Source organism: Phoenix dactylifera, chromosome 1 (genome assembly GCF_009389715.1).
Source record: "Phoenix dactylifera cultivar Barhee BC4 chromosome 1, palm_55x_up_171113_PBpolish2nd_filt_p, whole genome shotgun sequence".
Taxonomy (NCBI): domain Eukaryota; kingdom Viridiplantae; phylum Streptophyta; class Magnoliopsida; order Arecales; family Arecaceae; genus Phoenix; species Phoenix dactylifera.
Window position 1 is genome coordinate 14,895,509 of NC_052392.1, and position 103,891 is coordinate 14,999,399.

The 103,891-nt window shown below is 39.7% G+C and overlaps 3 protein-coding genes across 7 annotated transcripts; 2 read left to right on the top strand and 1 right to left on the bottom strand.

Moving 5' to 3' along the window:
- Positions 1-19,062: 19,062 nt before the first annotated feature.
- On the top strand, positions 19,063-60,099 carry LOC103723802 (protein ACTIVITY OF BC1 COMPLEX KINASE 7, chloroplastic-like). Its single transcript, XM_008814840.3, is given in 20 exon segments — positions 19,063-19,219; positions 24,099-24,699; positions 25,631-25,774; positions 26,307-26,432; positions 27,070-27,157; positions 28,337-28,430; positions 31,141-31,234; positions 31,373-31,427; positions 31,569-31,660; positions 33,311-33,481; positions 35,113-35,169; positions 35,268-35,351; positions 35,452-35,536; positions 38,642-38,703; positions 39,543-39,617; positions 51,983-52,015; positions 52,017-52,040; positions 52,042-52,089; positions 52,811-52,952; positions 59,792-60,099. Coding segments are annotated over 19 exon segments (2,121 nt in total). The 5' UTR covers positions 19,063-19,219; positions 24,099-24,126; the 3' UTR covers positions 59,866-60,099.
- A 15,067-nt stretch (positions 60,100-75,166) lies between these two features.
- LOC103698074 (protein C2-DOMAIN ABA-RELATED 11-like) lies at positions 75,167-79,981 on the top strand. 4 transcript variants are annotated; one of them, XM_017840804.3, is made up of 4 exons: positions 75,167-75,519; positions 76,059-76,216; positions 77,772-77,867; positions 79,191-79,981. In XM_017840804.3, exons 1-4 carry the CDS (start codon positions 75,342-75,344, stop codon positions 79,497-79,499), a joined length of 741 nt encoding a protein of 246 aa, XP_017696293.1. In that variant the 5' UTR covers positions 75,167-75,341; the 3' UTR covers positions 79,500-79,981. The 4 variants fall into 4 exon arrangements, with proteins under 4 accessions (XP_017696293.1, XP_008778261.1, XP_008778262.1 ...); XM_008780039.4 differs by having other exon boundaries at positions 75,168-75,519; positions 76,096-76,216; XM_008780040.4 differs by having other exon boundaries at positions 75,168-75,437; positions 76,096-76,216.
- A 4,378-nt stretch (positions 79,982-84,359) lies between these two features.
- LOC113461427 lies at positions 84,360-88,937 on the bottom strand. 2 transcript variants are annotated; one of them, XM_026801476.2, is made up of 3 exons: positions 88,679-88,937; positions 86,053-86,120; positions 84,360-85,915 (listed from the first exon to the last, which is right to left on the bottom strand). In XM_026801476.2, exons 1-3 carry the CDS (start codon positions 88,776-88,778, stop codon positions 84,389-84,391), a joined length of 1,695 nt encoding a protein of 564 aa, XP_026657277.1. In that variant the 5' UTR covers positions 88,779-88,937; the 3' UTR covers positions 84,360-84,388. The 2 variants fall into 2 exon arrangements, with proteins under 2 accessions (XP_026657277.1, XP_026657278.1); XM_026801477.2 differs by lacking the exon at positions 88,679-88,937 and having other exon boundaries at positions 86,043-86,125.
- Positions 88,938-103,891: the final 14,954 nt, after the last annotated feature.

A 103,891-nucleotide genomic window follows, 5' to 3' on the forward strand; every position in this document is an offset into this window, starting at 1 on the left:
TTCTAAGTATCAGACCAATATCAAAAGAACAAAGAAAAGGAACAGATAAGGCAAAAAACTGAAGAATGAAGGAGCAGTACAACTGCCCTACCCTTGGGGCGCGCCGAGCTCAGGCCGACGTTCACCAGAGCTTCCTCGGTCAGAAACTCGGTCAGAAGGATGTCCCTCCCGAGACCTCGCAGAGCATCAAAAGCCCTCTGCTCGTCCACCGAAAGACCACTAAGTCTATTCAGGGCCTTCAGCCCGGGATGCCCCCATCTCGGATCGAACCCCCACGAGAGCTCGGAAGAAAGAAAGAAAAATCTTCCCTTCCACTCATGAATTGAGGAAGGGACACCTCGGAAGAGCGACATACTGCTCCTCCAGACAAAGTACAGCCACTCTACGTCCGCCGGGTTCGTCTTTAACATGAAACACCGGCGGAAGACGCTCACTAAGGTCGGGATCCCATGCGCAAGGCAGAGGGATGCAAACCCGACAATGGTCCTCCATGAGTTTGGAGTGAGCTGTGCTGGGACGAGTTGGTACTCCACCAACAAGTCATTCACAAACTCATGAAGGGGGAACCGCAGGCCGGCCCAGAGCGCATCGATGTACACCCCAATCTGACCTGATGGAGGTCTAGTTACCCGACCTTCCAACCTTGCGAGTTCGAGACGAAACCCGGGTCGGAAGAAGAACCGGGAATGGACCAGCTCTAGTTCCTCCTCGGTCAAGGTAGACCCAATCTCACCGAGACCAAGACCCATCTCAAAAGAAAAAAGGAAAATGAAGGAAAAAGCGAGAAACGAAAACGAAGAAGGGGAAGAAAGCAGGTATTTAAAGAAAAGAAAAGGACTTCCGAGCTAGTGTGGAAAAACGACCTACTATAGGGTCGCCGGAAATCGCCTCTGAACACTGCCGGAAATCGCCTCTGAACGCCGCCGGGAAAGCTCGGTCACAACCAGGAGAAAAAGAAGAAAGGATGGCAGCAATAACAAACAAGCAAGACCTTTCTAGGGCTAAGTCGGAGGGTTTATATAGATCCTCTCGATGGCCCAAATCGGCGGGGCTGGATCCCGCCTTCCGTCCAGATCGCACCACGTGCCAGTCCAAAAAATCGAAGCGACACATTTAACATGGATCGACGCTTTGAATACGAAACCAAGAAAGCGTCCCATCGGATCTCGGGGCCACATCATGAGACAGCCTCGAAGGACGAAAGGGCGTCGCCCCCTCTCCCCTCATTAAAAGCACCCCAAAGCGCGCGGATCGCCGGCATAATTTAAGTCTCCCTAGCCCCCACCATTGCAACAAAAGCAATTACTTCCCTCGTCCGAGCTCACGAGCAGCTCGAACTCGGAAGTCGGGGGTAGTGTTGAAGAAAATACAAGTCCCCCAAAGCACGTGATTGGAAGCACCTGACCTCGGATGACCGATCTGGCGCCCGACCAGGCGTCCAACCTAGGAGCTCTCGACCTCGAAATGCCCGACCTGGAAGCTCCCAACCTCGGAAGCTTGACCTCACCATCCACTCGCCGCGATCACATCCTTCTGCAGCTCGACCAGAGACCATCCCCTACCACTGCCGTCAACCATTAATGCGCATGGCCTCTGCAGACCTCCGGCTTACTCAACCATTAGTGCGCATGGTCTCTTCAGGCCCCTGGCTCACTCAACAATTAATGCGCATGGTCTCTGTAGGCCCCCGGCTCACTCAAACAATTAATGTGCATGGTCTCTGCAGGCCTCCGGCTCACTCAAATAATTAATGCGCATGGCTCCTGCTATCTATGAATCTCGATCCCTCCATGGCAAATCAGCTCGGCTGCGTCTGATCAGCCGTGACAACTCCTTAGTCCCGACCTAACCTCCTACGGCAAGGCATTAACTCACACGATTCTGCATTAATTCAGCCGACATGCTCAATCATACGGTAACTCCGCCCCGTCACATCACAGGTAATCTAGTGCCCCCTATAAAAGGGGAACCCTCCCACCTTAGAGGGGCTGGACACTGAAACTTTGGACGTATTTTCCTCCATATATCTTTGCCCCCTCTGACTTAGGCATCGAAGGGCCGGCACTGGGAACCCCAACCACCGGCTTTTTTGCAGGCCCTACGGAGGACGCTGCCCGCCGACGTTCTCGCCGCCCGCCAGTTCTCGCCGGAGCTCCATCCTCTCAGCCGACGGCCACCCCCGGGTCCAATTTCCAGCAATAGGTTGAAATAGAAAAAAAATAAAATTAGATTTTTTTTGTATATAAACCCTCCTATATATATGTAAAATTGCATGCAAAGTGTTATTTGCATATATATACTCTTATAAATATTTTTTTTTGCATATCTACCCACTACAGGTATTTTAGTCATTTTAAATTTTAAACCATTAATTTCTTAACGATGTTAGATGGTGTGGGCATATGTTAATTCCATGGTTTCAATGGTTTATTATTTGATTTTGATGATAACAAACAAATAAATTTAGTTCATTATTATGATTATAGCAAACGAATAAAAATTAAGAATTGAGATTTCTTTTGAAGACAAATACTGAAATTCTGAACATATATTAGTATTTTTGGCATAACATTTTATTAAAATATAATATTAATAAAAATTTTAATGATCTGGAAAGAAGACTTGTTTATCTAAAACTTTTATATTCAATATATTTTCAAATTTGAACGTTAGCTATAAGTAATAGGGTCTGCAAGGAATCTATCCGTACCTATAATTCAAGCTGACATATGTTTACTCTTTTAGCTGTAATTTTTCAACCAAATGTCCTTTTGAAATTATTATTATCTGGTTGGAAAGATAACTTAAAGGGATACAACTTTTGTATTAAATATATTTTTAAATTTGAATGTTAGCTATGAGTAATAGGGTCTGCAATCTATCTATCTATAGCTATAATTTAGGCTGACATATGTTTACTCTTTTAACTGTAACTTTTCAACTAAATGTCCTTTTGAGATAATTCTTATCAGGTTGGAAAGATAACTTAAAGGGCTACAATGTTGTCTCCAAATACTAAGTTAAATTCTGTCTTTTGATTTATCAAAAAGGTGCTACAAAGTAGGAAACCAAATCTGATGCGAATTTGCCTACATTAAATGTGTTGAAAAAGATTTTCCAAAGCTTCAAATTATTTCATATGGAAAAACCGCTTCTTAAGCCTATAGAAAGAGGTTTATACCTTATATTGCAATAAGGAGGAGAGTTCCATAGAGTTTGAAAGAAAATCAAGAGTATATTGTGCTTACAAGTAAAAAGTTTTTATTGTTGAGAAATTGAGTGTAGTACTTTCATTCTTGTTATTTTTGATTAAGTATTGTAAGAAAGTTGTGGAGCTCTTGTTAGCTTGAGTGATAGAGAATAATTGCTTGAGAGGATTGTACTCTAGATAAATAAGAGAGTGTTTGAGGAAGTAGATTAACTAAGGATTAGCTCGGATATCACCAAGTGTAAAGGTTGCTTGCACCCAAAAGATAAGCGGTTTGTAAAGCTTTGGATAAGTATAGTGGATTAAATCTCGGAAAAGAGCTCCAAGGATGTAGGCTCACAAGGAGACCGAACCACTATAAATCATCGCGTAACACTTCTCTTCCCTTCACTCTTTATCTTTCAATACTTAGTTGTACATTTGTGATTATTACTTGCTATACTCATTGCATCTAATTTATTTCATTTGAGGGGATTTGATTTTATTTCCCCAAGATTTTATAAAACCCAGTCCACCCCCCCTCTTGGGTTGCCTAGTTGGCCAACAATTAGTATCAGAGCAAGGGCTCTATTTATAGGTTTAACTGTCTTAGAGTAGATCATATAGGAACCTCTCTTATCGAAGGTCAATCGACCAATAGGCCACATTTGTTTAGTGGTTTAAACTATAACTATTGAAATGCTAGATTGAGAATATATGTCCAAGCTATAGATTATGAATTATGGAAGGTCATTGTAAATGGGCATAAAATACCAACTAAGGTTGTAGAGGGAAAAGTCATTACTGAGTCCGAAAATGAATGGGACGAAATTGATGTGAAACATATTCAAATGAATGCTAAAGTTATGAACTTGTTGTATTGTGCATTAGATCCTAATGAGTTCAATAGAATTTCTACATATGAAATGACTAAAAAATATGGGATAGACTAGAAGTAACTCATGAAGGTACTAATTAAGTTAAAGAGTCAAAAATTAGCATGCTTGTGCATAGTTATAAACTCTTTAAAAGATGAATGCCAAAGAATCTTTTTTTGACATGTTTACTTGGTTTACCAATATTGCTAATGCTTTGAGATCTCTTGATAAATCTTATACTAATATTGAATGGTGAGAAAGATTCTTAGGTCTTTGCCAAAAAGTTAGAAGCCAAAAATCACCGCTATACAAGAGGCAAAAGATCTTACAAAGTCTAGCTTAGTGAGTTTTTGGGTCCTCTCATGATCCATGAGATATCCATGAAACTAGAGGAGGATGATAGCAAAAGAAAGAAAGGCTTAACTCTTCAATCATCCATCACCGACGAATCAAGTGAAGAAGATGAGGATCTTGCTTTGCTTACAAAGAAATTTAAAAGATTTCTAAGTAAAAGAAAGCAAGGGGAAAAAAGATTTCAAAAGCCAAGATGCGGCCAAAGATGAAATCATATATTACTAATGTTAGAAGCCAGGCCATATCAAATATCATTGTCCTCAATTAAAGAAGTCAAGTAAGAAAGACAAGAAGAAAGCCATGGTAGCGGCATGGGGCGAAAGTGATTTAAGTAGCTCCGCTGAAGAAAATGATAATGAGCTTGCTAATCTTTGCTTCATGGCAAAAGAAGATAATAAGGTATGTGATTCTATTGATGACAATTTCCCATATGATGAATTGCAAAATACTTTTGAAGAATTGGTTGTCGAATTTAGAAAACTTGCCATGAAAAATGTTTCTCTTAAAAGGATCATTTCTTCTCTTTATAAAGAAATGAAGTTTTGAAAAATGAGAATGTGAAGTTTTGAAAAAGAAAGTTAAAGAACTATCTTCAAAGTTAGAAACTTCATCTTCAAATAATCTAAAGCATGAAAATGAATCTTTGAAAATAAAAGTTTAAGATTTAACCTCTACACTTTTTAAGTTTGTGCAAGGAAAAGAAAACTTGAATATTTTACTTGAAAAACAAAGATATACTTTTAATAAGATTGGAATTGGGTATGATTATTCTCAAAAGCAAAAGTTTTATAAAAACTTATTTGTTAAGGCAACTTCTTCAAGTTATTATTGTATAAAGAATGGTTATATATCTTATTCATGCCCTATTAGAAGTAATACTTATATTGGAACTAAAAAAGTTTGGGTTCCTAAGAACCTTATAAATGTTGGAACCAAAAATATTTGGGTTCCAAAAAAACATGTATAATTTTTAGAGCTAACCCTTTGGACCCAAAAGAGTTTGGGTACCAAATTTCAATGAGTACATTTAATTTTTGTAGATATGTTTGAAGTCTCAAAGTAAGAAGGATAGATGGTTCTTAGATAGTGCTTGCTCAAGGCATATGACCGGAGAGGAATCAAAATTCACAACACTAGCACCCAAAGATGAAGGATACGTTACATTTGGAGATAATAGTAAAGAAAAAAATATTGATATTGGTAGTATTGGTAAAAGTCCTTCTCCTATTATTAATGATGTTTTACTTTTTGAAGGTTTAAAGCATAATCTATAAGTATTAGTCAACTATGTGATAAAGAAAATAAAGTTATATTTGAGCATACTCATTGCACTATAGAAAGTATCAAAGATAATAAGACTTTATTTGTTGTATATAGACATGAAAACATTTACATTGTTGATCTTAAAGATATATCTTCTTTTAACATCAAATGCTTTTCGGTTATAAATAATAATAGTTTCTTATGGCATAGAAGACTTGCTCATGCTAATATGGATTTGATTTCAAAACTTTCAAAACGAGAGCTAGTTATTGGTCTTCCAAAAATTAAATTTGAAAAGAATAAATTATGCGATGCATGTCAAAAAGAAAAACAAACAAGGACATCTTTCAAATCTAAGAATATTGTCTCTACCTCTAGACCTTTACAATTATTGCATATGGATTTACTTGGTCCTACAAGGACTCTTAGTCTTGGTAGGAAATGATATGCATTTGTCATTGTTGATAATTTTTTCTAAATTTACTTGGGTTCTTTTTTTTGCCCATAAAGATGAAACTTTCCATGCTTTTACAAAAATTTGTAGAAAAGTTCAAAATGGAAAAACTTTTCTCATTTCTAGTATTAGAAGTGATCATGTTAGAGAATTTGAAAATAAAGATTTTGAAAGTTTTTGTAATGAACATGGAATAGACCATAACTTCTCGAAGAACTCCTCAACAAAATGGTGTAGTTGAAAGAAAAAATTGGACTCTTGAAGAGATGGCTAGGATTATGCTTTGTGAAAATGATTTACCAAAACCAAGCCATGATAAGACCTATTCTTAAGAAAACTCCTTATGAGCTTTGGAAAGAAAGAAAACCAAATATTAGTTATTTTCATGCATTTGGTTGTTAATGCTATGTTTTAAATAATAATAAAGATATTTTAGGTAAATTTGACGCTAAATTGGATGGAGCTATTTTTCTTGGATATTTTATATCTAGCAAGGCATATAGAGTTTTTAATAAAAGAACACTTGTAGTGGAAGAATCTATGCATGTTGTATTTGATGAATCTAGCAATGTTTCTTCCAAGAATGTTGCAAGTGATGATGATGATATAGATATTAAGAAAAGATTAAAAAAAATAACCATCCAAGATGAAGAAAAAGGAACTACAAATGACAATCCACAAGAGGAAAGCTTAAGTGTGAATCAAAAAGATGATGACACAAAAGATGGTCCTCAACTCTTACCAAAAGAATGGAGATATGCTCACAATCATCCAAAAGATCTAATAATTGGCAATCCCTTGGAAGGTATAAAAACTTGCTCTTCTCTTCATAATATTTGTGGTAATCTTGCTTTTCTCTCTCAAATAGTGCCAAAATAATTTCAAAAAGCGGAACTTGATGAAAATTGGATCCTGGCCATGCAAGAAGAGCTTAATCAATTTGAAAGAAATCAAGTTTGGACATTAGTACCTAGACCTAATGATCATTCCGTAATTAGTATTAAATAGGTTTTTCGAAACAAAATTGATGAATCCGGTATAGTAATTAGAAATAAAGCTAGATTAGTAGCCTAAGGATTACAAAGAAGAAAGTATTGATTTTGATAAAACTTTTGCACCGGTAGCTAGACTTGAAGCAATTAGAATGTTACTTGCATTTGCATGTTTTAAAGATTTCAAGTTATATCAAATGGATGTTAAAAGTATTTTTCTAAATAGTTACATTTCGAAAAAAGTTTACGTAGAATAACCTCTCGATTTTTAAGATTATGAATTTTCAAATCATGTTTTTAAACTTTCAAAAGCTTTGTATGGTTTAAAATAAGCACCTAGAGCATGGTATGAAAGATTAAGTAAATTTCTTATTGATAATAATTTTACAAAAAAAACTAGATAATACTCTTTTTATAAAAGTAAAAGATCATGACATGCTCATTGTTTCTAGTTTATATTGATGACATTATATTTGATACTACTAATGAAAGCTTGTGCAAAGATTTTGCTGAGTATATGCAAAGTGAATTTGAGATGAGCATGATGCAAGAGCTAAACTACTTTTTTGGACTCCAAATCAAGCAACTAAAGGAAGGCATTTTCATTAACCAATCCAAGTACATAAAGGATTTGCTTAAAAGGTTTGGAATTGAAAATGCAAAACCAATTGGAACCCTAATAAATCCATCAACTAAGCTAGACAAAGATGAAAATGGTAAGCCGATAGATGATAGAAAATATCAAGGTATGATTGGCTCTTTATTTAACCGCTAGTAAACTGGATGTATGCTAGATTTCAATCATGTCCAAAAGAATCTCACATGATTGCCATGAAATGTATTTTTTGATATTTATTGGACACTCAAAACTTAGGATTATGGTATCTTGAAAATGTTTCTTTTGATCTTATTGGTTTCTTCGATGTAGATTTTGCAAGTTGTAAAATTGATCGAAAAAGTATTAGTGATTCTTGTCAATTTCTTAAATATTCTTTAATATTTTGGTTTAGTAAAAAGCAAAATTCGGTAGCTTTATCTACGGCTGAAGCCGAATATATTGCCGCTGGTAATTGTTGTGCTCAAATTTTATGGATAAAACAACAATTAGAAGATTTTGGATTTCATTTCTCTCACATTCCTATTAAATATGATAATACCAGTACAATTAATTTAACTAACAATCCTATTCAACATTCTAGAACCAAGCATATTAAAATTAGACAACATTTTATAAGAGATCATGTCCAAAAAGGAGATATTGAACTTGAATTTATTTATACCTAATATCAATTGGCGGATATTTTTACAAAACCTCTTAGCGAAGAAAGATTTTGTTATATTAGAAGAGAACTTGGTTCGTCCAATTCTTTTAAAAAATGATATTTTTTTCTATGCTATGCACATAGATAGGGGGAGATATTGTGCATAACTTTGAATCTTATCAATCTCTCTATATTTTGATGAATTAGAATTCATGTTGTTCTTTCCTCATGTGCTAAAATACAATTATTTAGGGTGAGAATAAATGTTATCAAATAAGATTGATTTATGAACAATTATTTGATTTACTTTGATCTCACATCTATATTTTTTTAGATTTTATATTTTTTTTGTTGATGCCAAAAGGGTGAGAAGATATATTATTAATACCAACAGATGCTATTTAATAATAATAATATATAAGTTTGCATCTATTATTTGTCGTCATCAAAAAGGGGGAGATTGTTAATTCCATGGTTTCAATGATTTATTATTTGATTTTGATGATAACAAACAAATGAATTTAGTTCATTATTATGATTATAACAAATGAATGAAAAGTAGGAATTGAGATTTCTTTTGAAGGCAAATGCTAGAATTTTGAACATATGTTGGTATTTTCGGTATAACTTTTTATTGAAATATAATATTAATACAATTCTTAATGATCTGGAATAAGACTTATTTATCTAAAACTTTTATATTCAATATATTTTTAAATTTGAACGTTAGCTATGAGTAATAGGGTCTGCAAGCTATCTATCCGTAGCTGTAATTCAAGCTGACATATATTTACTCTTTTAGCTATAACTTTTCAACCAAATATCCTTTTAAAATAATTCTTATCAAGTTGAAAAGATAACTTAAATGTCTACAACTTTTGTATTAAATATATTTTGGAGGAGGTGGAAGCATCCATAGCATTTATGCAGGATAGAGAGGATTGGGAGGGTGATCTCCCAGAGTCTAATATGGCTGCTTTACGGGACCTCCTATCCTATAAATCTTTTTTCATATATCGAAGCTATTTTCACTTAATGTTTGTATGCTAACGTAGCTGATCATAGATATCTAATCCATTAATTTGTTGATTTCCTAATTTATAATTTATTAAAATTTTTATTTATAAAATAATTAAATTCTTCCATCCTCCCCCTTGTAATCTCCAACCCTCTCTCCATCTTTGAACTCCTATAACTAGGTAAAGGACCAATTTAAGGAGGTTTTGCCCCTATCTCCATAGCTAAAGATTGGTCTAGTTTTGGAGGTGGATACATCATGCACATGGGGAGAGCAGCGTGGAAGTTGCTGGATCATTACTTTGGACCGCGTTAGTTGCGAACTAAGTAGAAGAAATCGCGCCGTTTAGACTGATACTCTAGATGTAGGAGCTTAGTGAACCTATATGGTATAATTTTATTTCATAGTTTTGGTTGAATAAAAACTTATATCGCAGCCTCGTTCCCTTCAATTACCATTTGTCCTGTTTCACTGTATAAATATATTTATAAAAAAATAGAACGCCAGAAAATTCGAAATATCTTAAAATTTATTACATATTAAATGTATTTTATTCTTTTCATTTTTTTCCTACACTTATTCTTTCAACTCAAACATAAGTTCTTTTGTTATACAAAATAACCTTATTTTTCTATCGTTGTATCCCTAATTTTGTTTCGCGACGGCGAGAGGCATGCATTCAGCCTCCGGCGTTATTTAGATGGCAATGATTTCCACAAGAATACAGGGACGAGGTACGACCCTAGTTGGCGTGATTTAGATGGCAATAATTTCCACATAAAAACAGGGACCCTTCTCATTTGGGACCACATAATTTAAAATAATAAAAAAAGAATGTAGTTTTCTTTCATAAAATCGCTTTGGCTTCCTGGGGTGCTGCAATAGATAGCGGAAAATTGGAGGAACGGGAAGACCCATGGTGAAAATATAGAAAAATTTTAAAAAAACAGATGCTACTTTGTAGGATGATTGGATGTCCTGATTTTGATGAAATTTTAGTATCTTGTTTCAGATATTAAGAGTTACAACTTGAACGGTTGAATCTTTGAAAGACCTTCTTCATTGAGTATTTCAGGTATATTTGGTGAGATCGATTATTTGTTGTTGAAATCTATTTTATTGATCATGAATTTTCTTATTGTGGAGGTCAAATTTAATCTTGATGATGTTTATATGAACCCAGCCCAGCTAAACTGGGTTTAGTCCACTTGATCTATCCAGATGTAAGAATTAGAGTGGAAGATGGAAAAAAAAAAGATGGAGCCTTATTCGACTTGGAGTAGGAGATGAAAAAAAAAGAATAGAGGCCTATTCGATTTAGAACAGGAGACGGACTTCTCTTCCTTCCCTTTTTTCTACAAGAGCTAGGTTTTATCTAGACTTTCTACAAGAGCTAAAAAACTAGCCTCCAACACCTATTTAAAGACCCCCACATGCTTTTTACCTCACTCTCGATAGATTTTGCCGATCAACGTTGTTGTGGTTGAAATTTAGCCTGAGGGTGACCATGCCGGAGGAAACCGAGAAGACGCCGGCCGGAACGGAGAAAGGGAACCACCTCCTGCGCACCGATGTACCTACACAAAGCTTTGGTCGAAGATTCCGGCAAAGGCCCTCCATTGGCTAAGTTGGAGTTGATCGAGAGTTTAGAAAAAGTTTCTGAGTGCCTTTTAGGGTCTCCTATGGCTTTTTCATGCCTTTTCGAGGGCCTTTCCCTATCCCCTTTTATAGGCTGAGAGTCTCGGCCGTTACCTGAAATCTCGGGCCAAGCTGTGATCAGCTGGTCATTAGCTGTTACTTAAAATTTTGGGCCGAGCTATGATCAGCTGGCCATTAGCTAGAGGCGGCGCGAATCACGGAGATCAATCCCACAGGTGGAGGATTCGGGAGATATCTTTCCATATTTGTTTGAATATGAATTCTGAGGATCTGCGGGATCTTCGACGAGATCAAGGTTGACAAGGTCGAGGTCGGCTCGGCCTCGGGCCGAGGTCGGCTCGGCCTTCGGTGGGGTCTGAGGTTGGCCTGGCCTCTGGCCGAGGTCGGCTCGGCCTTCGGCAGGGTTCGAGGTCGGCCTGACTCTTAGTGGGACTGAGGTCTGGCCTGCTCGATTCTGAGGTCTGCTCGGCAGGAATTGGATGGTTCCACGCTAGAGTAGGACGATCCATTTTATCTCCTATCATTTGTCCCCTGACTTCCGAATTTGAGTCGTTCTTTGGCTCGAGTGAAGGAAGTAACCGAGTTGTCGATCGTCTTGTGCTACAGCCACATGTTTGTGAAGGTGTATGTATTGAGTGGGGTGCACCTCTCGTATCATTGGAGCTAATGGCTTCAGGCCAAGCTTTCCGAGCCAAGCTTGGGTGATTTAAGCTGCCACATTATTCCCAGCGGATGTGGTTGTGGGAGCTCTTCAATGCATTGTGTACATGCTCCCTTTCGAGGCGTTACCTGATGGTATGCAAGGGGCCAATCATCAATGCCCCGCCCTTCGAGGTAGCCACCATGATGACCACGGCCTTTAACACCGCGATCCAGAAGATCTGCTGAGGAAGCTTCTGAGGTTGGAACTGAAGCCGCTGCCGAGGTCGGGACCTAGGCTGCCCAAGCCGCCTGAGCTTTGCCCTTTTTACTTGTTTTCCTTTTTCTTTTCTTGTCATACTTGTAAGGTCGGCCACTTAGACCTTTTTGTAGTCGACCATTTTTGCATTCAATCCGACCTCAAAGTCGACACCTTTTGTACTTGGCCTTTGGCCCTTTAATATCAATAAAGTTCACTTTTTCTGGCACTTTGTGTTTTAAATTTTTTTAAGTGTTTGAGCTCGTCTTGCTTTGTGTCTTGTCTTGGATTTTTGTGCCCGACTAACAGAATCTGCACTGCATAACGCCTCGAGCTCGGGCCGGGGCACCATTACATGTTCCTGCAGTCGAGGGAGCCCCTTCGACTCGCGGTCGACACTGTAGGGTGCCCCGAACTCGAGCCAAAGCGTTATTGTTCCTGCAGTTGAAGGAGCCTCTTCAGCTCGCGGTCGATACTACAGGGCACTCCGAGCTCTAATTTGAGCGTCATTGTTCCTACGGTCTAGGGAGCCTCTTTGGCTCCAGGACGACACTACAGGGCGCCCTGAGCTCTGGCCGGAAAGTCATTATTCCTACGGCCGAGGGAGCCTCTTCCGCTCGTGGTCGACATTGCAGAGCGCTTCGAGCTCTGGTCAGGGTGTCATTGTTCCTGTGGTTGAGGGAGCCTCTTCGGCTCGCGGTCGACATTGCAAGGCGCCCTGAGCTCGAGCCGGGGCATCATTGCCTGCAGTCGAGGGAGCCTCTTCGGCTCGCGGTCGACACTGCAGGGCGCCCCAAGCTCGAACCGGGGCGTCATTGCCCGTGGTTAAGGGAGCCTTTTTGGCTCGTGGTTGACATTGTAGGGCGCCCCGAGCTCTGGCCGAGGCATTTTTGTTCATGCGGTTAAGAGAGCCTCTTCAGCTCACGGTCGACACTGCAGGGCGCCTGGAGCTCGGGTCGAGGCATCATTGCCTGCGATCGAGGGAGCTTCTTCGATTTGTGGTCGACACTGTAGGGCACCCCGAGCTCGACCCGAGGCGTCATTGCTTGCAGTCGAGGGAGCCTCTTCGACTCGTTGTCGACACTGCAGAACGCCCCGAGCTCGAGCTGGGGCGTCATTGCCTGCGGTCGAGGGAGCCTCTTCGGCTTGCGGTCGACACTGCAGGGCAGCCTGAGCTCGGGCTGGGGCACATTGCTCCTGCGGTCGAGGAGCCTCTTTGACTCGCGATCGACACTGTAGGGTGCCCCGAGCTCGAGCTAGGGCGTCATTGTTCCTACGGTCGAGGGAGCCTCTTCGGCTCGCGGTCGAGACTGCAGGGCGCCCCAAGCTCTGGCTAGGGCATCATTGTTTCTACAATCCAGAGAGCCTTTTCGGCTTGCGGTCGAGCTCGGGCCGGGCATCATTGTTCATGTGTTGGCACCGATCGCATCTTCTTGCGGTCGACATTGCAGCGTGCCTCGAGCTGGGGCGTCATTAGCGTGGCGTTGGCACCGATCGTATTTTCGGACGAAATTCGTTGTGTCCTGTAGTGTTGGCCAATAGTTTCCTTGCCGCAGAATTTTATGCGCCAAGGCTCTACTTCCTTGATGGCTTCAATAGATTCCTTCGTGCACTTCCCTCGTCGCGTAGTCGGCCTCTGAGAGGCAGTGACATTTGTGGAGTGGCGATGTGAACGACTGGCGGTATAGCTTGCTCCTATATATGAGGTACCAAGTCGCTTGGCGTTTAATTTGTCGGGCTTCAAGCTTATCTGCAGGAAAGACTCCATTTTGTAGGAAGTTAATAAGAGGGTCCATCTAGCTCGGCTCGGTTTCTTTGCACATGACTGGTTCAAGATCTTCTGTGCTTGGTGCCTTCAGGTACTCGAGGAAAATGGTATTTGGGAGCTCGTCCAAATTGGACGTCGCTAGCTTTGACAGCAGGTCGGCCCTCGCGTTTTCCGACCTGAAAATGTGCTGAATATCGAAGTTATTTAAAGTTAAAGTGATGTTCCGTACCTTTTGAAGGTATTGCATCATTGACGGCTCTTGAGCTTCGAAATCTCCCAGGACCTGGCTCACCACTAGCTGGGAGTCACTGAAGGCCTTCAGGCGGCGGGCGCTGAGCTCTTTCGCCAACTTTAGCCCTGCAATTAGCGCTTCATATTCCGCCTCATTGTTGGAAGAGGGGAACTCAGAGCGCAGGGCCTGCTCTGCTACTACTCCATCCGAGCTGGTGAGGATGAGGCCTGCGTCGCTGCCCCCGAGGTCGAGGAACCATCAACATGTAGGATCCATGGCTGTCTAGGAGCATCTTCTTCTTCCAGGTAGAGCTTGGCGATGGGTGGGGCTCCTGTTGCAACTCGGCATGGGGTGGACCCCGCCTCCGATGGTTGTTTTCGAGCTCGAGGCTTCAGACTTCGGCGTAGGCTCTCAGGGTGATGGCTTCGCGACAGGCCCTCCGGGCTTAGGGATCAAGCTCGGTGGGAGCTTCGGTAGTGGCGACGCTCTCTTTTGTCGGCCATCGTGCGCTGCCTAGCAGGGGATAACATCACGAGCGTCGTCCTATGGACTCGTGCCCACGAGGAGGGGTTGCAGGCTGAGCTCCCACCTGCTGCAGGCCTTGGATGACCACGGCGAGTGTTGGGACTTGCTGGACGAGCAGACTGAACTGCTCTGGCAGGACATGAGAATTTGATTCGTCGGTGCCGCAGGGGGTGGGCTTTGAAGCGAGTTGCCGGGAGTTTGTGGCCGGCGCCTGGATGCATTAGAAGCTCCTTGACTCTTCAACCTCATGATCTCGACTCAGGCCCTTCCTCTAGCGCCAGATGTTGTGGTTGAAATTTAGCCTGAGGGTGACCATGCTGGAGGAAGCCGAGAAGACGCCGGCTAGGATGGAGAAAGGGAGCCACCTCCTGCGCACCGGCGTACCTGTACAAAGCCTTGACCGGAAATTTCGGCGAAGGCCCTCCGATGGTTAAGTTAGAGTTGATCTAGAGTTTAGGAAAAGTTTTTGAGTGTCTTTTATGGCCTCCTATGGCTTTTTCATGGCTTTTCAAGGGCCTTTTCCTACCCCCTTTTTATAGAGTGGGGATCTCGGTCATTACCTAAAATTTTGGGCCGAGCTGTGATCAGCTGGTCATTAACCGTTACCTGAAATCTCGGGATTAGCTGTGATCAGCTGGCCATTAGTTGGAGGCGGCGCAAATCACGTTGATCAATCCCGCGGGCGAAGGATTCAGAATATATCTTTCCAGATTTGTTTGAATATGGACTTAAAGGATCTGTGGGATTTTCAGCGGAATCAAGATTGACAGAGCCGAAGTCAGCTTGGCCTTCAGCGAGATTCGAGGTCGGCCTGGCCCCTGGCCAAAGTCGGTTCGGCCTTTAACAGGGTCCGAGGTCGGCCTGGTTTTTAGTAGGACCGAGGTTTGACTTGCTCGGCTCTGAGGTTTGATCGGCAGAAATTGGATGGTTCCGCATTATTTTCCTAACGTTGCACCAACGTCCCTCTCTAATTTTGTTTCGCGAAAGCGAGAGCTTGTATTCAGCCTCCGGCGTGATTTAGATGACAATGACTTCCACGTATAGACAGGGACGAGGCACGACACTAGTCGACAAAAGTTGGGGATTTAGAGGATACTTTTATTCTTAGATGTGACGTGAAAGGACCTGCTCTTGGGACTTTCTTTTCCCGCCCGGAAGCGGGGAATGAGGTCTCCATGCTTAACCCATAAAAAATAATAAAATGATTGAATTTTGGTCCATTGGTTTCATAATCCTGCTAGATTTCACGGCATTATTGAAACAGATCTTAAACAAGTCAAAAAAAAAAAAGAACACCGCAAAATTTTCTATCTTTTCAATAGGCGATGCTTGACGTATTCAACAAGTCGGGACGTAGACAAAATAATATCTCAACAAGAACTTGAGAGGCTCTTGTAGGACCACCGGTCTTTCTTCTTTAGAAAAAAATAATATATCTTATAAATCTTTTTTTATATATCAAAGCTATTTTCTCTTAATGTTTTTATGCTAACATAGCTGATCATAGATATCTAATCCATTAATCTGTTGATTTCCTAATTTATAATTTATTAAAATTTTTATTTATAAAATAATTAAATTCTTTCATCCTCCCCCTTGTAATTCCAACCCTCTCTCTATCTTTGAACTCCTATAACTGGGTAAAGGACCAATTTAAGGAGGTTTTGCCCCTATCTCCATAGTTAAAGATTGGTCTTGTTTTTAGGGTGGATATATCATGCATATGGGGAGAGCAGCGTGGAAGTTGCTGGATCATTACTTTGGACCGGGTTAGTTGCGAACTAAGTAGAAGATATCTCGCCGTTTAGACTCATAGTCCAGATGTAGGGGTTAAGTGAACCTATATGCTATAATTTTATTTCATTGTTTTGGTTGAATAAAAACTTATATCGCAGCTTCGTTCCCTTCAGTTGTCATTTTGTCCTGTTTCAGTTTATAAAAATATTTATAAAAAAAATAGAACGACAATTTTATCTTTATCAGAAAATTCGAAATATCTTACCATTTATAAAGTGAAATTGTAAAGAGAAAGTTCTTTATTAAATGTATTTTATTTTTTTTCATGTATTTACTATGCTTATTCTTTCAACTCAAAGAAAGGTTCTTTTGTTATATAAAACAACCTTATTTTTCTAACGTTGTACCAACATTCCTACCGAATTTTATTTCGCGACAGGGAGGCGTGATTTAGATGGCAATGATTTCCACGTATAGACAGGGACGAGGTACGAGACTAGTCGACCAAAGTTGTTGTGGTCCCTCTTCATTTGGGACCACATAATTTTAAATAGTAAAAAAAAAAAAAGAATGGTAGTTTTCTTTCTCAAAACCGCTTGGGCTTGCTGGAGTGCCGCAATAGATAGCGGAAAATTGGAAGAACAGGAAGACGCACGGTGAAAATATAGAAGAATTTTTAAAAAATAAGTACTATTTTGTAGGATGATCGGATAACTGATTTTATTCTGCTTTTGATAAAATTTCAGTTCTTGTTTCAGATATTAAGAGTTACAAATTGGATGGTTGGATCTTCGAAAGATCTTCTCTATTTAGTATTTCAAGCATCCATATTTAGTGAGATCCATCTTTTATTTTGTTATTTGTTGTTGAAATTAGAATTTTCTTATTGTGGAAGTTAGATTCAATTTTAATGATGTTTATATAATACCCAGCCCAACGAATAAAAAACTGGGCCTGGATCACTTGACCCGTCTAGATGTAAGAATTGGAGTAGGAGATGGGGAAAAAAATGATAGAGTCGTGTTCGACTTAGAGTAGGAGACAGACTCCTCTTTTATGTCGCAAGAAAATGTTGCAAATAGATACGCGGCCATAAAGACTTTGTCGCAAGATGATGCATGACATACTGCAAAAAGATGCGCGGTATCATGATCCTGCCACAGAAAAAATGTAACCATAACTCATAGTTGACGAGATGAACTTGATGATTTAAAAGAATTTAAATTCATGAACTTGATGATTTCAAAGAATGTGGGGCGAGTTCTCCATAAGTATGTGGCAGCTGCTGCAACTTTCGGCTCGCGATCTCGGGTCGGGGCGAGTTAGTTTATGTAGCCTCTAGTTCAAGATTTGTCAAACTGGGTCGAACCGCCCAATCGCCCAGTATCAAGCCAACCTGGTAAGGGACCGGGTCAGTTCCTCTATTTTTTTCGAAACCGTCTCCTAACCGACCGAAACCGATTTTGAACTGATAAGAACCGAGTGGAACCAGTGCGAACCGTCCAAACCGGCCCCCGTCCCCCCTCTCTTCCTTTTATTTTAAAGGCTGGTTGGAAAGGAATTTGGTATAATTGAAGAAGGATCCAACCCTAAATAAGTATACTTTCTCTCGCCTATTTCATTTTTTTTTTTTTTTGGACGCCAAAAAATATCTTGAAATATAGAAAATAAGGAAAGATTATGCCATTTTTTTATTATGATTTGATTTTATGATATGCTGTAGATCCATGGATGATCTACATGATTGCCAGAAAGAGAGTAGAAAATATGAGATCACTGTTTATTGAGACACAACCGCAGGGTGGTTTTCAATTCACCGGTGAGTCTCAGTTTAAGTATGCTACACAGGATAGGAATAATGGTGCATGATCTGATAGAGCCCGCGAGGATACGATTGCATATAAAAGATAGGCTCAATCTTGTTGGACTCTACACGCTACCTCTCCGGCATGCGTAAAATGTTGCGTAACTGCAAGCACCATCACTGCTGGTTCCACTCGTCGATCGATACTGAATCAGGAGTTTCTGCTCAACTCACCTTCAGTCTCTTCCTCTCAACTCATCCTCTTGACTCTACGGTCCCTCTCCAGCAGCCTGAACCTAGTGCAGAATGGCGACCACCATATGCTGGATGGATCCAACCCTTTCCTCTCTATTTCTTCTCATTTTTTCTCCCAAATTCTTGCTTCTCCCCTGCCATCCACGGCGCGCCGACATATCCTCTACTGACCGCCTCTCTCTAATCAAAATTGGAGGTGAAATTTTGTGCCGGAAATTTATTTTCTTTTTCCTGCTGCTTCTTTACTTTCTCTTTTGGATCCATACTGAAACGGTGAGATCCCATTCCCAACCACCCTCTTGGATCCAATTTCAATTTTTTTTTTTATTGTTTGATAATATATATATATATATATATATATATATATATATATATTATATTCCTTCAAATTCAAACCTCATGCAGCTAAAAAAAAAGGTGCGCAACTATTCGTGTAAACATTCGTATACCATTGATAGGTTCGCAGTGGAAATCCAGCGCCCCAAAACGTGGATGCGCGATACAATCAGATCAGAGGATGTCTATTACGCTTACATACGACGTACGATATTTGTGCCCTAGAAGCGCTCGCCCTTGCTGACACTTGGCACCGTTAAGATCGCGGTACTTGGCGTCCCGCACACCAATTGTAGGATAGATAGTCGGACACGCGACCGCCAACGGCGACAGATGGTAGTTGGAATGCGGTAACCCAAATTTTTTTAATTGATAGATCCGCATGAACTATGTGGGCACGTGGAAGAAAGCTTTTGACGTCGACCAATAGCGTGCGGGGGCCGTTGATTAGGCCCTCCCCGTCTGTGTCTTCGGGTCTCCTGTGCCTTCCTTTTTCCCTCCCACTCTTCCATCGATCTTGTTCTGTGCTCTGGTTCGTTTTCCTTTTACCGCGAGCGGGGAGAGACCAAGGAAGAGAGAGCTCTCAGGGGTGCCTAGGTGATTGTATCGAACTTTCTTTTTCTGATCTTTCCCTGCGTTCTTTTTTCGATTTCTTGATGCCATGGCTAGTGTTCTTGACTTCGGTTCATGGGATTGTAAACATGAGAACAAATCGATTCTTTTCTTTTTCTTGTTTTCGCGTTCGGTGGATTGATATGAACCGAAATCTTTTTTGTTGGCCGGTTATGTTTTTGGGGTTGTCGGAGTTTAGTGTCTTGCGAATCGTTCTTCTTCCTACGTACCTATCATAACTGGGGATAGTTTGTTGTTTACTACTGAAATTGCTGCTTCTTGTGCCGCGTATCATACGTAAGGAAAGATTGTTCATGGATATGGATGATAGTGTTCAAGTGATTGGATCCAAGCATTTTTATCCTTCTTTGTTCCTCTATTCTTGTTTTCTTGATGTCACAGTTTGTGATTTGAGGGAAAAAGATCACAAGCTAAGATCACTGCAACCGCATAATCATTGAAACTCTTTTTACAAGCATGCAAGGCATCTCTTCACGATATCATAAAACAAGCAGTAGAATAAATAATCAATTAAATAACTTCTAAAATTTAAATCTAAACTTTAATATCTTACCAGATCCAACGATATTCAAAAGATTTTACATTAAATTTTAGTAAAATTTTAGTCTGAAATAAAGAGACCAAAGTTCTCCTTTACTCACTATTTTTTTTGGGTACATCGGCGACTCACACCTAACGAGTGTGATCCTTTACTCACTCTTCAAAACATATCCCCATGCTAGTTTAATTCTCAAAATCTGTAAAAATAATAAAATATATAATAATGAATTAGACAACCTAATAAGTAATGGATACTTTAACTAGATTAATCAAATAATAAATTAAATAATTATTTATAGAAAATAAGTATATAGAATTTATTAGTTCAAAACTAAGTCTAAATATACAGTATTATCAAAATATCATACATGCCAAATTCAGTCTTTTTCAAAATTCAAATTTCATTCATAAATCAAAGTTCTTTCAAAACAATACTAACATCTCATTAGTCATGAGCTATGACCATATTTTTCTTGTGGCAGGATCATCATATTATGCATCTTCTTGCAGCGAAATCCTTTGAAACCACGTATCTTCTTATGGTGTGCTACGTATCTTCTTGAGATATAAATTTTTTAGAACTAATCAAGTGCCAATGTATTAGCCTCTATTTGTGAGGTCCACAACATAATCAGGCTGGGAGTTTAAAATAATCATGTAGTTCTTATATCTCAGTTCGACAAAAATATAAAAAATCATGCAGTATCAAAATCGATCAAGTATAATCCATAATAAGTTCAATATTTTCGATCATGCAACATCATAATATTTCAAAAAAAAAGCATATATACTCAATAATAAAATACTATGCTTTATAAACCACAATACGACTCAACATTCAATGAAAAAAATATTTTATAATTTATTGATAAATCTAGAAAAAGTGAAGCATTATTTACCTCACAAGTACTCTGACAAATTCAAATAATTTTAAATTTTTTTCCCTCAAAATCTCCCTTATAAATCATATCATACTTCCCTTTTGGGGGACATCTTCTTGTTTAGGCATTTTTCTTACATAGTTCCAACTCCAACAATCAAAGAATATCGATGGAAAATTAAAATAATGATGAAAAAAATATGGAAAAAAGATAGAGGAGGGACTGGGCTGGCTAGGCGATAGTGCCTGGCAACCTAGATCGGTCCAGTCAAAATAGTGAAGTTGATCAAATTATAAATTATAAATCAAGTTAGGGTAAATAAATTAATAGAGATTGATGACAATAGAATTTAATTGTGCGTGAAACAAAGGCCAAGGTGGGCCTGATACGCTGCTTTTAGGGGCAAGACCCTTGTCGTGATCATCATAGGTGGGGAGAGGGACATTCTAGGATCCATTGATAGCGAAGAAAGGCGAAGAAAGCAGAGGACGAGAGAGAGAGGCGAGGTCTCTCTCTCGCTCTCTCTCTCTTTTGCCCTTTTCCTTTTTTTCTTCCTGTTTGTTTTCCCGGGGCAAAACGGGGAGCATACTGTGGCCTCTTTCTAAAACAAAGAGTGGGAAGGGAAGGGGTGGTGATGGTGGTAAGGGGGCGATAATTCCGCCCAAGTTGCCCGGGTTCGAAACGCGCGGGCGTCGATTAAAGTAGGGGACCGGATGCCCCACGCCCGGCTGGCTTGTTGGCGGTTATGCTTTCCTTCCACTTGTATTGAGGTGGCGCTGGGGTGACGTACCCACACGTGAGGCGGTGAACCCAGTGGGGTGAGCCCACGGGTCGGGGAGGGTATGCGAAAACTAGCTGCCTGCATCGAACATTCCCTGGTGGAAGGGGGCCCAGTAATGGGGCTGCTACGCGGGTGGGCTGGTCCCTCCCCCTCCCCTCCTATTTTTGATCAAAAAAAAAAGGGGTGGTGATAGTCCGGCGAGGTGCGGCGGCACAGCCGGAGGTCCGGCAGCAAGCAGTAGCGACGAGCGGTTGATGAGAGATAAGGGGGAAATAGGAAACCAGGCCGAGCAGAGGCGTCCTTTGGCTCGGTGGATCCTGATACCCAGCTCGCTCGCCGGCGGCTGGGGCTCCGATGACGGCCATGGGCCGACGCAGGGGACCTGCCAGAGACTTCGGCAGTAAGCACCGATGGCAAGGATGGTTGGAAAAAGAATAAGAGAAAGAAAACAAGGGCGGTGTTCTTGGCTCGATTTCCGGCAATTCCTCGATGGAATCCGACCGGTAATGGTTCAATAGAGAAGGAGGAAGGCCGGAGAAGAAAATATATACGGTTGGGGTGCTTCATATCTCGTCTCCGGCAAGGTTTTGCTGGGGCGGCGATGAGCCCAGTGACGGCACAGCGGACGGCGGCAAAAAGTCCAAATAAACGAGAGAGAGGGAGGGAGGCAGAATGCCTCTCGAGAGAGGATGGTATTGTGGCTAAAATAGCCGGCGAAGCTCGCCGGTCTTTGAGGTTGAGAATGAGACATCTGTCTCCATCTCGATTTCGAACAGGGCTCTGCCCCGATTCTTCTTTGGAACAGGCTTCGGGCCTCCTTCTTCTCTCCAGGCTGGGGCAATGAGTCGCGCCGCCTTAACGTGAGGCTACGCCTCATAGGGTGAGAAAGAGACCGCACAGGGTCAGAAAGAAAAAAGGATTTCAGTTCGTAGGGACCGCGAACACTATAAAATCAGTCCCTGGCTTCTCCTTTCCTTCCTTTTCCTTCTCACAGATAGATACAGATGGAGATATGATAAAAGATTGATTCCTCGTCCTCCTCGGCTCCTCCTTCCCCTTTTCCTTTTCTCTCTCATTATGCTGGATTGATGTAGATTGAAATAGTTTTTGTTAGCCAGTTAGATGTCTACATTCGAGGTTTTCTTGGGGCATAGAGTTTTGTGGATTGGAAGTTTTTCCCCTTATAAGAGGTCCTCTATAGATTGTTCTTCCTATGTATTGTGAAACTGGAGATGGTTTGGTGGGTATCTAAATTAGAGCCAACCTTGGTTTGGATGTTATAGTGGTTGTGATGAGTTATAGGCCTTATTTGGTAGAGCTTTTTGAAGTAGAGCTTTTATAAAAAGCTATTTAATATTTGGTAACTATATTTCTAAAATGTTGTGTAACTTTAATATGTGTTTGGTAAACAAACTGAGAGAGTACTTTTGGTATGACAAATGATCATAAAGGACATTGCATAATATTATACAACAGAGCATAATAAAATATAATATATATTAATACATAAATATATAATATAGTATAATAATATTGCAATATAATATATTATTATTATAATATAGTAATATAATATTATATAATATAGCATAATAATATAACATAATTTGATATTATATAACACAACATATCAATTTATTATAATATAATAATATTATATTAAATTTATAGTATAATACAATAATAAAGATATAAAATAGTATAATTATCATCATTATATATTAATAAATATAAAAGGGACATTTTTTTGTAATTATAATATTTTATCATGGTTATTTTGGTCAAAAAATAATAAATCAAAACAACTTTCGATGCATGCTAATAGTACTTTTTAGAAAAGGCTCCATTTCCAAGAAGCTGTTTTAGCTTTCTCGCAAAGCTTAAATAACTTTCCGAATTTTTTATCAAACACCTCTATTTCATCCACAAATACTTTTGGAGGGTCAGAAAGATCAGAAAGTACTTTCTGACGTACTAAAAGCTATGCTAGATGGGTTATTTCTTCCTGTTCAATACATTTTGTAATGAGGGACAGATTGTAAATGATGCTAAGACAGAATTTCGCTTCTAGGAGGTCAGAGGTGATTGGATTAAAGTGTTTTTATCTTTTTTCTTCTCCATTTCTACTTTTTTTTGTTTCTTGAAGTCGTGGTTTGTGATTTGAGTTAGAAGGCTACATGATTTCAATTACGAGGAATCATACATTATAAAGATTAGTTCTTTTATTTTCTTTTCTTTCCTTCTCTTACTGTCTCATCTTGTTGGTCTGGTGCAGATTGGAATAGCGGTCTAGCAAGTTAATTTACTAGCTTTTAGCTTTTTTCCTTTTAATCTAGGCGGAAACTCTCACAACTCTGTTTCAGTCTGAGTTCTTCAATCCTTTTGTAAATCATCCTCCTCCATCAGTTACGCAAACATATAGTTTCTCTTTTATCAGTAAATTTTGGTGGTAGTCTCCGACTACTTCCATTTCCATCAAAAAAAAAAAAAAAATAAATTCTGACAGGTGATTTTTGTAATTATTCCAATAGTATTCTTATATTAAATTTTATGCACAAAAAAAAGTGTCATGAAGAGTTGCCTTTGTTTTAACTTTTTTCTTTTACCCTCCTGAGTGTGTATATTTGGATATTGTTTACAGGGCCTCCGACCTCAGGTCCTGATCTCTGATGGCGGCAATACTGGCTTCAGATAGCTGCTTCCATCGTTGCTTTAAGCATGTAGATCAAGGACGACTAATAAATGACCGTTTTAGTTTCACTGGGTCCATCTCCAGCCCGAAATTCTCAAGGTTGGAAGCATCGGCAAACAGTTGCACATCAACAAAAACTCTTCCTAGGTTTCTAGTGGAAGCATGTCGGATGGGAGCTGGTAGGTATGGCGCTGGACGGGATACCAAGATGGTCTCAACGAAGGAATTGATGAGAAGCAAGGGTGCTTCTCGTCAAAAGCTAGGGTCAGTGAATGGGTCAAAGGTAGCTGCTGATGGAGCGAAGCTGGTTAAAAGGGACCGGACATCATCTGCTCTTGCTAAAACTCAGAAAAGGACTTTTCAGGAGATTCCTTTCACGGATGAGTTAAAAGTTCTGCCTTCAGAGGAGGGTTTCAGCTGGGCCGAGGACAACTACAGTGCCTGGCGAAGGACTATAGACATTTGGATATTTTTGCTCACTTTACGCCTGCGGGTTCTCTTTGACAATGCGAAATGGGCATACCTCGGTGGATTTACGGAGGAGGAGCAGGTATGCTTTAAAACCTCAGTGACAACTTATCTTCTTGCTAGTTGGATCACCGTAGTGTTGAATAGTAAAACTCATGTTTTCATGGTGTTAAGATCCTTTTAAGGGGTTCACAAGGTATGTGCCCAGATCTCTAGCAAACTTCTGTTATATCGCGAGTTAAAAAACTGGAGAACTGTGAGGACCCGTGCGGATGTGTGTTTAGTTCCACATCGACTATTCGCTCGGTAGATCTTGGGTGCTTATACAAGATCAAGAAATCCAAAGAATACCTTTTAGCTAGTCTTTTTGGGTGAAGTTCTGAGTTATTATAAATAGTATTAGATCGGGCCATGACCTATGTAGACTAAGAGATACTGCAGCACGAGTATATTTGAGCTGACCACAAGCTGATCGTAGTGTTTGTGATTGGATTTAAATAATTTGGGGTTTAGAGTTTAGGGTGTAGGAATCTGATGAGGACGCTGGAGCTTAATTAGAGGGAGTGTGTGAGGACCTGTGCGGTTGTGTGTTTAGTCTCACATCGCTTATTTGCTGAGTAGATCTTACGTACTTATACAAGATCAAAGAACCCAAAAACACCTTCTAGCTAGTCTTTTTGGGCGAGATCTAGGGTTGTAACAAGAACACTCTGCACTGCTTAGTAAATTACCACATCATGATAACGGGATCTTTAAGTCCAAATCTAACATCACCACCTTCTAAATTAACTTTGCTCCTTTTCTCATGTGGAACTTTTGATACTAAAGGCATATAAAAAATATGTTTTTTACTACTCTCTCTTAATTCATTTTTCAGATATTGGTGGAAAAATTTTGTCCGGGTACCTTATGTCAATTTTGGTTATTTTGACTCTTGATTTTGATTTTTATACTTGAAAGTTCTGGTTTTATATAATTATGTTTGGATTTTGAATAAGCATCTCCTTATACAGAAAATCAGAAGGCAGAAAACTGCTTCATGGTTGAGAGAACAAATTTTACAACTTGGGCCAACTTTCGTCAAATTGGGGCAGTTTTCTTCAACAAGATCTGATTTATTCCCCAGAGAGTTTGTAGATGAGCTTGCAAAATTGCAGGTATTTGTCGTATAGTCATCATTTTGTTGTATATTCATTGTATAACATAGAAATCACTCTGCCACTGATTTCGCTTGTTTTATCAATTTGCGATAGTGAAGAGGGTAATGCGGTCTACATGGTGTATATACTACTTTGCAGTTAAGCAGATTGGTTGTCCATCCATTGAAATCTGGTCATACAAACTCTTGACTTCTGTTTTGTGTTGTCCATGTATTAGTTTTTATTCTATTCCTTTGGCATATACATATACATACATACATTTATATATATATATATATATATATATATATATATATATATATATATATATATATATATATATATATGTAGTCTATCCTCTCAATTTGGATGCATCAATGATTATTGTTTTCCATGTTGAATGGCTGTTTGTCTCAGATATTTGGTCTGTAGTAGCATCTTTTAAGCAACCTAACCCCCCATCCACATGCACAACCAGACTCACATGCTCACCCATCCACCTATAAAGTTCTCATGGCAACCTCCTGAAGTTTATTTACCCTTTATGCAGGATCGTGTACCTGCATTCTCACCTGAAAAAGCAAGAGCTTTAATACTAAGCGAGTTGGGTTCTCCAGTCGATCTATTATTCAAGGAGTTTGAAGATCGACCCATAGCTGCAGCTAGTCTTGGCCAGGTGCTTGCTCCATGCAGTGGCAACTCTTATTCCTGACATTAAATTTCAACTTCAGTCAATTCTTGCTCCACAATGCTACGGTGAAAACTTAATGGATTTTCGTATCACTTGTTTTGTATTCTATGTTTTAATTTTATTTTTATTTTTTGTCTTGGAAAATATTTGTATTCTAGTTAGAGAAGAAAGGCTTTGGTGACAACGCATGACAGTTCGTGCCCACAGAAAGATGTTTTTCTTTTAAGTGTTTTTAGCTCGATAGCAGTCAAAAAATGCCCAAAAATGCATATAGACATGGTTACATACATGCAAAGATACACAAACACACATAAATGCGTATATAAGTATGTAGACACATGTGCACACATAAATTTTCTGCTTCTAATTGTAAAATAATATCATTAGCACCTCTTTAGTTTTGAAGTGGTTCCCTAACTGGATTGATAATCTAATCTGCTTCTCTGCTTTGCATATTGCAGGTTTGGGCCTTCCCTTGGAACTAAGACCAGTGATTGAATCTTGCTACCTTCTTATGCATTTAGTCCTCTTTTTTGACCACTAAACATTCTTTAATTGTAAGGCAAAGTTTCCGAGGATTTCTCAGATCTCTGATTTGACTCTATAAATGTTTTTCCCCTAGGTGCATCGAGCGATCCTGCATAATGGAGAGAAAGTTGCTGTTAAAGTTCAGAGGCCAGGTCTCAAAAACCTTTTCGATATTGATTTAAGTAAGAGAACCAAACCCTTTAGCATCATGATAATTTTGACGTCATGGTTGCTAGATGTGATGAAACTTTCACGGAGAGAATGAGGTGTCACGACATATTATATTGTGCATACACTAGTATGAACATGTTTTCTTGCTGTTAGTCTAAGCGTTCGCTCATTCTCTGCAATGATGCTTATGATATAGAATACATACATGGTTTCAATACATGCAAACCTTAGCATGGTGCTTTACTTGTAGAATGTGTGTCCTTTTGCTGCTATTTATATTTATCTTTATGTCCCCTCAAAACTTGCTGCTTTTTTACATATCAAAGTTTATTTCTGCTTTCTTGTTACTCCTGTAAAGGTTTGACTAATGGTTCTTGTGCTTCTTGGTGCAAAATTATGAAGAAGAGGTATTTCAATTGTGGATGCGCATGAATCTAGTTGCCAAAATATTTGATCTTTAGTTGTATTTTAGTCAAGGTCTGCTGAACCGACCGGTTCAGCCTATACCATACTGGTACCGGCCTCCACCGGTATGGTACGGCCATGGTATCTTTGGGGTCGGAACCGAATGGTTCTTTGCTTGTACCGGTGCGAACCGCACCGGTGCTCATAGGAAAGAAGGGGGAAAGAGAGGAGAAGAGAGGAGGAGAGAGGGGAAGAAGACCTCTCTTGCGCTACCGGGTCTCTTTCTTCCTCCTGAGCACCTCGCGGGGAAGACGACCTCCCTTGCTCGCGGGAGAAAGGAGAAAGAGAGGAGAAGAGAGCAGGAGAGAGGGGAAGAAAAGAGAGGCTCGGGAAGAAGAAGAGGAGAAGGGTAAAAAAAAGAAAAAGAGAGAGAGAGAGGCTGAGGGATGCCCGCGCGTGGGCGCGAGTGGGGAAACGCACGCTGACTCACGCCCGTGCGCATTCCACTTGGTGCAAACTGCGGTCCATGCGCGGGGAATCACGCGCCCCACGCGGGGCAGCGAGCCCATGTGCTGCCCTGCGTGGGCTTTTAATGCCAGTCGCATAACGCGGACGCGCGCGCGTCCGTGCTTTTTTTTTTTTTTTTCCGGAACCGGTTTCAACCAGTACCGGTCTCCACCGGTACATCGGTTCGGTCGGTTCCGCGTACCTTGGTTTTAGTTCAATGAGATTTCTATATGTTATTGTATTAGTTACTTCAAATATTATGCCTCTTTTTTCCCCAGGAAATTTGAAATTAGTAGCTGAGTATTTTCAGAGAAGTGAGACGTTTGGAGGTCCTACAAGGGATTGGATAGGTATATATGATGAGTGCTCCAAGTAAGTATTTCGCTCCTTTGATTTCCCTCGATGCTGTTGAAACTATGACTGGGATTGTTGTCTCTAATCCTGCTATGACTGTTGTTTTATTCTAAGCATTTATGATTCTTAATTGGATGCCATCAGCATCAAAGGTTTCATATGCCACTGATATTTTTAGTAGTCAGAATTTTGTTTCGTGATTTGGTAATAAGGGATATCATTTTATTGTACTTTTATTTTTTTTGTACAAGTTTCATGATTCTCTATTCTGATATGCAAAATGTCTACTCCCTTTCACCTTATGTTAATTCACCACTAAACCTCTAGATCTTGCTAAATCAGTCAAAGAATATCATCTATGCCACGTCTGTTTCTTTTGTAATACTGGATAAAAATATGGCAATCATCCATGCTGTTCTCGATTGCTGAAGATGCAATTTCATTTTATTCTTTCAAAAGTCAAGGGTCCTCGCTTAGAAAGCTAGAATCTTTTGGAGGAATTGATAAATGTAATTCCAATTAATGAAGGGATGTACTATCAAATAGATCCTATTTCAATGATGTTGTTATGATGAGTCTTGGTTGAGCAATGGTTTCTTGATGAAATTGTTCTCATAGAACCATAATTATAGCCAAACTTCGTAGCGTAGTACAGAAAATATGTAATGTAACATAGAAAATCTTAAACTGAGTTTGGTTTAGGCTAAAAGCTTGCATTGGAGACATCAGCAGTAAAACTGAAAATATAAACCTTATTTTGAAACTGAATCTCTCTTCTGACACATGATTTTTTGTGCATCTTAGCCATCTTATGGATGAATAACTCAACAGAGTCCTAAAGCTACTAGAGAAGTCACTAAATACCTTTTCTGCTCTGAAACATTATCTTACAGAATTGACGCACACTGCTAGATGTAAATATCTGTGATTCAGATTATGCTATGAATCTGATATAAGTATAAATGAATGAACCATAAGTTGGATCAGTAATCTGTTCTCACCATTGTTTTTTCTTCTCTTTTCCCACTGAAGTTTTCTTTGAATCTCATTTTATTCATGCCTTGGGGATGGGCGAGTCACCTCATATGTGACTTCCAATGATTTTTGCATATTCTTTCTGCGTGCAATATCTTCACTAATTGTTTTCTAATGAAGTTAATAAAATTACGACTGTGAAAGTAAAATCAAACTTTACTTTCCATTTTCTCCTATTTCTTATTTTGGTTGCTTTTAGAGCCTAGAGTGTTATGAACATGGTATTGCAGAAAATTTCTGATGTATTTCACTATCTCCACCAACTCTTATTTATTTCAGCAATTGGTATAATATAACCCCCCTTGTCCCTCTTAAAAATTGGTAAATCTTTGTAGACAAGAGGCGAGAGACTTCGTTTGATACTAAGAAAGTCCAAGAATTGAAGTTTTAGCTATTATGGAGAATAGTTGGCATTCTGCTACAATATAACTCCATACCAAAGTTGTTCAATTCCATAGTAAGACCAACCTATGTATCCAAACAAGCCCTAACTAGACATATATCCTAATCTAATGTAGTATCTAAAATACATATGCCAAATGCATCATCTCGTAATGAGGACATAAGTGGTTGATGGTGATGTGGACTTTGAATGCCTATCCCTTTAGGTAACTGTTGTTCTAGATAGGTGCAGTTGTAGATTTGGAATTGGGCTAGGTTGGGTCATGTTTCCATGCAGCTTGGGCCTGGTCTAGAAAATTTTGAATTTCAAGTCTGGAGGCCTTATTTTTTTTCAAATTATACTAGCATGTGTCCAACTCAAGCTTGCCCCGAAGCCCAATTGAGCCGGCCGTCCAAGACTATTTCTATCCGAGGCAAAACAAGAGAGCGAATGCACTGGGGAAGAGAGAGGAGAGAGAGATCGGGAGGGAGGGAGAGATTGAGATTGCAAGGGAGACAGATTGGAAGAGGGGGTGGGGGGTGGGAGAGGAGGCGTGAGAGAGATTGGGAGAAGCTATTAGGGGAGAGGGACGCGCTTGGAAGGGAGAGGGGGGAGAGTGCATAACAGAAAAAAGAGGAGAGGGGATTAGGACGGGCCTTCGGGCTTGGACTGGGTCTACTTCAGGGCTCAGGCTTCAGGCTCATATTTCCGGACCAAGGTCAACTCAAATTCTTCTCGGGCCAAGAAAAGAGGTAAGCAAGTTGCAATATCGCTTTTCAAACTCCCCAAACCTATTATCTTTGCCAGCAAAGAGAGCCTACTGGGAATCACTTTGAGAGAACATGTCAGGGAGTCTCCTATTTCTTCATGTAATTAGTGCTAGTGTGATATCACCTTTAAAATTTTACAAGCTGCTTTGGTGTTTTTTCTGCTTTACTTAACAAATCATTGGATATATATATATATATATATATATATATATATATATATATATATATATATATATATATATATATTATTGTCTTCATGCTAGTTTGAAGACTATTTCTCAGATATAATGCTTTGAGGAAGTTAAGAATTTTTGCATTTATCTTCAATTTAACTAATTTTGACCTTTTTAGGTGCTCTAAGGATTTTTCCCCCTTTTCTGATTTGACCATCCTTGCAGTATTTTGAACCTCAGGATTCTTTTTTGTTTATATTTATCTCTTTCTTGCATGAATGAATGAACCAGCTTTGATTTCCTAATGGTGTATGTAACTTTGTTCTCCTATAATGTGGCCATCCTCGCAATATATTGTGGACTTTCAGGAGTTTGTATCAAGAAATTGATTATATCAATGAAGGAAAGAATGCTGATAGATTTCGTCGAGAATTTAGAAACATAAAGTGGGTTCGTGTACCTGTATGTTCTTGCACTATGAGACCTTTTCATTTAGGTTTCTGCTTCCTTCTCTTGAAGAAACTCTTCCTTTATGTCGCTCTTGGTACTGGAATCTCGGATGTTTTTATCTAACAGCATATAATGACTTTTCCTTTGTAGCTCATCCATTGGGATTATACATCTACCAGAGTCTTGACCTTGGAATATGTTCCAGGTTGGTGTTACTGTGTCACTACCTACATGCATAGCCTAAATTGTAACTGGCATTGACTTGATCAAGAAATTACACCACCTTACAAAGCTTTCATTCTGATTGTATGCCTAATTAATTCACTATAATCACTTTATTCAACAGGCATAAAGATAAACAATCTCGATCAGATTGATGCAAGGGGCTTTAGTCATTTGCTGATTGCTCAACGTGCAACAGAATCATACTTGATTCAGGTAAATAATTTCAGTATTCTAGTTGAGGTAACTGGTGAATTTCTTGTTGAGAACTAGGATGGGAGAAATTTCGGCTGAAACCATTTTTGAGGTAAATGGTGAATTTCATTGTCTTTCTTTTTGGTTGTCGGAGTCATGAACAAACTCTTTCAAAAATACAGCCACCCTTTCAACCTTTGCAAGATCCATCAGGTTAATAGGGTAATCATGTCCAAGACCTATGTACAAATCCAAAAGAGGCTGACCAATCAGGTGGCTGATTTGCATGTGTCTGTGAAAGGAAGCAACTGTTTGTACATCCAGATGTCAAAAAGATAAAAAATGGCAGGCTTCTGTTGGTGTTGGGCAGTTTTAAATACAGTTGGTAACCATGGATGATTGCTCTCGGACACAGTTGGGATGCACTCAACTTTTGCGTCACATAGGTGAGTCTGCCTGAGCAAAAAGAAACTCAGTTTCAGCAACCGTATCGCATAGGGAGGATTGAGCCTGCACAACTAGGACCTGAACATGATCATCCTGAATTATTAATCCTCTGCTCGCCAATAGGATGCTCTCCCATACGCCACAGGGAAGAGATACCCAATTTAAGTGTTTAGAGGTGGACTTTATGGGCCATAAGGACCATGGATAACCAGGACCTGCTGGCATGTTAACTAACCTGTGAACCTTAGGAAAAGCAGATATAGCAGCCAAGAATTCATTCACCTTGTGGGCAATCAGTGAGATTGGAGCTCTTCGAAGCTGGTTGATTGTTGCAAAGATGACATCTTTATGGGCTTTCCATAGCTAGCATCCTGTATACGCAGAGTCACTGAGGAATGGTAGATGACATTGATAGTAACTGCTTCAAATCCTGAAGAAGCTGATCAATTGACATCCATTGGGAAGCAAAGGAATTAGTAGGTGAAAGCAGCTGCCAAGTAGAGCTGGCAAATGGACAAGCCAGGAGGACATGATCAAGGTTCTCAAACCGATACCAACACCAGGGACATTTTGAAGTAGAATTAGACACCTCTAGCCGCCTGAAATGCTGGAGGGGGAGAATAATATCTCAACTTGCCTTCACCAAAAAAGATGGCTAGGGACGGCTGCAACTTAGCTTTGTAGACCACACCATGACTATATGTAACTTTTTCCATCTGTATCTTGCATTGTAGGTGCAGTTTCTATCCACTTAGGAGTGTGATTTTCTTATAATTTTACTTATTTTGTTGATAGTTGTTACCTTCTATAACTTTTTCAATTCTATGTCGGGGTGGTTGTGGAGAGGTGGGGTGACTATGACATAGGTAGTGGAGCTATATCTGTGCAACTATATCCAGGCTTTCACTATTACAACCACAGTTGTTTTTTTTTTTTAAAATTTGAAAGTGTTCTGGTGGTCTCCTTGAACATTATTTTTTAACTCAAAATATTTGACTAGATACTGATTTTTGGAATTGATTGCAAGATTTTCTATCAAACAGGAAAGGCAGTTTGTAACCAAATTATGTTGTCCATGTTGTTCACATGCCCTTTTAGGGATCTTATTTTTGTTAATGTCTATCTACCTATAATTTACTGTATATTAATTGTTGGGATATCCTATGAAATTAAGGATCATAATAGACTATAATGCTAACATGCTGCTATTTTCTGCTAACTCAGATACTGAAGATTGGCTACTTTCATGCTGATCCCCATCCAGGCAATATTGCTATTGACATGGATGGGTCACTCATCTACTATGACTTCGGAATGATGGGAGAAATAAAATCTTTCACTCGGGAGAGATTACTTGAATTGTTCTATGCAGTCTATGAAAAGGATGCAAACAAGGTACCTTTTATTTTTGCACAGTTGTGTTGCATCTCTTTACAAACAATACATAAGTATTTAATAGACAGGTGCTACTCTAAACATTGGATAACTTTCTGATGCACACATTATTAATGTTTGTCATGTTCTTCCTTTTTGCCATTATAGTGTCAGCTTTGCTGACATAAAGTTATTCTTATAGAAAGTGGTCAACACTATACTCTCTCTGTATCTCAGATAATCGTGATTGCCTACATGAAAGATAATGTGTGTAGTTACTGAAACAAGCAGGTTATAAACAGATGTAAACATGACACATGAGGCCATACTAGACAAGCTGCAGATGACTAAGTGCAGTGTCAATGATAGTATCTTGTCAAACTGTTTTTTTGGAAAATATTAATTTTATGATGTCAAATTATAGCTTATTATCACTCACCGACTTGATAACTGCATGACATTAATGCCTTTTGATAATCAGAATTTGAATACAAAAAGACACTTGAAACATAATTTTTTCTGATGAGTATATCACCTTTGAGTTCAGAAGAAATTGTATGTTTATGGTTTCAGTCTGGTTAATGCTCATATACAAGGCCCTGTCTGGATGCTGGTTATATGATGGTTACGGGTGGGTTAGCAGTCTAACCAGCCAAACAAGAGCCTAAAATGGCATGTTAAACTTAACCAGTCAGTGCCCCCAAAAGCAGCCTAACCTGGTTACCTTTACCATTAGGGACGGTGAAATAAGTTAACCATGGGAGCTTCTCTTATCTCCCTTTACTTTTTCACTTTTCTAGAACTTATTCCACTACACTCATAATGTCAACCAAACAATGAATAATTCTGACACTTGTTTAACTGATTAGGGAGCGATTACCAATGGTTTTATTCACGGTATGCCGAACTGCCTGGTTCAGGGCGTATCGAACTGAACCGAGGCAGAATCGGGATAGTTAACCCTTTATTTTTGAAAAATCCGTCAAACCGCTCTGAACTGCTTAGTTCGCACCGGTACATGCTGGTTCGGATCCCCCTCCCGCAATTTTTGAAAAAAAAACAACTGATTTTAACAATCAAAGGCTAAATCCAACCCAAAACAAGGTAAGTTAGCTCCCCTCCACCTCATTTCTTTTTTTTTTATTATTCTTTTTAGCTCCCCCCCAACCTTATTAATGTAGTAAAACTTTTATCTATTTACCCTCAAATAACTATTCACCATCCAAAATCAGTTTAAGTATCTGATATGTACACAACTATTGTCGGGAACCTTCCTATAGTACTTGATATAAACACATGCCTTATGTAATCTCGGTACCGAACCTCATACTAGTACCATGCTAGTACAGTGTCGGTACATCCGGTATGGGGTTGGTTTGAGACCTAGTACACTCCTTACGGAGTTCGGTACCAATATGGTATGATATTGCCTAGAATGGGGCGGTGATAACCGGTACCTATATTCTGGAATTTGTAGTTGTGCTACAATGGCTGCTATCACTTGTATTTTAAACTACTAAGGGAAAAGGTTTCAGCACCACCATGCTAAAGCAGATCCTACTGCTAAATATGCTGACTAAAATCATCTGTTTATTTGTTCAAGTTGTTATGTTTGACAGTGTTGTTTGGTGTAATAAGCTGCTCTCATACAGGTAATAAGATGTCTCATTGATCTCGAAACACTAGAACCAACAGGAGACTTGTCACCGGTTCGTATAGCCTGCTACTTGTAGCTCAGATTATGGATATAATTTGCTTAAAAGTCAGATCATCATGCAGTCTGATCTTTTCTTTTATTGCTATCTAGGTGAGGAGGTCTATACAATTTTTCTTGGATAAAATTTTGATTCAGACACCCGATCAGCAACAGACTTTGGCCACAATTGGTGAGGTGCGATGCAAACTTAGATAAACAAGAGACTGAGCATTCTTGTACATTTGCTGCTTAAGAAGTTGTCATATGTGGGTGAAACTTTGGTCATTTTTTGCAGGAATTGTTTGCAATAGCAACAGATGGGACACTCTGTTTTCCATCCTCCATTACCTTTGTCATGAAGGCATTTTCAACTCTTGAAGGTGCAGTCCTTACATCTATAGCAGTGGTTTTAGTAATAAGTACAAAATTCTTGTTTCTCACTCCATAAATGAATTCATGGGAACTTATTACCATCATCTGAAGTGCCTTTGGAAACTCCAAAACTGATCTGATCCAAAACTGGGTTTGGTTTTGAGTTCCGGCTGAAACTGACTTACAAGTTGCAATACAAGGCCATTCTTCTTTTTTTTTTGTCTATGCGGGGCATAGACTGAAAAACTTTAGGTAAAAACACTTATTTTACTGTACTATCATCATTTTTTTGTTTGCTCTTGGATGATAAATTAAGCATCTAAAAAACATTTATTGTAAAATTAAGCTTGACTCTTGCTGGTCTTGAATAGAATTATTGCACATAAATATTGTTGGCAAGATATTTGTGGGAAAAGTATGTAAAATATGTTCTTAAGTTATTGTTTAAATTGAAGCATACTAAAGATCTTGTAAAACATGACTAAGTCTTATGAAGTATCACATAACAGCCTGAATTCATAAAAAGTTTTTATTTAAAAAAATTGACATGAATGTATGTATTTGGTGTATAATATTTTTGCCTAATGTTATATAGTATATAATTTATATTTCAAAATTTTCTTTAAAATTTATATATTTCTGTATTTTTTTTCTCTTTAATGTTTTTTTATAATTTTTAAAAGTGCCAAACTGTGGAAACTTTAAAGCATACAAGTGGCGATTTGAAAGTTGAAACTTGAAACTATATGACATACGGTGGAATGATGTCTAAAATGCTTAGCTTTTCTCCTTCGTGTTTTGATTTTTTAATGTGAGTTTTTATTATTTTTTACATTAAGATCTTGAGACTTGAATTGAAACCATTGGTATTGGAAAAATCAAAACTCATTTGATCCGGTTGAAATAAAAAAAGATGCCAAGTTTTTAGATCTTGTTATGAAGTCTCCTCTAGAATCCTTGTCATATGAGAATCAGTAACATTACTGCAGATGAAGGTACACCACACAATACCAAACCATATGGGACGGAGCGTACCGTACCGTATCAATTCAGTAATGGTATGCAGTATGGAGGGCGTACCGACACTTGGTACGCCGAACCGGCTCTGTACTAGGCGTACCAACACAGAATAGGATGGCACCGGTACTGAGACGACGTACCTTGTTGCGGACTAACTTATAAGGGGTGGAGGCTATAATGTGCAAAATATATGATAGAGATCTAATATTGCACAAGTCTTATTAGTAGAGGAGTTTATTAGGTAGTTACATTTTTTATATGGTTTGGATGGTCTAAATGTAATTCTTTAGGGAGCAATGACCGAAAGAGGATTAAGCATGTTATAACCTCTTAGGATTAGAGTTCCGTAAGTGTAGGAATGTTGAAGGGTAAAAGGTTGGCTGATGTCACTTTTTGTGCCCACGTGTGCTACTTTTTTGTGGAAATATAAAGCATGCAATGCCTCTATTTTGAGTTCCCTCCTAATATCTCAAGTATGTTAATTTGTGCAAATGCTTTTCCTTTGGTTTTTCCCATTACATTTTATTGATCGGTCCAATTTCTAAGATTATGCAATGGTACATATTATTTTGTTGTGTGTGGTACTTAACCATGCAATTTGGATTGCAGTAGAGTTGCGTACATGCTATATAGACATGTATCTAGAGATATGTAATGATACTGGTTGATGCAAATAACTATGTCGAAGTGCTTGAGTTGCCCACCCAAGCTTGCTTATATGATTTGTTTGATTTAGGACAATTCATCTTTTCCAAAACCCTTCAATTTCCATTTTTATCCAAAAAAAAGGGCGGCCTAATGCGTGAAACTCCTAACACTACAGTTTGGGGAAGGTTAAATGTACGCAGCCTTACTCCCATGTGCAGAGAGCTTGTTTTCATGTTTTGAATACGTGGCACCCAGGTCACAATTGGAGAAACCTTAATGTTGTCAGGGTCCGCCCTCTTTCCGTTTTTCATCCCGATCAAGTTAAATTAGATTTGAAATTTGAGATTGCATCCATGTTATTTTTGTAGAATGGTTAGGTTTAGCATCTTTAGTGGGAATTATAAGACCTTGAAAATCACATTTTTTTGGTACTCTTCAATAAATTCTTAGTTTTATGGAATCAGGCAAAGAATTCACAAATATAAGAGAAAAGCTATGTCCCACCAATTTTCTACAAACTTAGAACTTCAAAAATTATTTGATCTATTAGATAAATTAAATATTTCAATTTGTCAACTTCAATTGGAAAGACCTGAAGCTCACTTAGTTTTTAATTTTATTAAATTTGTTGCTCTTTTTTCATGACAAATGTAAAAAATGGAAATACTTTGTGATAAAATGGTAATAATTCCAATAAAATATTGTTGCAATATAAATTGGGGGTGATAGTTTTTCTAGGTATGATAGAAATTTTTGTTGCATAACTTATTCAAGTAAACCCCAGTAAAAGTTGACTTCAGGCTACAGTTTAAATACTCAAGTTTTGATCTCTCTATGACACTAATCTGGTGGTGGACTGGGTGTGCTGTTGGCGTTAGCAGCTTGCAGCTGTGGCACAGAAAAACAGACTGGCTAACTTATCAAAGAGCTAAAGGATTCCTGGTTGGACTTGTAATCCAATAAAATCCATTCTAGAAAAGAAACAAAGTACCGAATGACTCCCTAATCAGAAATTGTTTGGATTTGGACCGAGTCAAAGACCTTACTAACTAAATGACTTGTTGAAATGCCAGCCTCCATAGTTCTTGCATTTAAACAAAAAAAAAACTTCAAATTATACTATTTTTTTTTTACATTTTCTTGTGAAGCAATTTAATCAGCCCAAATGGCGATCAGGTAGAGGCTTCATTGATTAGCCATGGTAAGATGGGTAAACAAGATACACTAATATGTCCTTTTAGTTAACCCTTCAGGCAAATATAGGTAATTATTTATGCTAGGGTTCCTATGAGATAAGGTTAAAATTTGGGAAAAGTGCGACATTAGCATGCAATGATTAGTTAACATGTCGATTATTAAGCTATCATCAAATATCTATATGAATACTTGCAATAAATTATAGAATCAGTACCATATTTATTTACTAAATATGATTTCTGTTGCAGGTATTGGTTATTCATTAGATCCAGAATATTCTTTTGCGAAGATTGCCGCACCAGTTGCACAGGTGGCAAAATTAATCTTCCTTTAACTTATCAACCATAGAGCTTGCCCTCAGTCTCATTCTAAGCAAAGCCTTTCCCAAGTGCTCTGATGACTTCCATTCATGTTATCCTGGTTCCTGTCTCACCACTTTTTAAATAATTTTAGACAGATTAAAGCATCTTGCATTGCACAGGTGTCCTCAACTCATTTTTGCATGCCCATAATAGATAAATAGTTCTCCACCTCTTTGGTTTTTTTGAATGCAGGTCCTTTTCCTTCTCTAGTATACCTGTCCCCAACCCCAACCACCATGACCACCATACACACACATACATTTAGATAAAATGACTATGATCAAGCATTATGTATTTGGGATCAGCTTTATGAGTACCCATTCACCAAGCATTCCTATTTACGGCTACTCTGATGTTATTTCAACTTAAAAGCTTGTCCATATGCTTACTTCAGGGTTTTCAACCATGTTAACTCGTGCATACCTTCCTTTGCCTATGTACTTTCAGAAAGATTTCAATATTCTTAGTTACTGAAGCCCCAGTTCTTTGCCATAAATAATCTGTATTGTCTCAATCAATCTCAATTCTGTCTTTAACTTGTGCAACTATTGCAACTCCTGTAATGTACTTATTTTTCATTCCGTCCTTCCAATTTTTTCCTCACAAGCATCTCAACATCCTTATTTCCTCCTCATTTAACTTATTTTCTCAGGTCCACTTTATTACCCAACATTTTGAGCCATACAACATTGCAGGCCTCATTTTTGTTTATAGTTTTTGATTTAAGTTTCAAGGATATGCTTGAAACTTGCTTCTTATGTCTGCATTATATAATGTAAAACTCCAGGAATTACTAGACGTAAGACAGAAGCAATGCAGTGGAGCAGAACTTGTTGAGGAGATACAAAAACAAGCTAATGATGTACAGCCTCTAGCACCTTGTTGGTTTGTTTTAATATCTCCTTTAGAATTTTCCAACAGTATGCTGCTTGAATATCAATATTCCTTGTGTTCAGTAATGTAACTACTTTTTAAACTATGCATAATGACTTCTAATATATGGCATGGTCATATATGTAGCTTAAAAAGCCGTTCAACATGATCATCATGATGTTGATGGTGAACTGCTTTTTAAGTTATACATATGGACATGCCCTTAGCTGAAAATTGTTTTATTGATAATAACCAATTTGCACCATTACCCAAGAAGAAGAGATTATTCACTTCAGGTATCACCTTTTTGATTTAGATTTAGAGTGAACTTCTAGTTTATTTATTTTTCTAGTTTGCCCCTACTTTATGAACTTCTCAACCATAATTCATAAAGTAGCTTTTAGTTTACCTTTTTGATTTAGATTTAGAGTTGAACTTCTAGCTCAAAATTTGTTTATTTTTTTTTCTAGTTTGCCCCTACTAAGCCTACTTTATGAACTTCTCAACCATAATTCTTTCAGTTAGATATGATGGTCTAGTAGCATTAAGTTCTTTGCTTTTGGGCAAAGGAATCTGTTATGCTCTACAACATAATATTGATTCTATCGGTAGCATAATTTTTGACGCTGTTATACAAAATAGCTGATGAAATTTAAGTACAAACTAAATTTACACCCATTGGGATCCAAGTTCTAGCCCCTCTCAATGAAAGCACCAATTAATGGGGGCTCACGGTCCAAAGCTCCTCACCATGCCCCTTTCCTCGCGCTCCTTGCGTGCGCCTTCAAAAACCGCTGAGGATGGACCGACCGTAGGCAACGCCGGTGGAATAACTCAATACAAAGATCAAAATGAAAGCAAACTGAATTCTATTCCACTCAATTGAAAAACAAATAACAAGAACAATGAAAACAAAAGAAATCTAGCAAGGGATTGAAGAGATCCCTTCCTAGCCCAATCTAGTGAAGATTGATGTATCTACCATTAGCCCAAGTCCTAGACACAAGATCTAAGGACCGAAATCTATTGAAGGCTTAACCCATCAATAGCCCAAGCATAAGGCCTAACCCCTAGACTGAAATCGGCACAAGGTCGTCCAAGCCTTACGGCTGACTCTCTCACAAGAGAACACAACTTTGGAATAACTCTGGGATCACTCTGGGATGCCCCACAATGGCCCTTTACAACTCTATTTATAGGCTAAAACCCTAGACAAAACTAAGTAACCCTCCTTAAGATAAACATGGAAAACCGTCTTCCCATGGATCCAAGGCTTCTCCTCCGTCGATTTGGCACGAGATCAATGGCTGAAAATCACCCAAGAAAAGTCCTCCTGCAGTTGGATATTGACTTGGTCTTTGGCCATTGGATGGTGGGTGATGGAGGGTTGGGACGGCTTGGATCTCGCGGACTGGGCGCACGAGACGCATGTCCCGGTTGACCGGGTCGCGCGTCCTGGCTGGGAGAGTCCCAGTCCGAGAGGGACTGGGATTGGGCGCATGGCTGCCAGCTGGCGCGTGCGGACTCGCTCGCGGCGGACCATCAGGTCTTAGTTCTTCTTACCGCGCGGGACCATCAGGTCTTAGTTCTTAAATTCCTCCAAATTACAAGTTCTAGCCGATCATTCTCTTCCTCATTTGGAGGAGAGTCAATAATTATGGAAAATAACCTAGGTGTGGTTAAGAAGATTTCCATCTTGTATCTCCAACGCTTAAAGCTATTTTCATTAAACTTTTCAGGAGGAACCGGGTCACTTGCATTGGCCATTGGGGTAACTCTAAATACTAGCCTATTATATGTTGGAAAATCTACTTCAATATGTTGGGAGTAATCTGTCCCAGAAAAATTAAAATCTAAAATATTCTGCTTCAACAAATAATAGGCAGTAATAGGCTTAAAGAAAATAAATAGAGAGTGAAAAAATGGAACCCGAGATGCTGAGGCATGATATGTTGGTCACTTTCCTTGAAGTAGATTTCTTCGTTTTACAGTGCACTAGGCTTGGATGGCGTTCTACTCTAGAGATACAACAGCCTCTCGCAATGTTCCTTCTGCCTCAATGATTTGCACGGATCAAAGAAGCCTTTGAACCAGAATCAGTATGCAGCAAGCCCGTTGATTGAAAGAAAATAGTAGGAAGGGAGAGTAGAAGTTCTCTGCTTCCGATTTTGTCTTCTGTCTAATCCGTAGAGATCTATTTATAGATTTCTTCGGGACAGACGCGACCAAAAAACGATCCAATGGTCAAAACTGGTAAGAAAGTTTGAAAAAAATACTAGGAGTAGGGCCAGCGGATGCGAGATCGGTCGCCAAAAGGAGGTTGTCCTTAGGAAGAAGGCGCGTCGCGAAGAGGTGCAAGCGAGGAAGTTACGCGGCTCCTCGCACCTCGAGCGCGAGGTGCGACCCACCAGCCTTGGACGAGCACGGGCGCACGCTTCTCGCACCTCAGCTCCTTGCGCTTCGGGCGCGACCCACCCACCTCGAACGAGCACGGGCGGTGGGACCCACACGCCTTGGATGAGCGCCTCCACATGAGGATAAGCGATGAAGAAGCCTCGACAGCTCGGCTACGGAGAATAAATCCGAGGAAAAGGAGAGTCGAACCACGACCCCTAAGTTAGAAAACCAACGTACAAACCAACTGAGCCGAACTCCCATCTTAACATATATATAAATATATATGTTTTAAAGTATGAAAACTTCTAATCATTATTTAACCAAAAAATCTAACAATCACAAAGAGAGAGCCAGAAAGGGAGAAGGAGAGAGAGGAAAAGAGAGAGACAGAGAGGGAGAGCAAGAGAGGGAGAGAAAGGGAGAGTAAGGGGGAGAGAGAGAGGCCGAGAGAGAGGGAGGGAGGGCTCAGAGCAGGGAATTCCTTTTTTAATTTGCCAATTTCGAACTGAAGTCGGCAACTGGTCTGCCTCTCTCTTTCCTCTCTCCTCTCTTTCCCTCTATATCAAAACTGTGGTAATGAACCATGATAGTATTCGACCGTCCGATTCGAGACACCTTGAACCGGCTGGTTCTATGTGCCCTAAATCAGCTAGTTCGGTACACTTCAGCAGATCTTGATCAGATAGTTTAGTTACCAGAAAATTAAAGAGTTCGAGCTTGCTAATTTGGGGTTTGGAGGTCATACAATATATGGTTGCTGAAAAAGTAGAGTTTAAACAGTTTCTAAAAAAAGATAATTTGTTCGCCAACCAAGGTTCGCCGCTTGGTACCGGACCATATACCGGTACCATCCTATTACAATTTTGGTACGCGGTATGGTGCAAGACGGCGAGGTATACTGAGTGCCGGTAAGATACAAGACTATATACTGGTTTGGGTACCGATACACTAGTATACCCAGTCATACCGACCAGTATGACAAATCTTGTAGCCAGCAGATTTTCGATTGGAGTTTTCCAGCAGATGCTACATGCATGTCATTTAAATTTTCTAGTGGGATAAAATGGATAAAATAGTATGGGTGATAAGAAAAGAGTGAGAACTTACCTTTTACTCTTGTCTCCCTTTCTGCATGCACAAGAATGCATGGTCTTTAATGATGACCTTTTCTATTCCTTTATATGATGGAACTACTTTTCATAGTCAAATTTTGAATCCCCACAAAGCCCTAGATGCAAAGATAACTAAGCAAATACAAAACTCAATATTTATGGATGTATAGCTTTCCCAGTCAACTAATGAGTAAGAAAAATTTAAGACACTAGTCCTGCTCAAATAGTTCCCCTAACTCTACAAAGACTAGGATTTGCATGACTCGCTTCTTGTACGGATTTTTGAAATATATATTGGCAAATATTAAGTATTTATCATTCTAAACTGAACAAAAAACTGAAAATGGAAGGCTAATTTACTTAATTCTGCATGCCCCGAATTCTCCTCAATATTTTTCTAATAGATGTGCCGGGTTTCTCTAACTACAATCTTGTATTTGGTGTAATTTCATGAACCGAAATCTAATCATTTGTTTGTAGCATCATGACTACTTAGACCTTGTTAGAGGGTGGACTTGGTGCAACAGTAAGGTTGCTTCATCATAACCTAGGTGTCATAGGTTCAAAAATATATAAACAACCTCTCTGTACGTGAGGGCAAGGCCGCGTACATCTGACCCTTCCTGACTTCGGAGTGCGGGACCAAGGTTCGCCATCTCAGTATTGGACCCTGTGCCAGTACGTCCTAATACAGTGTTGAGGTGTTGTACACGGTACAACACGAGACGTCGAGATGTACCAAGTGTCGATACAGTGCACTATATACATGTTCGATACCAGTACGGTATGATACTGACCGATATGCTGAACCTTAGGCTGGACCCTTGTGCACTAGCCTCCCCCTTTTACGACTACTTAGACCCATGCTACTCTGTACATCTCTCTTGAACTTTTGCATGGTGTGTGATTATGAACTATATAAATAACTTAAGTGACTTAAGCGAAAGATCATTTGAGTTTTCAAATTGCAATACTTTCGATCAATTGCTAGCTTAAAAGTAGTTGCATCATGGAATTATTTTAAGGATGCAACTAACATTTTTATTTCTTATATATCATGCTACTTACTACTCTGGTTTCTTTGTATGTCATCATCATCATCCCTTTCCCAATTGAACCATGATTAATTCTGAAGCACAACTCTTAGTAAAATAGGTTCTATTGAAAAATTGAGCAGAATTTTTATGGTCTTTTGATGCAGACAACGTCTCGGATGATGCAAACCCTAGGAACCCACCAATAGGGCATCCAGAATCCACTGAACAATGGTAACTAAACCCGCGAAATCTACCAACGGAGTGTCGGAATCCACCAGCAAAAGAAAATATGAGAAAGCTCTCAAAACTAATAATCATTTCTCACCTTTAACGAAGCCTTACAAGCCTTTATATAGGCAAAAAACTAAAAAGAAAAAACAAACCAAAATATTCCTACAGAAAAAGACCAAAGTACCCAATAAATAAAACATAAAAACTCTCTCTCTCTCTCTCATAATCTGTCACCCAGCCAAAGTGTCACTGGTGGGCTGCCCTCTCGTGCCATCGACTATACATGTGTCTGATCGATGATCTGAGGCTGGTGTCCGCACCAACTCTCCTAGGGTGGGAGAAACTCGACTCAGTCGAGTGGAACTGCAGGCAGCTCTGGTAGTACTCTAATATGTCCGAATCAATCTGCTGTAGCTCATCACGAATAATCCACATGCTATCAGAATCTAAATGGTCTCTCCATTGGACTAGAAAATGGTGAGCTCCTCCTTTAGTAGTAGATATTATCTATTCATCCAAAATAGCATCTATCTTTTCTTTTCGTGTGGGTGGAGAAGGGAAAGTGTTAGGGTCAAAAGCAGGCATATCTGGTGGGGTAGGAGTAGGTGTGTCATATGAGCCATCTGGGATAGGCAAAGGAGTCTTGTAAGCAACTAGGTTCTCAATATTAAAAGTGGAACTAATGTTGTAATCAGAAGGGATGTTAATGACATACGCATTTGGTCCTATGCGTCTCAATATTTGGAAAGGTTTAGCACTACGAGCTTGCAATTTCTTTGCGGTTCTAGATGGAAACTGCTCAGGTCTGACGCGAATCATGACATAGTCTCCAACATGAAATTCCTTAGCACGCCTATGCAAATCAGCCTGTAGTTTATATTGAAGATTACTAGTTTCAATTTGCTTACTGATCTCTTGATGCAATGAATGGACATGATGTGCAAATGCTTCGACAGACTCAGAGACCCTAGCATGTGGTGACATAGGAAGAAGGTCTAAAGGTTTACGAGCTCTAAATCCATGAATAACCTCAAATGAACTCATGCCTATAGACCTATTTATAGAATTGTTGTATGCAAACTGAGCTATAGGGAGGTTGGAATCCCAGTTCCTGTTATGGTCACCCACTAAACATCGTAAAAGATTTCCAAGACTACGATTGACAACCTCTATTTGACCATCAGTTTGAGGGTGGCAAGCTGTCGAGAACTTAAATTTTGTGCCCACCATGTGCCATATAGTCTTCCAGAAGTAACTCATAAATCGAACATCCTGATCTAACATGATAGTTTTAGGCAAGCCATACACCTTGACTACATGATCGAAATATAGCTTGGCAACGTTTGAGGCGTCAGAAGTTTTAGCGCAAAGAATAAAATGAGCCATTTTGGAAAAACGGTCTCCGACCACAAAAATAGAGCCATGCTTGCGGAAGGTACGTGGCAAGCCAAATACAAAATCCATGCTCACGTCTTGTCAGGGACAAGCTGGCACAGGTAACGGAGTGTACAAGCCAGTGTTTTGCTTGCGATGCTTGGCCAATTGACACGTTCGACATTGTCTAATTAATTTGGCTACATCACGTTTAAGGCTCCGCCAATAAAATTGATGCTCGACCTCATCGATGGTTTTATCTTATCCGAAATGACCAGAAAAGCCACCAGCATGAATTTTCCATACTAAAAAGTCACGCACATATGTATGAGGTATGTAGAGTTTGTTGGCCTTAAATAAGTACCCTTCTTGGAGTAATGGCTGTCAAGAGAGATATTTGTCATTTGACAGAATGAGGTAAGCTTCTCCAAAGTCAGGGCAGGATGCATAATCTTCCTTCAATCTGTTAAATCCAGTGACTTTGATACTTACTGTGGAGAGAAGATTAACCCTCAACTGAGCGCACCAGCTGTTTTGTTTTCGATCCCAACTCTATGCCTGAGAACAAAAGTGTACTTTTGTAAGAATTCAATCCAACGACCATGCTTGGAATTGAGCTTTCTCTGAGAATTGAGATATCGAAGAGCTTCATGGTCGGAGTATAGCACGAATTTATGCGGAAGCAAATAATGACGCCAATAGTGCAAAGCTTGAATAACCACATAGAACTCTTTGTCATACATGGAATACCTTTGTTTGGCTTCATTTAGCTTCTCGCTAAAATAGGCAACAAGATGGCATTCTCTGTTAAGGACGCCACCTATTTCAATCCTAGAGCATCACATTTCACCTTGAATGCCTTAGAAAAGTCCATAAAGGCGCATCACAGGGGCTTCCATCATCCTCTTCTCGACTTTTTCAAATACTCTAGTTGCAGACCGCATCCATTGGAAGTCACCTTTTTTGAGGCAGTCAGTAATTGGAGACATAATTGTGCTGAACCCGCGGATAAAACGTCAAGAAAAAGTAGCAAGCCTATGAAAACTGCAGACCTCATGGATGTTTTGTGGCTTAGGCCAATCGACAATCGTCTTGATCTTTGGGGGTTAGTGCAGACTCCTTTAGACGATACCACAAATCCTAAAAAAATGACTCAATCAACGAGGAATGAGCACTTTTTCCTGTTGAATGCTTGGGTATGTGATGAGCAATTCCACACTAGCTTAAGACAGATACTATTAGAAATAAATGGATAAACACTAATAAAGGAAGGAGTTACCCATTCCGACGATTCCGCTAGAGAGCCCGTCGTAGGGGCACGGTCAAGTGGTGCAACGAAGGCAGCGGATGGTGGCATAGGAGCAGGGACGGCGGCGGTTGTGGTAGCGATGGTGGAGATCGTGGAAGATGATGGAGGCGACGATGACGATTGAGGCTGCAGAAGATGCGGTAGCGGAGACGGAGCAAAAGGTGATGGCGGCATCACTGGAGAGCGCGAGGTGGTGGCGGCGTCGAGGTGGTTGGCGGCGTCGATGTAGATGGGATGCGACGTCACGGTGGGTGGCAGCGTCGAGGTGGCAGTCGAGGTGGGTGGCGGCAGCGGAGGTGGAGCGGTGGGAGAAGAAAAAGAAAATTCGCTAATTGAGTGGAAAAAATTCTCGTAACAAAAATTATGTGGATTTTGGTTGTTTGGCTTGTTATGGATAATTGGAAATTGAGGAGCAAATTTAGTTTCAAAGATATTTGGGAGGAAGGCCAAATCTGAAATTTGTTAGCCAAATTCTAATTCTAGATGAGTTGTAATCTATTAAGGAAACTAATTACACTTTCCTTGGGTGGTGGAACATGTGGAGGGAAGAAAAGGAAAGAAGTGGTGATGGATTTCAAGATTTGGGGAGAAGATTATTGATAGTTGGATTTGAGGAGCAAATTTAGTTTCAAAGATATTTGGGGGGAAAGGCCAAATCTGAAATTTGTTAGCCAAATTCCAATTCTAGATGAGCTGTAATGTGTTAAGGAAAATAATTACACTTTCCTTGGGTGGTGGGACATGTGGAGGGAAGAAAAGGAAAGAAATGGCGATGGATTTCGAGATTTGGGAAGCAGATTAAGGGAAAAGAAACTGCAATCTGTTAGTCATTTTTTTTTTGACGCTGTCTGTTTGCCTTTTTTCTTTGTCAACTAAGGCGACAGCGACGATGAATACGGTGAAGGACTTGGCAGCCAGCATCTATTGGATGACGCAAGAACAACACGACGACGACAACGAAGGAACCAGAGAAGGCTGCTGAATCTCGCTTCGTGGTTCGGCGGTGACGACGAGTCATTCTTGTTGTTCGACGACGATGATCTCTTCTTGCGGCTCGGCGATGGCAATGATCTCTCCTTGCGGCTTGGTGAGGGCGTCGAAGTCTTCTTCAAGTTCGGAACTTGTTGTGCTTGATGTGCAACGGATTTCGATACGATCCGGCATTTGTGGTGCAAGTGCTTGAGCGAAGAGCAAGTGAGGAAGTGCGTAGTACACGTGAGGAAATGGGAGTGGGGGTGGACTGTCCATAAACTAGGATCTTTGACGAAGCGGCGAAGGATGATCAATTGATGAGTAGTAGGAACTTCGGCTCTGATACCAATTTGATGCAGAACATCCCGGATGATGCAAACCCTAGGAATCCACCGAACTATGGTAACTAAACTTGCGGAATCCACCAACGAGGTATCGGAATCCACCAACAAAAGAAAATATGAGGAAGCTCTCAAAACTAATAATCATTCCTCACCTTTAACAAAGCCTTACAAGCCTTTATATAGGGAAAAACTAAAAAGAAAAAAACAAACCAAAATATCTCGATAGGAAAAGACCAAAGTACCTAACAAATAAAACATAAAAACTCTCTCTCTCTCATAATCTGTCACCCAGCCAAAGTGTCATTGGGTGGTGAATCCGTGTCTGATTGATGATATAGGGCTGGTGTCTGCACCATCTTCAGTCAATCTATAATGAAACCTTTTAAAAGTTGGTGATGAATTCTTGGCAAAAGCAACTTTAAGCAGTAGAGGGGCTTGTCTTGAAACATAGGAGGTCAATTGACAATTCAAAGAATTACCTTCTTAGTCACCGTTTAAGCTGATGCATCTAGGGAGCAACTCTTGGATATTTCTTATACTTGCAAAGAGTTTAGAGGAAGAGGGAAGATACAAAGCTTTTATTTACAGAATTCCGTTCCTCATGGCACAAATTACACTTGATCTGCTACATGCATGCGTATGCACTTTTGGAGCTATTATATAATGAATATGACTTGGTTAGAGATTGGTAGAACATATTGGGTATATCAGTGTTATGGAGCACACTAAAGGCATGGCAAATATATTGGGAGCCCCACCCCCTGGTTTTCTCTTTGATGGCAATATTTCAGAGGGCGACAACAGATGTGGAGTGGGCTTCGTGATCCGAGACTAGGAGGTCAGGTTGATTGCAGCAGGAGGTCGTCGCATTTTCGATGAGTCCGTCTTAGTGGTAGAGCTGCGTGCGGCGTGGGAGGGTCTCGTAAATGCTAGAGCACTTGGAGGCCTAGCGGATATTCTTGGAGGATGATTCTGCCATAGTGATTGAGTGGATCAGGTGCGGGCATGCCAGGCTAGATCTACACCCTCTAGTCAGGAATATTTGCCACCTTCTGGACAGTCTTGACTCTTTCTGGGTCGCACATATATTTCGGAAGGCGAACAGTGTGGCGGACTGAGTCGCCTCCTATACAGCTCATCACTCCGGGGCCTTCATATGGGATGGCACTGGCCCCATCCCACAGGGCCTTGATCGTGTTTTGTATTTTGATTCCTCATGGCACGCTCACATCTATGTGTAAGTGAGACGCCGGTTTACCAAAAAAAAAGGCATGGCAAAAATGATTAATAATGTGATAAGTGTAGTATGAACCTTTATATACGGCTAGTGTGCCTTGGCACAAATGAGAAAGAAAAATTAAGAAAGAAAAGAAGCGTACTTAGGGGTACAAGATTGACACATCTCAAGGCATGCATGATGCGGTGCAATATGATATGCATCTGGTTTGCTCAATACCAGTGGTATCACCCTTATCATATTGGTTCATGGCTAGTGCAGCATGTACCAACTAGTACGACGTTGGCACGAGATTTTGATCCCTAATCGAGTGTCACAAGATGGGTCAGTTAGTTGTTATAGGATTTCTTCACCTCTGGAACCACCTTGAGGGGTGTTTTGTATTGGTCCTTGGTAAGTTTCATGTACTTAGTAAGGGCCTGGTATAGCGGTACCTTAATTTTTGATATAAGTACACATGTGTATGCTTTAGTATTAGGAGTTACATTTTTCAATTAAACCAACTTACAAGTTGACTGTATTGGTGAAGTGACTTAGATGTAGGGTGATATTAATGGGAATGTTTAGTCTTGTCATTTGTGCTATGGTTGTACAAATATAGTGATGTAATCATTGAAGTGTCGACAAGACCAGATAGTAATGTAGCACCAATGTGTAGCACCCTATTGCGATGCTAAAGTGAAGGTATTTGAGTCCATTCATCTCTAAGACTCCCTGGTAAGTTGGTGTGATCAATAACCCTTCCCACATATGTGTTATGAACTATAGGATCTTCACGTATTTCGTCTTATCAATCAGCTATATGGACTGACCAATCAGCGTTAGCTCAAGTGGTTAGTGCCTCTCTCCCCTTGGTCCAAGGTTCAAATCCATGTGGTGGCATCGTTATTATATTTCTCAAAATATTTAGCTATGCATATTGCAAGATGATGCCCCTACAACCTAAGTAACATCTGATTGCTTTTCCAATATCGATAGTGACTATGATTAAACTTCATATAAAGCTGCTTTCAAATGTTAAAAATATTATTTTATCATCATACTTGGTACATATCCTACAAGTTGATCAACGAACATTTATAGGAACAAGATCAAAATCTTTCATTGTAATCAGGTGTTACTGCTTTAATGGTGGTGCAAAGAAGATCTTGAAGGCAATAGCAATAAAAAATGACTGTGAGGTGTGGGTGGCCGAGGCACTGCATGATGCATATGCATTATGTAGGCACCTAGACGGTTGATATTTCAGAAATATCTAAAAATAAATAGAACTCATAAAAATAGTTATATATCAGAAATAAACAGTAAAAATCAGAAAAAATAATAAATCTAAAAACACACTTCCACACTTATTTGAGAGCCTATTTATGGTATAGCAAGTTAATAAATAGCAGTATTTCCTATGTACTATGCTCAAGTTTTAGGTAAAGAAATGCAATTAATAAATTTACAAATTATTAAGTGATGAACAGCCGAAAAACAAGAAGCATGTGATACTTATAACTAAATTTAAGGTACCTAGCTGCTGACCATAGTAATTCTTGTTGACCACTAATATTATTTCTAAAAGTATTAATCTTGTGCTTTTCTTCCTTTTCATGTATTTAACCTACTGAAATTAGGCACTTGTCAATAACTTTTAAACTGACTATAGGCTTTTCATTTGCCATTGCTGCCATGGTTTTCTATATAGCTTATTTTGTTCAACTCATATTTAGAATTTTCTAGTAACTCTTCAATAATTCATGCTATCATTTGTTGCACTCTAATCTTATGGAAAAAAACAACTCAACATCCACTTATAAATTACATGAAGGGTGCATCTAGGGATTTAGAAGTTGGATCATCAGAAACAGTTGCAAAGAGTTTCGAAAGCTATTGCCTGATGTATGTAATTTGCAATTTCTGACCTTGTTTTATTGTACAAATTAATCTTTCCCCCATTAATCCTTATATTGCCTTTTCATCATTGTTTTATTTTGTTACATCATATTTTTCAAGAGAGATAAATGCTTCAGAACTTTTTTTATTCAAGAGCTTAGAGAGCAATATTAATTCACAGGATCTAAGATATACTTACTGTATCTGGATTTCCCGTTGTTCTTTATGTCAATCTCATTTTATTCTCGATATTTTTTATGTTTTATAATATTTTTTGGAACAAGCAAGTTCGCAAATAATTACTTATCACTACCTCTAGATTGCCATCTATGTGTATTTTTGCAAGACATTGTCATTTTATTGCCTATCTCTATGATTTGCTACTAAATGTTTTGTTATGAAACAAAAACACAAGTTTCCCTATCAATTCTGATGTGAGGATGCATCTCATTTATTGCAGGCTAGATATTGCACTATTTCGATGCCATTCAGGAGTTCAGAGAATAGAAGAGTTCGTTAAAACAACTTGAGTCAGGGGATTTGAAACTCCGTGTCAGAGTACTTGAGGTATCAGCAGAGAATATTCATTTTCAAAGCATTAAAATTTCAAAATTTTCCTATTAAACAGTTGGTATTATATATCGGATTTTATTGTGCTCCATAATCGCAAGTGTAAATTGAAGGGAACTGAGTTATAATAGCTGTTCTCCAAAGACCACGGAACATTTGTTATAATGTATTTGAATGTGTTTGGACTTTTGCTTATTGGATAGTAATGCAGGATAGACCTTATGTTTTAATAAGAAAATGCAGTGAACTCTATTCGGTGTTCATTTGTTAAATTCTTCTATTCATATGTTATATAAGCTAAATCCTCTACAGGGGTTAGTGTGTAATAGACAATATTAATGGCAACAAGTAGGTCCTATTTTGAGTATCATTGTGAAAATCATCGGTATGATCATTTTTGTGTACAACATTTTGATTCAGAGACAATTTTGTCTCCGCCTGATACAGCAATAGAAGGTTGGACTGCCTATTTCTTGCTATACTTGACAGAAAATCTATGTTATTTGATACCTCTTCTGTCAGAGAAGCCCTTTAAATCTTTGTTTCGAAAACAAGCCCCTCAAATCTCAAGCAACTACATTTATTTTGTCATTTGTATATCTCATGTTTGTGTTCAAGTTTCAGTCTCTCTGATCTTTTCATAATTTTTTTTCTTTTTCATGTTTTCATGACATGTTATTAGTAGAACACTGATAGTATACATACTCATTTCTCCCAGTCGGAAAGAGCTGCAAGGAAAGCCTCAACACTGCAGATGGCTACTATGTATACTGCTATGAGCGGAATCTTTTTGGATGTTGGGGTGACATTAAGCAGCCAAGGAAATCAAGCTCTTGCAAATGGATCATTTATTGGTGCTGGTAAGTGGCTCAGTCATCTTGTTCTCGAAAAACTCAAACATTTTTAGACCATGCAAACATGCAGCTCTTCTTGGGTTCATACCAATTTATTATAGGCTATCTAGGTTCAATGTATGCATTTTATACCGACAGGATTCTTGTTGTTTAATGAGCTCAGATCAGGTTTAAGTCTTTCATGTACATACAAAGATGCATGCACGCAGCATCTATTTGTCCCTAACGCATGGCTGCATAAAGAAACACAACTACTTGCAAAAACATAGATATTGGGCATATTGCCTGCTATGCCCTCCTCTCCTGTGATCTATGTTGGAATATTTCAAAAATTCCGAGTCTGCCCTTCTTTGTCTTTTGTTTTTTTGTCTAGTGTACTTTCTTTAGTCCCACATTGGAAAGGAACAAAACTCAAAAGATCTTTATATAGTATTCAACCTTTTAACTTGGTGAAGCAGAGAAAGAAAGTAGCCCACGCGCGCATGAGCCCAATGGAGGTCCAAGCCAAAATTGGCGAAACCGATCCGGAAACGTTTAACCGGGCGTGTTGCGATTATCACGCGCAGGGGGGACTCTTATCTTCCTCTCTCTCTGTTTTTCCTGCGTTCCCGAGAGTCTTCTGTTTTCTGTGTTCCCGAAGAGGACTTCTCTGTTCTATCTTCCTGAGCGGTTCTGGGCTGTTCGATAGTATCACTGCATCTGCGGGTGTACGCTTGGAGTGATCCAGTTGTTGTATCCTGGAGGATAGGCCGCCATTACCTGCTACACCGAGATCCATTCTCCGAGGGGCGCGATCTATTCTTAAGGACAGTGAAATCACGCCTCAACTGATAAGTTCTTCCTTCTCTCCATCTATAATTTTACAAACAATCTACTCCCACTCTCCCCCTCCAAATTTTTATCTGCCGCCCACTTCACCACTTGACCACTCTGCTAGCTCCACCTTCCCCACTCTAGGCCAAGCTTGTCATCCCACCTTGTCCTCACCCCTCTTACTTAGTGCCTCTAGCTCCACTCCCACCTCTACCAATATTGCCATCTAGGTTTAGTTTGCAAAATAAACCACTCTCTGTGTATGTATGCACCATCAACCACATTCTCCTATTTTCTTCTCAATCAGTACTTAAAGATGACACTTGTTAAATTTAGTGCACAATTACAGATCTTTCTGTGTTTACGCAAGTGGTATATGTTTTACAATATTAAAAAAGTTTTATGTGTCCATTTTGCACGCTAAGAATGTGTTCTTGTGGTTTAATGGGCTTCCATCATGAAGTCTTCCACCAACATGCATAAAGGCATGGACATTATTGCATCCATCATGCATGGATAAATACTCATTTACATCATTAGAAATATGTAGATCTGGCCAAACCCCCTTCGCCCCCATCTCCTGCGTTCCTACTCCCACCTTTTCACCCAACAAACTTCTCTGCACCTGCTCAACCAATCACTCTCGGCTACTCTTGATCTCCCTCTTCCCTAAGCCCACATCACTCTAGGCCATGCTTTCCCAATACAATTCTATGCTCCCTTCAGTTACTCTAGCTTTCCAACTAGATTCTGTCTTCAACTGTTTTGGTTGGCATACGTTAGGATGCTTCTGTAATCCATCATCCCTTATATCGCACCATTCCTTGGATGAATCAGGGAACAACTGCGATACATGGAGCTGATGAATCACAGAAGAGCCTCTCCATCCACAGAATGTCCTGGGGTTGTGGTTGCCATACATGGTGGCTCAGAGCCCTTCCGTGCAAGTAACCCCTTCCCTTCCATTTTGTATCCGTGCCTTCTTTGATGCTCCATAGCCTATAGGTACATTTATGGGGTTGCAGACATTGTAAGAATAAATTCTCCATATTTTGCTCAGGTTTGGCTGTAGTATTCAAATACAGCCACCCAAGATGATTTTCTTCTGTTCATTTTGATCTGAAAGTGAGTTGGTTTTGTTGGGAAAATAAACTTAATAAATGTCTGTTGGGAAGTTTATGAAAATACCAAGGGTCACCTTGAGAGTAGTGGTTCATGAATTTGGGTTTTCAATATGCATTCATTTGGGTTTTCAATGTGCATTTAGGTTATTAATATATTTGGATTTTCAATGTGTATTCATTTGGGTTTTCAATGTCCATTTAGGTGGTTCATGTATTTGGATTTTCAATGTGTATTCATTTGGGTTTTCAATGTGCATTTAGGTGGTTCATGCATTTGGGTTTTCTATATGTACCTCGGAAACCTATAAATTTTAAGTAGTCTTGTGGTTTTTGTAAGAGGTAAGAGCCAAAGTGAATAAAAATGTTGAAGTATTTCACCTCTTCATCCTTTCCTCTCTAGAAAAATATTTCTTTCTATATTCCAACAAACTGGTATTAGAGCTTCAGTTTCTTGATCCTAGAGATGGTATTATGAGAATTGGAACATTCGTATGATGGCTTTGCTTGGATCGCAAGATGTGTGGGAGATCGTATATAGAGGCTATAAGGAGCCTCATGAAAAAGCTACGATGAGTCTTGCTCAAAGGGAGGCTCTGCAGAAAATCCGGAACAAGGACCAACAAGCTCTCACTCTTATCCATCAATGTTTGGATGAAGCCATGTTCGAGAGTGGCTAATGTGACCACCGCCAAGCAAGCATGGGAGATCTTACAAAACTCCTACCAAGGAGTTGATTAAGTGAAGAAAGTGCACCTTCAAATATTACGAGAAAATTTTGAAGGTATACGAATGCAAGAATCTAAGTCTATTGCGATTTTTTTCGGAAGGTGTTGGCCATAGCGAATCAAATGAACAGGTATGGAGAAATATTGGAGGATGTTTGGGTCATTGAGAAGATTCTTTGCTCGTTGCATTCGAAGTTCGATTATATCATTGTGGCCATCGAGAAGTCCAAAGATTTGGAGACTATGACGGTTGATCAACTTATGGGTTTATTACAAGCCCATGAAGAGAGTCAACAAGCAGGAGGAGCCAATCAAGCAAGTTCTAGCCACCAAGCTCTCGGTGAAGGAGAAGGAAGGGGAGCGTGAGAAAAGTCAACGAGGAAGAGGATGTGGACAAGGTCGAGGGAGAGGAGGAAGAGGAAGAGGTGGACAAGACAATCAAAACTCCAACAATGAAGAAAGATGGCATTCCTCAAGAGAATGTGGTAGAGGAAACTGCTCTAGACAAAATGATAAGTCCAATGTTCGGTGTTACGATTGCTAAAAGAATGAGCATTATGCTCGGGAGTGTTGGAGTTCTTCTAGCAATGTTGAAGAAAAAGCTAATTATGTAGAGAATGAAGAAGCAGAGGTCACTTTGTTGCTAGCCTACAAAGAAGAAGAAGCAAGAAAGATTTGTGGTATCTTGATAATGCCGCAAACAATCACATGTGTGGAGATAAAAACATGTTTGTAGAGACTGACAAATCAATGATTGGGTTTGTCACATTTGAAGATAACTCTAAAGTTCTAATTGAAGGCAAAGGTACGATTTTAATTCGTATGAAAAATGGTAGCCATCAACTTATGAGTAATGTTTATTATGTTCCGAGTATGAAAAGTAATATTTTGAGTTTGGGATAACTTTTGGAGAAGAAATACGAGGTTCATATGAAAAATCGTAGTCTCTTATTTCAAGATGATAGAAAGAATGTAATTGCTAAGGTGCCTATGATAAAGAATATGATGTTTTTGCTTGATATCCAAATTGTTGTTGCTAAATGTCTTAAGACTTGCGTGAAAGATTTTTCTTGGCTTTGGCATTTGAGGCTTGGGTATGTGAATTTTGGAGGCTTGAAGTTGCTGGCTCAAAAAAGGATGTTGAAGGGGTTGCTGTTTATTGACCAATCGATCAACTATGTAAAGGATGTCTTGTTGGCAAATAATTCTAAAGAGCTTTCCAAGGAAAACTACTTTAAGAGCAAGTGAGCCACTTCAACTTGTTCATGCCGATATTTGTAGATCAATCAAGCCTTTTTCGCTTGGTAACAATCGGTATTTTCTTCTCTTTATTGATGATTTTAGTAGAAAAACTTGGGTTTATTTCTTGAAAGAAAAATCTAAAGTATTTGGTGCTTTTAAAAAATTTAAAGTACTTGTTGAAAAGAAAAGTTGCTATTGTATTAAAGCTTTGAGAATGGATAAAGGGGGGGGGAGTTTATTTCTAACAAGTTTAATGAGTTTTTTTGAAGCAAATGACATTTGGCGGTTCTTGACTGTTCCAAGATCTCCACAACAAAATGGTGTTGTCGAAAGGAAGAATAGGAGCATTCTCAATATGGCTTGAAGCATGTTGAGGACAAAGAAGATGTCGAAAGAATTTTGGGTAAAAATGGTCGATTGTGCGGTGTACTTATCCAACTAGTGTCCAACAAGAAGCCTATGGGACAAAACTCCTCAAGAAGCATAGAGTGGAAGAAAGCTAAATGTTTCCCATTTAAGAATTTTTGGGAGCATTTGCTATGTTTATGTACCCGATCAAGAGAGTTCTAAGCTCAATGATAAAAGCAAGAAGCACATCTTCATTGGATATGATCAACGTTCCAAAGGCTACAAGCTCTACAATTCAAGTGTTGGGAAGGCAACTATTAGTAGAGATGTAGAGTTCAATGAAGAAGATTCAAAGGATTGGAGTAATAAAGATATGGAAGGTATGATTTCTTTCCATTCCGTGATGAGGAGCAAAGAAGTGAAGTTTAAGAGCCCACAACACCTCCTAGATCACCAATAAGTCCTATTACACCATCTTCATCTTCATCTTCATTCTCAATAGAACCAAATTCAAGGCCAGAAAAAATGAGAAGACTAAGTGAAATATATGAGGTAACAGAGAATCAAAATGATCTAACTCTTTTTGTCACTTTGCTGATTGTGAGCCCATAATTTTTGAAGAAGCAGTAAAAGATAAAAGTAGAGAATTGCCATGGATGAGGAGATCAAGTCGATTTAGAAGAATGACTCTTTAGAGTTGGCAACCATGCCAGAAGGTCAAAAGCCCATTGGTGTGAAGTGGATTTTCAAAGAAAAAAAGAATGCTAAGGGTGAAGTGGAGAGATACAAGGCAAGATTGGTAGCCAAGGGATATAGACAACGTCCGGGAATTGACTATGATGAAGTGTTTGCTGCCGTTGCATGGTTGAAGACCATCCAAATGATAATCTCACTTGCGGCTCAAAAGAAGTGGAAGATTTATCAAATGGAGGTCAAATTGGCTTTCTTGAATTGCATTCTTGAGGAAGAGGTTTATGTTGAACAACCTTTGGGCTATATGATCAAAGGCCATGAAGATAAATTGTTGAAATTGAAGAAAGCTTTGTATGATTTGAAGCAAGTGCCAAGGGCTTGGAATAGTCGGATTGACAAGTATTTCTAAGGGAATGGGTTTATCAAGTGCCCACATGAGTATGCTCTGTATGCTAAGGTGCATGAAAATGGAGATATTTTGCTTGTTTGCTTATATGTTGATGATTTGATTTTTACGGGTAATAATACAAGTATGTTTGGAGAGTTTAAGCAAGCTATGATTAGAGAATTTGAAATGACGGATATTGGTCTCGTGTCTTATTATCTTGGCATTGAGATCAAACAAATGGAAGATAGAATTTTTATTTTCCAAGAAGGTTTTGCCAAGGAGATCCTTAAGAGGTTCAAGATGGAAGATGTTAATCCATGAGCACTCCGGTGGAATACGTAGTCAAATTGTCTAAGCATGAAGAAAGAGAAAAGGTAGACTCTACAACCTTCAAGAGTCTAGTTGGAAGTTTGAAATACCTAACTTGTACAAGATCGGACATACTTTTTGGAGTTGGGCTTGTTAGTCGGTTTATGGAGTCACCAAGCATGACACATTTCAAAACAGCAAAACAAATTCTTCATTATATCAAAGGTACAATTATTTTTGGCTTGCTTTATTTATTTCTAATAAATTTAAGCTTGCGGATATAGTGATAATGATTGGGCCGAAGATATGGATGACTGGAAGAGCACTATCGGCTTTGTTTTCTAATTGAAAAATACGGCTTTTACTTGGAGTTTGAAGAAGCAACCAATTGTGACACTTTCTACATATGAAATTGAATATGTTGCCGCTGCATCTTGTGTTTGTCATGCCATATGGTTAAGAAGATTGTTGAAGGGGTTACAAATGCAACAAGAGGAGGCTACGGAGATTTTTGTTGACAATAAGTCGGCCATTGCATTGGTGAAGAATCCGATTTTTCATGATAGAGGCAAGCATATAGATACGAGGTATCATTTCCTTAGAGATTGCATTGTGAAGAACGAAGTGCAAATGAAGTATGTGAAGACCCATGATCAAGTTGCAGATATTTTTACGAAGGCTCTCAAGTATGACACTTTTAGCAAGTTGAGGATGATGCTTGGAGTTACGAGGAATTAAGTTAAAAGGGGGGTGTTGAGAAAATAAACTTAATAAATGTCTCTTGGGAGGTTTATGAAAATATGAAGGGTCACCTTGTGAGTAATGGTTCATGAATTTGGAATTTCAATGTGCATTCATTTGGATTTTCAATGTGCATTTAGGTTATTAATGTATTTGGGTTTACAATATGTATTCATTTGGGTTTTCAAGGTGCATTTAGGTGGTTCATGTATTTGGGCTTTCAATGTGTATTTATTTGGGTTTTCAATGTGCATTTAGATGGTTCATATATTTGGGTTTTTTATGTGTACCTAGGAGTCCTATAAATTCTATGTAAGTCTTGTGGTTTTTGTAAGAGGTAAGAGCCAAAGTGAATAAAAATTTTGAAGTATTTCACCTCTTCATCCTTTCCTCTCTAGAGAAATATTTCTTTTTATATTCCAATAGGTGTAACTTAATCACCACTCCATTGCTAACATGCAGGTATTTTCTTAACGTTAGCGATCATATCCATGAAAAGAGTGAAACAACTAGACAAACTTGAGAAGATGATTTGACAACCATTTTGAATGTGGTATAATTTCTATTTGGAGTCCATTCTTGCTAGCTGAAACTGCATCCCAATCCCATCCTGAGTATTGTATATGAGTATAGATGTGGAAGGATTTGTCCATTCATATGGTCTGAAAGAAACGTAAGACTATTGTTATATATATATATATATATATATATTAATGCAATGTGCTGGATTTTTCCCGTGAAGTTGGGCTTCAAATATATCCTATTCCTCACCCAATGGAAGATTTGAGATGTTTATCATGCTAACCGCCCTTCTGTGCAATGCTTGCAACTGGCCGTCAAAGCTTTGAAACGTAGAAGACCGAAGAGCACCACCCTGCCCTGAAACTTATTTAAGCCCTTTGAAATTAAGCACGAATCTTTTGAAGCAGACTGATTAGGAATTTACCGTTTACAATAGCAAACAGGTCATATAAGAGATTGGAGATGTGTTTGATTGCAAGGCTGAAGTTAAAATAGGAATAGAACGATGTTCCCAGAAGATCCTTGGGGAGTATATTATTGCTGCACTCTTTTAATATTTCTTGTTTAGCTAATCACAAAATGTTTAATAATAAAAACCAATCGTAGTTAAAATGAAATTATTTAAAAGTAACCATTGTAACCTAGCTATGGCCGGGCATGCTGAGTATTAGGAAACGTAGCCATGCATGCCACTATTTGTCGAGATACATTTCTGTAGGCCAATTACCGAGACGAACGTATGATAAATGGAACTTACAATGAATATCTTTTTTTGCCCAATCGAAATGTGAAGAGATAAAGTTGTGTTAGGCTATGAAGGGAGTTGAATGAATATCTTTCAATGCAGCCAAAAATACATTTAATCCAATTATCATGGAAACCAGCCAGTTGAAGCACTCGCACAAGAAAATCTCATTCTCACTACTAGTTTAAGGGTAACCAAATGTCTACTTTCATTACTCTACTAGATTGTGTCAAGGTTGCCCGTTATCATCTTAATTTGGCAGCACAGCATAATAATTTGACAGCTTATCAACCTATGCGGCAGATCGAGCCTACTTCACATTTATGATTTACGGGTGATTGTGTACGAGTAGCCAAAGCCATGCTTGAATCAGCAGCAGTCTGGAATTACTTGAGTGTATGCCTGGTCTTTGATTTTAAGAGATTGAAGCAAAGAGTGAATGATGAGATGGAAGGATGGAAGGCTCAATGCCTCTCTATGATGGGCAAGGTTGCTCTTATAAATTCAGTGCTTGCCCCAAAGCTGGTTTTCTAATAGTGGCTAATACTGTCATACCTAAGTCCATTTTGAACCATCTTGATAGTCTATAAGAAGTTTTCTGCGGCAAGGAAGTTCTGGTGCATTTAATCTCATGGCATGTAAACTTTCAAGCAACTCTTGATGGATGGTCTCGGTATTTCTTCTTTGGTTGCTGCACATAGATTAGCTAAAATGGCAGCTACGTACTCGAACCAAACAAACATAATGGAGGTGGAGGATAAATTTAGGGAATTATGTAAAATAGCCCCTGTAGTATTATCTAATATCGATCGTAACTCAGTGCCAAAAGTTTCTTATAGCCGTTAAACGGTTAAACCCCCGAGTTATCAAACATCCCGGCGCGCCCTTTTCCCAACCGTTAAACCCTAACCCCTCGCCCATCTCCCTGTGTCTGTCTCTACCCCCGTTTCTCCCCTTCTTGAGATTTTCCCAAATCCCGACTTCGTTTCTTCCATGAATCCTACCACTCCAAGAAACCCTTTCTTTATCCCTTTGAGTTCCAACCAGCTTTGAGATTTTGCTAATCTCAGCGCCATTTTCTTGCTCGCATTCCATGGATTCGCCTCCAAGAGCCTTCCTCTTCCTCTCCCTCTCCCTTCTCCTGGCACTCTTACTCCTCCCAACCCCAGCCTCCTCCAAGAACATAAGGTTTGATTTCCCTTCCTCCTGGCACTCTTACTCCTCCCTTCCTCCAAGAACTCCATTTTCTTACTTCACCCTCCTCGGTGACTCCTATCTCAGAAACGGCGCCATCGGCCTCAACCGAGACACCGGCAACCCATCGTCGTCCAGCTCCGGCACCGCCGTGTTCCACCTGCCAATCCAGCCAACTCTGTGGCAGAGCCCATGTCCGTGCCTAGGAAAAAGCCATGCCTCACTTTTAGTTCAACTACTCCGATGACCGACCGTTCAGGAGATTGTTTCTGACTGCAATGAGAGTGCAATATCCAGCCAATTGTATGAAGTCAAAATTGATTGAGGTTACTTGGTTATAACGACTTGAAGTCTTTTATAGCTTTTTATGCTTGATGAATTGAAGCAACCGTGCATGACTTACTTTGGTGAATGCATTGTTGGGTTGGTGATCAGATGATACGTGAGTCAAGTAGCGTAACATCATTCAATTAAGTTCATTTCCTGGTCATATTTTTGGAAGCAATTGTATGGTATGACTAAACTGACTGGAGTTGATCGTGTCACACATGTATGAAGTCTGGTACTCTCAAGCTTCAGATCCAAAATATGACATGGTCGTGCTACCGAGCGACATAGCCCACGAGAACGCGCCATCACAAACACCATATAATAATTAAAAGTCCAATTTCATCATCCATTAAATAAAACCAAAATTGGTTTAGAGCGTCTAAATTTAAATATAAATACCAAACCCATAATCCTTATTTTTTAAACAATCACTAACTATAATTTCATAATCAACTGAAAAATTAGTTTGCTCTGCTATATAGATCAACAAGCTTGCTAGCGCGAACTTCAAGCTTGAACCATCCTTGGTTCCTATCGATCCTATTTGTCTGGAGAGAGAAAAAAAAATTAAGATATATGAGCGACACAGCTCAGTAAATAAATCTTCCACTATCTTATCAGATCAAGCATAAGTTTTTGCATGTCAATGTATCATTTAAAAAAAATAATAGATATTATAAAATAAAGCATTTTATAGTACAGTATATTAAAACAAGTCATAAAACCAATCATGCATGCATAAATCATTGATAGTTCATAAACATGGTTCCTGGTGTATAGCATAATTGTGATCATAAATCATTTACCATTAACCATATCATCGATCAAATTTCTACTCTCAGACTAAATGCTAAGATCATTATCATACTCGTGACAGAGACGTAATTGACAAACCCCAACTACTATTATCCGAGTCGTATGCCAACTACTATTACCCGCTGGCAGGGTCATATGCTAACTACTATTATCTGTTGGTAGGATTGTATGCCAACTACTATTACCCGCTAGCAGGATTGTATGCCAACTACTATTACCCACTAGCAGGATCGTATGCCAACTACTATTATCCGCTGGTAGGGTCGTATGCCAACTACTATTACCTGCTGGCAGGGTCGTATGCCAACTACTATTACCCGTTGGCAGTATCATATGCTAACCATTATTATCCACTAGGAGAGTCATATGCCAATTACTATTATCTGCTGGCATGGCTATATGCCAACTACTATTACCCGCTGGTATGGTCGTATGCCAACTACTATTACCTTTGCTGCTATGGTCGTATAAAACTGAATGTCTATCTACCCCACTTTCAAAGGCCATGCATAGCTATCTGAGAGCCTTTTTGTCATAGTCATTAAGATAATTTTTTTTAAGTTATATTTCTTGAATCATGCTTTTTTGAATCATACATGAATAAAATATTAAATGACTTTATAGAGTTCATAGCCCATAAATAAGCATTTAACAGTAGAATAATCATGAAATTCTTCTTTTCATAACAAAAATATAATTTCATAAACATGGAGTTCACAGTAAAACAACCATGGATCCATTAATTTGCAATAAGTCATGAGTTTCATAATATCGTATGTTTGATCCTTAATTTTAAGAAAACATGATATCATCGGTATTTAACACTATTTTCTTATTTTTCATAATACCATAAAATAAGTAGAAATTTGAAAATTAGAAAATAGTATAAGACTTAGTTACTTCTTTCGTCTTAAGCTGTCAAACTTTACTAGGTGATTCAGTTAACTCTATTAAAAACATCAAAGCGAGATCAATTTCTATTCAAATTAAAATAAATAAAAAAAAGACGGTTGGTCGGATGACAGTGTTCGGCAGTTCTTGGTGAGTCAGGCCTAAATGATTCGATCAATAAATCATAGGGCATAGACTCGATCAGAGCCAAGGTTAATCAACATAATTCGTCAATGAAGGTTTCAAAGACATTCAACAAGGCTAGGGTGATCAGTCCAGTAGGCAGCTCGGGCACTAGGGCAGAACAGAGCCCTTTATGGAGGTCAACTTGGAACTCGGATTCGTAGATCAGGTCGACGGGAACCGATACTAGGTTGCATAGATCTTCTAGAGTGAGAAATTAGAGAGAAAGTGGAGAGAGAAGAGAGAGAAATTAAGAGAGAGAAAAAGAGGGATGGTTCTCTCTCTCCTCCTCATTCTTCTCCTCCTTTTCTTCTTTCTCGGTAAATAGGGAGAAGCCGGAGGGTGGACTGGTGGTTGGTCATGGTGTTCCGGTGAGGCAGCGGTAGTGGGCAGCAGAGGGCAACACAAATATGGTGTTTTATTTTTCCTCTTTCTGGTAAACAAAAGTCTCATCCCTAGATGGTCCAAGCATTACAAAACCAAGCAACAGGAGTCCCTTTTGAGCTAAGAGTCTTAACATTTGCAGATATTTGTCTGTCCTAGTAGATCTTGTAATCGTAGTTCTTATCTGGTTTGCAAGCTAATGTGCTATTCTGTTTTTACAGTGCTTGGCAATACCTGATAGGTTTAAGAGACTGCTGGTGAATAAGCTATCTAAACATTGAAATGAAACTGGTTCCTGTGATGCTGTTTAACCCTATCATTAGTATAGTGAATAATTTGCAGTTATGTTATCATCAAGGTGTCACATATGTGCTACTTTAGGCAGTTTGAAAATCTAATCAGATAGGATGCTAATAATCATCTTAATGTGATCATATTTATTTGTGCATATTTCCTGATATATGGTGTAGCTGCTTTTGATTGCTAAGGCTGCATTTTTCTCTTTTATGCTGCTCTCGTATTAGCTCAGCACATTCTCTTAGAAATCAAACACATTTCATTATATGGTAATGTCTAATCAAGTTTATTTACTTCCAACTACTTTGAGTGACTCATAAATGGAGAGAGAGCTGAATTCTTGATAACCAATGATTTTGTCAAACCAAATTGTAATGTAAGTACAAAGACAATGCAGTCCATATATATTGCTGTTATTTTTCCTGAAAATTCAAGTATTTCTATCTAAATGAAGTTACTTTAAGTTGTTAATAATCGAAGGGTGCGTTATAAATAATCTATTTCTGATGCCCCTCATGATTCTGTCAACATGCATCTCCCTATAATCATTAATGCATTCTTCTAGAATGAAGCTACTGAAAAAAGTAAATTCCTGTTGAACTAAATATATGGGATCATGTACCACATTTGTGCTATTCAAGATGGATCATAATGAATGCTCGTATTTCAATATTTATATCATTTATGAGGTTCGCATATTTAATGGTTCATGTATTTGGGGAGATAAGGTTGATGTATTTGGGGAGATGAATGGGAATTACTCTCATAAATTTAAAGATCCAAACTCTCTATAAAAACCCTTCTCCCCCTTCATTCCAAATATATACAATATCACTTCATTTTACTCACAAAAATATTTTTGAGAGAGTTCTTGGCAAAGAAAGGTGTTTCTTTGGTGGAGCTTTGGACTTGATTACTTGTGTAGAGTTGGTCTTTGCCATATGACAATTGTTAGGTTGTTGTATTATGGAGGAGACAAGTCATCGTATTTTCTATTGCACCGGGTTTTAGGCTTTGCCAACTGCATAGGGCTTGAATCTCCTTAAAGAGAGTGAGATTTCCGTGCCTCAATCCGATTAGTTTCGTCCTCTTATTGTATTTTCCCCAACAATTTTAAGGAGATTCAGAGAAATGGAGCCAATCCCTAAGAAGCACAATGGTAATGTTAGAGATCTTAACAAGCCCTTCCATTTCAAGGGAGCCCACTTCAAGAGATGGAAAAGCAAGGTGTTGTTCTCTTTGAGTCTTCTCAATGTTTTCTACATTCTCACCGAGAAAAATCCAACTAAGATCTCAACCAATGAGATGATGGATGAAGAGTATCAAGCTCATCAAGAGAAAGTAGACAAATATACCAGAGATGAGTATAATTGTCGATGTTATCTCTTAAATTGCCTTACCAATAATTTCTATGATTATTACAATACTACTTACTCTTCTACAAAGAGCATTTGAAAAGCTTTACAGAATAAGTACGATACTGAAGAAGCTAGCACAAAGAAATATGCAGCAAGCCAATTTTTTTGCTTTTAAATGGTGGATGGAAAATCTGTTGTTGAGCACGGACAACATTTTCAAATGAACGTTGCAGAGATTAGATCTAAACGCATCAAAATTGGGGACAACCTGATTATGGCTGGTATTATTGACAAGCTACCACCATCATGGAGGAAATTTCAAAAATCTATGCACCACAAGTAGGAGACGTCCCTAGATACCTCGATCACTCGCATCCGAGTGGAGGAGGAAGTTCGAGGCCAAGATGCACTAATTAACAAGAGGGTAATGAACATTCCACCACCAAGGTAAATTTAATTGCTTCAAATAATGCTTGGCCTAGTGATCATTTTCCTAAAAATAGTCACTTGAAGCTAAAGAGAAAAAATATGAAATTTCATGGCAAACCTCATGGTAGGAGAAACTCGAGTCAGAAAAATAAGAACCAAATACCCCCCTCCCCCACCCCCCCCCCCCCCCCCCCCCGCCCCCTCACAAAACTATTTTTTCGGTACATGTTTTGTCTATGGCAAAAGTGGGCATATTGCTCGAACTCGCAAATTTTGGAAACAACGGCTTGTTCCTCAAGCAAATGTAACCGAGGAGCCTCTTGTAGCAATGATTACAAACATCTATATGGTTCAGTGTGTTGAAGAATGGTAGGCGGACTCTGATGCCAATAGGCATGTTTACTATGATAGAAATTGGTTCAAGAACTACACTCCCTTCAAGGATGAGAAGACCATTACGCTTGGTGATTCTAGCCAAACAAAGGTCCTTGGGTGTGGTGAGGTTGAGCTGAAATTTATCTCCGGATGTGTGCTACTCTTGAAAGATGTGCTTCATGCTCCATCTATGAGAAGGAATTTGATGTCGAGTTTTCTATTCAATAAAGCTGGCTTCAAACAAACTATGAAATCTGATCAATATATAATTACCAAAAATGGAATATTTGTGGGCAAAGGATATGCTTGTGATGGGATGTCTAAGTTGAATATTGAGAATAATAAAGCATCATCTAATTCTGTTTATATGCTTTCTTCTGTGAATTTTTGGCATTCTCGTTTATGTCAAATAAACAGTAGATACATGGGAATCATGAGTAGTTTGGGACTAATTTCGAGACTGACAAAAGATTTTGAAAAATGTAAAATTTGCAGTCAAGCAAAAATCACAAAGAAGCCTCATAAAAGTGTTGAAAGAAAAACTGAATTGTTAGAACTGGTTCATACTGATCTTTATGAATTTGAAGAAATTTTAACCCGTGGAGGAAATAGATATTTTATCGCTTTTATTGATGATTTTGCAAAATATACTTATGTTTACTTATTGAAAAATAAAAGTGATGCTTTTGAAAGATTCAAAGATTTCCTCTAAGAACTTGAAAATCAATTTGGTCAAAAAATTAAAAAAATTTGAAATGATAGAGGCTGTGAGTATGAACTTATGGGTTTTAACACTTTTGTGCAATCTTTGAAAATTGTCCATGAAACTACTCCTCCATACTCTCCTGCATCTAACGGTGTAGCTAAGAGGAAAAATAGAATTTTGATTGATTTGACAAATGCCATATTGATTGACTCAAATGCTCTCTTAAATCTTTGGGGTAAGGCAATTTTGACTACATGTCATATAATGAATAGGGTGCTTGATAAGAAAATGAAACTCACTCCTTTTGAGTTGTGGTAAGGGTATAAGCCAATTTTGGGATATTTGAGGGTCTGGGGTGTCACGCCCCGGACCCGGATCCGTGACACGGCCGTGCTATTGTCGACTACCGCCCACAATAGCACGCAGCCTCATACCTGGGTAACAGGGTAGTCAAACCAACCAAATCTTTTCATATGAAAGCATTCTTAGTACAACATGCTGGTCAGTACCCAAATACAGAGCTTCTATGTAGTTTATGTACACAAAAGTATACTTGCTTTACCCCAAAAGAAAGAAACTCTGATACCAAATTAACGTGTCTCTGGCAGCTATCAGTGGTGAGGATCTGAAAGAAAAAATAAATGAACGGATATGAGCTACACGGCTCAGTAAGTAATCATACATAATCTTACCGGATCGAACATAATGGTAACCATGTTTATGCAGGGTTTGAGAAGCTGACATGCGTATTATCTCACAATTTATCATGACAAAATATGTATGCTTGGAAAACAAAGCAGTATTTTCAGTCAAACAGAATTTTCATAAAACATAAGAATTCATGCGATTAGCATCATTTAAAGGAGATAGCGGTTTTAGCAAAATACAACATTTCATAAGGATATATTCAAAAATCCGTTGTAAAACAATGTATGCTTTGGCCAGGCATGTTCATAAATGTCACGGCCCGCCTGCGCAGGGCACGTGACTATCAGGCCCACATGAGGGGGAAACACGGGGTTCCCCTGCCAGATGTTGGCCGGTTCCAGGGCTTCACGCAAGCGTCCTTCACCCCTCACCGACTTTGCTTCTCTCCAAAACGCATCTGCAGGATTTGGAAACACCCGCCTCATGTACCCAGGCTCTGAAATGAGCCTCATGATCATGCTTCAAATATCATTTTCATAAAGTATGCATATGAAACCGTGCCCCCGGCATGCCGTGGTCCATTCTCTCGGATGCTACTGCGAAGTCCATTCGGCCACTGGCGGGGCCAGCTAGTCATTCTTGGCCACTAGCAAGGCCAGCTTAGTCATTCTCGGCCACTAGCAAGGCCAGCTCAGTTGCATTCGATCAGTAGCATCTTTGAGCCCATTATAGTGCCTCTTGGCTAGATAGTATTTCATTATACCAACTTGCATGCATGATTGCAAGTTACTTATCCATCATAACATATCATGCATGAATAACACTTTAAAAACTTAACAAACATAGTAACATGATCCACAATAAGATTAAAATAGATTACTTACTTTCTTCACAAATCATGTATACAATTCAAATTGTATGAAAAACACTGGTTTATCTTATAAAACGTAATACAAGATCTACGATAAGATTAAGACAGATTACTTACATCAATTCGCTTTCCAAATTGCTCAAGTCCAGGTGACAAATCCTTAATCACCTAAAACAACATCATAGGGTTTACATTATTTCCCATTTATTTATTATAAAATCTCTTAGTTCATCATACTATGAACTTACTTGCTTGGATCCCATCCAAGGATTTACCCCAAGTCCAATTTGAAGCCTTTGGGGTTCGATTTAAAACCAGATTGGGTCCACATGGGTTGATTGGGTTTTTAATTAAAGGATGGGGCCTCGTTTATAATTGGGTCCAACCTTTTCTAGCCAATTGGGTCCTCTGATTTGGTCAATGTGGCTCATTTGGGCCTGAGTCAGGGTTAGCCCAAGATCAATTCGATCTTCTGTCAGTTGAATTGGGCTTGAATTGGGCCTGATTCACAATCAATTAGGTCTGCTGAGACCAACTCAGCTTAATTGGGTTCGGACCCATTTCTATTGAACTTAAATTAGCTCGGATTTTACCCAATTTATAGTTTGGGCTCGTCCAGACTTAGCCCAATCTGATTGAGCTCAGATTTAGACTTAGCCCAGTTTAATTGGGCTTGGGTTAGTCAAATTTGGCTAAACCCATTTCATTCTTTTTTTTTTCTTTTTTTCTCTTTTTTTTCTTCTCTTTTCCTTCTTTTTCTTTTTCTTTTTCTTTCCCTTTTTCTTTCCTTTTCTTCTCTTCTCCTTTTTCTTTTCTTCTCCTTCCCGAAGCTTCCTCTCCTCCTCTCTTTCATCCCGATCTCCCATTCCTCTTCTCCTCTCCTCTTCTTCTTCTTCTTCAATCTCCCTTCTCAACCTCCCATATCCTCTCTCGCTCCCAAGCCCTCTCTCTTCTCTCCTTCATCTCTATTGTAACCCTCGCCTCCGGCCGGGACCCTCGGCTTCCTCCTCCTCCGGTCCTTCTTCCCCTTTTCCCTCTCTTTCTCCCTCTATCTTTCTTTCTTCTTTGTTTCCGCCGAAAAGCCTAGTCTCCGACCCCTTTGTCCCCCTCCGAAACCCACTGTCTCCTCCCCTTCTTCTCCCGCAGGCAATCGGGGAGACGAGGCTCCCCCCGATCCTCCAACCGAGGCGGGGGTTCCCCCCCCCCCCGGTGCACCGGCGGAAGGGAAGGCCAGCCCTTCCTCCCTCTGAAGTGATGCCGGAGAGGGGAAGGGCTCGGAGATGAGTCGGGATCCGGCTATACCCGAGAGCCTCCACCCGCTCCGTCCACGGCAAGGCATGGCCGGAGGGGATGAAGCCTCAAGGTCCGGTGAGTTCATTTTTCTTTTTTTTTCTTTCTTTCTTCTTCCCTTCTTCCTTTTTTTTCTTTGGTCCTTCCCTCCGGCACCACCGCCTCTTGCCGGAGAGGAGGCAGTGGTCCGGCCGGGGCTGGCGACCTTGTGGCCACGCCGGTTGCCGGCTCGACCTGACCGGCGGCCCGGGGCTGCCCCCCGAGCCTTAGAGTAGCCGCAGCCGAGGCTGCGGGGCCCTGCAGGCGGCTCGGCCCGAGTGGTCATCGGGCCTGGCCTTGGGCCGCGGCCGTTCTCAGGCCGGTCCGGGGTCTATGGGTCCGGCCCGTGACCCTTCTCCCTTCTGCTGGTCTCCTCCTCTCTGTCCCATAGTTGAAACAGAGGGGAGAATACCCCACAGAGGGTTTCTCCACTCCCTAAAATTTTATTAAAAGGGGCCACTTACTTGGATTTTTGCCGGTTACCGTTGGGCAGTTCTTCCCCCTGGTAGTCCCTCCTTCCTCTTGGAGCTTCAAGGCTCCTTCGCCTTCGGCTCCAGGGCTTCGGCTCTCTGTGTTCTAGGGGGTCTCTGATTTTAGGTTACCGGCAGAGGCTTATATAATTTGTTTAAGGGATGAGGCTTCCTCTGAGAGGTCCCATCCTCTCCTTTCCTCCTTGCTCCGGGACTGACAGCTGCCCCCCCCCGGTCTCAGGCGCGCCGGAATCGGCTGCCAGTAAGGGGGTTGAGGTGGCGGCTCCAGGTTCTGCATGGCTGGGGGTCCCTCAGTGAGGTCCCATCCCCCCTGCCCTCTTAGCTTCGGGAGCTTCCAGCTGCCCCCCCTTGCTCTGCCGTTGCGTCTGGCCTTGCCACGTGGGGCGTGAGGTGGCCCTCCCCTGTCGGCCAGTTGTGGCCTTATCTTTTCTCTTTTCAGCATGAGGTGGCAACCTCTTCCCGGTTGCCACTCTGGTAGCACTGCCCACAGTAAAAATTTGGGTCCAAACCCCTTACTGGGCCTATTTCTTATTGGGCCTAGTAGGTTGTGGGCCCAGACATTACATGGGGTTATTTAGCTTTTGTAAGACTAACAAATCCTAAAAGACCAAAACTGGGTATTAGAGCTACCACTTGTGTTTTTCTTAGATATGCAACAAACAATACAACCTATAGTTTTTTGGATATTGAAAATAATGTATTTTTTGAGTTAGGTGATGCTATTTTTCATAAAGAAAAAAAATATTTCAAAACTAAAAATAATGGGGGTCAATATTTTAGAGAAAATATTTTATGTGAGCCTAGTTTTTCTGCTTCTTTACAAAACCATGAAAATCTTGAAGTTGAGCTGAGAAGGAGTAAACGAGTTAAAGTTGAAAAAGATTTTAGCCCTGACTATTATATTTTTAATACGGAGGAAACTCCTTTGACTTTACAAGAAGCTTTAAATTCACCAGATGCTGTTTTTTGGAAAAAGGTTGTTACTGATGAGATGGATTCTCTAATTTCTAATCAAACTTAGAAATTAGTGGAATTACCACAGGAATGTAAAACTATTAATTGTAAATTGGTCCTCCGAAAAAAAATTAAAACCTGATGGTTCTATTGATAAATTCAAAGTCAAGCTTGTAGCAAAAGGTTTTAAACAAAAAATTGACCTTGATTTTCTGATACATTTTCTCCGGTCACTAGAGTTACATCCATTAGATTATTAATTGCAGTGGTTGCAATTTATAATCTGAGTATTCATCAAATGGATGTAAAAATAGATTTTTTAAATGACAACTTGGATGAGAAAATTTACATAGATCAACGTGAAGATTTTGTGGAGCATGGTCAAGAAAGTAAAGTGTGTAAGCTTAACAAATCCCTGTATAGCTTAAAACAAGCTCCTAAGTAGTAGCATGAAAAATTTGATTCCTGCATGATTGAGAATGGCTATAAACCAAATGAATGTCATAAGTGCATGTATTATAAATCTTGAAAAAATGCACATGTTATTGTTAGCCTCTATGTGGATGATTTATTGATTTTTGGCTCAAGTTTGCATGTTATAAATGAAACAAAAAAATATATTTTGTAGCCATGTTCAAATGAAAGATCTTGGTGAGGCCAATTTTATTTTGGGAATAAAATTCTCAAAAACTTGTGATATAATTTTTCCTAATCAGTCGCATTGTATTGAAAGAATTTTGAGAAAGTATAAATATTTTCATTGCAAGCATGTTGCTACTCCTTTTGATGCTAATATTCATTTATTTCCTGTGGAAAATAAGATTGATGTGATTAACTAAAAGAAGTGTGCTAGTATTATTAGGAGCTTGCATTATGCAACTAATTGTACTAGGCCTGACATTACATATGTAGTGGGAGTATTTAGCAGGTTTACTAGCAAGCTAGGTAGAGAACATTGGCATGCCATTAAGAGAGTTATGAAATATCTATCCGGTGCCAAAAACTATGGATTGTTTTATAAAAAGCATCCTGCTGTACTTGAAGGTTTTAGTGATGCAGATTGGAATACATTGTAAGGTGATTCTCTCTCTACCATTGGTTATATTTTTACATTGAGTGGTGGTGTTATATATTGAAAATCTAAAAAGCAAACTATTATTGCTAACTCTACTATGGAAGCTGAATTTATAGCTTTAGCTTCAGCTAGTGAGGAAGCAAACTGGTTGAGAGATTTGTTGCATGAAATCCCTCTTTGGAAGAAACCAGTTTCACCTGTGATAATTCATTGTGATAGCACTGCTGCACAATTGGTAGAGCAAGAAACCATTATTATAACGGTAAATCCAGGCCTATCAAAAGAAAACACAGTATTGTAAGATTTTATTTGTGCAGCTGCATAATTAATGTGGATTATATTAAGTCTTGTGATAATCTTGTAGATCCACTAACTAAGGCATTGTCAAGAGAAAGGGTCTGAAATACATCAAGAGAAAGGGTCTGAAATACATCAAGAGGGATAGGACTGAAGCCTATACAATCAAGAACCACATGTAAGGATACCCAACTTGAGGACCAAAGATCCTGAGAATTAGGTTCAATGAGAAAAACAAATCATACGGTGGTCGAAAGAAATGCACAATTTATTTTTTCCATCCCTATGATGTAGGTGCATTTATCTTGTAATGTTGTGGAGATTGAGTTTTTCAAGACTCTTAATAAAAATCTATAGCTCGTATGAGTGGGTGTCTGTATTATAGGAGCACCCTTGACAGATTTCATCTATATGAGCATGGAAGTGGGGTTGCTTCCTATGAGAATTGGGCTTATTCTCAAAAATGCTCATACAATTGGGCAAGGTCGTAAATCGTAATGTGCTGGCTAATAAGCTCATGCCAACACCTGGATTATTATGTGTGAGCAGTAATTATTTTTATCCCCAAGCAGTCATAGTTCAAGTCTAAGACCACTACTGGCTATGGAGTAGAGATTGTTGTTTCATTAAGTGGAGGTTCAATGCAGAGCACACCTTTATGATGCATAATGATCTCTCTTTGCCTAGTAATCTCTCTAAACCTTGGTTTTAATATTAAAATGAGTGGAGGAATGTTAGTGCATTTTAATATTAAAGTTTAATATTTATATTATTTATGAGGTTCACATATTTAATGGTTCATGCATTTGGGGAGATGAAAGGTTCGTGTATTTGGGGAGATGGAGGGTTCATGCATTTGGAGAGGTGAATGGAAATTACTTTCATAAATTCAAAGATCCAAACTCTCTATAAACCCTTCTCCCCCTTCATTCCAAATTTATACAATATTACTTTATTTTACTCACAAAAATACTTTGAGAGAGTTCTTGACAAAGAAGGGTATTTCTTTGGTAGAGCTTTGGCCTTGACTACTTATACAGAGTTGGTCCTTGCCGCATGACGATCATCGGGATGTTGTATTTTGAAGAAGACAAGTCATAGTATTTTCTGTTGCACCGGGTTCTAGGCTTTGCCAATCACAGAGGGCTTGAATCTTCTTAAAAAGAGCGAGATTTTTATGCCTCAGTCTGATTGGTTTCATTCTCTTATTATGTTTCCCGCAACACAGGCATTACAGTTATCATACCAAAACCGACACCTTCAATACCAGTATTTATATATATGTTTGTGGATGTGCCTGTACTTGGGTTATCTATATGACTCTGCCCAATGATGATAAGACACAAGTAGTGATAATTTTGTAGCCATCATTTAATGCATTCCGTAGGTTAAGATCATCAGCTCAAGCATTCAATAAGGAAATGATTCCTGATTCTATTTGGCTTCCTATAGACCTAGCGAGCGATTTTAGATTGCTAGAAATATATATGCTTCTGCGCAAGTGTGAACTGTCAAACATGGTGAATCAGATTTAGGTGTCAAAAAACAGTGCTTCACGCAATGGATATTAGTTTCCTGACAACTCGAATTATCCTTAAACACAAAAGTTTTAGTCATTCTTAGCATACTGAATTGACGATACTGTCCTTGGAATGTGGAAACTAGTTTTTTTTCCGCATTATATTATTCTATTGATCTAATTTTTCTTTTCTTTTCCTTTGAAGATGTCAGACTAATCATATAATACTAGAAAAATTCAAATACATTTTCTTTGCATAGCAGCAGCAACAACAAGTAATAAGATTTCATGTTTAAATAAATAAATATAACACACACACCTGCTTCCTCTCACATGAGTATCACGTGCCACGGGCCAACATGCCTCAAATTCTGTGCGAGGGGCCGCACGCGGTGTATACTCTGTTTCCTGAACAACGCGGTGGGGAAGTGGGAATTGGAAAGTCTCCGGTCTCCGCATCTACTCATCGGCGACCGACCACGTGGCGGTTCCAGATGGGGCACTTCCCTCGCTCTGTCACCGGCAATCACCGGTCCCCGCGGCGCTGCGTTAAAGCCGCCACCCACCTCCCTCTCTCTCTCTCCCTCGCCTTCTTTATATGACCTCTTTTCGGCGCCGCATGTGGCAAAGGAAGTCGCGGAGCTGCCAGAAATCCACCTCCCGTGAAGGTTTCTCCGTCAGGTGGTCTTCCGAGGTGGTTTTCTGTTTTCTTTCCCCTTTTTTTTCCCACCTTTCCTGGTTCTGTTTGAAGTCCATTGCCGAAGGTGGCTTGGCCGGTAAGTGGTTTTCGATGGTGATTTTTTGCCCACTTGTTTCTTTCTCTCTTGGAGGAAAAATTTTCTGTTGCAGTTTTTACTTTTAAAATCCGTATGTTGTGGAATAAAGATAGAAAGCTGAAGTGGTATCGGAATCAAGAGAAAAATTAATAAGTATTTTTTTCTTTCTGGATTAATTTAATTCTCGTATGGTATCGGAATCAAGGGTTTTTGCTCTATTACTTAAAAAATTTCAAGAGAAAAATTGGGAAAAGAAGAATCTTTTTAGTTTACTTAGAAATCCCTGATGGTTTTTCTTAAAAGAGTAAAGATTTTTTGTTTTTTTTTTTTTTTTGAAGGGGAGGGGGGGGGGGGGGTGTTCAAATCTCTTATGAAGAAATGAATTTTTTTGGAAATTATGAATCTTGAACTAGATTTGATGGTTCTCGTTCAAAATTTCAAGCTAGAAAGAACTAGTAGTGTAATTCATGCTTCAAGTAGTAGTTCGTTTAGGAAAGTATTGGTTGCTGTGATTTTTAACAACCTTGGTTCGTGGTCAGTAGGAGAGATCTTAGCAAAGGTTGAATCTTTGGGCAGGAGAGGGAACATGGAGGAGAATGTCGGACTTCTTAAGGTGATCATCGTGCAAGGGAGGAATCTGGCTATTCGGGATTTTCTGAGCAGCGATCCTTATGTTGTGGTCGGGGTCGGAAATCAGGTGAGCTATTTGCAGCTGTATTTTATGAAAAGCAATGTTTTGCCTTTGGATTTGCTCGTCACCTAGACAAGTTGCCCTGGTTCAGTTAAGCACCATTACAATGCCTAAAACGTTGGTGGGCTTCCATATGATCATGGAGTTTTTTTTTTTTTTTTTTTGGAAGATCGTCGAGTTTAATGCTGCCTTTAGGCAGCAGAAACTCCCATCAGACATCATCCTGATCAAGTTGAGTCAAGGACATATCTTGGTATGAATGTGTTGAGAACCTCTAAAATTGGATGGATCATGAAAATGACCATCTCAGGCAAATGAAGATAATATGATGGAGCATCTAGCTAAGATGTTCTTGTTTCAAGTAAATCACGGCCCGCTATTATTATGACTAGAATGCTTATCCTGGATTTCTTCACCTCAATTTTATGTTAAGCATGAGCTTTCCTCAATGAAATGAATTGAAGTGGGCATGGCTTCTTATTCTTAACATTGCACTTCTTTGCTTTGGAATAAAATCTGTGCATCCATGGATTAAGTTAGGGTGTTTAAATAAGATTTTTTCTTTACTCAAAAAGTAAAGGTTGTAGAGATTTTAATTAATATATTTTTTTCCATTGATTATAAAAGTGCATGATTTATAGATAACACCAGCTCCTAGATGCATGAGCTATCTCTTGCCAACCTCCAGCTGGCCTTCTTGGTTTCATTGCATGACCCTCTTGTGCCTAAGTTACTGTGGCTGGAATTTCTGGGCCGGTTCTTAAAGGTCAGTAATAGGTTAATAGTTGGTCTTCAAACTTTGCTTGATCCTTCAATGGTGTTTGTGCTCCATGAGAAAGATGTTTGGTGATCAAAACAAAGATGATGATGAAAAGACACAAGATATGACTCAACCTTTGTAGAAACATTGTTGTGCGTGCTATTCTAAGTCATGCATGTCCACTTCTGTGTGAGATGCAGATCTCATATTCTACATTGGTGACCACCTGTCATCTTCAATTCAGGAAGCATTCACAATGATGCATTTGGAATGAGTACGCTATGTAGCACCAATTATGTGCACATGAAAAGTTTCTTCTGCCATGCCAAAAAGCGGGGTTGGTCTTGCTCGGAGATTCGACGCAATAAACAGGGATGTGGTTGGTTACTGAGTTGCCAAGCTGCAAGTAGTGGACCTGTTGAACTTTTTATGTGCACTTAACAGGTGCCGCAAAGCATTTTTCCTTTTGGAATTATGCTGCAGCCTGTCATCTAACTTCAACTCAGCATGGGCTTAATTAGATGAACCCAGTATGGACTTTCTGACTTTTGATATAATCATATCTATGCAGCAGTTTGGCTTTGACTGCTCCGCTGTCCAGCCTACTCTGCCATCTGTGTTGATGGACTGCATACTGAATTTGACATTGGAAAACCCTCTTTTCTTGACCTAGTGCTTTTCCGTATGGAATTTGACGTTGGAAGGCCCTCTTATTTTGAGCTGGTGCTTTGCTTGGAAAAACTTTTCCAAGGTGTTTCTTCAGCACTCTTTCTATGCTTACTCTTTCCTTTTATTGATCAGACTGCAAAAACAAAAGTCATCAACAGTTGCCTAAATCCTGTTTGGAATGAAGAGCTAACATTCTCCATGAAAGAACCTCTTGGTGTCTTAAAACTGGTATGTTCTTTATTCTACAATCTTTCTGTGGTCAGTCAAGTGCTATTCAGCGTGCGACAAGTTGAACTTCGTATGGTGTTTAATATTTTTAAAAGTTTGATTGTTTCAATGACTGTTGCCATGCTATTTTATGTAGATAATGACTGTTATTTGTATGTTATGGGAATTTGATAGTGACCTATGTTTGAACTTGTATAGATGAGAAACAAATACTTTAACAATAGCTTAATCTACAAAAAGCAATGTTTCATAAGATTGTTTATGTAAAGGGTAAGCCAAAGCTTCCAACAGATGTTTCAAGAGTCTTTGGCCGAGCTCAAACTCTTTTCAAAAAGCTTGGAACTCATTCGCGAAGTCAGTAAACCCTGCTATACTCTAGTCTTAGGAGTACTTGTCTTGATTCACTCAAACGGCATCCACCTTGTTGAAGATCTGGTGGTGCCACCCGAAGACTTAAATGAATAGCCATCGCTGTTAAGAACAATCGAGATCCAATTAGAATTTGCGCGTAGCTTTTTGTCTTAGACATAAAAAAAGAAGGTTGTAATAACAAAACGGACATGTGAGAATTTTGTCCTTGCCTTGCTAGTATCGCTATATATTGAAGAAAAATTCAATATGTGGCAGCTATTCTATTGCTGTCTTTGTTAAGATAAATAATAATTTTGCTCACTATCATGTGTCAACTGGGTCCACTTTGGATCTCATGGTACCATATTGGAGTATTATATACCTCCGTGATTTCCTTTGATAAATATAACATTATTTTAAAAGCATAAACTTATATACGTAACAACGGAACAGTTTTCCTGGATTGCACATGTTTTGACTCCATTGATTGTTGTACATATCTCTTTTCCACTGAAAAGACCTAAAAGATCCCCTTGGCTATCACGCAACTTGTTGGAGAATTTGATTTTTCCTTTTTCTCTCTCTTTGGAGTCCGACGGCACTTAAATTGCCTATGTTTAAATACATGAGGAGCATTGATAATCATGACAAAACCTTCAATGTATGGAACAGCTGAATTTACTTTTTGATTGCCTTTACTGGATGTGAGCAAGTCTAAGAAACTACTTTAAAGCAGGAGTTCCTTCAAAATACATGTTGCCTTTACTAAATGTGAGCAAGTCTAAGAAACTACATTAGAGCAGGAGTGTTGGTATAATCTTGGATATCACTATACATTTGATAAACAATGGTTAGCTTAGATACATGTCATGAAATATGTCATAGTTCCCTCCATATTATTTTGCTTAGTTGTTTTGAGCCTGTTTTTTAAGAAACGAACTCAAGTTAGAAACTTCATTTTTTTTCTCACAGGAAGTGTTTGACAGAGACCGGTTCAAATCGGATGACAGGATGGGTCATGCCTTCCTTGACCTTCAACCGCTAGTGTCAGCTTCAAAGTTGAAGCGAGCACTGAAGCTAACTACGGGTGAGACCACGTTGAGGAAAGTGGCACCTAACAGCGAGAATTGCCTATTGGCTGACAGCTTCGTGACACACATGAACGGCGAGATTGTGCTTGATGTTCATTTGAAGCTTCGTGATGTTGAATCTGGCGAATTATACGTGACAGTCAAGTGGATCAATCACCTAACTACCACTTCTGGGGGAAAGGCTGGATAAATTTAAGATATTTAATCTTTAAGTTGGCTTGGCATTAAAATGGCAGGCTTCTGTTGAAGTTATGATGCAGTTTGATTATTCATGTCAGATTTCCTTTCCAAGTTCTGTAACTTTAGCCAACCCATCCCCCTTTGAGGAGTTTCACCAAAGCCTGAATGATTGGATTCAAACTAACACGCCACATCTGGCTGCACTGCTCAGGATGATAGAACTGCTCTTCGAGACTTCTAGTTTAGATTGTTGTAGAAGTTCGGTTTGAAGCGACCTAAATATGGTCATGGTTTAGTAACATATACTCCAGCTATCAGTTTGCTTTTCTGTCAGGACTGCAATTCTGTAAAGGTTTGTAGAATATAAAGAAGGATTTCAGAGCCTGTCAACCAAGCCCCACCTGTGTAATGGATGAGAAATCACAAATGTCCTGTATTGTGTGTACTTACTGGTATTTATAAGATTGTCGCATTTTTCTTAAGTACGAAAAATCATCGATCTTTTCTTGCTTGTGATCTGGCCAGGTTGGTCGCGCTACATGTCTACAATGGTGGTTGGGATAAATTGTTCCCTGAGTCTGGGCAAATACGTTTGTATGTTTGGAAATTTCCATATTAAGATTTTCTCAGGCATCTCAACTTGAGAGAAGCTTTTTGGATGGTTAATTGGGTTCTTTTTTGTTTTTTGAACGGTAGAAGCATGAGGGAAGATCAAAATCATCCCTCGAAATAGAAAAATTATTAGATCTAGGTTGAAATGAATCTAGCATGAAATTGAAATGAATGAATCCATTTAATAATTTCACGCTAGATTCATTTCATTCTAGATTCATGGCAGATATGGTTCATCTAAGAATTTCTCCTTAAAACAAAAATGAACCAAATTTGAATCCTTTCATCCTTACGGCTTTGACCCGGCAATTGATGCCACCAGGCTTAAACAAGAATTCCGTGCTGTAACAAGACCTTTTCACCTCGCCAATTCAGGATTCACGTAGACAGGAAATTTTTCAAACGACTGGTTCAAATTCGTATGAGCAAAGGTGACTCAGTCCTAGGTTGACCTACTAATCTAACTTTGCTACGAAATCTTTGTCCTAATAATAACCTAATGGATCCATGTTGGCTGTCGCTGGTGATTCAGGGACTTACGGAATCAAGAACATTTCCAGATGACTGGGTCAAATTAGCGTCGTATGGTCAGAGGTGTACATGACCGACCCATACCTAGGCTGACGTGCCAAACTCTAATGCTAACTTTGTTACGAAACTCGTGTCATGATAATAATATCATGGATCCATTTAGGCTATCGCTGGGGTTCTCAGAAAATATTTAGTAACCCAATAGATTATGAGAGCGCTACTGCCACTGAACGCATCTAACTTGCATCATGAGTGGTTGAACTCAAATATAGGCAGCTTTTTTTGCTTGGTCATCAAATACACACCAAAGCAAACAAGCCATCATATGGGGTTAGGTTTGATACGAAAGAAGCATGTTGGTGGCCCAAGGACATAAATTGTGGCTGGGAATCATGGAATTTGTCGACTCTTGCCGAGATGAAGATATCCTTAATTTATGGGATTAAGATAAGGCTATCCTTTATCACTATATTTGTTCATTATTTGTTCCGATGCTTTATCTAGAATGCTCAATGATGCAGTTTCTACAAACTTCTTATCGTTGTATTTCTCCATTTTGTATATGATTGTGTCTTGATTGCTCGAGCCGTAATGGCAAATGCAATAAATCTATCTAGTATCATTCAGGAGTATTGCAGGGCTTCAGGACAGAGAGTCAACTTGGAGAAATTAGTAATCAGATTTAGTCCAAAGGTAAATACTCTATCAAGACAACAAATAAGCAATTATTTGCAGATTCAAGGATCTTATAAGATATGGAATTACTTGGGAGTTCCAATCATAGGTAATAGATTGTCTTTGGAAACTATAAAAAGTTGATTCGGCAGTTCTTGAATAAATTAGAGGGTTAGAAATGGAAAGTATTGTCTATTAAGGGACGAGTTGTCCTAATTAGACCTGTTCTCTTGTCTCTTCCCATATATTTGATGTCTAATTGCATAATTCTTAAAGGTGTGTTATTGAAGTTGGAAGGAATAATCAGGAATTTTTTATAGCTACCTCAGATACTTCCAAGAGAGTACATCTACTATCATGGGATCATGTTTGCCGGCCTATTCAAAGGGATGGTTTAATGATTTCTTCTTTGATTGCTAGGAGCGGGGCTCTTGTGGTCAAGGATGCTGTGAGATTTATGTTGATTCTAAGATAGTTTGTAGGTTTCTTTCATGAAGGCTAAGTATGCAGCATGGTCCTTTTTATCTTCCCCAGTATGTGCACAAAATAGCTCCCCTGTTTGGAAAAAGATTTGCTCTTTTGCTCCATTAATTTGCTCTAGTCTTACATAATATATGGGTGATGGAGCATCAATTAATATGATTATGGATCCATGGATTTCATCTATTCCTACTGCATGGTGGCCCATTCTTGTTGATATTAATTTATTACAAAATCTTACAGTTAAGGACCTCATAGTGGAAAGTGAAAACAAATGGGATTTGACCGTGAACTCTCAAGCGTTTGCAGAGGAGTAGGCAGAAAAAATTCTTGCTATTATTATACCTGGTGGAGATCATGTAGATAGGTTGGGATGAAATCTATCATCTGGTTTGTCAATAAGAGTTTAAGACTTTCATAAACTTTTTAAGCCAAAAGCCTCATCCACCCAGAGTATTGATTGGGCTAGGAATTGGTGTTCATCCAAAAATTAGTTTATTTATGTGAATTAGCATGGAACTGGCTCCTTTATTGTAGCATTTTATATTAACACGGTCTGCATATTCCTGACCATTATGACTTATACCCAAAATTTGAAGAATCGGTTCTCATGTTATTTTAAACTGCAGGTTGGCAAATCTGGTTTGGTGACAAGCTCCCCTCTTTGATGCAACGATTTCTCTAGATACTTTTCTTCAGAATGTTAAAGAGAAATGCTCGATAGGTAATAGACATACTGAGGCTATTTTGATGTTGCTTATCATATTTAGCTGACCAAAAATGATCGTATTTTTCAGAATAATACTTGGAATCCTAGATTGATACTCCTGAGAGCCTTGGTCCAAGCCCATGAGTATATATCCAAGTGGTTGCATCAAAAGGATCTTTGATAGCTAGAAAAATCTATGATTCCTATTCAACACACTCTGTATTACCACATATGATTAATTTTTTGTGGGAACCACCATCCCTAGTTTTCCCAAGGTCAATTTTAATGGCAGTGTTCAAAATAGAGGAGAGTCAGATGAAACAGGCTTGGTTATTAAAAGTGCTAGTGGTGTGCTTATTGTAGTGGAGATGTTTGTCTATTCAATACTATAGTTATTATGGCAGAATTGCGTGTTGCATAGGAAACTTTGAAATATGCAGTAAACATTCTGAAAGCTTCTTATATTGTACTTAAGGGTCACTATTTGACGGTTGTTAGGTTGCTAACTGATTTATCGTTTTTAGAGACTAGTCCTCATCCTCTAAGATAAGATTGCTGGAGAATGGCAGCTAATTTACTGGCTTATAAGGTGACACATGTCTATGAAGAAGCTAATAATGCTGCAGACTAGATGGCAATATATATAGCTAATCACATGGAAACTTCATTGTGGACTGCTACATCAGATATTCCTCCTAATTTATTAATTATTTTATTTTCTAATTTCTACATTTGTATTTATAATAGATCGGTATGATAAATTCTATTTTTATCACAAAAAAAAGAAGCTTAATTTGCTAGCTTTGGTTACATGTATCGGACATCATCATGAGGTGTCGACTCACCTATCATGAGCGCAAATCCACCCAATGCGTTCTGTAAATATTTAAATATAAAAACGGAGCCACAATTGATTATCCACCACAACGAATCCCTGTTCAATTTCTGTGCTTCAGTTCTTGGAATAAGAGACAATAGTGCAGTTGAAATGGGCATTAAAAAAAGAACCATATTTAGAATTAATTTATGGATCATAGTAACTCCCAGGTTAATCCAATTTATCAGTAACATTAACTACATATTTGGGAAACCCAACAGGATTGGGTTGGATTTCCGTTAGATTCATGGAGTGAGCGGTCTAATACCCTCCCAACCCAAATCCTGCAGGACGAAAAAAAAAAAAAGAAAAAAGCGTGGAGATTTTTTTTTTCCGACCAACAAGCTGATAGAATTTAGGCTAAAATTAGGATGGATCTTTAGAAGTATAGGAGTTGGTATCAATTTTTATAAAAAAAATTAAGCCCAATTCTGCTGAATTTTTCAAACATATCCAAGGGCTTATTTATCAACTCTAACTTAGCCATGAATTTATTTTGGCAATGCGTGAACCTAACCGTTTTTCTTCTCTTTTCCTTTTTTTTTTTCATTAAATGAGCCCACCCACATAGACTCCATTGAAAGAGACCCGGAGGATGGTTGTGGTCAATGACATCATTTTTTTTCTTTTTTTGCAAGTGGGATCTTTAATCTTGTATTGATGAATGGTTGGATTAGGAAGCCGAGACGTCTGACAACTAACAACAAATTTAAGGTGCCTTTCCCTGAAAAGACATAATAACAACATCATGGATCCATTTGGACTATTGCCAAGTTCATCAAAAAAAAAAAAAAAAAAAACAATGGATCATGCGAGAGCCCCTAACACTAACTTGTGTCATGAGTGGTTGAACTCAAAAATCATACCGCAGGAAACAGCCTCAGCTATAGAGTGATTTTTCTAAGAGAGATTTCTGAGTTAGTAGTATTCACTGGAAGACTGCTGTCAACATAATCAAAAGAATAAGCTGCTGGAAGGCTAAGAAAGAAACCAAAATAATGAGAGTTCTCATCTCTCAGTCATCATAATCATCTATTTCAAAAGGAAGTTTCTTAACAGGTACAACTGATTCAGGCAATGATGGATTTCCAGACCTAGAGAGGTACATGGACTGCAGAGATTTTTTCCCACTAACAGAAAACCAGATGTTGTTTGCTGCTTGAACAAGGCGTTTGCCAACTTCTTTTCTACCAAACTTGCTCCTTGAAGCCCCCATATGCTTGTTAAACGACAATGGAGAATTCATCGATGAACAATGAGGTGTAACACAGACCTTTTTCTCATTGACTGGTTGTTTGCTTCTGCTAAATTTGTTTCGAAATGTCTTCTTATGGTCAGCTTGGCAGGAGCTATACTCATCAGCACACGCCACACTATTATCTTTCATCTTCCGCCCAGATATACTCTTTGTTCGTCTCTCACCAGGAAAAGTACCTATTTCATTTTTATCAAGTTCGCTGTTACTGATGTTCGCAGGATAATCTTCCAACCACTTCGCACCATCAGAACTACCATTGAAGGAACAAATTGTATCAGAATCCAATGCACTTCTCTTTGAACTTTTCTGGTTGACTGAAAATTCTGCAGTGCTATTTGCATAGCCAGTGATCTCATTTTGTTGAATTTTTTCAGCCTTCGGCGCATCATTGAATTGCTGAGTCAATTTTTTAGTGTTTAGCATATTTTTAGATGGACTCCTGCATGAATCCACCTCATCATTGTCAGAGAAGTACCTTGAAATAAGACCAGTTAGAGAGATGTTTGCAGACAAACTAATGCTGGGAGTTTGTCTCACTGTTGAAGAACTGATATGGGGTCTACTCAGTAGTGGAGGCTCTGAGGACAAGTTCTCATCCTCTTGATCCGTGCCTTGGGATTCATCAGTAATGTTATTATCTTTTGTTTCCTTCCCTTTGTCAGGATTTAAACCAGAGATTAATTCACGTGCGTGCATTCTTCGAGTTCTGGCAAGTTTTCCCTCTGCGATGTCCTTTACATATCCACTACCAACATTTGATGAATTTCCCTGTTCCCATGTCTTCCTCTTTTTCCTTCTTTCTTTGCCACAAATAGGTAAGGAAAGCACATCAAGTTGGCCTTCACTGAATATGGAATGATGTCTTCCATTTTTGCTAGCTTGGCTCTCCATATTTGTATCTTTGAAACCAGCAACCTTCTCTGATTTTGAAAAATCTGTGATATTGCTGACAGTAGGCATGAAATCTTTGGTATCTGGACTTGTGATGCCTTGAATAGCCATAACTACTCTGTTTCTGCATTCCCACCAATCTGAATTATTTGATGCTGTTAAATTTTCCAAAGCCGGTGAAACTTTATAGTTTGGCCTGACAGTTTCCCTCCGATTAGAGAAGTCTTGTCTTGTGGAATGATTTAATCCTGAAGGTACACTAGCTTCTTGCCTCAGCATGTCTACAGACCGTGAAGCATTCATGTGAAGGAACCAAGTTCCTGCCAACCCCTGATAACATTTCTTGATAGGCATCGAATCTGGAAGATGATAAAAGTGGGTTTTCCTCTTTACCTACAACAATGAAGAAAGTTAAAAAAATTTGAGGAACATTGAAATGTCTACAAGAGCATCAGAAGACTGAGATGTAAATAAAGCAGCTGAGGATAGACATGAAGGAAGATACTGGAGTGGAACTTACAGTAACTTACCATCAAAGCTTGGGCCTTAATTTCTCCAATATATGGAAAACAAGAAAAGTGTTCCCTCTCAAGTTGACCTGCAGGATAAAAAGAACATGCAATTTATTCTACCAGAAGCATAAAAACTTGTAGGACATACACATACAGAAGGTCAAAAGAAATGGCTAAACTCAGGCATTATGGTATTGGATACTCTTAAGGCATTCGAACCACTACATAAAGATACAAGAACCAAAATTTAAGCAGGAAGATTTTGATGTTTTTCCTGCAAATTGAAGATACCATTTTGTAAACTCTACTAGATTCTGAATTTGGGAAAAGCAGAAGGAACAAAAACCTAAATGATTATAACATGAAGAGTTAAGTTATTCAACCCAGAAGATGCCTAAGGAGAGGAGTTGCAATATATTAAGAAGCAACATGTACTTTCGAGTTTCGGCCATATGATTTGATAAAGAAAAAAAATGCAACAATCTCATTAAAAAAAATTCTCCTCACAAATTGACATAGGAGTCTTAAAATAAAGCATGAAAAATATTTAGAAATTGCGTGAAATTTGAAAGAGAGAACTCTGCTGCTTCTTTGATGAGCATAATTCAATGGCTTCAGCTCAAACACTTCCAAACCCAGCCAACACTTCCCCATTGACATGACCACGGTCTGATTAGCTGTCCTTGTAATAAATCCAAAAAGATTGTTCCCAGGTAAAATAGATCCTTATTGCAAATTAGACATTAGATCTCGATTGTGCAAGACTTCTACTATTAAGTGTCTGCTTATTCTTTCTCCTCTTTTAGGGGGGAGACATTTCCAGATTAGACACTTGCTTGGTAGTATCACCTCTTGCCACTTAGGCAAGCAGGTGGGGGTTTGATTCCGATTGGCGTCAGCCCCCAATGGATGGGGTGGGTATTGTGTAGAAATGGTGGGGATAAGCCCCTCCTAATCGAAAGGAGATAGACGCGCACGCGCAGAGAGAGAGAGAGAGAGAGAGATCTGCCCCTTGTACTTGTACTCCCGGTTTACGCAACTAACCATTAGATTTATATTAGAATGTTAGACGAACTAAATCACATTAACTTCCCAAGCACACATTTTACTGGCAACACTTGATGAAGTTGAGTCATATAAATATTTCAGAGAAATGGAATTTGCTTCATATTGACAAAAAATCATCCAAATAAAAAAAATGTATAGCAAAATAAGATGGTTGAGCAAGTATTAAATCGATAAACAAATTATATCTATGGCCATATCATTGCATATTGCAAAAAAAATTTCCACCAAGATCTAGCATACATAAAATTATTGAAATGGACTGAGTATGTCAAAAGAGACCATTAGAGTCCCTCCCCCCACCTCCACACCCCCCCCCCCCCCCCAAACAAGAAAGAGAGAGAGAGAGAGAAGAAGAATAAGAAAGAAACAAAGAACAAAAAGGGCTAAAGAAGTTTTGATTTTTATAAGCAGCATTTTCAGTAGTGAATAGGGAGATAACTGAGAGTCAAGGAGGTGCAACCAGGCTAGTCAGTTCAGTTCTGAAACTGACTAATCATGTGTCATGAAGAACTGAGAGTCAAGGAGGTGCAACCAGGCTAGTCAGTTCAGCTCTGAAACTGACTAATCATGTGTCATGAAGAAAAGTGACCGGAAGTTCTCACTTATTCATTGTACAAACAGAACATACACTATAAAATGTTGGTTAGTTGTCCATATTGCATGCTTAAAATCAATATGATCTAGCATATAAACCTATGGTTTGTTAAATCTCTCAAGAATGCAAAGCTATGTAAGACATTAGACATAAACACATACATCCTGAACTACTAAATCTTGCCAAGACATGGGCCAGCATTTCCTATATAGCAGCCTAGATGCAATCTAGCACAACATACTGAGTCCTCCAAGACGAACTACATGAAATGATGTTTTTAGTTACCAGTCATAACCTTGCATTCTTTTCCCTTGTTTACGATAAAGGGAAAGAGAACCACCTGCACTATAATTCTCTAGGTCCATAGTTCTTGGGAATGCACGGCCTAAGAATTGAACGAAGAACTTTTGGTAGCTAAGCAGAGTGCTGTGCCCATTGGGGCAAACCCAGTTCATATCATTTACCAAGAAAAAATCGAATGAATTCGACGTATAGACAAACAAGACAAAAAGAGAAAACTACAAATGATAAAGCAAAAGCATCATCTCATTAACTAGATCAATATAATTCATAAAAACATCACACATTCGATATCAGCACACTCTACACGTCTAGGACCAGAATTTCATCACGAAAACATAATATCGAACTTCAACATGAATAGAATTCAACAAGCATGATATGTTTCTTATCAAATTATCAAGATCAACTATTTTCAACAGGTGACCTACTCCATGAAGAACTAACTTGTTTGTTGACAAAATCAAATTTAAAGCACTTCAAATGATTGTAGCACTGCATATGGTATGCGTGTCCATTACCAACAAAGAGAACATGTTAACGCACTTTCAAAGGCCATAATCTCTGCCGCAAATAGCTAATGGAGCAAAATAGGAGACGCCCGTTACAGGCACCGGCGCCGATATTATTCATTGAAGCATTTGAACAAACAGGCAGAAGGAAACGGGCAGAGATTCTTACGTTTGAGATCAGCCGCTGTGATGTCCAAGGGGACAGGGAGAGCCAAATGCGTGCCCAGGTTTGTATCGACAAAAACGGGCGTCGCATCGGAGTGCCCCATTGGCGTTCATAAGCTTTGGCCGTTTGCTTGGACCGGAGAATCGGCCTCGAGTTTGGTTTGAGTAAGATTTTTATGGTGGATCTGTTAAAAATAAATAAATAAATAAAATAGAGGGCGAGTGAGAGATCTGATACCTCCACTTAGAGAAGTGGTTCAGACTGCAACCCTAGAGGTTCGATCTAACCTCTCTCTCTCTCTCTCTCTCTCTCTCTCTCTCTCTCTCTCTCTATATATATATATATATATATATATATATATATATATATATATTACTTTTATCTTTGTTGTGGTTCAAATTCGGCCTGAGGGTGATATGCTGGAGGAGTCGAGAGAGCTGCCATCTGGAAAGGAAAAATGAAAGCCACCTCCTGCACGACGATGTACTTACACAAAGCCTTACCAGTCGTTCCGATGAGGGCCCTTCGACGCTCAAGTTAGAGTGGAGCTTAGTTAGCCTAAAAAAGTCCCCGAGACATTACCTATTGGGGCTATTTATAGTTCCCATAGAGGTGCCCAGGTGGCGGAAGTATGGCCCGTCCCCATTATGGAAGGAGATGGCTTTTAGTTAGATGGTGTGCAGCTAGAGCTTGCTTGAGGTGCACGGCGTAGGCCGTTCCTGTGAATGGTAAGGCGTCGATAGGTGTAACGGAATATAACTGGAGCAACATGGCATTGTCCTTGACTGTTGTTGGTCGACAAACAAAGCATGGCGCGGTGACGTCATAATGTACGTCCACGTAGGCGGGCGTGGGCACGCACGTGGATGCAGTCGTGGGCAAAGCGGAGCTCGATGAGGGGTCGCATCATGTATTCGGCGTGGTCGGCTTGGCGGGTGTTGAGGTTGGCCTAGCTTCCTCAATTCCAAGATTTGCTCGGTAGGGCGCCCCGAGCTCAGGGGTCGGGGTGCGTTGTCGAATATTAAGGGCGCCCCGAGCTCGGGTCAGTGTATAGCGGCGATTATAAAAGGCACCTCGAGCTCGGTCGGGGCACGTCGGCGAATATAAGGGTGCCCTAAGCTCGGTTGGAGCATGTCGGCGAATATCCAGAGCGCCTCGAGCTCGATTGGGGCGTGTCGGCGAATATCAAGGGCACCCCGAGCTCGGTCGAGACGTGTCGGCGAATATCAAGGGTGCCCTGAGCTCGGTCAGGGCGTGTCGGCGAATAGTCCCATGGTCGAAGGAGCTCAGTGGCTTACGGCTGGTACAGTAGGGCATTCCAAGCTTAGGCTCGGGACGTCATTATAAATATCAGAGAGGTTGCCGTAGGTCGTGGCGGCGAAGAGATCCGGCCGAGATAGTTGAGCCTTCGGCGGAGTCCGAGGTTGGACTGTCTTTTAGCGAGACTGAGGTCCGGCTCAATCGGTGTTGGGGTCTATTTGGCTGAAATTGGGTGGTCCTATTGCTGTGAGCAAGACGGTCCATTTTGTCCCCCATCTTTGACCCCCGACTTTTGAGGTCGAGTCGCTCTTTGGCTCGAGCAAAGAAAGTAGCTGGACTATTCGTCGTCCTGCGTTTTAGCCAAGTGCTTATGAAGATGCACACATCAGGCTGGGTATACTTCGCCTTATTGGGGGTCGATTACTTCTGGCTGAGCTCCGCAAGCCGAGCTTGAGTGGATGAGGCTGCCACACCAATCGAAGCGAGAGCAGCCATGGGAGCTCTTTAATATATTTCGTGCACGCTTCTTTTCGAGGCGTCACTGGGTAGAACGCGAGGGGCCAATCATTAGTGCCTCGTCTTTCAGAAGCGTTCGCTATAATGATCAGCTTTTAATGATGCAATTTGAAGGGATTTGCTGAAATGGCTCTAGGGCTTGCCACGTGGTGAGATCTGGCTGCTTGGCTACTCGGAAAAGTCGATCAGAGTCATTGAGGTAGGCTATATAAAGCTTTTGAGAGGCCTCTGGGGCTCTTAATTGATCTTCTACTTTCCTTCTTCCTTCCGGCTGCCGTTGTCGCCCTTGAGCTTTCCGAAAGGCTTCCGAAGTATTTTGAAGTTTCTTGGCGGGCTCTGTTCTCAGTTTCTGGCGACTCTTCTCTTTTCCTTCATTTTCTTCTCCGGTGAAACTCTAGGTAGGCGTCTTCATTATTCTCGGTTGCTCGGAGGAGCTCCTCCAAGCTCGTTCGACCGCCGAAGGTTGCATTTCGGAGCTAAAGCCGCACTGGCCGGCTAGAGGCACGAAGCCGGGGCTTTAAGGCTGAAAGCCGAGGAACTCGAGCGGCTTGCCAAGGAGCAAGTCCTGGTGGCCATCCAAAACTTCCACAAGTCCGAGCAATACTTGGACGAGCTGGCGGAAGGGGCGACTGATGCCATGATCCAAGACTTTGAGGATTGCCAGGATCAGGCCCAGAGACTTTGCTCTGGAGTCGATTTCGGCAGCCTTCAGCCATGTCTGACTGGGGCCACCGAGGCGGAGGTCGGAGCTGAGGCCGAGGTGGAGGACATTGCCGAAGTCAAAGTGGAGGCCGCCTTTGAGGTTGAACCAGAGGTGGCCCAAGCCCGCTAAGCTTTCTCCTGCCTATTTTTCTTTTTTTCTTGTAAAGTCGGCCACTTAGGCCTCTTTTTACTTTTTGCATTCATGCCGACTTCGAGGTTGGTTTCTTTTGTATTCGGCCTTTGGTCTTTGAATAGAATATACCTTGGTAATTTGTATTGTTGAAGTCTGATAAGGAATTTCAAACTTATCTTGCCTTGTATTGCTCGATCAATAGAATCCGAACTAAGGTGTTAGCTTAACCTTTACGTTGCCGGGTAACATTTTGCTTGGCCTTCATTTCCAGCTTAGAGAAGCTTGTTAGATCGAAAAGCCCACTGCTTTCGAGCTTGTTCTCTAGTGCTTGGAGCCCCGTTTCAGCTTTCAAACTGTAGGTTGCTAGGGCGTCTTTGAGATAGAAGGCCGTCACAAGCTTCAATGCTTTTCGGCTCCATAGGTTTCTGTAGATTCTAACACGGGCATCCGAACCAAAGTCGGATCGCTCTCAGACTTTTTCCGAGACCGAGGACGGAAGAGCTTTTTCGGCTTGTGGTCGATTTTTAGGGCGGTCTTGGAGAATAAACTACCTGTAGTCGAATGAGCTCGTGGCTCTTCATTCGGTATTGTAGGGCACCTTGAGGCCGGCTCAAGGGGGGACATTGGAGAGTAAGAAAAACCAGCTTGAGGGCAAAAACCAGCTCGAGGGTAGAAATGAACTCGAGGGTAGGCACCAGTCTGACGATAGAAATCAGCTCGAGGGTAAGTACCAGCTCGAGGATCGAAATCCGCTCGGTGGTAAGCACCAACTCAAGGATAGGAATCCACTCGAGGGTGAGCACCAACTTGAAGATCAATAGTATTTATTAATTATAATATAAATATATTATTGTACTTTAAGTTTACATTATGAAATTATTTAATATATTATTTCTATTTGGCTTATTTTTAATCAAAATAAATATTAATTTTATAATAGTAATTAATCTATTTTATAGAATTAATAATTTTGCTGTCAAAACTATAAGTAGCTGTTAGATGTATGCCCTAGAAGCCAATCTGGCTGACACATTGTTAATTCTAGGGACATAATTTTGTACTTGACTATTTATTATTGAATAAATAAAAGGCATCTTTTCATTCATATTATTTATGTGTCTATGAATCGTCCAAGAAATTAATAAGATGATGATACATATTCTCAAGAGTTGAGAATTTGAGCCATGTATCATTGGTGATTAATTTCTAAATGCTCCTGATCAATGGATCATCACGAGGACGGTGATCGATCCGATCAGTGCACAGATCACTTTCCTTCTGGATGGACGAGACTTGAGTCCACAGTGTAGGGACACTGAAGTGATAGTGCAGGTGCTTGTTAGAGAACAAGGGTACTGAGCGTGACCAAGACAAGAAGTCACTTGGATGTCTATCCACTCGTCAGTGACTTGCTTGATGTTGCAGTAGTGTGACTGGTCCTTTGACCTGCGGTGCTTCGGCTACTCACAGTAAGGTTATTGTAGTTTGACTGCACACATACATGGTCTCTAGCCATATGGGTCCATGCAGTATAGATTGGCTGCAGTAAGTTTACTGTAGGAGTAGGGTATGCACCTATAAGGAATCTATCGACCTTGATAGAAAAGGAGAGATCCTATGTGATTTATAAGACTGAGTTCGTAAGACCTCGGCCGGGGCAGTATGCACAGTGGAGAAAGAGTTTTCCACTCTCGAACTTAAGTCGAATAAATCTTCATATATGACAGACGATGGGGTTTGACGAGTTGTCCATGACCTCCATCCTGTAGGGATCCACGATAGTAGGACTGTATCACACGATAACTGCACCTAGAGGTTCACCATTCTATTCTGCTGGGTAGCCACTACATGCTGCTAGGTGTCACTGGTGGATGGTGGGACTCATAGGGATTGTCTCGATGATCGATAAACCCTAATGAGTTGAGTTGGAATCGTTCCAACCCATTGAAAGGAGTTTTCAATGATATTGTGATGGAGATCGCAATATATCTCACTACCAGTCAGAATAGAACCTATGGGGTCACACACACTAGAAGTATTGACCGATCCGATGGTTGAAAAAGTGATTAGGAATCACAAGTAATCAATTCGATTGAAATTCAGTTGAAGAAGGAACAAAGAAAATTAATTAATTGGACTTGAAACAAGAGTCCTACTTCAAGTAGGATTTTTAGAGTCCTAATTGGATTAGGACTGGAAATCCTAGTTGGAGTAGGACTGGGATTCCTACTTGGAATAGGATTCCTACAATCCTAATTAGATTAGGATTTTGAATTCATCTTTGGATTCCTACTTAGAATAGGATTCCTAGAAATCCTAATTGGATTAGGACTTCGGATTCAACTAGAGTCCTAATTGGATTAGGACTAAAATCAAATATGTCCTAATTTGGATTAGGATTTCTTAAGTCCTAATTAATTATTAATCTAATAAATCAATATGACTCCTAATTGGATTAGGATTGAAGAGTTCAATTGAGTCATGGTTCATTCAAGTTCTAATTGGATTAGGACTAGCATAGATTGAACCCGATTGATTCATGATTTGGTTAATCCTAATTAGATTAGGACTAAACCATGAGAAGGGCACCTAATCCTCCTTGGAAGAGGATTGGGTTAACCAAGTAAGAGGGGCATCAGCCCCTCTTCACTTAGTTGGTGCGACATGAAGAGAGAGGGGGCCGGCGCCCCCTCTTGGAAAGTAGTCAAGGGCTCCTAACTTGTAGGAGCCCTTCATCCTTATAAAAGAAGGACTAGGGCCGGCGCCCTAGAAGACCTTTTCCTCCTCTTCAAGCCGTGGCCACCCCCTCTCTATCTCCTCTTGTTTCAGCCGCAAGCAAAAGGAAAAGCCAAGAGGTGTCTTGGCGGCATCCTCTTCCTCCCTTCCTTCATCCAACGCAGGGAAAAGAAAGGCTGCAGTGAGGGCTTTGGTTCTTCTTCAAGATCCCTCCTTCTTCTTCCTCCTCTCAAGCACAATCAAGGGTTGATTGAAAGAGAGGAAATCAGCCATCAAAAGAAGTCTTTGCAAGGGAGCTAGCACCCCGGGAAGACTAGAGAGCTTTGATCGGATCTCTGCTTCGTGTGGATACCCGTAGAGGCCGGACGTTTGAACGGCTTCAAGCGAACCCTCTTCCTAAACCACGAACTCAGATTTGCGGTGATCATCTACCCGCGCAAGGTGAAGATTTGATCTCCCTAAAGGTTTTAAATTTATTAATCCTTATCTAACTACGAACGGTCTAGAAACGGCGTTCATGCGATGAACGCCGATCCCGCTTATGCCAATTCCGCTGCAATCTGATTTTGTTTTTGAAATATCAGCGGCATAGGCGGATTCCCAACAGTGGTATCAGAGCCTAGGCTTCGTAGTTTAAGGTAAGAATTAATTATAAGTAGGCTTATTAGATCTGAAAATTGAATGATCATGCATGCTGAAAATTTTCTGCATGCAGAATTTTTCTAGGGTGCTGATTTTTACATGCTGATTTTTATATGATAAAAGGATGATTCTAATAGCATTGTTAATGTGATTACAAAGTTTAGAATCATGATTAGCATGATCAGCAACCTATGTCATGAGATAATCAATTAATTATCAGATCTGAAAATTATAATTGTTGCATATGGTGATGATCATAGGATTCAAACCCTTTTGGTATTAAATGTAAAGACCTGCGATGTGATCTGCAATGTCATGTAATTTTACAGATGCTTGCATGCATCTTATTTAATGTTTTGAGAGGCCTGCGAGCCTCCTAAAAGAGGATGTAATTTATTTTTATTTTTATTTTACATCTGGTTGTATTTTCTGTGATGCGATGTACGTCAACGATCAAGTCGAAGATGATGCATGAGATGAACAGGGCTCTAAGCGGTTGATGGCGATTGGATCAAGAGTTGGTCAAGGATCGAGTCAAGGAGGCTTGGAACCTATTCAAGAGTTGAAGACCAGTTGATCGATTGACGTGCATGTGCTTGTAATACGACCTAACTAGAATCCATGATCATCACCTATTTAAAGTTTAGCTTTAATTATTGCTGCGATTATAAATGCCTGCAATGCGCCGTTTGCATGTGATGTGAATGAGAGTCGGGTAGATAGGTTTACATGTGATGTAGCAAACCCAATTGAGACCTAAATCAAAACCTCCTCAATCAAGTCGAGAGTGAACCGACATGAGCAAGTCATATTAGATTAATTGATCTAATTGGTGTCTAGGAAAGCATGAAAGGTGGTTACTTAATTAGGACCTTACTCTCTGAGTAAGGGGAGCCTCCCACCTGCTTACCTGGCCAATTGTTCGATTACCTCTTATGAAGAGCTCAAGTTGCAAACACTAAGACCTGATTAACCAATATTAAGTCAATAGGTCTTCCACTGTAGTAGAGCTGCTAAGATCTTTCTGATGTTGATTTGTCTCGGCTGGACACAGTGGGCAAGTTGCATCGGGGGGCTGGACCTCTCTATAGACATGAGATGTTGTAGGGTAAAGGTGGGGTTGGGCACCAATAACTGTTAGGTGAGGACCCAATGACGACTTTATTCCTACGGTTATACGGTGGGTCTGACTTAACTAAGAAATGGGACCAATAACTGTTAGGTGAGGTTTTCATGGCTTAGAGACCAAGTTACACTGCAACATGCTTGAGAAGCATTGTACAAGAGTTGTACATTCATCAATCTATGTGTCACCAATAACTGTTAGGTGAGGTGGCATGTAAATTGGTGGGACCGCAGTACCTACTAGAAACCCTAGTTGTGTGGGATTTCCGTTTCCCTACCAGGGGAGTGTGAGGGATTCGAGAAAATAGTGGGAGCTACATTTGTTCTAAAAGACCTTAGAACAGATTAGGATCAAGTACAAAAGTCTAACTAGAATCTTTACTCTCTGCAGATACAATGTCAGCTTCAAACCCTTTGACCCGTATTCTTGAGACCAACCGACTGACCGGAACCAATTACAAGGACTGGCTTAGAAATCTCAAAATTATTTTGAGCTGTGAGAAAATAGGCTACATACTCGATTCAGATATCCCCACACTACCAGCACGTCCTACTGATGTTCAGCGACAGATGCAACAAAAATGGCTGGATGATGACATTAGAATCAAATGCTATATGATGGCATCCATGTCTAATGAACTCCAATGCCAACATGAGAATATCAAGACTGCTAGGGACATACTAGCACACCTACAAGAGTTGTATGGTGAGCAGAGTCGCACAGCTCGTTTTGAAGTGTCCAAGAGGCTCTTCAAGACAAAGATGCGCGAAGGAAAGTCTGTCCATGATCATGATCTGACTATGATCAAGGACCTAGAGGAGCTTGAGAAGCTCGGAATGAACATGCACAAGGAATTGCAAGTGGATTTGATCCTATAGTCACTTCCTGATTCATTTGGTCAGTTTATAGTAAACTACCACATGAATAAGATTGAATGCACTAAGACTGAACTGATCAACATGTTGGTAACTGCTGAGGGAGCCTTGAAAGGTTCAAGGGGCAATGTCCTTGCTGCTGAGTTGACTTCTGGTTCCAAGAGAAAGTCTACTTGGAAGAAAAAGAAGCAGAAGAAAGACAAGAAGCCAAAGAAGGAAGTTCAAAAGAAAAAGGCTAATGACAAAGGAAAATGTTTCCACTGCAATGTCGACGGCCACTGGAAGAGGAACTGTCCTTCATACCTCGAGAGCCTGAAGAACATGAAAGGTGACAAACCTTCAGAAGGTATAGATTTGCTCATAATTGAAACTAATCTAACGGTTTCTTCTACTTCTAGTTGGGTTATAGATTCTGGTTCTAGTGCTCATCTGTGCACTACCATGCAGGGTCTAAAGGAAAGTAGAAGGCTGGCGGAAGGTGCGGTAACCCTTCGGGTTGGCAACGGGGCAAAAGTTGCTGCTGTGGCTGTCGGCACCTACCATCTGCGACTACCGTCTGGTTTTAGTTTATTACTTGGAGACTGCTATTATGTACCTGCTGCTAGCAGAAATTTGATTTCTGTTTCATGTCTAGCACAGAAAGGTCATGTTTTTACATTTGACAAAGACTGCTGTTCTATTTATTTAAGAAATAAAATAGTTGCACGTGGTTTTATGATTAACAGTCTCTATCATTTGCATATGGATGTATCTGTAAATGTGTCTGAGCAAGTAGTGAATGCCAAAGGATCCTAAAGATCCAAGGATGAGATAAACCAAAAGTATTTGTGGCACCTCAGGCTTGGCCATATTGGAGAGGATAGGATGAACAAAATGGATAAAGATGGGCTTCTCGGCTCATTGACTTCCGAGTCATATCCAGTTTGCGAGTCCTGTCTTCAAGGAAAAATGGCCAGATTACCCTTTGTAGGACATGGGGAGAGGACCACTGAAATACTTACCCTGATACACACAGATGTGTATGGCCCATTTGATGTGCAAGCCAGGGGACGTTATTCATACTTCATTACCTTTACCGATGATTATTCACGGTATGGGTATGTGTATCTTATGAGACACAAATCTGAATCTTTCGAAAAGTTCAAAGAGTTCAGAAATGAAGTAGAAAAACAAACTGGAAAACCTCTTAAGGCTCTTCGATCAGATCGAGGAGGAGAATACCTTAGTGGAGAATTCCGGGACTATCTCAAGGACAATGGCATAGTCTCACAATGGACTCCTCCGGGTACACCTCAACTCAACGGGGTGTCCGAGAGAAGAAATCGGACCCTATTGGATATGGTCAGGTCCATGATGAGCTTCACTGATCTACCGATGTTTCTTTGGGGAGATGCCTTACTTACCGCAGTATATCTACTGAATAGAGTTTCCTTTAAATCCATTCCTACCACACCGTATGAGATATGGTATGGCAAGAAACCAAGTCTTGGTCATCTCAAGATTTGGGGATGTCCGGCCCACGTCAAAAGACTGCAGGCGGACAAGCTAGAGGCAAGGACCATAAGTGCTCGTTTTATAGGATATCCTAAAGAATCATTAGGATACAATTTTTACATCTCAGAGGATCACAATGTGTTTGTGAGCCGTCATGCCATCTTCTTGGAAAATCAGTTTATCCTTGATAGAGGCAGTGAGAGGAATATTGAACTTGAAGAGAAAGTCTCTGAAAAGCAACGAGTCATGGATCCTATCGAACCCATTCATACAGAGCCAGTACACGATATCCCTCGACCACCTCGTAGATCTAGTAGGGTCTCCCATCCTCCCGATAGATACTTAGGTATACTAGAAGAGGATACCGAGAAAATGTTCCTAGTGGGAGATAGGGATCATACACAAGATCCCAAAACCTACAACGAGGCGATATCTGATATCGATTCTGAGAAATGGCTGGAAGCCATGAAGTCAGAGTTAGACTCCATGCATTCCAACCAAGTCTGGACCTTAGTAGACCCACCAGAAGGTATTGTACCTATTGGATGTAAATGGATCTACAAAAGGAAAATAGGTTCGGATGGAGAGGTAGAGACCTATAAGGCAAGGCTTGTGGCGAAAGGGTATAGTCAGCGCGAAGGCATTGACTATCAGGAGACCTTTTCACCTGTAGCCATGCTAAAATCCATCCGAACATTGCTTGCCATTGCAGCATTTCATGATTATGAAATCTGGCAGATGGATGTGAAAACTGCTTTCCTGAATGGATATCTTGATGAAGATATCTATATGGAACAGCCTCTGGGTTTCACTTCCAGTGATGGAGATCACAAGGTCTGCAAGCTGCAAAGGTCCATCTATGGACTAAAGCAAGCATCTCGGAGTTGGAACACTCGTTTTGATGACGCAATCAAAACGTTTGATTTCATCAAAAACGAAGAGGAACCGTGTGTTTACAAAAAGATTAGTGGGAGCGCTGTCGTATTTCTCGTACTGTACGTGGACGACATCCTCCTGATAGGGAATGATATTCCCATGCTAACCTCGGTCAAGGTCTGGTTGTCAAAAGAGTTCTCCATGAAAGACCTTGGGGAAGCATCCTATATTTTGGGAGTAAAGGTCTATAGAGATAGATCTAAAAGGATGCTTGGCCTATCACAGAAAATGTATATAGAGGAAGTGCTGAAAAGGTTCAGCATGAAAAACTCCAAAAGGGGTCTTTTACCCCTTAGGCATGGAATTCATCTCTCCAAGAAGATGTGCCCCAACACATCTGAAGAGATTCAACGCATGAGCAAGATTTCCTATACATCGGCAATAGGGAGCCTCATGTATGCCATGCTATGTACACGACCTGATATAGCTCTTGCTGTGAGTGTCACAAGCAGATATTAGTCAAATCCAGGTGAAGAACACTGGACAGCTGTGAAGAATATTCTTAAGTACTTGAGAAGACTAAAGATTTATTCTTGGTTTTTGGAGGATCATCAGAGATGAAGGTAGAAGGATACACAGATTCAGACTTCATGACTGATGTCGATGATAGAAAGTCAACATCTGGATATGTGTTCTTGTGCAATGTTGGTACGGTAAATTGGAAGAGTTCCAAACAACCGATCATTGCTGATTCTACTATGGAAGCTGAATACATCGCCGCCTCTGAAGCTGCTAAGGAAGGCTTCTGGTTCAAGAAATTTATTGCAGAACTGGATGTAATGACATCAGATGCCATAACACTCTACTGCGATAATAATGGCCCCATAGCTCTTGCTAAGGAGCCAAGGTCTCATCAGAAGTCCAAGCATATAGAGCGGCGCTTCCATCTCATACGCAACTATGTTGAGAAGAAATATGTAGAGGTGCAGAGAGTAGACTCCGCGGATAACGTGGCAGACCCGTTCACTAAGCAGCTAAGTCAGCAAAAGACTGAAGCCCACCTTGAGAAGATGGGGCTTAGATATATGACTGATTGGCTTTAGTGCAAGTGGGAGATTGTTAGATGTATGCCCTAGAAGCCAATCTGGCTGACACATTGTTAATTCTAGGGACATAATTTTGTACTTGACTATTTATTATTGAATAAATAAAAGGCATCTTTTCATTCATATTATTTATGTGTCTATGAATCGTCCAAGAAATTAATAAGATGATGATACATATTCTCAAGAGTTGAGAATTTGAGCCATGTATCATTGGTGATTAATTTCTAAATGCTCCTGATCAATGGATCATCACGAGGACGGTGATCGATCCGATCAGTGCACATATCACTTTCCTTCTGGATGGATGAGACTTGAGTTCACAGTGTAGGGACACTGAAGTGATAGTGCAGGTGCTTGTTAGAGAACAAGGGTACTGAGCGTGACCAAGACAAGAAGTCACTTGGATGTCTATCCACTCGTCAGTGACTTGCTTGATGTTGCAGTAGTGTGACTGGTCCTTTGACCTGCGGTGCTTCGGCTACTCACAGTAAGGTTATTGTAGTTTGACTGCACACATACATGGTCTCTAGCCATATGGGTCCATGCAGTGTAGATTGGCTGCAGTAAGTTTACTGTAGGAGTAGGGTATGCACCTATAAGGAATCTATCGACCTTGATAGAAAAGGAGAGATCCTATGTGATTTATAAGACTGAGTTCGTAAGACCTCGGCCAGGGCAGTATGCACAGTGGAGAAAGAGTTTTCCACTCTCAAACTTAAGTCGAATAAATCTTCACATATGACAGACGATGGGGTTTGACGAGTTGTCCATGACCTCCGTCCTGTAGGGATCCACGATAGTAGGACTGTATCACACGATAACTGCACCTAGAGGTTCACCATTCTATTCTGCTGGGTAGCCACTACATGCTGCTAGGTGTCACTGGTGGATGGTAGGACTCATAGGGATTGTCTCGATGATCGATAAACCCTAATGAGTTGAGTTGGAATCGTTCCAACCCATTGAAAGGAGTTTTCAATGATATTGTGATGGAGATCGCAATATATCTCACTACCAGTCAGAATAGAACCTATGGGGTCACACACACTAGAAGTATTGACCGATCCGATGGTTGAAAAAGTGATTAGGAATCACAAGTAATCAATTTGATTGATATTCAGTTGAAGAAGGAACAAAGGAAATTAATTAATTGGACTTGAAACAAGAGTCTTACTTCAAGTAGGATTTCTAGAGTCCTAATTGGATTAGGACTGGAAATCCTAGTTGGAGTAGGACTGGGATTCCTACTTGGAATAGGATTCCTACAATCCTAATTAGATTAGGATTTTGAATTCATCTTTGGATTCCTACTTAGAATAGGATTCCTAGAAATCCTAATTGGATTAGGACTTCGGATTCAAATAGAGTCCTAATTGGATTAGGACTAAAATCAAATATGTCCTAATTTGGATTAGGATTTCTTAAGTCCTAATTAATTATTAATCTAATAAATCAATATGACTCCTAATTGGATTAGGATTGAAGAGTTCAATTGAGTCATGGTTCATTCAAGTTCTAATTGGATTAGGACTAGCATAGATTGAACCCGATTGATTCATGATTTGGTTAATCCTAATTAGATTAGGACTAAACCATGAGAAGGGCACCTAATCCTCCTTGGAAGAGGATTGGGTTAACCAAGTAAGAGGGGCATCAGCCCCTCTTCACTTAGTTGGTGCGACATGAAGAGAGAGGGGGCCGGCGCCCCCTCTTGGAAAGTAGTCAAGGGCTCCTAACTTGTAGGAGCCCTTCATCCTTATAAAAGAAGGACTAGGGCCGGCGCCCTAGAAGACCTTTTCCTCCTCTTCAAGCCGTGGCCACCCCCTCTCTATCTCCTCTTGTTTCAGCCGCAAGCAAAAGGAAAAGCCAAGAGGTGTCTTGGCGGCATCCTCTTCCTCCCTTCCTTCATCCAACGCAGGGAAAAGAAAGGCTGCAGTGAGGGCTTTGGTTCTTCTTCAAGATCCCTCCTTCTTCTTCCTCCTCTCAAGCACAATTAAGGGTTGATTGAAAGAGAGGAAATCAGCCATCAAAAGAAGTTTTTGCAAGGGAGCTAGCACCCCGGGAAGACTAGAGAGCTTTGATCGGATCTCTGCTTCGTGTGGATACCCGTAGAGGCCGGACGTTTGAACGGCTTCAAGCGAACCCTCTTCCTAAACCACGAACTCAGATTTGCGGTGATCATCTACCCGCGCAAGGTGAAGATTTGATCTTCCTAAAGGTTTTAAATTTATTAATCCTTATCTAACTACGAACGGTCTAGAAACGGCGTTCATGCGATGAACGCCGATCCCGCTTATGCCAATTCCGCTGCAATCTGATTTTATTTTTGAAATATCAGCGGCATAGGCGGGTTCCCAACAGTAGCCTGTCCAAACAATCCTACATATAAATTGCATGAACCTGTTGCTAACCATTTATGTATGTTTTCTTATGATTTATTTCATAATTTTGTTTAGTAGTTTCAAAATATATTGAATATATTAGGGGTAATTTTGGTATTGTATGGTCAGTGAACTTAGTTTCCATTTTTTGATGTTATACTAATTAGGTTCACTACAAAAGAAAGGATATATCCTTGTGCTTTGTTGAGTCCTTAAGCGTCGGACCTGCCGACGCTCCCAAAAGCGTGGGTAAAGCATCAGGCGGGCAGGGGTGGACATAGTTTGTGCCAATGCTTCCAAAAAGCATCGACTAAAAATGGAATCTATGCCGACGCTTTTAAGTGTCGTTTTACTTGGAGTTAACTGACGCTTAAAAGCGTCGGCCAATATGGACCTATGCTTAAAACTATGTGTTAGTTTTGGACTAGGTCGACGCTTAAAAGTGTCCGCCTATCTTCATTTTTGCCCGACGCTTTAAAGTGTCGGTAAAGGCGTGCCAGTTTTCCATGCCATTTGCCATTGCCGACGCTTAAAAGCGTCCGCAATAGTGATTTTTTTAAAAAAAAATTATAAAAGCAATTTTTAATATTGTATATATTAGATTCCAACAAAACAAATACACTAAATCACATAGATAACAAAATGCACGCCACAAATAAGAACTTTTCATTCAAAATGTTCATATTATCATATTTGATTACATTGTACTTCAAAAATATTAAAAATATACATATCAAATTTCTAGATAAACAATCTACGATGTATTAAGGATCGACGGCATCATCATCTCTATGAGTAGATGAAGTATCAACAACCTACAAGAAAAAAAAGATACTTTAGAAACTAAGAATACGAAAGTCATCACGCTCGTACAAGAATACATTATAATTACGTAAAATATTCATATAGATTTAGTTATTTACTAGAGGGGCAAATCTCTGCAAAAAAGATGAAATATGGTCAAGCTGATCCTACAAAGATTGTATCTTCAACTCTTGGCTCTGCTTCAACTCCGCCATATCAGTCATATGACTCTGCCTCATCTCCTCTATTCTTGTCTCATATGACTATTTTATCTGTGCCATCTCTGTCTTCAGACTACAAACCTCTGCAGTGCTACTACCTTGTCTGGCATCGTGCTATATCGGCTCACTGCAGACAACTGAGTGGGGGTAACTCCAACGCCATAATCTCTCACTCGACCATAACATTCTGGGCCCATCAATTCGGCATAGACCTAAGCTTCGACGCGACTGGTCGCGTCGGATGATGATGACTCCTCGGACGCATTCTGAAATAAGAGTTGTAGCTCTCTCTCAAAAAAAACAATCACATTAATATTTAAAAAAAGTAAAATTAATATAAAAAA

Excerpts from the sequence above, each read along its gene's own strand:
- LOC103698074 (XM_017840804.3), top strand. The coding sequence starts at position 75,342 with ATGACCTCTTTTCGGCGCCGCATGTGGCAAAGGAAGTCGCGGAGCTGC. Across the intron at positions 75,520-76,058 it reads TGCCGAAGGTGGCTTGGCCG|TAGGAGAGATCTTAGCAAAG; the intron begins GTAAGTGGTTTT and ends GTTCGTGGTCAG. Across the intron at positions 76,217-77,771 it reads TGGTCGGGGTCGGAAATCAG|ACTGCAAAAACAAAAGTCAT; the intron begins GTGAGCTATTTG and ends TTTATTGATCAG.
- LOC113461427 (XM_026801476.2), bottom strand. The coding sequence starts at position 88,778 with ATGGGGCACTCCGATGCGACGCCCGTTTTTGTCGATACAAACCTGGGC. Across the intron at positions 86,121-88,678 it reads CACAGCGGCTGATCTCAAAC|GTCAACTTGAGAGGGAACAC; the intron begins GTAAGAATCTCT and ends TTTATCCTGCAG. Across the intron at positions 85,916-86,052 it reads TTAAGGCCCAAGCTTTGATG|GTAAAGAGGAAAACCCACTT; the intron begins GTAAGTTACTGT and ends TCATTGTTGTAG.